This window comes from Carassius carassius, chromosome 18 (assembly GCF_963082965.1).
Source record: "Carassius carassius chromosome 18, fCarCar2.1, whole genome shotgun sequence".
Taxonomy (NCBI): domain Eukaryota; kingdom Metazoa; phylum Chordata; class Actinopteri; order Cypriniformes; family Cyprinidae; genus Carassius; species Carassius carassius.
This window is the reverse complement of record NC_081772.1, coordinates 13,469,704-13,592,410: the sequence shown is the minus strand read 5'-3', so window position 1 is coordinate 13,592,410 and position 122,707 is coordinate 13,469,704. Positions and strand designations below refer to the sequence as shown.

Sequence of the window (122,707 nt, the reverse complement as noted above, 5' to 3'; positions counted from 1 at the left end):
TAATGAGGTACTGAGTCTTCTCTCAGTAGTAAACCTTACTGGGAGTTCCTTTGAGTGTTTTTTTTTTTTTTTGCATATGCATAAAAAATTGGTTTAACACAGCTCTGAGAAACTACTTTTATGGCTAATTGACTAATTTATTAAATGGCTAATTTATTATCATGATCCAAAATAACTGAACTTGATCACAAAAACAAGCATTTCTTTCAAAAATGAGAACTTTTTATTATTATTATCATTCCTACAGCAGGGTTTTGAGTGGACATTTTGGTTGCACATAAGTACATTGTCCTATGGGCATTTCTGGGAAAGTAGTTGGCTGAATAAATACATGGCTGAATAAAACCACAATGTATAGTTTTACATTTTTCCGCAGGGAAATTTTTGAATTTATGCATTTTAATATAACTTAACTATTTGGAAAAATGATTGCAAAACTCAGGAGCAAATGTGACATGTGGTATGTTTTTTTTTTTTTTTTTTGTGGTCTATTTCAAAATGATGCAAACAGGAAGCCATACATTGTTTCCTCTCTGAAGGAAATTAGATGCAATACATCACAAGCACGTACTCATACTCCTACTGATTGTTCGATTTTCATTCAATTTTAGTGTGTCCAAAATAGGGAAATTGCATTATCTTCTCATTACAAATCAATGGTCAACATGTCTGCTGCCTCAAATTTCTTGCTTTTCTGCAATGTATCTGTTTAAGTCAATATCATTTTCCCCAACAGGGGTAAAATGTGTAAACAGCTGCTTCTAAGGTGCAAATGATCAGAGCCCACTAAGGTAGCCTATGAATAATATGATAAATGAAGTCTGAATGGCTTGTTTAGATGCACAATGAGTGGCTGATATACTGTTTTCATGAGCTACAAGGATATTTATCCATGTATTGCAATTAACAAAAAAAAGCCTATTTCCATCAAAGCAACCTATTAAACATAAGAGAATGAGTGGTAAACAAATAATTAAGCTGAAACGTTTTATCAGATCTGCATGTGAGGAGCTATAATGCTGTACAGTAATTGCATGATGCTCTCCCGTATTTAATAATCTGCTTCCTGCTCACATTTACTCTCTTTCATCCTCTACCACTCTCTTTCTAGTGCATCTTTACTGTGCTTAATAAATTAGTTGGTGAAGGAATCACATATTGTTCCCCTGAGGTCCATCATTTACTGTATGTCCATGTTTAATGCAGTCCCTTTTCTAATTAAATTACTTTCTGTTTTGAATAGCAGGCGCTCCTGACCGACTTCTGTTTGGTATTCAACAGCCAGCTTCATTAGGGAACAAATTTGTACGATATGATGTTTTTTACTTTAATATTTTACTCTACAGATATTTTAATGGAAATCATGATCTTGATGTGCTCAAATCCATTTTATTTGAGTAATGCATGGGATCTTGATGAAACTTCAGCTAATAAGACATCTGTGTGGGTGATATATCTGAGTGACATGACATATCCTAAAGCAGTTTTGACCCAGATTATATTTAAAAATAAAAAAATAAACTACAGCCTTGTTTTGAAATGCCTAGATTTGGAATTCCAGGTTTGATGTTATAATAAGAAGATGCTTATGCTTTTGCTTGCCTTTAGTCTCAAACAGAATATTAATAGGTTAAAAATCAAGCAAACCATCATCAGACTCATCAGGATTAATGATGTGATGCATTTTAAATTGAGAAAATGTAGGGGGGGGGGGGGGGGGGGGGGTTTAGATGACCCAACTCACCCTTCTACAAAACATGGGACCCCAAATATTGAAAAGCATTCTGCTACTTATATACTGAGTAGCATGTGTATTGTGAATTAGGCCTATTACGAAGTGCTATAAATAATATATTTAAATAAATCAGAAATTAATGCAAAATTAAAGCAGTTGTTTGCATCCTTATATGCTTATAATAATAATTAATATTATTGTAAACTTTTTTCCTATACCATTTAGTGGATGTGAACTAAGCAGCTGTATTTCATACTGATGTCATTTCCTCTCCATCAAGTCTTCTATATAAAGGCGGCATCGCTGCGGTAGTGAGTAGTGACATTGAGGCGTTGTGATCCGGAGAAACAAATAAGAGCAGGCGCCCTTTGCGCATAATGCATCCATAAATCAGCCAGTGTTTTCATTCACTCTGAGGAAAGGAAAGCACTAACGTTCATTCGCTTTCCTCCTGCTCGACGGTTCATCACTTTTAAACAGAACGGTTGCCTGCACTTCGCGTTACCAAAATGATCGCACGAGGATGCGCTGCTGTCGTGTTGCTGGTGAATTGTGGTAAGTGTGCAAGATGTACAAATTACCACATAACCTGTTAAGTTATTGTGGCAATACTTAGTGGCATTTTGGATGATGTATTGATTCTGTTGACTGTACATTTAATACATGTGAGCTGAATGTCTCTGTCAGCACCAAGGACAGCGGATAAAACACTTGTGAGGAGCACAAAAGGCTTTTCACACTTCACAACGTAATCGTGCTTGATCTTGTTACATCCTATGGGTAATAGCTACTTCGTCTTTAGTAATTATTTCGCATTGTAATCCCGGGGTTAACGTTCTTATTTATATATTTATAAAGTCATTAACATTAATTAGACAATACAGCAAGCGACCAGTTTTAATAACGCGCATCTCTACTGTATCTGTGTAAATTTCCCCACGTAGATCCACTCTGGTTGTTTTATAACCTACCGTTTACCGTCGTTGTTCGACATTTTAACGGTTTTCCTCAGATTACAAACAGCGCGTGTAAGTTTCTGCGACTGTACAAAGAACATGAATATTTAATGAGATGAGCTCTGAAGCATTTTATGATTGGTTGTCTGTTGCTAAACGAATCGCCTACCTTTGTTACTTAACCAAAATATTAAAACTAGCTTTCACCCAGGGTCAAAAAGAAAAGACACTTAGTTAACCCAGGTTAAGTATAGGTTGGTTTGCTATATAATTATAATAATTATTATAATTTTCATAGTACTGTGTTTTTGCTTATCAAAGCTATCTGTCTATTTCTAGTCTTCTCGGTACCTGTCTCTCCAGGTCACATGGATGATAAGGATGTGAAGGTATGCATTTATAAATCATTGTCTTAAACAAAATGTTTGAGTTTAGCTTCACTACTGTACATTATTATTTTAATGTGTATGTGGAGCAGCCTTTTGGAACATAAGAATGCACAGAACGGCAGCAGCCATAGTCCATGCTGTCAGGAAGTGTGGAGGAAAGCAGCATAAGTGAGACAGTGACTCAACAACATGATTTCTATTTAGTGACAGCTGGTGCCATGTGTGCTTACTCAGAGGAGGCTACCAACTACAGATGACTGCAAACTGTGCTTTTAAACTATGATGAACTGAATTTAAACTTAAATTGAAGTTGGGTTGTGCTCATTTAACTTAGCTGAGCTGGTCATATGCTTCTTTCTTGTCCTTGCCGATGAGAAACGCCTTAAGAGAGGGTGTGTTTTGACACTCGAAAATTCAGAAATGTGTGCAAATCTGAAGTATTGGGGGGAAGGACATTGGCCATGTCAAGCTGCAAACAGATGCAGTTCTTCTCTGTAAAATGATAATGCCATTTCAGCAACACTTTGGCCTTACTGAGAGAGGCTGTTTTTCCCTGACAGCAGAGAAATGTTTGACTTTGGGGGAATGTGGCGCCAAACAATATGCAGAGACAGACCAGAGAGTTGAAAGCACTGAGGAGGAAATGACATTGATTGAAAGTGAAATGTAAGACAGTAAGGATGGCTAGATATGGGGGGTTTTGAGATATTGTTGGCATGCTGCATCTCTTTCCTCTGTCACATTGGTCTCATGAGTGTGTAGAGTCAATATATACACACTACCGTTTAAAAATAAGGATGCATTACATTTATTAAACGCATATTTGAAAGGATCATGTGACACTGAAGACTGGAGAAATTGTAATAATATTTTACAATACTACTTTTTTTTTTACTGTATTTTTAATAAAAAAGCCTTCATGAAAAGAAGAGACTCTCTCTTTCACCAACACCTAATTTACAAAATTCCCTATCCCGATATTTCTCTGTCTTTTTATAGGTGATGATGTGTATTGTGGAAGTAATTGCAGATGCTCTGTCCAAGTCTCATCCCATCCCAGTGTCCCAGGATTGTCTTGAAACCCTCAACACTGGTGAGTGCCTGCATTAGTGACACCTGGACTATTATTATTTCCATATATTAAGCTGCACTTGGGTGCACTTATTCCTTATTATCAGCAGTGACCTTCCTGATATGATCAATATCATTGCTGGTGTGACTGCACGTTTCTTATAGTCTTATAAAAGTTAATGGGAGAGTGCACACAAAATTTTTTGTCATTAATTACTCACCCTCATGTCGTTCCAAACCCATAAGACCTTTGTTCATCTTTGGAACACAGTTTAAGACTGAAGGAGTCAAAGTGTGAAGTTTTGGTCGTGCACTGTTCAGTCACATTGCAGTGTTTTTTTCCTTGATACTTTAATAGTTAGAAAATCAATCATTCTATTAGACAGCCAGGTATTGTTACTGAGATGAGGCTTACAAGAGTGAAATCAAACACCCTGTGAGAGGCTTACACAGTGAGTCTAGTGAAGGACAGAGACTGACAGAAATAGAGAGGAGGACTGATAATTTGAGAAAAGCAGAATTTCTTTAATACACTGTACAAACCTCAATATTTTTAATATAAAAAGTATATTAAATTGCAATAATAAAACAATTAATTAACTGTTAGTTACCTTACAGTATACAGTAAAATTGTATTTTAGATAATGATAATAATAAAAATAATAATAAAATAATTATTATAACATTAATAAAAAAATATATAATTTAATTTGAATTTTAACAAAATATTGCTACAATTGTAATGTTTAAACCCCCATTTTTATTATTAATACAGTAAGAAAAATAATTAAATAGTTCAAATATGTTAGTGCATTAAAATTGTATTATTAAAAGACAGTTAGTAACTGTAAAATATACAGTACGGTAATCACAGTAAACTAAAACTGAAACAAAAAAAAAAGTAAGAAATCACTGCTTGAAATAAAATAAATGTTAACTGAAATGTATATACATATATATAAAATGTTTTTGTTTTTATTTCAGCCAGTTGCCAAGGCAACATTTCTCATTTAGTTTAACTTGATGAACTAAAATAACTCAAACTAAAATTGTAATAATATCTCATATGATGAAATAAGACTCATATACAGATGCCAAAATGCCATCCCATAATGCTTGTGCATTATATGTCAATTCTGTATTTTTTTGCAGTAATATTCTGGCAACTACAGCTGTCAGTTTTCTACCATGACTTTAACAGATTGCAAAGAAGCTTGGCAGAGAAATAAGGTGACAGACATTTTGAGAGGGAAAGTAAGGAGTGGAGTGAATAGCATTGTCCCAGAGTGAGCAGCCGACTCTGCATTCACTATTTGTCGGTCAGCAGGAAATGAAACACTTAACTCAACGTTAATTCAATGAAAATCTCTCCTCTCCCCCTCTTTATTTCTTTCACTTTCTTTCTTCTCTCTCAGCGTGCCTGATGATTAATAGTGCTGCTCAAGAGAAGGCAGTACATTTCAGGGCAATTAATGCAAATCATTTAAAAAAATAAAGTAAAGTGCTGACTGCAAAAAATAGGGTTTGGAGTTTGGAACTGTGTGTGAGCTGTACTGTGTATTTTCCAGATGACAGGCTTGTGAGCATCCTGCGCCACCGCAACTTTCTTCAAGAGCTGCAAGATATCGCTGCAGAAGGTAAGAGGCAGATGCTCCAGGTCTGATTGGGACAGCATGGGCCAAGTCTGTTTCTGTTGGAGGAACGCTAATGGCAGCAAAATGATAGTTGGCTGCTAATGGCTTTTTTGGCAGCAGTAAGTCATTTGAAATGTAGAGCAGGTAATTGTAAAACACTGCTGATGAACCCTGGTAGAGAATCCATAGATTCTGTTTTATTGCCAAGAAAATACTATGTCCACTTGTGACTGTGTCTCAACCAAACTGCTTCTCAGGAGCCAGTGAAAGAGCACAGAAACACCCAGGAGACACACCTGATCATGTGACCAGCCTCTCTAGAGACATGAAGAAAACTGCAGGTGAGACGAATCCACTTCTTAATTGCCACATGACTCTATGCTAGTCTGTTACATCTTTATTTCTTTCTTTATATTCCCATACAGAAATGTTATATATGACATATATTGCCCTATGTCAAGAGTAATATTGCCATATATGTTACCTATAAGGTATATATATAGTTTTTTCTCATACGTACATTCTCTAAGTAGATGAAGGCACACGTTTATATCATATATAAAATTACTATAGTAAATTTTGTATATGTATATATGTTAATAATTTGTAGCAACCATATATGTCAACAATATATATATATTTAATTTATCTATGAAACTATTGAAACAACATACACAAATCTGTACATTTACAAAGGTTTTTGTAATAAATGTTTTACATTTAATTATATAATATTGACATATGGTAATGGTAATGAATCAATGGTATGATGGATGTTAGGATGGATGTACATGTACATATATGTCCAAAAATGTACATATTGGTATAGATATGTTAATGTATTGTTCCAATTTACCTAATAGGTATCACATTTTTACTTCTTATGACAATATATGGTAATTTAATATATTTATATATATTAAATTTGCATATGGGTTGTTGTGTGTATTTGTTTATTTATTTGTTTATAAACTTTTATGTGCAGACTTATACATACTTTGCATTTACGAGAGAAAAGATGAGAGTTTCTTTTAATCTTATACTCTTAGAAAACATGCTACTTTGATTAAGCATTGCTTTTCACTCTTCAAAGGACAGAGTACAGTTATCCAGTACTCTTAAAGCACATTTGGGTGAAGGGTGAATCACTGTGTTCTGCTCTATAGAGCTGCACTTTGCAGCATTTTGACATGATCAGAGCAGAGGGCACATCTGTCTCTCTAGTATAAATAGTTTTTTGCTTGTGAAATTGCACACTACCCGTGTTATGATCTTCTTAGAACCACCACCCAGGACTTCTGTATTGAGTATGTCATAGCTCAAGTCTGTGGGCACAAATGTGTGGGTGCTAAATATCATTCGGTACTTCGTGTCAGAGTCAAGTAAAACACTGATTATGTTTTAATCTACCCCTTAATTTGTGAGTGGGTTGTTGTCAGTGTTCTTTTCATTTGACCGCATTCAAAAGTGCTGACCTTGGAAATTGTGTCATCTATTTCTAAGGGTCCATTAGTTAATGTTAGTTAATGTATTAACTAAAAGAATACATTCATTATAGTATTTATTAATCTTTGTTAATGGTAGTTGATGAAAATATTTAGTTCATGTTAATTCACAGTACATTAACTAATGTTAACAAGCACACCTTTTTATTTTAATAATGCATTATGAAATGAACATTGGCTTATATTAATAAATGCTGTAGGAGTATTGTTCATGCTTAGTTCATGTGAGCTAAAATAGTTAACTAATGTTAACTAATGAACCTTGTTGAAAAGTTTTACTGAGGAATCAAACCTGAAGTATTTTTCCTAAAAGAAAACATATCTTAATAATATGTCACATTATATTTCATATATGAATCAAACCTGAAGACTCTGGCTTCTGAACCAAACGCAGTCTGAATAAAATGTTTCACATTTATTTGTTTGCTTGTTTGTTTTATTATATGAATATATTAATTGATTATAATATATGAATGCACCAGAAAGCTTTGAAAAAAACACAAATCTGAATGAAAGAGTAATACTATATAATTAATGCTTTACCATCCTACAGATGATCAGTCAATGTTGGTTGCCATGGATAAACCAGAAGAAGATGCACAGAAGAGAGGAGCAGGAGAGCAGAGCTCCAGAGAGAGTGAGGAAACAGAGCAGGAGTCTCAAAAACGGGACCAGATTGCTGAGGAAGAGGAGCGTGAAGAAGAAGATGAGAGTCCTAGCAATCACATTTCCAACTTCATAAACTCAGAGCAGAAGAGAGAGTCACAGGAGGAGGCAAAACAAGAGGAGAAGAAACACTCCAGCTTGGAGAAGGAGAAGGAGAAGGAGAGGGAAATTGTTGCGGATTACCATAAAGATGGTAATGATGAATGCGATATTTGGCATGCCATATGTGCTACTTTTTGAGTTTATCTTTGAGTTGAAAGCCTTATTCATTATGATATGATGTAACAAGCAATATTCTGACTGTAGATTAGGTGTAATAATAACGGATGAAAGGCCTGGGACCTCTCAAATTCAGGGACCTCCTGCTGAGAAGCTTGTAATGGCTGGATACCTGGAAACAAGCCACTGCAGATGTACATTAGATGGCTGAATAGTGCTTGAATGTGTGCCAGAAACTACTGCCACAATGTGAAATACACAAAGAGATGAGAAATATCACTTGTTCCAGACTCCTCTACAGAGCCAACAGAATACACTGATGTTCTATACTACTAGATTTCCTGATTTATTCAGATTCCGACACTCTGGATTAAATAAGATTTCAATTCAGTTCCGATTTCATTCCAGTTTGATTCAAATTCATTCATTAGGGTGTATTCCAGCTATAATGTCCACTTTGCTTAAATATGAAAAAAGTATCTCTCTGCAAATGCTGTAAATAACATAAGGCAGTGTTTCAAACTGATAACTTTTTTAAATTTGTAAATATTTATTAAAAGAACTGACTCAAAAGAGCCATTAATTTCAAGAATCAGGCTACACTGATTGTGCTGTATGTTTTTGATTCACTACCAGTGTTTTGTTTTTTCTTCAAAATTGAGGTATTTAGTATATTTACAGTTGTTATTTGGCCAGTGCATTGTAGACATGAATGGCGTCAAAGTATCATAATCCATCCGTGATCAGGTGTGTACAGCTTCAAGCCCTGCAGATGAACAAATAGCCATAGTGCTCCCACTAACGGTTTGTCACTCGTCTACATGATCAATAGCAACACAATCACTACTCCTTGAAAAGTGTGACTGTGAGTAACAGGGATGTCCACGGAGAATTCATTTAACAGGCACTAACTTATTTCACTGAAGAGGTTGGGAATAACAGCAGGACACAGCGAGGTTAAAAAGAGTCAGGAGGGATGGGGAATGAGGATTGATAGAGGAATTTAGCAGTGCTCCATGAACAGGCCGGTGTGACAGCACCGCCTTCTATGAAATGAAATCCATGCTGCGTTATGGCCTGCTGAATCGATTCAATAATTGATGCTGGAGGCCATCCAGATCAACCAGCTGCCTGTAGCTTGTTTAAAGTGGCCCTCAGATCTCAGAGGAACTTGGTGAAAAATGGCAAACATTTTAGGTGACTTTGCATTAGTGTGTTTGTTAATAGAAGCAATGATTTGGGAATCTGTGTTCATAAGTACAGATAGAAGGACAGGACAGGGGCTTATATTTTAGGATAAGATGCATCAAGCAGTGAGTCGTGAGTTGGCAAGAGAAAGCGTTTCATTAAGAAGAGTGCTGGGTTTGCTGATGCTGCACTGAAGTAAATGTGTGTGTGTGTGTGTGTGTAGAATAATGAAAGAGAAGACACTGAGAGAGAGAAAATAGAGAAGATACAATATAAAAATTCTAACTTTGTGCCATTTCCACACTTAGTTCCAGCCACAGATGATCATGAAGCTAATCCCGATGTGAAACAGTCCATCATGGAGGACAGTGAGGAGAATAAGGGAGCTGAAACAGAGAGAACACATTCAAAAGAAGAGGAGGGGAAGAAAAGAGAGGTTGGAGTAAAGCGCTGGAGTCATGTGAGAAAATTGTCCCATAAGAGAGTAGAGGCAAGCCCAAAACTGGATGAGCACAGGGAAGCACCACACCACTCTAAGGAGAGAGATGATCAAGAGGGCGAGCTGTGGAGAAGCCCAGAGGAGCAGGAGCTGCACCTTATGGCACAAACTCATGCACAGGACAAAAGAGACGAAGAAGGCAGCGGCGGCAGAAAGACAGGGGTATGAAACTTAGTTGCCCTAACCTGTTTTCTTAAAAGTTTAGAAAAATTTAGCTTTGCAATCATAGGAATTAATTACATTATAAAATGTATTAAAACAGAAAAAAAGTTATTTTAAATGATTAATTTCACCATTTTATACATGCAAATAAGAAACGTATTTAAAAACATTTTACTGACCCCAAACTTTTAATGGTACATGTACATGTAAATGTTCATAAAGCATTTTAAAATTCAATAATAGCCTGCATTTGTCTCTTCTGTCATCAGGATGCTGAGATTGAAAGTCTGGCTGTCATTGAGTCTGAACTGGAGAGTGTGGCTCAGAAACTTCATGATCTGAGACGAGGCTGAGCCGCTCCAGCTCTTCTCTTTCCACTTTGCCCTTCATCTCTCCTTCAGTAGAAAGGCATGTTAACTGGAGATGAGGCTCTCACCGTCTTGCTCAGTCCACAGCAGCGCAAGCTCTTATCTCAGTGCCGCAGATTCTCTGCTCATTCCCTCCATGTGTAAAATATGAAACCTCAAAGTAACTCCTCTGATGTCAAACATTCAGAGGTCCATTCACTTTTTCTCCCAGCTCCTCCGCTTTGCTTTATTATGCTAGCATCCTGAAGAAATCTGGGCATTTGAGTACATTTAATGTAAAGTTTTAGTCACTGTCAACTATCACACTAGGTTAAAATTTTAATATACATAAGGATACATATCTGAAAGGTTGCTCCTGATATTATGGAGTCTTATGATCCGTCGGCAATAATGTTTTTATTAGATATGGTGACACTGTAGTTAAATGCTTTTTGGGATTCAAGAAAATAAATAAAGAAAAAAAAACTGAAAAAAGTTTCAATCTGGTTCCATGCAATGTGCAAAAAAAAATAAAACATACTCAAGTATGAGTCCCATACAGCAGATAAACAATCAGTCAAAAATTCTCAATGCTTAAGTTTGGTTTTATTGTCCATTTCATTTCATTTGTTATTTTAAAGGCTTTTTTTTCTGTCTCAAAAAGAAAAAAATTCACATATTTACAAATATACATCATACACAAGTATAACACAATTGGCATAAAACAGACTAACAAACAAATTACACTGTCAGAACGGCAAATTTAACATTTATCAATAAAACTGCATCCAAAATGCAAATTCTGTTATCATTTACTAACCCTCACGTCTTTCCAAACCTGTGTGAATTTAGTTTCTCTGTGAAACATAAAAAATTTGATTGTCAGTGCAATGAAAGTGTTCAGAGAAAGGTTTTGGACTACTGACTTTCATTGGGTCAACAAAACAACTGAAAGATCTTTAGTGTTTCACAGAAGAAGAATTGTCACAACGATTTATAATGACATGAATTCAATTTTTGGGTCAATGTTTATTGGGTGAAGTTAATTTTCTTCTTCAATCAATGCAATGCATAACCCCATACAATCTCAAGGTTTTCAGACCATTCAGATATGAAATGATTAGCCTTAAAAAATCTTACTCTTCAGTCTTTTTAGAAAGCAATCAGAGCTGCTCTTGCTGTGGTTTAAGAGATTAAATACCAGCAGATTGCTTCAGACAGCATTAAAGCCGTTATTTATGACTTACACAGCAAGTAGAGAAGCCTTAGTGCCAGCTGAACACTTATTTAAATAGTGACACGTCATGACACCTATTTTCTCATTAATATATTAATATCAACAATAGTTTTAGTTCCTCCCATGCAGCCCTTGTTCTGCAAATCAAGTTCAGTGCAACATTCATAAAAAAATCTAATCATATATTTTTCCAAGATCAAGTCGCCCTTTCCAAATAGGAAATTAAATAAAGGAGTAGACAATCAATACACATTCAATCATTTCCTAAACAATTCACATTTGGCACAAATGATTTTTCTACACACCTACCCTTTGATGAGCGTTCATCTGGTTTGTGAACAGTAATGAAATATTCTATTGCACTGGCTCTCCGTGTCACTGTGAGGATGTCTCCGCTGCTAAACTGGATCTGCTGTGCTGGTGAAAGTTTGGAGTCATGCAAGTGCAGCCACAACTCAGTCCCTGATGGGGACCCTTCTTTATCCCCTCGCTGTCCTTCAACCAACTGCTTTCATTTCCCAGCATGCCACAGTGCATCCCGCAGGCCACAGATGGGCTCTGCGCTATCCCGTTCACTCTCAGATGACCACACACCGCTCCGATTGACCCCTGACCTCGCAGGACACTGGTGATGTGACTCAACAGGTCATCGAAAAACTCTGGAACTCCCTCATAACCTGGGCGAAAAATGAAGTTGGTCTTAGATAACAGTAGTTAATGGGTTTCTTGTGATGGTGCTGAGAGGCAGATTAATAAAAGGAAGATATCATCTGTTGTCTTACTCTCTGTACCACTGAGAGATATGAAAGTGCTGCTACCTGCTAGATACATAAGATCACCATGGCAACAAGCAAAGAGAAAGCCAGGTGGCTTTTAAACATACTGAGAAAACACAGCTGTGTCTGCAGATACTATAAAGAGTCTTGAATCAAGGGCTTCAGGTGTACTTTTTCCCATCCTTCTACAATGTTTTATACCTCCTTTTGGGACTTTAGCTGAACAATGATGTAGAGCTGAAGCAAAATAACTTTATAGAGTGAGCAGAGTCTATTTAGTGTGATGGAGAGACACAAAATGTTCAACTATAGAACAAAAAGGCTATATATATATATATTATAGGAGTTAATAGAATTTGTGTAGACTACAGTGAAAGAAAAGACAAATGTTAAAATTATCTTTTATTTATGCCTTCATTGTCTATATTCTCTAGTTTGTAAATCAGTGTAGTATACGTTGTGTTCAGAAGTGTTTGGTAAAAGCGCTCAGTGACAAAAAAATAAATAATAATAAATCTTGTAGAATCATCTTAAACAGCTTTACAGCCCAGTTTTTGGTGTTTTAAGAATAACAGTCTGTATGATTCCGACTGTATAATCAATCATGTGTCAGCGAAGAAGAATAGTAAGTGAAAACCCAAGGTAAATTACAGGAAAAAACAAAAAACAACTGGACAGTTGAAGAATCAAGATGAACTTTAACATCTGCCCTGGCCAAATAAATCACCTGACTTAAATACCATCAAACCACAGTGGATAGCTTTAGAAAGAAAAGTGAGAAGCAGATTTCCTCCAACATCATAGAAGCAAATGACAGATGTTTCTGTAGATGAGAGTCCACCAGAGTTTTAACGGCAAATGTAAGTACAACACCTCAATACACCAACATTGTATTTTAACAATACAAAGCACAGAAAGACCTTTTCATTACTCCACACTGACACCATGTGGCTTGTTACCATTACTGCAGTTCTGTTCTGAACTCTCTTTTGAGTTCAGTGCTTAAAGATAACATATATTGCCAAGTCAAAGGATTGTGAGGAACTGCACGTACCTGGAAATGCGTTGATGTCGATGACGGCGTGCTGGCCGGTCTGGTTGTTGATGATGATGTCAATCCCAAACAGAGAAATACCAAGGGCCTGTCTTAACCCTCTGGAAATTTTCTGAATGACATCATTGCTGGGTTCCCGGTACTGGCCCTCCATGTTGTCCCTCTAGAGGAAACCAGAAAAGGGACAAAAAGTATGAAATATATGAAATGTTTGTTGAACATGTACAGTTATGCATTGTGAATGCCAAAACACTACAGAAGTATTTTTTTATGAAGCTTTTTAGTAGAGAGGCATCGATCAACCGGTCAGGGACCGGAATCAAGCGATTTTCCGCATGATCGGCCTGGACCGGTGACCAGTCAGTAATTCTCACATCTTGCTGGAGCCGGTCCGTTTTGACGTCACAGCTACGCTCACATCTGCATGTAAACATGTCGTTGGTGTGGAAGTTCTTATTGTGAGTGAAGAAGACACAAAGTTCGCCACTTGAAATGCATGAAACTTTAGGGCCAAAGTAAACCGTGGTGAACAGAGCTCTATTAACACTTGTCTGGGACAAGTAGATTTTTAAAGTGGCAAGTGAGAGAGAATTTTATTTGCCCGACCACACAAGAAGCCTGATTAAAACGCCAATAAATTCAGTGTAAAGGGAGACTGGTCATGTATTTATGTCTTGCCCTGAGGCTTGCGCAGCCTGTCTGAGAGAACTGTGCACCACAAATGAGCGCCACAGCACACACAAAGTAACTGCGGTAGAATTTTTTTAAAATTATAATACATTATATAGTTAAGCAACATTACTGACTGCAATGTGACACTGATTTTATACAATATAATAAGTTTAGAAAATTAACAAGTTCAATAAACAAAAAGTTAGAAATTAGAATTTATTAATAAAAAAATTAAAATGTCATTTTTTTTAAATTTATAAACAAAAACAAAAAATATATTTTTGTTTGTATATGCTGTCAATTATAGTTATTAGAAGGAAAATCTGAAAAAAAAAAGTATCGGCAGGTCACCAAAAAAAATCAGAATAGGCTAAGAAAATTGCAATCGGTGCATCTCTACTTTTTAGTTATACACAAATATTTGATACATTAATTTAGATTTGAACAGGGCTGTATTTGAGATTTAAAATAAAATAAACGTATTAATTAATGTTTCAAAGGTATTTAAGCCATTCATAAACTTTAGAAATTTTTTCTTGACTTGGAGAGGTTTAAGCAGTAGTTGAGTTGTAAATACGATGCATGTTGACTTACACAGGTCAGGTCAGAAGAGGACTCTGGTTTGGACACGTGATGACTGTTGAAAGATATTGCTCTCCTGTCTAGAAGAATGAAAACACAACTTGGTTGGCAAAGAAATATTTACACCACTTTTCAGAAATGTGGGGTTTAGCAAGATTAAAAAAAAATACTTTTGTCATCAAGGAGGCATTAAATTGATCAAAATATTAAACAGACAACAAATTCTTCATTGTCTCATTGTAAAGTTGACAATTCTCTGCATCAGTGAATTTGACTGGGCTTCAGGGGCATACAATTCACCAAACCACATTGACATATGAAACCAAAATCTTTGACATGCTTACTTTATAAATACCAAGTCAAAGACAAAATAAACTACTCCTCTGTAAGAGCAGGAAAGAGTCTAAACATCAGCCACATATGTTGACAGAATGGTCTAGAAGGCTGAGAGGCCTCGCCATCACACAGACTTGCTCACAAGTGCCATTAATGTCAATCTCACTTTGTTTCTGAAACAGCTTTCAAACATAAAAAGTTTATAAAACCTTATAAAAAGTTCCAGACTTAGTGTGTTTGTTGGGATATATGTTTGAGTGGATGGTTAAAGCTAGCCAAAAGAGTCCTGACATCTACATTTCTGGTCCTGGCACCCTATAAAGTGTTCTAATTGGCTTTGATGCCGCCTGGTGAACTAGTGTCCTATGTGTGACAAACACAGAGTGCAATTTACAGATTCTGCTTTATTTCTGTGAATGTAAACATTGATGAATGGAAAGTAGTTCATAAAAAAAACAATTATAGCATATCCACTATTGTTTAAAAGTAATTATCTCCTCAAGGCTGCATTTATTTGATAACAATAATATTGTAAAATAATATGTTACAAAATGCATGTATTCCTGTGATGGCAAAGCTAGACTTTCAGCAGTCAGTGTTTTCCAGTCTTGAGTGTCACGTGACACAAAGCTATATAAATGTTGAAAATGCTGTTTAATATGTTTGAGGAAACATAATACTTTTTCAGGATACTCTGATGAACAGAAAAAGAGCAGCAATTTATTTGATATTGAAATTTTTTTTGTCTTTACCTTCACTTTTGATCAGCTTAATGCATTTCTTTAAAGAAAGTCTTACTGTCCCCAAACTTTTGAACAGTAGTGTATTAGGCACCAAGGGAAATCTATGGAAACCTTTTGAGTTTGATTTATGGTTCAAATTTAAAGCTAAATATTTCTAAACAAATTGCATTCATCAAATACTTTGAACCATCCATCGAAGGGATGTTGTGTGACTCAACTGACCTGTGGGTCCAGATGGGAAATTTCTAATGGAGGGCCGCTGCACCACACTGTAGGCCTCTCCCACTACAAAAACCTTATACAGCACTGCATTATGGTTGATAAAGCTCTGGATGACACATGGGGGCTTGATGTCTTTCAGATCTTCCTCACTGAAGATGATGGCCATCTGTTGAGCAGAAACCAAATCAACATCTGGTTATTAATTAACATGAAATACACAGATTCTTATTGTGATCTTGAAATATGAAGGTGCAAATGAGAAAGACAAATATAATGTATCTACTGTACTTCCGTGAATCTAAAACTGCCACACCAAAACCCACTCAATCCACATATGTTCCTTGTCTTTCCTTTAGCTAAGTAAACCGATGTGCTCACAGTCATAAAACACATGACCGTCAACCTGTTTGCACAAACACAGTCGTTCAGCAGTCAGTGGTGACACATTAATCTAGTACGCCCCTCACTGTCAACATTGTAAAACAGAGTTACTAATGTCTTAAAGAAGATTTCTAAAGGAATGTGAGTAGTCGGAGACTTTGCCTGTACATTAGTCACAGAGAATCAAAGATATGGTCATCACAGCAACAGAAGCTGCGCCCCTGTTAATCATCCACGGGGATAGCAGTGTTACGTGTGATTCAGAGCAATAAGAGCTTCAGATTCACTCTCTCTTTATGCAATACGTGTTAAAATAGTTGGCAATTGATGTGTTTTTTTAGTATCACACTTTCAAGGCAACTGAAATCAATCACTGTGGCCTTTATGAGGCAGAAGTGGCTTCAGCATCGTTGAAATTTCCAAGAAATATAATGTGTGTTTTTTTATACTAATACTACTGCTACTACTAATTACACATTTCAGTTCCCAAGCTTTAACTAAAATAGAAATACTGCATGAAAAGTTTGATACGCAGGTCCAAAAGTAATAATTCTAATGAGACACCAGTTAACGTAAGAAATGATTAACTAGCATCATGTAGCACCTCTTTGGCAAGATCTAAACAGCACTGTGCTCTACAGCACTTATCTCCTGCCCATTATGTAAGATATGAAAAATAGCACAGGTTACAGAAGAGTAAAGTCTCTTACCTCATGGGAGTTGATGCCATGAGCTACCTGTGTTTTGCAGACTGCAATCAAACAAAAATAGTGTGAAAACGTGTCGCTCCAGTACACATGAGAAAATATATAAGAAACAGCTTTTTTTTAAATCTGAAACCCCTTTTCTGAATTAGATGAGTCAAATCTATATTTGTAAATGGTCACGAAGATTACTGGTGATTTTAAATGACATGAACTTACTGGAGGGAAATGTGATTCCATGTTTCTGAAGCTGCTCTAGAGTCTCAGTGCCACATTCACTCTTGAGGACCAGAAACGGAGGTGAGCAGATTCTGTCATCTACAGAAAAAAACACACATTAGCACATGCTACATTTTTGTCTTGATATATTACATGATTTAATAATACACAAAAAATGCATTTCATATATATAATGACTCAAATATGTTTCTTTTGTGTTGAGCATGTTTTTAAATTCTGGATAAAAATTGTAATAACTGCACTGATATCATAATGAAGAAAAACAGACAAATTAAACGAGTGACATTCTTGAAAATAAATAAAAACCAAAACATTAAAAAAAAAAAAAAAAATCGGATAATTTGACAAAGCAAGGTGCGATTTTCTAAAAACGTAATGATAAATAAATAAATAACACTTTGACCTTGAATTTATATTTAAAAATGTTAAAGGATTATTAAGATTAAGTTAGCTATTAATGATTATCTAAAAATAAATAAATAAATAAATAAATATTTAAAATTGTCATGATGATTCATGATATAAGAAATAAATATTTTTATTTATTTATTTATTTTTTACTATGGAGATTATTATTATTATGAGATATGAGAAAGATTATCAAGATAAAGTTGGTTGCTTTGTTTTTAAATATTTAAGATTAGATTTAATAAGATTCTAACATCCAAACTCTATGTCAATTTTAAGAAAACATTTATAACTGTCTTCTTTACTCTTATGAATCTGGGCAGCGTTTCCCAAAAGCATTGTAAGCTTTAATTGATCGTAGCTCCACTGGTTTCAATGAGTCTACAATGTACTTAAGCTTACGATGATTTTGGGAAATGTAGCCCTGATCATTATGAGAGCCCACTCTGATTCTAAATTTTGTTTGTAAAGGTTTGGGAGAAATAAAATAGGGTGTAGTTGTTTCTTGTATGTGTTTTGATTTCATCTTACGTTCTATCTTTTTCTTTCTTAGTAGCAAGCATTTCTTTCTTTCTACTATCTTTTCTCAAACCTACACAAACAAATGAAAACCTAACAGGCCAGACAAGATTAACTAGCACACCCTGAGCATAACTCCTTGTAGACACCAAGTTTGGATGGGGGTCTTAATGATGTGTGGCCTGCACACATTTGAAGTGATGACTACACTTTATACAGGATAACATTACTACTGGATCCATGGAAACATTTAAAACTAAACCATTGAGGTATCTGTGAATTTTCAGCTTGCTTTTGATCTGCAGTTATCAATTAATCTTATAAACAGCTTCTTTTCCAAGACTGAAAGCGCAGTCTATTTATAGCCGCTAAAAAACAAACTTTTTCCATGTTGGGCAGCTCTACGCAGCTCAGCGTATTAAAGCATAACATTTTACATTAGACAAGGAACATGAATCCATTTGATCAAAAATGCAGTAACCTTTAAAGCAGCTACAAACGCTGGATACAGCAATGTGATGTGTGACAATGTATGTGATTAACTAAAGTGTGCATTTAGGGGGATTTATATTCAAACACTTGCACCATGACATCTTGTTGTCATCGGTTCACATGGACTCGACATAACGGTTGATTAGCTCATGGAACAAAATGTGTGTCATTTAACAAAATCAGTCACTGATGGCACTTGCTGATAGAGCCAAACATGCATGTATTGGGCAAGTGAGTTATTTTAAAAAGGATCTTGTGTAATATTGAGGGTATATGAGCTGTGTTATCTTTCGTTTCCCAGAATCCCTTGCGGTGTTGTTTCATAAGCTAATAGCCATATAGAGGCAGTTGCCTGGTGAGTGGGCCCCAGAAAATAGTCACTCCCTTTGTATCTTAAACAGAGTCATCTCTTTCTTAGAGACTGGGGAAACATCAAGACAGATGGTTAACTTCACACAAACCCTCAGCTGACACAAGATCAAAAACCTCATCAGGTTTTAAAGAAGATATTATATAATTCATGTACATTTTTATTTGAGCAACTGCTTGACTCAAGTTTGTATCCTGACATTAAAAATGCTAAAAAAAATGTTTGTAATAAATTATAAAAGAATGCAAATTGAAAGGATTAGTTCACCCAAAATTGAAAACTCTGTCATTTATTACTCACCCTTATGTCGTTCCAAACCGGTAAGATCTTCAGAACACAAATTAAGATTTTTTTTTAATGAAATCCGAGAGCTTTCTGACCCTGCATAGACAGCAATGCAACTACCACATTCAAGGCCCAGAAAGGTAGTAAGGACATCATTAAAATAAAATAAAAAAAGGAAAATAAAAATTACTTTATTCAACAACTTATTTTCTTCATGTTAGTCTTTGACAGGCGTTCATAAGAGTACCATGACACATGCATGTTAGGAGCAATCTGACATAGAACTCCCATCTCTCATAGATCATTATCTGTATATTCTGGTCCAAAAAAGTAAGGCTGAGCAAAAAATTGAAAGTCATCTTCAGACATGTTTACGAAGGCTGTTTTATGAACATTGTGCATCTTCCCCTGCTTGTAAATAAGGTGCAGTGCATTTGGGTTCTACGTCAGAATGGCGGTTCCTGCGTCAGCACCATTGTCAACAAACATGCCACATGGTACTCTCGTGAACACACAGCAGAGACTGACATGTAAGAGTAGAAATTGTTGAATAAACTAGTTATTCTAGTTTTCTAAACTAGTTATTTTTGTTTTCCTAGCTTCATAAAATTATGGTTGAACCACTGATGTCACATGGACTATTTTAATGATGTCCTTATTACCTTTCTGGGCCTTGAACATGGTTGTTGCCTTGCTGTCTATGCAGGGTCAGAAAGCTCTTAGTCTCGTGTAGCCAGTCCTTCAGACTGACGGCAGAAGGTCTGGGAACCTTGGCTGCTTTGAATGGCAAGGCCTGCCCAAGAGGCCATATGACTGACAGATAAAGCAACCAATCATGTTTCGTTTTGTGCCACGTCATGTTTAGGGGCGTGAAAATATCCCCACAATAACAGACAATGTGTAAAATTCTTGGATGGCATTTAGTTGATCCTGATACGCATTCATTATCCCAATTGTAAATACAATGGTTTGTTTCTAACATGAGGGTCTCCAGCATCATGGCATATTTGTTTTCAGGTGGAACAATGAAGAACGCGACACGCACATGTCCCAGAAATCCCGTATAATTCAATCAATCTGATATGGACTTCGAAACTCCCAAAGTGTTTCCAATTTTGTGTGGCGTATGCATCAGACGTTCTGCCAATGGACCGAAGGCATGACATCTGAGGATGAGACCTCAGGATTTCATCCAAAATATTTTAATTTGTGTTCCGAAGATGAACAAAGGTCTTATAGATTTGGAACAACATGAGGGTGAGTAATAAATGACAGAATTTAAATTTTTAGGTGAACTATCCCTTTAAGACTCCACTTCAGGCGCGGAGCTGTGGGCGGGCCTGGACGGGCCTGGGCCCGCCCACATTGACAGCTGGCCCGCCCAATCAGAAATAAAAAAATAAATAAAATACTACTCTGTATTGTTAAATATGGATACTACTTTATGTGGTGTATTTCATCTATAACATGTTATGTTAAAACAGTAAAATTATAAGTAAGCCTGATAACTATTTAATATTTAAGTGTGTTGGTGACTTGTTTTCATTGGTCAATGCAACATCGTAGCGCGCTCTATTGTAATCTGGCGCGAACCATCTATGACGCGAACAACCAACGGTTATAACGTTCGCTAGAAGTGTACGGTATCTTGATTTTTCTTAGTATGGCCAAACAAGTTACTCTCACTCATTTTTTTAAAAAAACCTCGTATTGAGATTAATAATTATTTGGAGGACCAATCTGTGGATCGTAATGGAACAACCACTGGCTCTGAGAATGGAGCGGAGATTAACTCCGAACCGACGACCTCCACTGATGCTAACCGGCAAGCAGATCTGCCTATGGCTAATCGACGATCACTGCTACACTTAATTGCACCGTCGGATCTGTCAGCTCTGGGGGAACCTGCTACCCAACCTCATCTACAGGCATTCCCGAGTACCATAATTGATGGGAAATATCGAAGCTTCAACGCCAAGTGGTATGAAAGGTTCAACTGGATTGAATATAGCCAGTCGAAAGACCTGATTTTTTGTAAAGCCTGTCGGCATTTTCCTGAACAGCACACTGAGGGGACTTTTACTAAAGAGGGTTTCAAAAATTGGAAACGTATCGGCCAGGTCTGTGAGAAGCATCAGTCTAGCAAGCTACATGCTTCTGCACTTGTAAAATTACTCTCCTACAAACAAAGTCATGCGCAACAAGGCAGCGGTACTGTATTAAATCAGATGCACGGAGATTCCATTTCGTTCATTGAACGTAATCGACAGCACGTCAAAGTTGTGCTGGATGTTGTCATGCAGTGTGCCAAAATGGAGATACCCCTGAGAGGGCACCGGGAAACTCAGGAAGCGTTAAACAAGGGGAATTTTTTGGAGCTATTCGAGTTTATATCGAAGTACGACCCAGAAATAAAAAAAAAACTTGTTGAACTGCCACGAAATGCTACACTCATGTCCCACCACATTCAGGACGAGCTGCTTGAGGCTGCCGCTTCACTTCTACTCAGGAAGATAAAAACGGAGATGCAAGAACAGCCTAGGCCCACATATTTTGCCATACTTGCAGATGAGTTTAAAGATGTTTCGAAACGCGAGCTAGTTGCTGTCTGTGTTCGATTTATCCATAGTGGGACAATCAAAGAACGAGCGCTGGGCTTTGTCAAAACAGCTGACCTGTCTGCTCAAGGAATATCGCAGAGGATCCTTGAAATTCTAGAACCACTTGGTTTGGACCCTTCTCTCTGTGTCGGGTTCTGTTTTGATGGGGCATCGGTCATGTCTGGGCACAGAGGAGGCGTTCAATCTATCTTGAAAGAGACATTTCCCAAAGCTGTGTATGTACACTGTAATTCCCACAGACTGAATTTAGTGCTTTGTGCTGCTGCGGAATCATCTGGACACGTCAGTACTTTTTTCACTGTCATCAATCAGATACACAACTTCTTCACTGGGGCCCAGAGGCACGCTCGGTTTGTGGAACTTCAGAAGGAAATGCATCCAGAACGCCCATGTAAGGAACTGGAAAGGTCATGTGACACCAGGTGGAGCTCTAAATCAGGATCTGTTCATAAAGTTTTAGAAATGCTAGACGTGTTACTTGAGACTCTTGCTGAGTATTCTGAGACAAGTGGACAGACAAAACTAGATGCAGATAACCTATTACAACAGATGCAAACAAAAAAGTTCATTTTCATGCTTGTTGTGTTTTGCAAGTTGTTTCAGTGCAGCGATTTTGCCACAAAGGGGCTGCAAAGTCCAGCAATCTGCGTGACAGACTGCATCTCCTTAATTGAAACATTGAAAGCCACCCTTGCCACTTTTCGAGATGATTCAGATGGTGACTTTGACAAAGTTCTCAGATTGACAGAGGAGTTGATGGATAAATACGAGATAGCATGCTGGGATCTGATAATGTCTCGTGAGCGAAAGCTGCCTGCAAAGTTTAGTCAGTCTATTGTCACCACAACATTGGGAAAAACATCCGCTATCAAAAATAATGGTGATCTGAGAGCACTCTGGAACTGTATTCTGGATAACGAGATGGCTGAATTGAACAGCCGATTTAAAGACGACACCTACGGAATAATGCGAGCTTCAGCTGCCCTCATCCCAGGATCCACCACTTTTGGCACACAAGAACTGATCAAATCTCCTTGCAGCTTGTATGGGATAACAGTCTGTGATGCGGAATTTGCCTTTTTTACCCAATTCATCAAGGGCAAAGCTGACAAAGACAAAATGCCCTCACTAATTGAATTGTTGGATGCCTGCGCTGCTGATATTTTCCCCGGAATGAACCGTCTGTTAAGGGCCATCATCACACTACCCATGACGTCCTGCAGTGTTGAAAGACTTTTCTCCGCTACTCACAGGATCAACACTCGCTTGAGAGCATCAATGGTGACTGAACGCTTGAACAATTTGACCCTGTTATCCTTTGAAAGAGAACTGACAGAAACACTGGATTATGACGAGATCATAAGCATCTTTAATTCAAAACCCAGGCGACTCCGCCTTGTGTAGCCGGGTAAGGTATAGGCCATGGTTTTCTTTACATGTAGGCCGTGGCTTGATAGCAGGCTACTTTGAGCCTCTGAGCTCAAATAATGTTGCTTTTTTAGAAAGCTAAATGTGTAGTGGGGGTTGACCTCAGCCTCTTGTTCAGGGCCTAAATATTCGTTCAGTTAACATGTCATTACTTTAAATGTTCAATGAATAGAGTGTTATGTTGTGGTTGTTTTTTTGTTATTTTGTTAGAGCTACGTGCTCTCTAATTGATCTTCCCTATGCACTATCACAATGTTGCCTTTTTGTGAATTATATGTTCCTGGCTCGGTAGCCATAGCCTATGTTATATAGGCTTATGTATTTAGCTCAGTTTTGACAGTAGATTAAATTTAAATTACAAAATAAGTAGGCTAATAAACATTTTTTTTTACCATTATAAAGCAGTTTGAATGTTTCATTGCGTTACAGTATGATTCTAATGAGAAAAGAATTCCCGAGTAGCTTTCAGCTATAATCACTTTGAGAACTTTTCTTGCAAGCACCCTGAACTAGACAAGTGGAAAACGTTTTTTGAATAACACCATGTTATAACCTTAATTTTTTTTTTCGTTTTGAATTATTTCGTTTAAAGACATTTCAAGCTTTGTGCATTTGATGTATTTCTCATGTCTGAGTGAGGCATACACTGAGTTTCGTTAAGTTAGGATGAGATGCGCTCCAGTTAACGTGCAATGCAAGTGACCGCGCAGGCGCCTCCATGATTATTGTCTGTTATATTTGCTTGTTTTTATATCTGCAATTGGTTGATGAAAAATTGATTAAAATTAAGATACAATTTATACAAAACGAAATTCACTTTAAAGAAAGTCTTTCTACAAAACAAACCTATGAAGTGGTCATAATCATGTCTGACCATGTCATATTGCGCCTCTTATAATGCTGTTCAGTGTTCACTTTTCATAACCATAGATTAAATAAATAAAAACGTATATTATAATATTGAACATATATATTAACCTAAATACGTTTTCTTTAATGGCTACAGCACCTTGTAACGTCAGAGGACTCAAGGTTTCAGCGTTTCCCGAAACCTTCTTATTTAGGCTACACTTTTTTTTTTTTTTACTGAAATGCTGGAAAGTATTTACAAGAACAATATTTCATTGCAGCTTCACCACAACAAAAAAAAATGGGAATTATTAATTAATTAATAAAAACAAATTTAATTAACATTTAATTAATTTAATTTAATTAAAAAGCGCTTTTAAAGGTCAGTGAAAGCATAGGCTACTGTCAATCAAGTCCTATTCAGACGCTAATATTGTTTCTCATGGGCTCATACGGTATTTTAAACATTTACAGCAGTAAGTCGGTGATTTTAGTGCCGTCCGAATCCATAATATCAGTGTCTTTTCTCACCCAACCCGCAATGAAAATCCCTGTCCAAATTAGTACCTACTGTTTTTTGACAAACAGGTCGTGTGGTGATTTAATTGCCGTCTGAATCCACATCTCTGAGTTTACAAGAAGAAATTCAAAATACACTGTTAAAATCCTTTTTGATCACTGCCGAGCACCATACGTAAGATGTACACTTTTATTATTATTGAAATGCTGTAAAGTATTTACAAGAACAAAATTTAATCGCAGCTCCACCTCAGCGAACAAAAATGGGAAAGAGACGAAAGCACATACAAATTGGGTTTATTGGGTTATTATGGGTTATTATGGCAGCAATATATGATACAATTTAAAAATATGTAGGCTAGGCTATTATAGTTTGGATTATTTTTTATAATATCCCATGAGTCCTAATAAATGAAATTTCAACTATTTCTGAAGCGCTTCTTTTATAAAGAACACCGCTTTCTTACATAAAAAGCCCCTGCACGAGAGAATAATTGATTCTCGAGCCATCGATATCAACCAATTCAGCACCATCGCCACGGACAGCACCCGGTAACATCGCACATAAGAAGATATATCAGCTTCCTAAAGAGGGCCACACACCGGACGCGCAGCTCAGCGCCGCGCCGCGCCACGTCTAGGACAACGCTCACCTGAAAATCCGATAACATCAGCAATTTTCTGATTTCTGTAAATAAATATATAATATAATGCCCAGCAACGGCTCAGGACCGTGTTTACATTTATGTGTCTCAAATCGTAGTTAATGTATATACGGACTTTACCATGTGCTGCAATATACATTTAGTTTTATATTTATTTACAGAAATCAGAAAATTGCTGATGTTATCGGATTTTCAGGTGAGCGTTGTCCTAGACGTGGCGCGGCGCGGCGCTGAGCTGCGCGTCCGGTGTGTGGCCCCCTTTAGAGTCTTCGCGCTAAGAAACAACCGTTATCGGGAAACCCAGCCTTGATTTCGGAACACCCATAAATTCAGGCCCACCTCGACTTAATCTAGGCCCACCCATCTGTCACGTTCTGCATCCGCCACTGCTCCACTTTACACTACAGTTCAAAAGTTTTTTTAAGGATTCTTTTATTCAGTAAGGAAGCATTAAGTTAATTAAAAGCGACAGAGAAACATTTATAACATTACAAAACAGAATTCTATTTCAAATAAATGTGGTTATTTTTAACTTCATTACAAAATCTTAAAAAAAATGTATCACAGTTTCACCTAAATGTATCTTTTTTAAATATAATAAAATAGAGTATGGCTATTATATTATATATTATAATATTTCACAGTATTGTTCTTGCTGTGTTTAAAGCATAAAATACTTATTTCAAAAGCATTTTTAAAAAGTGTACCAACCTTAACTTTTGAATGGTAGTGTATTTGTAGATACTTATGTATGAAAATGTTGTATATTGTATATTGTTGTATATGTATGAAAACGGCTGTATATTTTGATGGAAATCCTTAGGCACTACACTATTCCCACAGCTGGTGATTCTGTTTGCTTGTAGTGAGCCAGCAGGCCTCCTGTTCTTTCTGTGGCCAGTGAATGCAGCATGCAAGCAGCACAAAGAATGAATGACTCAGCAGCTTTAGGACATAAGCTCTCCATAAGCCTTACACTTCCCCTGTGGAAAGGCAAAACCTTCCCTCCTCATGTTAGTCCACCCCTGAAGAACAAAGGAGTATCTAAAGGCCTGGTTCCCAGAACCATTTACAACATTTAGAATTAGTGGAAATTCTGTAAATGGTCTGGTCCACATGTCTTACTCACACATAAAGCAACCAACCACAGTTTGTTTTCTCTTTACGTGCCATTTAAGGGTGAGCTTATCTGAAATATATAGTTGGATTGCCCATTATTAATAAATATATTTAGCACAGCTGTATTTTGTGTGATTAAATCACATGTGTATAACTACGTATTAGTGATACAGTCAGACCTTTCATGCATTCTTCAAGTTTCTGGATTAGCTTGTATGACTTGCAGCGGTCCAGCAGGGTACGAATGGCTGGAAGAGGGTCAAGAATCACTGTTTCAGGATGAGCATCTATGTAGTCCTGGAGAGAAGTCGAAACACACAATTCATGAGTTCTTGCTTTGTATACGTAGCAAAATGAAAGAACAATGTCAGTGGTTATATAAAAAGATACATAAAAAACAATATATTACAATATTATTATTTTAAATGAACAAAATATTAAAAATATATACTATTTTTATTTTTTTTGTATTAAATTATAAGGAGTGAAGAGACATTTATGACCACTTGAGCTGATTTATTTATTTACCTGAACACGCTGAACAAGTAGCAGAGATTCTGTGTCATTTTGGTCAGCATCAACAATGTGGTCAGTCAGCTTGTGGATGATGACATCAAATGGACCCTGCTTCTCTATTGGCTGGCTCAGATCCAGCTAGACCGGGAGAACAAGGCCAAGAGCTCAGTAAACATCCACAAGACATTTTTAGCAATAACCCTTCAGACATATTTCTAATGTCAAAATATGAATAAGCATTTAATAAGTATTTTTTTCTTGATATGAACTTTTGTGTATTATTTGTATGAAAAAGATTATTGACAAATTAAATTTAATAGGTTGATAAAATAAACAGCATGCCTAGATTTTGCAATTTTACTTTTGCCACAAATTTCTGTTTGCTCAAGAGGGACAATTGAAGAACAAATGTTTATGATGTGATGTTAATTGTGAGTCGTGATCTGTGCTGTCACTCACACCTTAAACAGCTAAACTCTGAAAACAATCCACTCATTGAATCCAGTGCATGAGTGAAAGCCAAGAGTGTGGATTATATTTGGTTTAATGTCAAAATCAAACCATATAAATAAAAGGACATGACTCTCAGGTCAATGATTCACAACAAGTAAAGCGGAACGGGGAAAGTGGCTGTGTTTCCAAAAAAATCAATTTCTGTGTTGCTAGGAAATGTACATTCGCAGTAATTCAAATTTATAAATAGTGGTAAATAGTATAGAAGCAGTCAACTATCCAGTGTATGACAGATGGTACAGTGTATTCTAAAGGTTTTACATGCCATCCAGTAAGGAAAATTGCTACTTGGGGAACACAGAACATGAGTTCACTTTGGGTTTAACCTTTGGGGATGAGAGCATTTTACTCTTGGATCAGACCACAAAGGTTTGTGGCAAACGTCAGAGGCTTTTGTATACGGCCTTCGCGGTTAATAGGGGAAGGGGGCATCCCTAAGTGCACTTTTATTTAAAATGCTTAGATCTAGTCCAGTCTCTCTTTTAAAAGCAACACCAAATAAATTTAGTATGGCCCACCAGAGGTAATCCTAAAGGGCTTATTATCTTATTCCCTAAATGTTCCTGTTTCAGATGACAATGTCCGGAAATATTCTCATAGCTGGTGCAGATATGTGACAAGCTATTTACGAAAACAGACGTAAAGAATGAAGAGGATGACACACAGATTCCACACAGACACCTCATGACACTTAAGTGAAGAGACCCCTCCACTTCCTTTTTGTAGAGGATATTCAACTGATACACACATCATCTGATATAAAGCATGAGACAGCCATGTGTTACATCACATTAATGTTGTTGTACCATTTTATCAGCTTTTTAAATAACTATCAGGCAAAAGGCTTCACTGCTTTCTGGATATATTGAGGCATAATGTGCTTTGCTAGAGTATTGCTCTTCCATCTAACACACTTCTTCCTGAAAAACTGAATTAAATCTCTTACTTGCTGTTACTTCTGTTGCACAGAGAGAGACATGGTGTCATTAACCAAGTTCCATTTTAAAATATATTCAAATCACTACTTTACATTTTTCCTCTATTTTTGATCAAATAAAACATTACTGACCCTAAACATTTGATTTAAAAAAGACAACTGATAATGTTAGTTTCATATCCTTATAAAACTAAATGTTTTATAAGAATATGTGGTCACTCCCATTATCCTCAGGTTATTATATTAGTGTAATGAGTGTGGTTAAGTTCTTGAGAAAGTGTTATTATCTTATCTCTATGGTGGTGACATATTGAAACTGCAGTTTTTAAACTATATGTAAATGTACTATGAAAATATACAATTATTTAGTAAACATGATGAGATTAAACCTTTTTCCCTTGATTGATTTTAGCGGATTAATGCTAAAATAGTCACATTATCTTAATCAAATTAATGACACTCCCCTGTCTAAAATGATTAGCCCATGGACTGATTGCTAGATCATATAAAGAGACCATATACAATCTATGACTGGGTGCAGCTGGGTAGATTATTGTATAAGGTGTAAACAGGTCAAAGTCCATCCTTTACTCTCTTTTGTTTCAACGGCTAACATGTTGTGGATATCAAAGACATGTGCGTCCTGGGAATGGAGAAAAGCCCTCAGTGTTTCACTCAGCCAGACAGCTTCACTGATAAATGTCTGACTCATAGTAAAGGTCCAGAATGAGGGAACAAGGACCTTGGTTTAGTCTACCAGCCTTCACACGTAAGTCCCAAAACAAAACAAGGTGACTCTGTTCCAAGAATTCCCTTCACTTTCCATGGCAAATCAGTAAAGAATAATGTTTGTCCCTAAACATACATTTATTTGTTTTTGAACCAAAGAGAAGAGTTCTACGCCTGCAAGCAAATCTACACCTCATTTCCACTGCAACCTGCTTGGTTTGTTATAAGAGGCCCTTTACGTATCTCAGGGCCATCTCAGTTCCTCTTAAACTTAACACAATATAAACAGGGTTGACAAGGGCATATCCTGCTGGAATGTGCAAATACTGTCTTCATATGTTCACTAAAAAACATTACCACAAAGATCCAGTCATTTACAAGTCACTAGATTTAGCGGGGTTTAAAAATCTGATACCACTATTGATTTGTTTTCTTGATGTTTTCAAATTTATTCATTCTTTTGTTGAATTTTATAATTTCTTTCGATTTAAAAAAAAATTCTAAAACAAACATTTCTTAAATATTATAGATTTATTCTTAATTGTAAGACTCTTTATTGTTTGATTTTCTGAAGTGGTCTCAGAGTTTTGGACCCCCCCCCCTCCAAAAAAACACCCACAAAAATAAATAAATAACAATGTCTTAAATGTATCACAGTAATCTCTGTGAGACATTTCTAATAATTTATCAGTGCCAAGGTGAAACAAAGGGAAGTTCCAACAGAATAATTCAATAAATATCCATAATGCTGTTAACTCACTGTCCTTAGCATGACAGTTATGGCATAACTTGAGAAAAGTAATGGGAGAACAGTTCATGTTCTGTTCATCACTAAAACAGTTTTTGTAGGTATAAGAAACTAAGGACATCTGCAGAAGAAAAAAACACTCTTGACCCTGACAAAGCCAGTGTTCCTTGCTAGGACTATATTAAGCAGGGAGAAATTGGATGCTAATACACCTGTACCATGCTGTCCCACTGCACTAATGTCTTCAGCTTGACCTTATAGAAATACTTGTTTAGAGGAAAAATAACAAAGTATAATCTATCAAGACAATGCTTCAGCTTAGACTATAAATGTGGTTTATATCAGCCTGATATGAAGAAGGCTAATCAGTGCAATTTCCATGCAATTTTGTAGAAGCAAACTTATGTTTTGTTATGTTAGGCTATATTAGGCTCTGGGTGAGAACAGTTTTGAAGCAAAAAAAACAAGTCTCTATAAACTGTTTTTACTGGCATTATTCAATGGCAAAGTAAAAAAATGCCACAAAAAGTTAATGCAATAACAGTAAGAACAGTAATAATATAGCATTACATTAAGCAATACCAACCCTATTAAACAATGCATTTATTATTATGTAATACCTACTCAAAATGCACCGTTCCAACTGCATGCAAAAGTGATTAACTGTAGTAATGCAGTAAATATCTCATGGCGATATTTTGAATTTAAGTGTCCCCAGGCACACTAACTTCATTTTCATTTGAAATGAAAGGCATGTTTGTAATGTTTAGAGCAGATAATGACAAGCATATTGTGATGATACTGTGGAAACTGCCTCACATTTATCGACAGGCTTTTTGTGTAATGGAAAAGCCATGAAAAAAATGCCATAAGGGTTTCTTACCTGGATCATCTCTATGCCTTGGTTCCTGGAAAACAAAAAAGTGGACTATATGAATATTTTATATTGATTCCATATGAGTCAAATAATGATCAACACCGATTTGGACTTGGAATTATGAGAAATTCACAAAAAGACAAATTATAGGTTTATATAAGTTTAAATAGAACTGGGGAAAATCCTGTTATTTGATTTTGCTGTCTCTCACACAAATAGGACAGAATTCTCCAAATTCCCTCTCATAATCACAGGCAAAAAAGACAAACACATATGCTTAAAATAAAGTATCATTACTCTCCATTTCCAGACAATGCATTTATGCTATTGATAAAGCAAAACAAAACACACTTTAAAAGATAACACAGTTCATATAATCATGAACTGTGTGTCTGATTAGTTCTTGTGCTCTGATAACATCTGTATCTTTCCAAATCCATGTGTTGGGCAACTTTAAGTCTTCTTGTTTAAAAGTCCCTGAAATAACAATAAGCTCGCATCTTTTTAGACAGCTGACAAACCTGCTGTGATTTAACGAATGTAGCACTGTGTGGCAGTTTATCAGTAGTGCTGAGTCAGTAGTTTGTTTCTAAAGCCTTAGAAGTAGGTGAAAATATCTTAGCATTTCATCATATGTCCCAAGACAAATATGCCAGCCAGTAGTATAACAAATCATTTTGCACAAGTCTAGATAAAATTCCTTTGAAAACCGGTTCGCTGTAGGCTAGAACATGCTCGTGAAAGAAAGGAGCGCAAATTACATTGTCAAGTAGCCCAGTCACGGTACTTCATCCACACAGATACCCATCTAAGGGATGTTCAGTGCCTCCCTCCACAAATACAACATTTAAAGCTATATAGCCATATTATTAACAATGCACGTAAACTTGAATAACATAAGTAACATGGTTCAGCTTTGAATCAGCTAAGTAACAGGCACAGTCTTGCTGCAGACTCTTAGGAATGCAGGGATTCTAAAGAGATATGCAAGCAATGTTACTCTAAGTCTGTGAAATTGAAGACTGCCTGCCTGCCTGGTGCTTATCCAGGTAACCAGTGAACTTTGTCCAGGCCTTTGTCTTTTTTTATGGATGAAAATGCCACAGATGGTTTTATGGCCATCTAATTATAAGAATCCCAGGACAGTGTTACAAGTTGTAGTTTTTTTTAATAAGCAATCTAGGACAGTTCATAAGGGACTCCCTCGAATAGTAAATGCTTAGATACTTGACAGGTAGATTGACTATGGTGACAAAGGATATCCATGTTTCATGACTGAAGCTTCATATGATGGATGCAATGAGAGTGTACCTATAGTTCAAATCTATAATGACTTGCATAAGAGTAGTAGTTTTTATGGGGAGGTGTGTTGGGGGGGGGGTGTTTCCAGAAGAGCGATAGAGTCACAATTTTAGAGAAGATTGATCATAAAATAAAAACTGCAGAGATGACAGTGAGAAATAGTGAAGAAATAGCTTTTTATTACATTTACATAAAGTGAGTGAAACTGTGTTGACGACTGATGTACGAAACACGCTAAAGAGTTCTAAAAACCACAGCTCCAAAAGCTCTTTTATTTTATTTAAAAATATAGGCCTAGAATTTAATATTTTTCTACAAATTTTCCTGTGTAAAATTTTTGACACTGAGCTTTTGGTGGGCTGGATGTGTGCACTTTGATTGGAATCAAATAGATACTAACCTAACTTTTGGGCTAAAAATTTAATAAAAAAAGATATAACCCAACAGCTGGGTTAGTCCATATTTGACCAAAACTTGGACTGAAACAATCCAGCATTTTTAGAGTGAAGATGAGGCAAGGGGACATGAGGTGTGATGAATCATGTTTCCTGTCTCGCATAACACTAATTAACACTACTTGTTTCAATTCCCTTTTACTCATCTGAATTACACATTCAAGTTCAGAGACCTCAACTCCTCTCAAAAATAAATATCTCATTTTCTTCATATTAAATGCCAAGTAGGTTTTTATTCCATTTATTTCATAATGGTTTTCACTTTCACTTTTTGTCACTTTTGTCATTTTCATAAAACAAACTAGTATACATTTGACATTACTAGTATTTATTTTTAAATTAGTAATTAGCAATCCAAACAGTGACTGTTTTTCAATGTGACTAGCAGCTATTGCTTACATGGATATTACAACCCGAATTCCGGAAAAGTTGGGACGTTTTTTAAATTTTAATAAAATGAAAACTAAAGGAATTTCAAATCACATGAGCCAATATTTTATTCACAATAGAACATAGATAACGTAGCAAATGTTTAAACTGAGAAATTTTACACTTTTATCCACTTAATTAGCTCATTTAAAATTTAATGCCTGCTACAGGTCTCAAAAAAGTTGGCACGGGGGCAACAAATGGCTAAAAAAGCAAGCAGTTTTGAAAAGATTCAGCTGGGAGAACATCTAGTTAATTGATATCAGGTCTGTAACATGATTAGCTATAAAAGCTTTGTCTTAGAGAAGCAGAGTCTCTCAGAAGTAAAGATGGGCAGAGGCTCTCCAATCTGTGAAAGACTGCGTAAAAAAGTTGTGGAAAACTTTAAAAACAATGTTCCTCAACGTCAAATTGCAAAGGCTTTGCAAATCTCATCATCTACAGTGCATAACATCATCAAAAGATTCAGAGAAACTGGAGAAATCTCTGTGCGTAAGGGACAAGGCCGGAGACCTTTATTGGATGCCCGTGGTCTTCGGGCTCTCAGACGACACTGCATCACTCATCGGCATGATTGTGTCAATGACATTACTAAATGGGCCCAGGAATAGTTTCAGAAACCACTGTCGGTAAACACAATCCGCCGTGCCATCAGCAGATGCCAACTAAAGCTCTATCATGCAAAAAGGAAGCCATATGTGAACATGGTCCAGAAGCGCCGTCGTGTCCTGTGGGCCAAGGCTCATTTAAAATGGACTATTTCAAAGTGGAATAGTGTTTTATGGTCAGACGAGTCCAAATTTGACATTCTTGTTGGAAATCACGGACGCCGTGTCTTCCGGGCTAAAGAGGAGGGAGACCTTCCAGCATGTTATCAGCGTTCAGTTCAAAAGCCAGCATCTCTGATGGTATGGGGGTCCATAAGTGCATACGGTATGGGCAGCTTGCATGTTTTGGAAGGCTCTGTGAATGCTGAAAGGTATATAAAGGTTTTAGAGCAACATATGCTTCCCTCCAAACAACGTCTATTTCAGGGAAGGCCTTGTTTATTTCAGCAGGACAATGCAAACCCACATACTGCAGCTATAACAACAGCATGGCTTCGTCGTAGAAGAGTCCGGGTGCTAATCTGGCCTGCCTGCAGTCCAGATCTTTCACCTATAGAGAACATTTGGCGCATCATTAAACGAAAAATACGTCAAAGACGACCACGAACTCTTCAGCAGCTGGAAATCTATATAAGGCAAGAATGGGACCAAATTCCAACAGCAAAACTCCAGCAACTCATAGCCTCAATGCCCAGACGTCTTCAAACTGTTTTGAAAAGAAAAGGAGATGCTACACCATGGTAAACATGCCCCGTCCCAACTATTTTGAGACCTGTAGCAGAAATCAAAATTGAAATGAGCTCATTTTGTGCATAAAATTGTAAACTTTCTCAGTTTAAACATTTGCTATGTTATCTATGTTCTATTGTGAATAAAATATTGGCTCATGTGATTTGAAAGTCTTTTAGTTTTCATTTTATTAAAATTTAAAAAACGTCCCAACTTTTCCGGAATTCGGGTTGTAGTAGACTAGCCTATTTGTTTCTTTGCTACCAGTCACTCTAACAGTGTCAAATAACTGTAATACTAAAATATAACTCTCCAGTTGTATCAAATAACTCCTATAGTTTAAATAATTGCTCTATTGTCATACTTATTTGTCTATGTGGAGAAGATGACGATGGAATAGGTGCTATGAGCTACTTAATAAACATTATATTCTATAGCCTACTAACGTATTTTCCGATGTTTTACATTTTATTCTTAAATAGTCATTGAAATATGACAAGTAAAAAACATTTATATTCACTTAAGTATACAAACTAGTATTTAATAAATAAGTACTAGTACCTAATGAATAGTATAGGTAACAGCAACAAATGGAAAACAGTCTGAAGTGAATAGTATTATCTAATAGCGAAACAATCACTAGTCAAATTAAAAAAACACTGGCAATTTACTAATGGATAACTTATTACTAAAACTTACGTTTCAAAATGACCACTAGTAACATACGCAGAGTCTCGTTTAAGGAACAAATTTTAAAACTTGCTGTTTTTATGAGCGGTTCTTGTCTCGCGCTGAGTTACGCACCTGCACATTTCCACGAAGGTCTGGAAACTGAGTTTTTTAATCTTCTTCTCGCTGAGCCAGAATCCAACTCTTTTTCCTTTCACGAACGTCTGCATCTCTGGAGAGACATATGTCAGTCCGAAGGCAGAGTTTACTCATTTAGAACTCGACCAACAGTTTAAGTATTTGTGTGGTTAATGTCAAAAGATAGCCTAACGAAGGTTTCATGAATGCATGTATGAACTTACCTCAGAGTGCTGAATCACTGCGTTCTGATCAGTTACGAATCTCTCTTCTGTACGTCTCGTAAAGTCCAAGTTTCAGGTTCCCAACCCAGGTTCAGACTGTCGTCAGTAGTCCATCCAGGATTGCTAGTGTCCTCCAGAAATCGTGTCCCCTCTGTCTAAATAGCTGTTCGATTTTATGACAACTTCGTCATATTAGGCTATTTATATGACACCAACACATATCGATATAACAAACACATCATGACACATTAAGGTATAAAACCGGTGTCCCTGGTCTAACCTCACATGTGAAACCTTACATATTTAAGTGGTCTGTCCATTACTTGGCAAACCTGTTGATTGACAATGTAAGGTTGATTGGCCATTTGGATAGCAGCGAAACTAACTTATTTGCCCAGGCACACCCTCTTTCAGAAGCGGGCTTAGTTCACTGGTAAAACTAGCTGGTGTTTGAGATTAATCCACTCCAGCTATTTTCATTCATTCATTCGTGTTTCCTTGGTCCAAAGCTCAAATCTTTCACAAAAAGAAATGAGAGGGAAATAAAACAAGAGGTGCAGTGGCTTGTTAGAATCGGATAGGTTAGTTGGTGAAATACCTAAATTCTTTGTGATTCTGCATTGAGAAATGTGTTTTTTTATTTGTTTGACACTTCTCTACTGAAATTGGTCATAAAGTGATGAGCCATAATCCATCTTTGCTTGCAAAGACTGAGATGCTCCTTTTATATCCAAGCATGATACTCTCATCTATTACCAATTCACCTGCTTACTGTGAACTGTTTCAAAACAGTTGCAGAATACAAGTAAGTATAATTGGACAGTGAAAACTTTGGAAATCGTTTCCAAATTAAATAAAGGTTAAAGACAATTAACAAATCTTTTTTTTTTTTTTTTTTTGCATTTTGCAAAACTTCCCAATTTGTCTGTAATTGAGGTTGTGGTGTTGAGCGCTATTGTAAGGTTTAACCCTGCCTGGTTAAAATATTTGAAAATGACCAACAGTTGAAAACATTTGAAATTTAGAACAGTGATCAAAAGGTAATCAAATGTAATCAGATACATTACTTTAATAAAGTAACTTAAATAGTCACACTACTTATTACATTTTAAATATAGTAACTTGTAATCTGTAACTTATTACTTTTCCAGAATAACCTTCGGATAGCTGCTAATTACATCTACAACATTGTAATTAGATTAGTGTACTAACTAAGTACTCTCTCTCTAAAAAATATTGCATTTCTTGTTACTACTTACTTTCTAAATAACATATCAACCGCAGTTGAATAATACAAGGATAATTCTTTCAAATGAATAATATAAAATTGCAAAAATTATTCTTGAATTGAAGTATTTAATGGGAAAATGTTGGAGATGTTAAATGTTTATGTCAAATCTACTATAGTTTTTTTTATATAGAATTGCTTTAATGCAGTTACAACAGAACTAAATAAAAATATAATAAAAAGTAATCCCTTATTTTCCCCTTACAAGGGAAACGTAATTGAATTACAGTCATTAATTACTCAGTAACACATTACACCTAACACTGCCTGTAGACTACATTTTACCGTTACTGCCAATTGTGTAAAATTGACTTTTTTTATTTTTTTTTTTACAATGTATATAGCTAACTTGAATGCCTTCCCATTCCCACAGCTTGTGTTTAGAATATTCTCAGTGTTTCAAAATAATTGTTATGCTACTCTCATTTACTCCAATATAGGGTAAAAACTCTTAAAACATAAACAGCATGTTTGGGGTCACTTTGGAGACCAAATGTCCCAACAAGTATAATAAAACAAAATGTAGACCTTATGGGATTTATTCATTCATTTTGGATCCCCATAAGGACAACAGCTTTAAAATCACAAAATTATAGATATATTTTAGAAAAAAAAAATCTGTTCTGTGATAGGGATAGATTACAGTTTAAATAATTTTGTCATCTTAAAATTGGTTTGGTCCTCTAAATCTCTTGTAATTTTACAGCAGTCTTACAACTGCTGCTGCCATGGATGATAGTGATTTGACCTCTGTACTGAATTTGTGCTCGGTTAAACTGTTCGCCCGTGCTACAGTACACAGGTATGACAGACAGGGGCAGTAGAGTCCTTTGCGAGGTTAATAATCAATTCGCCGAAGATTCTCGGGAAACTTCCCGGATGTTGCTCTTTCAGGAAGTGTGTCCTATGACAACAATCCTGTGACAACGTTGTGTGTTTTGACTTGAGAAACATATTGTCCTCAAAACCGCGCAAAATGGATTGATCGTGTGATCACAGTAAGTAACTCAGTCAAAATCATGTGTTTGGTCGATATAATGTGGGCGTGTCGCTATGGAATGACACAACAGTATAATCAACAGCTCTGAGAAATCTCCAGATGGTGAGCTTTCTTGTGTTTGAAGGACTTCCTCTTTGTTTATTTAATGCTTCATGCTAGAGTTTTAGAATTCGTTTATAAGATTGTGTTTCGTACAACATCCAGGAAGCTTATTTGTTTTGGAAAATGATTTAAAAATTAGATATAATGTTATTTTTATTTTGCATATACATATGAACTAGTATTTTTAAGAATTATTAAATAACAATAATTGATGGTGTACAGTTTATGTTGAGCTGTTTTAAGTTCTGTTTCCTGAAACTTTAGCAGTGATCCCATCATTGATCACATGATTTCACAACCATGTAAAATGTTTGGTTTCTTGTCAGCGTCTGCATTTTCTGTCTTTGTTTGTCTAGAGAAGAGCATGGAGAATGATGAATTTCCGCCAGCGTATGGGGTGGATAAGCGTCGGACTGTACTTGTTGGCCAGTGTCGCTGCGGTGTATTATGTATTTGAGATCAGCCAAACATACAACCGATTTGCACTGGCACAAAGAGAAGGGGAGGATGGAGTGCAGAAAAAATGGTCGGGAGATGCATCTTCCTCTTCCCCATCTTCAACCTCATGGATCGTGATTCTGAAAACGAGACTTCTCCTCCTGCCCTTCTGGGTGTGGGCCACCATTTTCCTCATTCCGTACCTCCAGGTGTTTCTCTTTCTTTACTCCTGCACAAGGGCGGACCCCAAGACTGTAGGATACTGTATTCTGCCCATCTGCCTCGCTGTTCTCTGCAACCGTCACCAAACCTTTGCCAAGGCCTCCAATCAGATCAGCAGACTGCAGCTGATTGACACTTGAAGTGATTGTTAAAGAAGAGGGGTCAGATTTTGGTCATAAAGTTTGGTGTCCTTGTGGTTGGGTAATACAAAAGTGCATTCATAAATAAAATAATTTTTTAGGGCTTGGTCCTTTTTTTTTTTTTTTGGGTATATTAATTAAAAGGGGAATGTGTTCAGGAGTCTTATTTTTGTAATGTTTTTTTTTCATACGTGTTTTTCTTAAACGACTAATTGTTTGAGTCACTTGCAGTTCCACACCAGTTTTTATTGTGTATTTTTAGAAAGAAAAAAAAAACCTGTACTATAGGATACTCCTTCAAGCTGAATGGCAAAATTGGTTCACATCTTAAGTAAAGAAGATTTATAATGGGATCTTTAAAAGTATTTTCCATATCAGCTCAGTTTTACAGAAGTTTTTTAAATCTTTAATTAACTGAAGAAAAAAAACTTTTATATTTGAAATAAAATTTGATAAATGAAACCTAAATGGAGTCAAGTAAGCCATTGTCCAAGATGTGGAGTATGTCGATGGGGCTGCGTATTGAACTCTGTATACTACTTGAATTACATGTCTAATGATTTTACTATAAATCAAGATGAATAAAGATATGGACAGCTGTAAATGTTTCCGTACCATGAGGCTAATGGATTTGTAGTGTCACTTTAATGCTCCAGGCTTTTGTTCTCAACTCTAGTGGACATTTTATTAGTGGAAAATAAGACAACGCTTACAGTGGTATGTATTTTCCATTTGTTTATAACAGTGTCTGTCTTTTCATTTGTTTTGAATAAACTGCATTCAAGGCACGACAGAGAAAGGAGTTTTGTATTAAAAAACAATCTGTGATGAATTCACTTTAATATCAGTATTTTTGTTTGAGTATGATTTCTTGTCAGCTCTAGGCATGTAAAGAGTCATTTTTCCAATTCTTGTGATTATTTGACAAATGCTGATTTCCATGATTATAGTGATAATCAAGTATCCTCAGAGAAAAGACATTTTAGAAAACATTTGTTTCAGAAAACAAGTTGTTCATATTCATGCCTGTGTGGAATAGTTGTGGATTCAATCTAATGTCTTATTGTCAAGGGACATCAGCATCATTTTACAGTGTGAATAATCTTATCTTGCTTAAGAAATGCAAAGGTTATTTAGATTTGTTGGGTGTGGTAGATGGTAATGAGTCTTGCACAAAACACTCAACCTGTGCCTCAGATCCAAGTGTTTCTGTTTTTAAAATCACTTCATTTGTGGCGACAGTGTCTTTGGTCATATGTGGATGATTTTATGCATTTGTTGAAATGCTGAAAAAAGGCAAATCATTTTTGTCTAAAAGGGCTTGACTGTGAATTTCTAATGTTTAATGGGTATTCATGAAAATAAATTTCCATTGCAATCTTAATACACGGGTTTGAAACAACTCTGGATTCTGAAAAACATCAATAAAGAAATGTAATGTGCAGTGTGTATTCTTTTAAACTATGACTCTGATTTTGCAGACATTTTATTGTTTGAATGCAGTTTATTGCACAGCGGCTATTATTATTACATGCTGACGAAACCGAAGTACTGATAACCACTATCAATTTATAACTTTTTAGAACAGGAAAAATGTATTGACAAAACAAGTTTTCCCTTTTAGAATAACCTGAAGTTATGAAAAATAACTAAGAAATACATAAACAAAATAAGGCAAAATCTCAACAGTGTCTTGAACTTGGGGCTGACACAGGTTTTTTCATGATGTAACAAGACTCCTTTATAAAGGCCATAATAAACACAACGACAGCTCTGAAGATCATGACCGCAAAGTTTTTATCCGCTTGTTTGGAGGTTCTGACTTTGACTTTTTGGTGGCCATTTCTGTGGTACTATCCTCTTCATCACTGTCCTCTTCCTCTTCATCTACAACATGGGTTTCAAAAATAAAAGAAGTTACAAAATTAGATCAAATATAATGAATAAAAATGTAAAAACCTTAATTGTAATAAGAATATGGAAATAATAAAATATTTGTAAGGTAAGCAGACAGAAGGCAGTTGTGTCACTGCTTAACATATTTGCTTAGCAAGCTACAGAAGATAGTATCGGTGAAGTGAAGGAGCTCGCCGTTTTCTGCACTGAAGGACTCTGCAGACTTATCTAAGCAATAAGGCACTAAAAGCCAGATCAAAGGGTTCGTAGCTAAAACTAAGAGGGCTTTTAGCCACCGTCGTAGTCGTTATTGTATGATTTTACAATAAAGTCCATCTTTTTGTTTTAAGTTTGTTGGTTTCCCATTTAAACAACCCAGTCTTCATTCTAACAGCTAGCCTACCATCTACACCTGGTGTGTTGTTTTCCGCTGAGCCCCTTTCTTGTTCAACAAGAGCCGTCAAAACTTCAGATATATCAGCATTTAATTTCTTGATGCCAGTTATCATTGATTTCAAATTGCTATCTACTTGTACTGTAAACTGGCTTGTCTGTCCATCTCGGTACTTCAGCTCTCCCTTCAGCTCGCACGCTGCCATATTGCAGGAACACACTGTAACTCGGTTGCCAGATCGCACAAGAAAACCACGCAACATGGGCTAAAAAATGAAGCATCTAAAAAATGATTTATAAAATAAAATGGAATAGAGTTCATTACATTACATGTTTATATTAATAAACTACAAAATTACTTAAAATATTATTATCAGTAATTACATAATTTTACAAAAAAAAATAGCTCAAATATTTCAATATACAACTGGTCATCTAAATAAATGCAACAGACAGCAAATTTACAATGAACAAAAGGCAGACATAAGCATAAACATAACTATATAAAAATGTGACAATGGAAGATTTTTTATATACATATATAAAATATTTTAGCATAACATATATAGGTTTGGAAGGGTTACTTTCAAAATGTATTCTGTTACAGTTACAAATTACTAAATGAAAAAAGTTTTCTGTAAGGTAATGCAAGCACCACAATATGAAAGTAATGTAAACTGATTACATTTGAATTTCTTCAAAGTCACATATGTAATTTAGTCAAGTAAAAGCAATATCATCAAACATACTTATATTTATGATTATTATATTTGTATTATTTATTATTATTACATTATATCCTCATCGTGACTACCAGAAGCAGAAAAAAGGACGATTTTAATACGTTTTTCATGTCATCATTTAAAAGCATAATAAAAAAAACATGAAGAAAAAAAGTGTAAAAAAAATTTACACCTGGACTTTAAAAAGTGCTGTTTTTAAAATAAATAAAAACACATGAATAGACATAAAAAACCTGTGAAAATTAAAAAAAAAAAAAAAAATCCTTGTAAAAATCCTACCAAACTTGTATAAAAATTATTCTCAACTATGTTATGAAAGATATAACAGATTTATTTGATATACCATTTACCTTTATACAACGTGTATATAATGTTGTCCCAAACATTTGGTATCTCTGAAAAGCTCTGAATGTGCTGTTTACAGGGCATCGAGACTGTGGCATGGGGGGGGGGGGGGTATCGTCGTAGCACAGAGCCCCTCGATATCACAGTCTCCGCCATGTTGGCAGGACATCGGTGGCAGCTGCCACTAGCGGTGACAGGTCGTGTGTCAGGTCTCAGTGGCAGCTGCCACTGCCACGCAAAGATTTTACCCCTACTGCAGGATTGTTTACATGTGTTGTTAACTCGGTAGTAGAGGAGGTTTTTGCAATTCCGCCCTGTTTTACCATGCCTGGAAGCTACTGCTGCGTTAAAAACTGCTCCAGTACCTCACACGATACATATGGAAAACATAGGAACAATGAAATACAGTTTTTTAGGTTATACCAAGCGCAAAACAGCGGTATTTGGAGAAGCTCTCAGGCATCCAAAATCTCGACCCATACGAGCTCCCTGCAGCGGAATGTCACAGAGACCTGGACCATTTACCTCCATGCACACATATGGACATTGTGAATTATCTAGTTTTCGCCTTATCTTTCTGCTTTGCTTTGCTTTACTTCATTTCTTTCTCGTATAAGTAGATCCGTCTCTGTTCCGCCGACAAAATAAATGTGCAAAAATTAAAGAGCTCTGGAATGTTTAGTCGCGCCTCTGTCAAGTTCCGAAGGCGTTGCCCCTGGCAACCGATAGCGTGTCCTACCATCATGGCCGACCGGCTCAGACCCCTCCAAAATCAACCCAAATCGGCACGTGACTCCTCACTCTCAATAGGGATATATATACAGGCGCTGATCATTTAATTAGAATATCATCAAAGAGTTGATTTATTTGACTAATTCCATTCAAAAAGTTAAACTTGTATATTCATTCATTACACACAGACTGATATATTTCTAATGTTTAGTTCTTTTAATTTTGATGATTATAACTGACAACTAAGGAAAATCCCAAAATCAGTATCTCAGAAAATTAGAATATTATGAAAAGGTTCAATATTGAAGAAACCTGGTGCCACACTCTTATCAGCTAATTAACTCAAAACATCTGCAAAGGCCTTTAAATGGTCTCTCAGTCTAGTTCTGTAGGCTACACAATCATGGGGAAGACTGCTGACTTGACAGTTGTCCAAAAGTCCAAGCACATTAATAGAGAGGCGAAGGGAAGGAGAATATGTGGTAGAAAAAAAGTGTACAAGCAATAGGGATAACCGCACCCTGAAGAGAGGATTGTGAAACAAAACCCATTCAAAAATGTGGGGGAGATTCACAAAGAGTGGACTGCAGCTGGAGTCAGTGCGCACCACTATGCACAGACGTATGCAAGACATGGGTTTCAGCTGTCGCATTCCTTGTGTCAAGCCACTCTTGAACAACAGACACTGTCAGAAGCGTCTCGCTTCAAAAAGGACTGGACTGGACTAAATGTTGCATTTCCTTTGGATATCAGGGTCCCAGAGTCTGGAGGAAGAGAGGAGAGGCACAAAATCCACGTTGCTTGAGGTCCAGTGTAAAGTTTCCACAGTCAGTGATGGTTTGCGGTGCCATGTCATCTGCTGGTGTTGGTCCACTGTGCTTTTTGAGGTCCAAGGTCAACACAGCTGTATACCAGGAAGTTTTAGAGCACTTCATGCTTCCTGCGGCTGATCAACTTTATGGAGATGCAGATTTCATTTTCCAACAGGACTTGGCACCTGCACACAGTGCCAAAGCTACCAGTACCTGGTTTAAGGACCATGGGATCCCTGTTCTTAATTGGCCAGCAAACTCGCCTGATCTTAACCCCATAGAAAATCTATGGGGTATTGGAAAGAGTAAGATGCGATATGCCAGACCCAACAAAGCAGAAGAGCTGAAGGCCACTATCAGAGCAACCTGGGCTCTCATAACACCTGAGCAGTGCCACAGACCGATCGACTCCATGCCACGCCGCATTGCTGCTGTAATTCCGGCAAAAGGAGACCCAACTAAGTATTGAGTGCTGTACATGCTCATATTTTAGCTGGCCAAGATTTCTAAAAATCCTTTCTTTGTATTGGTCTTAAGTTATATTCTAATTTTCTGAGATACTGAATTTGGGATTTTCCTTAGTTGTCAGTTATAATCATCAAAATTAAAAGAACTAAACATTTGAAATACATCAGTCTTTGTGTAATGAATGAATATAATATACGAATATATACGAAAAATATATAATATATGAATATAAATGGAATTATAGAAATAAATAAACTTTTTGATGATATTTTAATTATATGACCAGCACATGTATATACATATATCAGCAAGTGACGCACTATATATAAGTGTTGTAATAAGTGGACCTGGCAACACTGATCTACACTTTGAACTCTGACCTATCGAGTTGTTTTTGCGAAAAATCTGATTTTTTTTCTGTTTATCCGGCATCATTGTGCTAATGTGGGTGTGATGTAATAATACACGTAAGTCAGAAAAAATTGCTCTGAAATAATAAATTATATTTACAGGTCTCGCAACTCTCCCGCCAAAACATCTTATATTTGCATAAACCGGAAGCAGCATTGGTTTTGTTATTATCAAGCCCGAGAAATTCTTCGGGTAAATTTATGTCAAATTGCTTAAAACTTTCCCACATCTTTCCTTTATCTCTGTTACAGAGGACCAGCTGTCTCCAGTCAGACGCGCTCTCGTTGACAGCTGAGTTCGTTCGTGACTCGTTTCGTGCCCTGGAACAGGAACTAGACTTTTTTTTTTGCGCTCGTCTCTTTAAGGATGGCGGCAAACGATGGAGAGGAGGAGGCTACAGTATCTCTGGTGGACGTCTTAGAGGAGGACGAAGAGCTGGAAAACGAAGCCTCCGCTGTTCTCGGAGGAAGTGATTCAGAGAAATGCTCGTATCCAGAGGTTTGATGCTTTATGTAAACAAAGAGTTTTATGTAACAGTTTTTAGCATGCGAATTATACGTTGACAGCCTATTTCATCTTGGTTTTCAACGTGATTCTTGCAAATTGTTTGTTTGATTTGTTTTAATTTGGGGTTAGCACAAAACATTGTTATAATGCGTCGATGCTGCGTCTGTTTGTTGGAAATAAACGTTGTTGCATCAACAGATAATAGCAGGATCAACCAGGATGCCTTTAACAGTAACGTAGTTGTCAGTGTCAAATGAAGAATCTACATCATGTTATCAAATGAAAATAAGTTATATGTCCTGAAAACAAGGTGATTTGTTTTTGTTCTGACAGGGATATGTGAAGCGTCAGGCTCTGTATGCCTGTAACACCTGCACACCGAAGAGAGGAGAGCCAGCTGGCATCTGTCTGGCATGTTCCTACAAGTGCCATGAAGGCCATGACCTTTTTGAGCTCTATACCAAAAGGTGAATATTTCCACAAACCATCTAAAATAACCATTCAAGCTGTACAACTATGTTAGGAAGTACAATTGCTGTTGCTCTCGTCTGATTGTCTCTGACATTTTTTGAACATGGTCCGCTGATGAGGTTCCATCTACATGTTGCATATTATTTCATCAACTTTGTATTAATATTTATGTCACTATGATAGTGAGATATTTGTCACTGGCTGTATCATTATGATATGTTCCGAGTTTATTTCTCATTATTTCATTTAAATCATATTGATAATACAGGAATTTTCGATGTGATTGTGGGAACGACAAGTTTGGGGAAATGGAGTGCAAGCTGTTTGCGGTAAGTTATGTTTTACCGTTAGTTTGAATGCGTGTCTTTAAGTTTTAAGTGTACTAGTGGTGATTATGGTTTTCTGTTACACAGGATAAAGAAAAAGTGAATTCTGGGAACAAATACAGCCACAATTTTTTTGGCTTGTATTGCACATGTGACAGACCCTACCCAGATCCAGAGGACGAGGTAATGCAATTTAAGCTTTAATTTAAACTGCATTCTATAAGGTTCTATAATTCTGTTTTCATATATTGCATTGCATATTCTCTTTTTAATTATTAATCCCTATTTTGATTTGAATTGTTTTTATAAGAAGCCACTGAATATTTGGAGTGCTTGTATTATATTATATAGGCTACAAACATATATGAACCATGTTTTCTCTTCAGGTTCCTGATGAGATGATCCAGTGTATCGGGTGTGAGGACTGGTTCCATGGTCGGGTTAGTTTCAAATCAGACATGAACATGATTTAGTGTTCTTTTTCTGTGAAGATAAGCCAAGTAATGTATTCAGGTTGAATTGGTTGAGAACATCTAAATGTTTCTCTCAGCATTTAGGTTGTGTAGTGCCAGACTGTGTGGAGCTGCAAGAGATGATCTGCGAGTCGTGCATGAAAAAAACCCCTTTCCTTTGGGACTATGCTGCACATATTGCAGGTAATTTTTTTTCTGCTTCCATTTTGTATTTACAGATATTTAGTATGAAAATTAGTCCAAAGTTCTCTTTAAAAGGAGTGAAAATAATGTAACAGCAAGGACAAAAGTGACAGTGTTTACAACATTTATACATTTGTGAAGGTTTATTTTGTCTGGTTTGCTTCAGTGCCAGCCATAACAAAAGTAAGTCCATGCAAAGGAGAGGAGGATGTGAAGGTTGAGGTAGAAAATGATGAAGAGGAGAAGAAGATTAAAAATGAGAACACGAAGAGCCCTGTAGATGAGAAGGTACTTTGCTGTCGACTGTAATGTTTCCGTTTCTTGTCTCTAAATGCGAGGAAGATTCACGGCATTGCGTTTTATTCCATTTGTTTTTTTTGCAGACAGCCAAACTTAAATCTGCTACTTGTTTTCAATGAATAAATGTTTGAAGACATTAGATGTACTTATGATTTAAAGCCGTTAGACACAGACTTGCCTTTGTTTTGAAGTCTCACCACAAGGTGGCAGTAGTTCTGTTAAAAAATGCATGTCTGAAAGGGTTTTCATTGGGGAATTGGTTCCTCTCATATGCGTCATCTGTCTCAATGAAACCTGAATTTGAAGGAATCGAGCCAAACTAAATTTACGCCACATTGTTTTTTGCTGTTTTACCAACTCCGCTGTATGCCTGAGGAAGTTTAAATGATTTTAACAATTTACACTGGAAGAGAGGAATTAGTGATCAAGATTTGATGACCTTCTCTCTAATGTCAGGTGCAGGTCAATGGGACATCCTTCTGTAAGCGGAAGCACCAGGAAGAAACGGAAGGTTCCTCAGAGGAGGGTTCGTGCTCCGGTTGCAGGCTGAGAGAGATGAAGGCCTCTGGGAGGAGCCGGACTCTTCAGGGCGCTGTGTTCTGGCCCTCTGCCTGGCGCACAAAACTCTGCACTTGCACTGACTGCAAGGTACAGATCAAAAACACACATTACAGAGGAGATTTGCAAGATAATAGGTACTGTGTTCACCTTTGATTAACTGATGCAATTCTGGAACATAAAAAAAATAAAATAGCAATATTGTTAGTAGTCTCATGTTTTGCTTTCTTGCTTAGAACCTCTATGCAGATGCAGGAGTGCCTTTCCTTATGGATGAGATGGACACTGTCCTTGCGTATGAAAACAAGGGTAAGTCCACAGAGCAGGCTGAACAAGCAGGTGGAGCCGAGGGTCGCGACCCCTTGATGTCAGCCCTAAACAACTTAAATCGGGTTCAGCAGCTGGAGATCATCCATGGTTAGTGGAGTTTATTGCTACTAATATCCTTATGTGTGAAAGCAAAACTAATTAGTTTTCTGATTGACGTGAGATTTCAAATGTAACTACTTGCTGTGAAGTTGACATTTAATTTTTTTCCTCAGAATATAATGACATGAAGACAGAACTGAAGGACTACCTGCAACGATTTGCAGCAGAAGGAAAGGTAGGTTTTCAGTGTGTTTTATTTTATAAAATGTGTCGTGTAGTTGAAGGTAAAGCTTGTAGTGTCTGGTGTTTATTTTCTCCACCTCTCCTTCCCTGTTTAGGTGGTGACACCCGAGGACATCCGTCACTTCTTTGAACAGCAGCAAAGCCGCAAGAGACGACGAGCCAATGCAGGCCAGTACTACTGCAGTTAAACAGCCTTTCGCTCTGCCACTTCAAGCATACCAGCTAAATGCAATCCTTCATGTTTTCCCACTCAGTCTGTTCATTTCAAGGCCACCCATGGTTTTGTAAAATAAATACGCAGTTCTTATTCAGGCCCTTACTACCTTGTATGATTTTGACCTTGTATAGTGATGTATAACAGGTTCTGTGTTTCCAAAGATGTAGCTGAAATTAGACCTGCCAGGGCTTGATTTTGAGATGACTTTCCATTCAACTTGTGCTGATTGGCATCGGTGTCTAGATGGAAAAATTAAAAACAATGGATTTATGGAAAAGCACTTCTATAATGTCACAGAAATATGACGTATGATTTTGTCACTCCTCAGGAGCTCTCTCTTTTAAGCAATTTAAAATGTGGCTGTTATTTACAGAAGGCTGTTTGGGAAGTCACAATCACATGACTGCAGCAAATATTCACATTCATGTACTCCGGGTAAATAGTTCTATTGCAAGAATCTGTTTAGTCAAACCCACGTAAGCGCTTTTTCAGGTTGTCGAGGTACAATTGTGAATTGTCTAGTAATGCTTTATTCATTTGATCTTATTTTAACCTGTTTTGTTTGTAGATTCTGTTACTTTTTAATGTTCTATCTTTGAGAAATAAATATGGTAATACATTTGGGCCCTGTGATGTGTCTGTTTATCCCAGGAACACTCCATTTGGGAAAAATGTTTCTGTTTACATTTCATGTGGTCAGTAATACCTTTAGGATTTCTTAAATTGGTTTCTCAATTTTATCTTAAAAAATAATTTTGTTAATCAAAGCTGATAAACTGATCAAGCCTTATACACTACTTCAGTGGGTAAAAAACTGACCAAGGCCACTAAACTTAAAACTTTTCTAAAAAAGTACTGTATGTAAAATAATTCACCTGTGTAGCAGGTCAAGGTACATACATGCAGAACAGTGTTCTGGTCCTTGGTAAGTGACTTAGTGACTGAATTTCTGAGGACTCAAATCCAAAAAGACCCACTGCCTTTTCTCTTGCTGGATGATTCTTCATTGCAACTGTCTTTCCGGTGTTCTTACTGCTGCCAAAAAGGTTATCCTGAAACTGGTTGGATCCATCTACCCCAGTTATGTTTACTTGGATGTCCTACTGGCCGGACATTGGCCTTTTGGAACATACCACAGCCAAAGTACATGAGGAAAGACACACACACACCAGAAAGACAAGGACCATTTTAGTTGAACTTCGACTCTATCAGACCTCTTGAAATCCTGAGATGTACTTGTTATCCCTCTAATACTGGTTTGGTTATAATCTTTTTGCAAATAATCTTTGTTACAATGTTGTGAAAAAAAAAAAGTGCTGTATGATTCCAGTCCCAACTTAAATGTTAGGTATGCTCTGACATGTCACAGGAAACCGGTTTTAAATACTACTGAAGCCAGATCATTCAGAGGGAATGAGTGCCTGCAGCTAGTAATTCACATAAACAGGCCCAAACAATATCCATAAGTACTTTCTATCAATCAATCTATCTATCTATAAAAAACATTAACCTTAAATAGATTACATTTTTATAAGGCTCCAAGGCTTGTGATTTTGCATAGACATTGTTTCAGTTGTTTTTAAATTGAATTGTACATTTCAGTGGGAACCGAATAATGATTTCTGCATGGAAGTGTTTATGCAAATTGTGTGGTTAATGAATGAGACCCGCTCTTTCTCTGTCTAATGGCAAGATGTTACTCACTGCTCACCTGGCGAAAAACAACAAAACACACACAATCATTATAACTCAAAACTATTTATTTCCAAGACATTAGTCACCTAATTGCAGAGTAAAGTTCATAACTACACCGGCCAAAGAAAAGAATAGAAAAATAGACACTTTCCACAACTCCACAAAAGAATGCTTTTTTTGTGTGTATGTGTATATATATATATACATACACACACACAAATAAATGCACATGCACACGTCTCAAATAGATATCGCAGGTTTTATATATATTTATAAAAAAAACTTTACATTTTACATACAACAAAACACCGTATTTCTGAGGCCTGTGATCAAAGGTACCAAAAATCTTGAAAAATATCTTTTGAAGGGGAAAAAAAAGACATTAAACATTATGCACACTATGCGTTGGCTACAGTATTACAAAGAGACGGTTTAACAGAGGTTTGTAGAAAGGGCTTGCATAAGACAAAAGGAGTGAGGTGGAAGCCCAGCCTCAGGCAGGGAAGGCACTGACTCATCTCCATAAGAGAGATAGAACAAGAGCGAACCTGGAGATCTCGACTTAGAAGTCTACAAACACAACTTCCCTTGCCCCTCACACATCCAAAACACAAACCTTCAGTTCAGTTTAGCCTTGCAGCACTTTGGAGATAAATAATGCAATGCCATGCAAATATACCAAAAGGATTAGGAATGAATGGTCAAGACAAATGGCTGTAAATCGAAAACTGAATAAACAGAGGTTTCAGTCAAAATAAATCAATAGAGCCAACAGAGGGCGCTATTCCACAACAAACGTTACACACATCACCATCAAAAAATTTAGTGCAATGGGTACCTTCATCAGTTCTAGCTTTTTTCTTTCTCAGTTTAAGCTGATGTCAGGCTTAGTGGCCAAAATCATTCCCTCCAAAACGAACCCAGTATTCTTAAGCAATGAAAAATGACCATCAAACACTGTGCCAGTTCAGTTCTACAAGACAGACTCAGGACAAACTCAAATGCATTTCCAATTCATTCCCTAACAGTCTCTCAGGCAAGCAACCCACAAATCTGACAAAACCCAAATGACCACAAATAGCATCTGTGATAGAAATGTATTAATTATGAGGTCAGTGTGTATCTCAAATGCAAAATAATACCTTCAAACTGTGCATTGGCTTCTGCAGCATTCAAAACACACCCTCAAAGTGATCTGATTGGTGTTTTATAACATGAAATAAATGACTTCTTAGCAGTTCAAAATGGCCTGAGTATAGCAGAGGCGAAGGCGATCCAAGGAGTTTTCTTAACCTCCCCCTTAAGATTAAGGCATGGCTGGGTCTAGATGGGACAGGATCGCTGGGATAGGCATTGACGTCAAGAAATAATGTTCTCAGCTGGCAGGAAAATCTTTGAGTAGCAGCAGTAGGCCTAAATATCCATCTGTCGATTTTGGGTCATGGTTACGCAGAGAGTGTGATTCTCTAGAATGACATGACAGACCTCAGATCTCCTCTTGGCTGCCTCGAAGAGAAGTGCTGATGCCAGTTACTCCGTGCTCGGAGTTGCAGGTAACAGTCAGAACATGCAACTGTTACATAAAAACAAAAACATGAAAAATATCATACCGAAAGGTCTTTGCTCGTCATGACCCAATTCAAAATGGCATTGGTAAAGAAGCATGGACCCACAGCTCAGAAATACTGAGTTAGAAAGTCAACACAGAATTTAAGTGATAGCGCTTTTGACAAGAGCTTCTGACACATCAAAAGGAGAACATGTGAGCTGGTGATAAAACAACTCAAGTGACAGGTAGATTGAGATGTTGTTGCTCTGTGGAACACATCCATTAGAATATCTTCATTCTAAATAAATATGTTTAGTAAATCGGTTCACTCGTCCTCTTTTTGCTGTGGAATGAGGTCAGGGAAGATAGCCTTAAGTAGGCTGCGATGCATTGCTTTTTGAGAGAACCACAGATACTTTACTGAAAGCTCAGTCTCATATATTATGAAGTTTGTTATACGCCAATGAAAAGGTTTAACCATTTGCAACAGGGACTGAAGAGCTACATCCTTGAGATTCAAAGACAGCCTCCTACTAAGATTCAGACGACTTCAACTCTCTGAGATCACTTGCACCCCAGCTAGGGTCTACGTTGGATCTGACCCTCTGAAGCTTTGTGGGATGGTGAACTGGAGCGCTCCCACTCAGGGTTCATGACTCTTTCAGGCTTGACTCAAGAGGTGGACTGCAGTAGGAGTCCAGAAGGACCCGTTCATTGCACTGCAACTGCATCAGGCAGCTAACATTTCTGAAAAACGACCAAGGGTAGATGGAGAATAACACATGCTTACTGCCATAATAACACCTGTGATAGTAACTGTTCATTATCATGCAAGATGGCATCATCCTCACTTTCTGCACAAACAACTTAACTGTGCTGTTTTGTTTAATCTCATAAAACAGGAAGTGTAAGGGAATAAGATGAGGAACTTTACAAAAATATGTGAGAAAGTGAAGAATATTCCAGCGGATTTCCAGCTGTTGGTTCTGGTCCCTCAATGATAAATGCTCAAGGTGAGGCTCAAGAGGTCTGAATACGTTGATAAGAATATAAAGAAGGAAAATCAAATTGACTGAAATATGTTGAGAGAAGCTGGTCAGAGGTAGAGTCTCTCTGGCACAGAAGATCATAGGCGTTTTAATACGGTGAACTGCATTGCCCAAGGGAAGGTCTTAAGTCCGTAACTACAGATGCAGCAGTAACCCTACAAGTCTACTAGTCAAAGTGCCTGCGGAGAGACCAATAAAATCAATCGATGATAAATGTCACCAAAGAGTCTGTTTAACAAACATGAATCTCAACCCAAGGGTTTCAGTTCAATTTGCAGAAAAAAACCCTGGTAGATAAAATAAAATGCTTCAGATATTCATCCAAGCAACACAAACATCCTCCCAAACTCATCTTTGGTCTAATGGTGGGTTCCTAAAAGTAAAAAAACAAAACTGAAAACTGAAACTCAAGCCTTTTACCAGCGTATAAATTGTCTTAGCACTTTTATCTGGCAAGATATAAAATGACATTCTTCGTATTTCTCAGTACGTTGTGCTTTCAACCAATAAAACGCTTCTTGTGCTCAAAAGAAAGAAGCACTCAAAGTGAAAAATCTGAGATGGATACAGCTGAGGATCGTTTGGATATTCAACAGAGATCCCATCCAGTCTAACAGAACAAGAGATTCTTATATAATAATTTTTGAGAGCGTGTGAGAATACAGTACCATCATCACTTGTGGGGAAAGGCTATTGTTGATTATCTTAAAGTGATAGTTCACCCAAAATTCTAATTCTTTCATCATTCACTAACCCTGATGTCATTTCAAATCTGTGTGATATATTTTCTCTCTGCACAACACAAAAGATATTTCGAACAAATGTCTCGAGGCTTTTTGGTCCAGACAAAAAAGCCAATAGGGTGCAATCCAATGTTGATGTTTTTGGACCCCACTGACTTTGACTGTATGGAGAAAAAACATTCTTAAAAAAATCTTCTTTAGTGTTCTATAGAGAGAAAAAAAGTCACAGGTTTGGAACAGCATGAGGGTGAGTAAAAGACGACAGAATTTGCATTTTGGGTGAACTAGCCTGCATATTTGCTGTGTCAGTATAATCTGAGAAAGGTTGTGAGGAGAAGAAAGCAAAATGAATATTTAAAATGAAAAAAATCTGCACTATTGCACAATTATTTAAGAATACAAGTATTTCATATGTTAAAAAAGCTTTAAATAAGTCACTTCATCTATAAGGTATGGTGTGCAGCAGTGTGTATGATATTGTTTCTTAAAGAGTTGTGTAACAAATCAAAAGTCCATACTCTAAATCCTTGTGTCCAAGACACTAACACAGAATTCTGTTTTTTTGCAAAGCCTGTTCATGACATCATAATTGTTGGTCATCTGCTGACAGAAGCAGCACAGAAAAGCTACTGAACTCCCAGCCATGGACTTCTGCCATCCTACAGAACCAGAAGACAGAGGATGTGGTGTGAGGTTGGTTTGGTTGCACGTCCTGTACAGTTCTAGAGAACGAGGCTGATAATGATCAACCCATATTTGCAGTCTCTCTGTAATGCCACCAACTGCAGCCTTGGAAAGAGAATCTGAATGCAAAAGAGGATGCCAAATGTTTGTTTGAGAGGACAGATAGTTTTTAAAGTTAAATACACTGGAATAAATCTTGCAGATCTGAGTTGTGGAACATGCTAAAACAAAGCCCATTCACATTCAATGGTACATCTGTGCCATTGCAATGCCTGATAAATTGCCTCATAGGAGACAGGGGATTTTATTTGTTTTCTTTTTTGTGTTTTATCTCGGCTTTTAAATTGCACAGGCTAATGTAAAAGCCAGCATATACAGCAGATTACACAAACTATTACTGCCACTCTGCCCTCAAATGAAGAAGGAGCTGTTTGTCAATGACTAGACAAAATGATGATCTTGCAACGTAGTGCCTTCATATTTGTTTTTTACTTTACTCCCAAGGAATGAAATCTGTGCATCTAGATGAATGTATATTTCTCCAGTCATCTCAGTCTCGTCTGTTCTGGGACATGACAGTTAAAGAAATATACTGTGATATCTGTACATTAATATGCAGCATGTGAGGGAAATCTGAAAACCTGGTTATACAGAACAAAGAAAAACATTTCAGGGCTGTTGAATGAAGTCCTTGGACCTCTCAGATTAAAATATTTAGCATTTTTAACCTTTTTCCAGGGTGCACACAACCAAACCAAGCTCTTCTTCCTCTTCCTTTTAAACCTATCCAGAGCAGTTTACAGAACATCTCCCTCTAGTCTTCAGAAAAGCAGTCACTCACGTAGCTTATGGGTGTTCATCACTTCAAGATACTGTCGGCCCTCGAAAGAACACAAAGTGCAGGACTGCTGGTGCCTTACCTGTTAGCTTACACTTAGCATTTAAATCAGTCCTCAGTCTCTTTTTAATCAGGGGTCAGAGAGCAGACTTTCTGTAGGGGTATTCAGGTTTGCTGGGTGACCTGCGGTCTCGGGTACCCAACCCTCCCTCGTCCTCAGACCCAACGTTCGCTCCTAAGCTCAACCCCATTCCTTCTGGAGCAGGCCGGCGGCCCATGGGCCATTCCTCATAATGTTCTGTGGAGGGGCCAAGCCCACAGGTGAGGTCCGTCTCATTTATGGGCCATGACCTCTGCACAGCTTGTGCAACGCCCCCTTGTGAGACGATTGCCAAGCCTAGTCTCTGCGGAGGCTGTTCCAGAACATCCAGGCGGAGGGATTCTGAAGCCTCGGAGTAGGACGGAGGTGGTGCTCCACCACCTGCCTGACGGCTGTGGATATAGAGGTCCGGTCCACTGTAGGGAGGCACGTGACGGCCTGGGAACTCGTAGAGATCTGGGAAGTCAGGCTGTGGGCCCTCAGGCTTGGGTTCGGCTGCATGCCGCTTTCGGGAAGAGTGCGGGTGACGACTCGAGTAGCTGTGGGAGATGGGAGGTGCTGTAGCAAGATGAGGGTGGGCTTCGTGACTCTCTACCTCCATGGAGACCTCCGGAAGGCGCCGCTCCTTCAGGCTCATTGCTGAAACACCCATGGCGATGTCCGGCATGAACTCGTTGATAACAGGCTCCATGGTCTGCTAGAATAAATCAGATAATGAGTATTTAAATTAAACATATTCTTTAGTGAACTCTAAATGAAAACCCATTTTTCATACTGTACAATATAATGCTGTAATGCCTAAATTCACTTGAATTTATTTAGACAAAATAATAGAATAGCTTCTCAGTGCAGTTCATAACCAAATCCTACAAAAATCTACACATTTCACATGAATAATAATAACAAAAATAAATAAATTAATTAATTAGATCGTATAAATTAATATAAATTATAATGAAAATAATATATTGGTATTAATCACCATTTGCTTGTCAGGATGAAGATTCCTCCCCCCCTGTGCATTAGTGCAGTCTGGGGGCAGGGGCTTGGCTCCTGGTGGGTAGGCTGGGCTGGTCATCTTGGACGAGGGCTGCCTGTGAAGGAGTGCATGATTGCAGGGGTAGGAGAAAGATCTGGAGGGAGGTTGGGTGGGGACCCGAGGTCTCCAGCCCGTTTTATACTGCTGCTGGCTATGGCCCGGTGTGGCTGGGGGATGGTAGGGTGGAGGAGGAGGGGGCAGAGGGGGGCGGAAGCCCACCAGAGCCTCCAGGTCAGTGAACATGCTCTCCACAGCTGGTGTACTGTTGACCCGGCAGCGACCTGACTGCCGTAAGGCCAGGACGGGACTCTCGTCTCCAAAACGCTCCTCGGGAAAGAATTTGTGCGGATTCTGAAACACAGTACATGTACAGGACTTTTAAGCTTAAATGTAAGACTTTTAAGACCTGCACAAATAAAATTTATTCCATATGAGCGGGGTAGGGCAATGTCTATAGTAACATATTGAACTGTAAAATTATTATAAAAAGCAGGATTTACAGTTCAGATACAAGGTTACACAAAAAGTTTTATAAAATGATACATGATCAAGCTCCCTCTTATATCCAGGATATACTGCATGTATACACTTCTGGTCACTCTTTGAGGTCTTCAGGCCAAGACCTTTTAACTGTTCCTAGAACACGTTTTAAAACAAGAGGTGACCGAGCATTCTGTGTGGTGGCTCCAAGGCTCTGGAACTCCCTGCCATTAGCCTTGAGAGCTTTGGACTCAGTGGAAGCTTTTAAAAAACGCCTTAAGAAGCATCTTTTTAGACAAGCATTTAATTAGCAATATGGTTTTGTATGTTTTTGTGTATTTGTGTATATTTGTATGTTATGAGTATATGTGTATATGTATATATGTTAAGTGTATATATATATATACATATATATATATATACACTTAACATATACACATAACATATATATATATATATATATATATATATATTTTTTTTTTGTGAAGCACTTTGTGACCTTTTTGTCTGTGAAAAGTGCTATAGAAATAAAGCTTACTTACTTCACTTTTCAGCCTTTAAACCACTTTTAATAAAATCTTAAGTCCAAAGTATTCATTGAAACAATTATTATCAAATTATAATATTAATTAAATAATTGTTTTACCATCCATTATCTTCTTCTCAATCCACATTTACAGCTCTGTGTGTTTGCAGGGTAAAAACATTGGTCAATTTTCACATTATTTAATATAATGTGTCAATATAAATTATTATAAATGTATTAATGTACTAATGAACACATTCATTTGTACTGCAATTAAGTGTATACAATTTAACAACTACATAATTTCTTAAAAATAATAATATACAGATGAATATTTAAGTCATTAAATTCAAGTTCAATCAAACTGCGTGTTGCGTTCGGTTACTACAGTCTAAACGATGAAACTCTCTTCAAGAGCGCACAGTAACTGAGGTTTAAAACTGTTAAAAAGAAAAGGCTCAAACTAATGCACAGATTTAATACACTACGTATCAGTAGCTCTTCCCTTTGTACTAGTGATGTCTGGTTCACGAAACGAATCGTTCGATTTAACTGCTTCTTCTTAGTGAAATCGGACTGAATCATTTGAAACCGTTCGTGTCTCCAGTAAGCATTAATCCACAAATTACTGAAGTTATTAAATTTTTTTACTTGGCTCGCACTCCCTCCGAGTGAAAATAAACAAATATCCCAGAGTAATTTATTGACTCAAACAGCACACTGCAGAGCAGCTTGTGTGTTGTACTAACTTTTCTATGTGGACTCGGAGGGCGGCTCAGCCTGTGCACTGTGGATATATTTTTAGGAAAGGTGTCATTAAGAACACACCACCATATGAAACCTTGTCAAAAATTAAAACAAAAAAATTAGTTTAACCAGAATACACTGGGATCTGCATTTGCAATAATCTGTCCCTGTAACATTCAACCTTACTGAACCACATATAGTGCAGTATGAGTAAAGGAAGAAAAATCCAAGTGCTTGCAGGATTCTTTAGTTAAATGTATAAGTATAAAATGTATTTTAGAAAAAGACCATATATATTTTTAGACCCTGCTTTAAAGGTTCACAGTTTAAGTTTACAATTGTGACCAAATTTAAGACCTCCTGAAATCATAATTAAGACCTTCTTGTAAAATTTAAGACTTTTTAAGGACCCTCGGGCATGTTTGTGCTAGACATGCTTCAAAAAAGAGATTTAATAGGTTGTCTGGAATGCTGAAGAGGTTTTGACTCCTTCCAAACTATCCAGTGTAAGTTCACTGGTCAATTAATTGTGAGAACAAGAAGATATCACAGCAGTTCAAGAGCTCAGGGAATTTCAAAACCAAGGGCACAGTAATTGGAGAAACATGCTAGTCAAAATAACATGGAGTGATGCCGAGGTGTATGAATGCAGTTGTTCCCATCCAAAATTTTGTAGGACTGCAAGTGCACACTAGATTCTCAGTACACTATAGTTGACATTCTTGTAAAAGGAAGGCCTTTTAATATTTTTTTTTATTTACATGTGAAGTGACAAGTCAAGTTATCACATGAAATAATTACAGTAGAAATGTGAGTCTATTCTCCTGCCATCATAAGAATAAATTATGTAATTACATAAAAATATGATAAAATAGAAAGTTATTAAAAAGAAAATAGTTTTTACTGTATTTTTATCAAATAACCAGTCTTGCTGAGGTATAAGAGACCGGACTGTTGTATGATAGTGTAGATACACAGACACACACATTAATACAGATATTTGCAATGCATTGAAGGAGTGGTAAAATCTGAATAACACAATTCTCTCTTTTTAATATTTTTTTTTTTTGGAACAAAATCAGTACAAGTACCTGCAATCACAGGAAAATAAATTGTATTCAAAGGCAGAGGTAATACTAACTGACATGAAAGTCAGATAAATTCACGCTAGCCATAGCAACACTTGTCAGTCTCCACGCAAACAGGATGTGCTGGGTTACCTGTAGGAGTTCTGCAGCCCCGTCTGGTAGGCTAAACTCTCGAAGCACACGGATCTGCAGCTCGTAGCTGACTGTGGCGCCCTCACCACAGTTCAGAGCATATGCTCGCTGCACCTGGTCTGTGTGACGCAGCTCCTGAAGCCTACGGATCATTTCCTTCACTACTGCCAACCTGGGCACTGAAAGACAAGGTGATGAAAGGAAAACAGATGACTTATTTAATGTGCAAATTCAGATGAATAAGCCCATCAGTTAACAATATTACATAGTTTATAAATAAATTATATTTTTATTATTGGTGTTTTTTATTGTTTTACATAACACCCACAGGATCAAAAAGTTTGCCAAACATACAAGGCCAATGTTTCCACTCACATAATATATATCTGAAAAAAATAGAATAGCAAAATTAACTTGAGAACACCATGTCTCATGGTTTGATTTATGGGATTTGCGACTACATCTAGATTAGGACATGATTTACTTGGTTTATACTTGGCCTCTGTGAATGACTTGAATAATAAAATGACTTGATAAAATGAGTCAGTTTCATAAACACCACAATCATGTATAAACAAGTATTTTATACGAATATATAGTGCTTAGATTTGAAGACTGGCTTAACCCACCTGGTATCTCATTAGCAACCACAGACGGTGGAGCGGTCTGGCTGCCAGCCATTTGCTGGTGGTTGATCATGTGACAACACTGGGGGACGGCATTGTTTACCATGTAGAGTGTGTCGGGTACATTGGACATGCGAACCATGCGCAGCCTAACCAGGTCAGTCTGCTCGACCATTATCTCCTCCAAAACCACCTGGAGGAAAACACAAAGTTAAATGCAAGTCATATAATGAAAAGAGTGTAGCTAATAACTGCACTAAGATTATTATATAAACCAAGTGCCTTTCCAAAAAGGTTTGATTCACTTACTACAAATTTATAAAATTTAAAAAAGTACTTTTTTTTACGTATGTGAGGTGAGGAAGAGCATCCTACCTTGGCCTCCTCTACAGAAGGAGAAAATAACCGTGGGCGAACATAAATGCCAGCACTCTTCTGCCGGAGCCAGGCGTTGGCTTTGCCTCCCTCTGCTGTGGGCAGCATGTCAGAGGGAGGAGTGCTGATCAGACCCCTCTTCATCTGTTAAAAGCAGAGGAAAAGTCTTTACCGATACTTGAAGAGAGAGGTCTAGAAGAACGATGGAAAGATGATGTAATTTGTAAACGATTAATTTCAAGACTGGTGAAAAAAAAAATAATAGAACGATATAGGATTAAACGCTACTCTTTTCTATTTTATCTTTGAGGCTTTTCCTTTATAAAACAGCAACACTGTGAAATATTGCTACATTTTAAAATTGCTGTTTTATATTTTTATATATTTCAAAATGTAATTTATTGCTGTAATGGCATGTGTGTCATATGATCCTTCAGAAATCATAATATGCTGATTTGCTTGTAATCGTTATTGAAAACTGTCGTCCGGCTTAATATTTGTGTGAAAAGCATGAAACATTTTTTCAGGATTCTTTGATGCATTGAAATGTCAAAAGAACAGCACAAAAAAAAAAAAAAATTATATATATATATATATAAACAGCATATATATATTACTGACCCCGAATCTTTTAAAAGAACTGTAAACGTCAATTAAGAGAAGCTGCATGGAGTTAAAAAGCAAGTCTGACTGCCCCTTAAAGTTCCTGTTTAAACTGTACAAACCAGAAGACACAAAGAAGACACACAAACACACTCACAGTATCGGAGAGGACCTCACTGTTGGTTGGTAATATGTGCTCCGTTCTGACAAAAGGCAGCAGTGGAGACAGAATCTCTTTAAGCTCTTCCAGGTCCAGATCCCTTCTTTTCACACCACGTTTATTCACACTATGTGCAGTACCACTTAACAGGTTAGGCTCTGGGCAACACACAGATACACACCGTTTCAAACACATACACACACAAGAATTTGAGTTGGAGGAAACGGTGGCCAAACTTTTCTAGCCCACAATATAGATTAGCAAAGATGGGTGGGCGGGTGTGTGCTTCCAGAGGATTAGCGGTATCACCATGCAGCTCCTGACTGCAGCCGTGCCCTTGAGCGAGGAATTTAAGCTCCTCTGCTCTAGGGATGCTGCATGGCATTGGACCCTGAATTACTACAGTATATGCACCACAGACAGCAAATCAGTATCATCTATAAAGATTGGTTAATGACAAAATGAAGGTGAATAGGTGCATTGCTGTTTCCCTTCAAAATGTGTTCTGGGGAAAAGCAATCAGAAATCGTGTTTGCGGTTTGGCACTAGCTATAAACGTTCAAGATAGTGTTAGTCTGGGTATATTTGATTCTATTGGATACACAGAGCAACTGCAGACCCAGGTCTGGAGCCGCCAGACATATGCTACGCTTCTGTATTGCAAAGCACTTGCCCTGATTTCTCCGTGCTGAGCCAATTATAGACATTACTAGACATTATGAGGATTGGGGAATAAATCATTAGACTGGGATAGTATAGAACACCATCTATAGCAAAAGGTGGAAATGGACAAATTCAGTGACACAGAAAAAAAGTTCAGCCCAGAGAAAAGTATGCATGTCTATGAAAAATATGGAGGAATAGTTCAGGCAAAAATTTAAATCTAGACCTTTCTTTGTCAATTTCATGTTGGCCCAAACCTGTATAACTTTCTTTCATCCATGGAACACAAAAGTAGTAGTTTAGCAAAATATGTGAGCTGCTCTTTTCCATACAATGAAGGTGGATGGGGACAACAGGCTATCATGCTCCCATAAGCACCATAAATATGATCAATATCACTTGGGCACAGCAATTCAGGTTAAAATATAGCACAAGTCAAACAGACCACATTTAAGATTTGTATATGAAGGCTTTTTTGTTTCATGAAAAAACAACATTACGTTTAGAACAACATGAGGGTGAGTAAATAAAAGACCGATTTTTTAATTTTTGGATGAACTATTCCTTTAATGTGTGTCTAGAGAGACATATCTAGAGAGATGTGTGATACCTCTATCGGCCATCCTCCTGATGAGCTGGTGTTCACCCCACTTTACAACATACTTGAGGATGTCCTGTTCACTGGCCTGTGAAGTGCGGAGAAGAACAGTACAAGTTTATGTTACTGAATTTAGTCAGTGCTGCAAAGCTGAAGAAGAGAAGCTTAAAGATGGCACATTTATTAGGACGATATCGAATGGAAAAACAGGAATGTATTTCATAACAGCGGGTCCTGCAGGTGCCAGGCAAAACCTCAGCAAAATGATTTTTCTACTATCTTATCTTACTGAGAATATTGCACAGCCAAAATCTCATTTTATTCATCGTCAGAAGCTGATCCCGGTTTAATGGACACAGATTAACCCTCAAACTAAATTACATTTTTTTAATATCAAGGTGGCCACACTTTCCTTAAATTAAATTATTTTAATTTTTTGCCTTTTTTACACGACAGTAGTAGAATGCAGACCTGAAACTAGGGGCGAGAAAGAGAGAGAGGGAGCGAGAGAGAGAGAGCGAGAGCGAGAGCGAGAGCGAGAGCGAGAGAGAGAGAGAGAGAGAGAGAGAGAGAACAGGATTTAGACATGACCAACAGCTCTTATGTCTTGGTAAGTCTTGACCAAGTCCAAACAACAACAACAATTTTTATTCAGAAGGATTTACAAATGAATTATTCATACCTATTTGTTAACTAACATTTTAAGCATCACAGAAAAATTTAGTTTAACACTAACATTTCAGACATATTGTCATGTGTTTGTCTCTCATCTTTTCTTGTCTTTATCAGCATTTTAATCCAACTTGTAGATGTCCTGGGAACATGTCCTGGGTTCATTAAAGTGGGAGCTAAACGCCTTTTCCAACTTGAGAACTATATATAATCACAAAGAACTGTTTATTACACATAATCTGTGCCAATATCATGAACCATAACTATGTCAGCATCACTTGGCCATTTAGTGAAGTTTGGGCTCCTCCTCCATGCATCCGATAAATGTTGTGATATGTCTTGCACACATCCATTCTGTTCTTCTTCATTAGTAACATGCAAATATAAAGAAGGTGTTGAATTTTATCTTTAGCTCTTTGCATTCTTTCTTATGTAGACAACAGGTTAAGTAAAAATATGAATAATCAATATACTGCAGAAATTTAACTAAATGCTCCTCTTTTTTTCTCCTGTGGTTATTTTTTTCTTGCCGACTAATGAGCTTATGGACGCCGAATGGTTATTCTGAGGTAAATGTATTGTTACGTGGCATTGCATTGGCATTGTAAAATTTAAAGCTGATACTTTATTAAAATGTAAAAGAGCACAAAGCTTGTTGTGATAATAGGACGGCTAGTGCAATACAAATATTATGAAGTTCAAGCATTGATAGAACAAAGTGTATTTTGTTAAGAAGTCATATCAGTATCGATTAGAAACAAGAATTGTTCATGATATTTCTAATATCCACACAGCTGACAGCTTTACCTGTTGTAGTTTGCTCAAATTGTGCAAAAATTTTTACTTCGCACATCTCCATTTTCTCTCTCTCATTCTGCCACAACTGGAGCAGTTTTAGGAGGTGTAGTCAACAGTGTTTTTTCCACTTTTACATTGACATAACAAAAAATGTGATCGCAAAACAAGCGGGGAAAAAAGGCATGCAAATTTTCAAGTTGTAACTTGTAAATGTATATAATTGCCAGTGGCAATCCTAGCAAAAACTTAACTTGCAAATTAATATTTAGACCGTTTTAGGTGCACTCTGGAGCCCTGCGCACAGGAGTGTGAAGGCGCTAACAGACTGTGTGCCAGGCTCTCTATATAAGCTCACAAAGAGACTTAAGGGGGTCATCTGATACAGCGGACTCATTTGTCTAAAAACAAAAGCAGGTGACCTTTAAGAGAAGGGAGCTCGAATCAACAGAGATCAATAAACATACTGATACGGACACTCTGCTGTCTGAAATGGATAGGCCTGAAATCCTGTAATTTTTTGTGGACTGAAATAAACAAATTTCTCAATAGTGCAATATGATTCAGTTACCCTGAATTAACACTGTATGCTTCCAGAGAGAAAATGAGTTTAACCTTGACGAAACTGCACAAAGATCATGTGTAACAGACCTTACAGCTAAGTTGTTAGAAATACTGACCTAGAAGATTTTTATTCAGATTAACAATTGCGAGCCTTTTTCTGAGTGAACCCCTTTTTAACAACCCACATTTCATAAAAAAAAGCACCTCATTGTTTGCACACATGAACATATTCTGTCTGAGGATCCAATAACATGTCCAGTTTGAACAACTCTATAGTTAACAAAATGTTATTTTTCATATCTAGGAAGCATGTATCTGTATTTACAGTGCAGATTATTTGATTCATTAACAGCTCCCCTAAAATCCTGAACTAGATAATCTTGCACTGGGAAATCTGCAAAGCACCCAAGGAGAATTGGTGTACGGTTATCACCTGCAGGTAATCAGACTGAATGGCCGCCAGCAGATATTCCTTGCTAAGCTCGTAGAGGACGTCAGAGGTCATGACCTGGCTGAACTCCTCGCACAGGAAGTGCATGGCCTGCCGATGAACCCATTTGGAGCCGTAAGGCTGTGAGCTCCACTTCAGGATGGCCACCACAGAGTCCAGCGAGATGCTGTCTGCCACAATGTCTTCACAGCCTAAGATGAATAAACAATGACATCACATTTTATTTAGATATAAACAGGGCTTCAGCTGCTCTTAAAACAAACATGTGTCCAAATGTAGTTAATCAAAACTTTAAAACTAAAACATGGGTGGTCTAAGAGCTAATGCTCTTAGAATAGGGCACTATCTCCATCTGCCCTCTATGCAGTTTTATTTATTTATGGAATAATTTTCTCATCACTGTGACTGTAATATAACACTTCAAGTTAAATTAAAGTGCCCCTATTATGCCATTTTGAATATTGCCTTTCATGCAGTGTGTAACGTAGCTGTACGTGAATGTAAACAATCTGCAAAGATTTAAAGCTTAAAGTGAACAAAGTTATTGTCTCCCAAAAGAAAGAATTGAGGCTCTGAACAGCCTAAACGAGTCATCAGTAATTTGAATCCTACTTCCGTGATGGCTACATGTCACAGGGTAACACATTTGCATTATTCCCACCTACTGTATGTTCTATGTTGGCCAACCGCGAACAACTTGACCCACCCTCAAACACTGTGGCTTGTTTGTGTGGTAAACATCATGTCGAGGAGACATGGTTTCCTACGCTGTGAAAGTAAATTTGTTTTATTTTTACTTCTGAAAGTTGAGACTGCAAAGAATCAGTGGTTAAAATTCACAGTAGCGCTTCTCTAATCTCGGGGAGTTCAACGCGGGTTTCACTAAACGCTTGCTCTTGAAAGATGGATCAGTTCCCAGTTTATTTGGACCAGATGTCTCCACTGCAACATATCATAATCATAACCTGCAAGTATGATAAATAATAAATCCTTATAATTTCTCTTGAGCATTCAAAATACGCAACTATGGCAATGGGTATATCGATTGTGACATGTGCTGTACGCGGTAGACCAATCACAACAGACAGGGCCATCTGACCAATCACGGAAAGGAGGGGTTTAGAAAGATTGAATCTTAGAACTGCTTTGAACAAATCGTTTGAGAGTCACTGGAAAATTAGGTGATATTAAATGTATATTTTGTGAAAACTAAAGTGTTTTTTGACCTTGCATGTATGTAAACCTATTGTAGGAGACTTCCAAAACAATATTAGGAACCTTAAAAATTGCATAATAGGGGCATTTAAGTTAAAGTTAAAATGGAGTCCTTAAATACGGCAGGAATATATTCTACCACAATAAATGCAGATATGTCAAAAATATTAATGAAAATATATGCATTTAAATGTCACTGTGGAAAAAGATAATTTAAAATGTGGAAAATAATTTACCCATTTATTTACAACAAAAACACTGCTTTATGCTGCTTCAATCTATGCCTTGAATTACTGATTTGATCTGTTTTGTCTCTTCTATTCAATATTTTCGGTCTCCTTTTCTGTCATCAAAGGTCAAAAGAGAGGCATTCAGTGCAGTTTAATCAGTAAATGCCATATCCCGCCCACACTCCCACAGTGAATCAAGAGAGTCAATCTCAAGCACACGCTCCTGACCTATACTGGGACCATCCACCTGGGTGCAATCGAAACATTTTGGCTTTACTTTTCAATACTTGTGCGGCACACTTGGGTTCCCTTGGTAAAATTCTTATTACAGTGACATGAAAAACAACCTGGGGCCACAGTGTTAAAGTAGTCTAATTCCAAGGTAAAACCATGGACTTGGCAACACTTGATAGGAATTTTCTGTTATGACATGCAGTACATTTCTTCTGCGAGGCATTTTTAGAGTTTCTGCGTGAGAACTAGGGCTGGGCGATATATATAATGATATGATAATGCGCACCTAGTCAGTAAATCCGGTTCTTCGATTACCGCTAAATCGCCATCACCTGCTTTCAAATAGAGCGACTTTTAATAGACAGAGTCGTAGATCACTGACAAGCTACGCAATATCGCGTTCATTATCGAAGGTGATTCATCTTGGCTAATGAACGCGATATTGCATAGCTTGTCAGTTATCTACGGCTCTGTCTATTAAATGCCTCTCCATTTAAAAGCAGGTGATGGCGATTTAGCAGTAATCACGGAACCGGATTTACTGACTATCGTTAGATATATTGCCCTAGTGAGAACTGTCAAGCTGCAAATGAGGAAAACAAAAAACAAATTGTAGCCTTTACCAAATCACGATTCGAGTTTAATTTTGATTAATCATACAGCCCTAATTTGTATCAGCTACGCTCGGCAGAAAAATCAAACACAGTTGAATCAACCCTCGTTCCTGAACCCAGACAACAATTCATAGCATCTGGCTTGACCATGTTCGATTTGTTTTATGCAACAGTAAAACATGGCTGTTCACTTTCAGAAGTTGTAGTGATGCCTCTTTTCCCTGAAATAATGTGAAACATATGCTGGTTACATAATTTTTTTAAATATATTTGAATAAAACTTATACAAGAAATGAATACAATAGAAATATTGTATTGCATATCGAATATTGCATTATTTAGCATACTTTCGCATATCGCATTTTTCTCCAATTTCATACAGCCCTACTTCAAAATATATTCTTCTGTGTTCAACAGAAGAAAGAAACTCATACAGGTTTGAAACAACTTGAGGGTGAGAAAATTTTAATATTACAGTGTGAGATAGTTTAATATCCAGCCTGGAAAGCAGTGCAGTATTTCCTAATAAACCCATCCAAATTAATTATAATCTCTGCTCTCACAGCCATAAACTTGTCATTTTCAAAAAACAGTATCATATTAGCCTCTAGGGGGCGTATCACCCAGCATCCACAAATCTCATCATTCTTTATTCACTTTGTAATCAATGTGTAGACTATTCACATTGGGCATGAGCACAGAGCACCAAATCAATGTGAGTTAATGAAAGTTAATGATTAGGTGTGAGTTGAATTCAAACTTAAAGAATGATTTCAGAACTTACAATAAGAAGTTAATAATTACTTTAACATGAAACGAGTGTACTAACACGAGATCAAAAACAAAAGCAACACATGACAGGAAGACTTTGCACAAACAACTTGCAGTGCTTTCCACTAAAAAGCACTTGAATGCCAAGTGCAGAAGATTTGATGGTAAAGAGTCCAGAGCAAACACTGCAGATTTCATCAGTACTTCAAATGTTAGCTGTGTGGACTCTGTATCTACTTACCATATCTTTAAAAACATGGGAAATGCAGATAAATAGTGTTGTTTTTAAACAGCATCTCAATGTTTGGCTTAAGAGCAAATACACATTCAGAATAAAAACATCTATTCAAATGAACTGGACAAAATCTGCATCTGCTAAAATGTAAATAGATGTAAATAAGGGTTTATTTAGAAATGTGAGAACTCAATACAGAAAACAAGATGCAAGTGAGAAGTGTCGGTGGGTTTGGACTGTGGAGCAAACATCTGCATTAATGTGTTCTGATTGGCCTCTTCTTGTTGCTGATCACTTGTCCGAAAAGCACAGATGTCCTCCTCAGCAGTTAGTGTGGCCTCCTCATTAGTGGTTTGATCTTATGCCCACATTTGCTCTGTTTACTCCAAAACCTCCAGAGCTCCCTATGTGGGCAGCATTTTTAGACATCACAGTCTTGATGCAAAGATCGTTCCAAAGTAATTATACTATACTATTTAACACCAAAAACGATCAATAAAAAAAGGGTACAATATAAGTAAAAATTTTACTTCATATTCAGCAAAGAACCTGAAAAAAATGTATCAGTGTTTACACAATAATTTTGAGCTGTAACATAACCATTTTCAGCATTAATAAAATTAAGGAATGTTTCTTGATCACCAAATCTGCACATTAGAGTTATTTCTTAAGGACCATGTGATACTAATATTTATAGTAATGACTGCTAAAAATAAGTCATTAAATAAAAAAAAATAAAATAAAAAATAAATAAATATTCTACTGGCATCAATCGCTATTTAAAAACCTCATTTGTGCTGCTCATAAATTTCTCTTTGTATACAACTTTAGAAGCCAGCAGTATATAACAAAAAACACAAAAAAGCTACACGGTGCATGGTGAGAAAGAAGGATGATGAGGATGCATGAGGAAGGCCGACTAATTTCAGCAATGTGGAGCTGCTAAAAAAATGAGACATTTAAAACTAATTTCACAAAAAAAAATTTTTTTATTTCAAATTATACCACTAAGCAAGGTAACGTTTTATAACAGATTCAGTATACATTTAAAATATTCTTCTTGTGAACAAACACATTCTGTCATGGACTTAAAGCTAACAACGAAATACGAAAAACCTAATGGCAGTCTTGAGCTCATTTTACAGTTGAATACACCTGCTATTGGAGGAACACAGCAATGCGGAGACAGTGAAGGACTAATCATTAGGGTATCTATTAGCCTTGAACAAGTGCAATCCCCCAATTAACTAGCCAGAGCCCCGGAGCTTGGTATAAGGGATAGACAGGAAAATAGAGAGAGAGGAGAAGAGATCGAGTGAGCGAGCCAGCAAGAGAAACGGCGACATGCTGAGAGGAAGAAAAATGAGAGGAGGAGTAAAGATTAGGAGTGTAATGTCAAAAAGGACAGAGGTAGAGGAAAATTAGCCCAGTCTGTATGACTGAATGTGAAAGACGGAAATTGCTGATAGATAGAGAGATGAAAATGAGAATCGGAGAATGAAGGAGCCCCAGAGAGGTGTTAGGTTCAAATTCTCCATGACCTTTCAGACAAGCTGTAACAGACACAATCATTATAGAGCTGACAGTCTATCATAGTCTTAATGGAAAACACCACCAGCAATCTGTGTTAATAATAATCAGAATGGTGCCTTGGGGCCAGGTAAGGTTCCAGTTCTGAGTTTGAAACACACTCTAAAAGGACGTCTGACTCAACCTCTCGCACAAGCATCAAAGCACTGTCATTTCAAAAGGACTCTCTCTCCAAGGATATCAGTATTAGACCTGTTCTCTCTAGGATCAGAGGTGTTGAGGTGATCCTGTTTGTTACCCACAAGATGGGTTAAGTTGTTACTTCCTGCCTTTAAATTCAGTACAAAATGTGAGTTTTTCTTAATGTTCATGTAACAAGATAAAATAAAATTGTTCGAGATGCACAATTTATCAGTATCATACTGACATTAGAGATTTATTTAATTTGTGCCAGTCAATATTACATTTTTAATGGGCATGCTCATTTTCTCTTTTTACATGGAAATTAACTTTGCCATCATCTAATGGTCTCTTAATGTTCATCTTAAAAAAAAAAATGCTAATAAATAAATAAATTATATTTTTATTATATTTATCAATTCTTTAAATAATTTTCATATTAAACATGTTGCAATACCCAATTTAACAAAAATATTGATTTTAGTGTTCAGTGTTTTATTTGTAATGAATTTAGACAAAGTATAGAATCTTAATAATCAGTCATATAAGTTAATAGTTATATCACAAAATAGGTATCTAGAATTTAATCAGTGCATCCCAAGAAATGAAATGCCTTCAGATAAAATAAATCTGTTTTCTACATATAAAGCATGCCAGAATACAGAACAAACTAATTAAATAGCTGATGATTTTTCCTCATTAGTATATAAATCACATTCACAATATGAGATTAGCATTTACACTCTGGAACCAAAAAATAAATAAAAATAACCCAAAATACCTGTGGTATTGGATTTTTGAAATGCTCCTGCTGCCCAATTTTCATTGCTAGATAATGATGAAATATCAAAGCATCCTTTTAAAACCATTAAACTTAATGAACAGTGACACAAGACTTCAAGCGGAACAAAGAATGAAAAATACAAATGAACATACTGAAACACACAAAAGGTTTTCAGTTTGTGAATAATTTCTCTCTTTATCCCCAGATGTCTCTTTCTCAAATGAGAAGCAATGAATTTTTTAAAGGTGCTGAGAACTGGAAGATATGTGCACAGTTCTCCGTAGCTTCCAGCCTCCAGTCCCATTGATGCAGCATTTCATTTGCACTACAGAACAGACTTATGGTACACCACGCTGTCAGTTAATGTTATCATCACAGGTGCAGTGTCACGCTCAGCCCTGTGTCAGTTCAGTCACAGCACGAACCCTCACCAGAACAGACTCCTTAAACTCAAAGTCGGTCTATTTCCATCACACTGTTTGAAAATGGTCTCGTGCCAAAGCCGGATACATAGACCACCAATTTGCATCATCTCATCTACCCTGTGAGATACTGATTAGATGCAATTTTTCCCCCTGAGGTCCACTTTTAAATTTAGCCAGGTTTCCTGCACCAAAAAACCGTCATTTAGTTTTACAGGATCAATTACTACCCTCTCTCTGATCCTTAGATTTAAACAGGCTGTTGAATATGAGACTTCTATATGTAAATGATCACCGTTATTATTATGACAGTACTCAGAGGTTACCCAATGTCATTCATTAGGTTGGGCCCAATGTATGTTAAGTTACTGAATAACTCTTTTGAGGCAAATGTGGGCCTAATATGTTGTCACAAGAATGTGCAATTGAACATAACCATGCTGATTTGAGCAACTGAGTAAGCTTTTGCAACTTACTATCAATAAATGGTTCAGCTGTCCTAGGAAGGAAGCTTTGTGTTGTGAATACTGCATTAAAGAATCATTCACCTAAACAATTCAGATATGAATTATTCACCCTGCAGCCAGTTTAAATGCAGAACATCATAAATCACAAAAAAAAAACGCCATAAAAACACAAAAGTAGTCAAGAGCCACGTACAACAATTCAAAAGTTCAGGGTCAGTATGATTAAAAAAGAAGGGAAAAAAACACTTATTCAGCAAAAATGTATACAATTATCCAAAGTGATAGTAAAGACATTTCTAATGTTACAGTCTTTTGGTCAATATTTTGTTTTATTGAACTTTCTATTCATCCACAAATCCTGAAAAAACTGAGAAAGACATTAAGCAGCACAACCCTTTTCAAAATTGATAATAAATTATTCTTGAGCACTAAATCAGCATATTAGAATGATTTCTTGGCAAAACTTTTATTTAGTACTTGCCAATAGTAATAGCTGCCATTTTATTAAATTAAGGTAGTGTGTTTAACATTTTCAGGAACTGTCAACTCCACTATCAATAACATCAATTACATGTATAATTAAACTACAGCTGATCACTAAGGTGTCATTAAACGAAATTCATTTTACTCTTTTCGTGAGTCATAGGAGTTGGTTTGATTAGTTAAGCAAATACAGATAACTAAGTCAACAATGCACTGGAAAGACTTTGTTACTTTCACTGCTGTTATCTGTTCAGAGTTTCTCTTGAAGTCAATTTCCTTTCACAGTACAAACAGAGAGCAATAAGAAGGGTGTTTGGCACGACTTTCTAAAAACTGGGGATAAAATAATTTTGTTGTGATGATGATGGTGCTTTTATTTGACTGACACATGCAGGCTGGGTGAACATACAGCATTCTTGTGCATACATCAGAGGCTGATAAAAGCAACACTGTAAAAAAAGTCCGTAAAAATACAGTACAATATACCATAATAATTTAAAGGAATTGTCCGTATTTTCTTTTTACAGGTGTTTCTCCGTATTTTTTTAAATTACGCTTTGCATTGTGGGTACAAGAAGCTCAGTCGACAATCGGCGCGAAACCAGTGCTTGAGCAGGCGCCATTATTCACGAAGATAGTCTCGGTCAAAATCTCATTTTAAAGTCGGATTTAGGATTTTGAGAATGGTTCTTACTCTTCCTTAGTAAATTATGTTTTGTTAAATGTAACAAACTGTAACTTTAACTTAGTTGCTGCCTGGCTTGTTTGGCAAATGGATGTCGGAGCCGTCGCATTCAACATTTTCAGCATAACGTTAAGTTACCGTCTCATCTTACACTTCTAAAGTTATACAGCGTGGAGGTACGTGTTACAGTACTCACTTTCAGTTTTATAAATAAAGGTTTATTAACTTTTTATTGTTGTTAATGCAGTGTAACGGTTTTTTTTGTTAACGAGCATCTCGTAAAGCATCTGGAATATTAACGTTACTGGGGTGATATTTAGCAGCTGTGATGACGTTAAATTTGAAGTGCCGTAACTTACAACTGTGTTTAGAGCGCTTTATGTCTTCAACAGGAGCTGGCAGAGTAATGGGCAAGAAAAGAAGACACCATTAACGTTATGACTTTTTATTTAAAAGAGATTATACGACCAGGAGTAGATCTGACATCACTGAGTTCTTCAAGAATAACACACCTTTTCTGCTGAACGAGGTAGGTTTAGACATTTTATCGGCTTGTTTATGTTAAACACACACACACACACACTCGATAAGTTAATTCTGTAACTTTACTGGCACACTGTCCGTGAACGCACACGTCGTGCACGCGCAGAGAATGCCGCTTCAGAGAGCGCGCCAGGAGGGCATCGAGTTCTCTCTCACTTACACATACAAAAGCACGCAAAATTGTCAAAATGAGAATTTTTGGCGAGTGAGAGTCTTAAATAAGTCTTGACTGATGTAAAGAGTTGGGTCTGTGTCAGATGTCCGTCGATGTGAGTCATGATTTAAAGGGACAGTAGTTCATGACATTCATGGGTTTTCTTTTCATTTTCTTTTCTAATGACAGGTCATAATTGCTGCTGTACTTTGCATCCCAATCACCCCCTGCATTCTTATCATGGGTTTGTATTCTGTTTTATTTATTAAGTTTTTATTTATGAAAGCATATGGGTAGCAAAATTCAATTAGAAATTTAATATGCAAAATGGCAATGCAATATGTAAAAACGGCAATGTGTTTCTGTATTTTAATGTACATTTTCCCATACAAATGTTTAATATTTAGTGCAAAATGAAAAATCTATGATATAGTTTACATTTGCCATTTCCTACACTAGTTTTAATATGCAAAATAAAAACATTTTAATGCTTTATAAGTTGCAAAATTCAAATGAACATATATTACACAAATTGATTAGATATGGTTAATATGTCCAAGCAAAAACTGTAGTAAAATTATCATTTAAATGCAGTTTTTCCTAAATAAATTTTGACTTGGGGGTAGGACACTTGGGATTGCATTTTCATCATAATACAGCGTGATAATTGTAGCAAAATACAGTGAGAATTTCAGAATGCATTCTGAGCCAAAGGTGCTGCAAAGTGGTGTTTTAAATTTCTATTATTCTTAGTGCATTGAAGAAGTGGATTGACACTTACATACAAGATGTTTCAATTGCATTTTCACTTAATACCTCACGATGAATAAAAAGTCAATGTGGATTTGAAATGCGTTTGAAAATGCAACACGCCCCTGGCCTGTCAATCGTTAGGCTACATCAAGGTGGGGCTCGGCAACAGGACACACAATAAGTCAATATTCAGTCAACCAAACGCTCTCCACACTGACTTAAACTAAATTCATTGCCGGGTATTAAATGAAAATGCTATTGAAACGACTTATATGTAAGAGTCAATGCATTTAAGAAAAATAAAGATTTAAATCATTTTGCTGCACATTTGGCTCAGAATGCATTCTGAAATTCTCACAGCATTTTTGCTACAGTTATTATGAGGTATTATGATTAAAATGTGTTCTACCCTCAAGTCTAAATGCATTTAGGAAAAATGTCAAAAGCATGTCAAAAATTTTGCTACAGTTTGTGCTTGGACATGTTAAACATATCTAATCAATTTGGGTAATACATTTTAATTTTCATTTTGCAACTAATAAAGTGTCTAAATGTTTTTAATTTGCATATTAAAACTAGTGTAGAAAATGGTAAATGTAAATCATATAACAGAATTTTCATTTTGAACAAAATTTTGGACACATGTATGGTGAAATGTAAATTAAAACACAGAACTACATTACCATTTTACGTATTGCATTGCCATTTTGCATATTTCAAATTGCTACCCATATGTTTCCATATTTATTTACCATTAGGGATGTTCAACACTAACAAAGTTAACTGAATAAACAACTCAATGTCAGTGATGTTGTTTGTGTAGGAAAGATTTAATCAATGTTTGGAGTTGCTTTCTGAATTTACAATGTGTTATTGTTATTGGTGATTCCAGGTTGCTGTCATACAAGTTACCATGTCCTCCCCCATTGAGACATTCCCTTTGTTTTATTTTAAACATAAACATCAGGAAGGAGAATGGCACCTATGCTGGAATTCATACAAATGTAAGGAACATATCTAATGAAACTGTGTATAAAGCATTTTATGTTGCCTTTTAGTGGAAAATAATCAAAGGGTTAGTTCAGTAAAAAACAAAAATTCTGTCATTAATCACTCACCCTCATGTTGTTCCGAACCTGTAAGACCTTCGTTCATCTTCAGAACACAAATTAAGATATTTTTGATGGAATCTGAAAGCTTTCTGACCCTGCATAGACAGCAAGTACTCTACCATGATCAAGGCACAGAAACATAGTATAAGGACATTGTTAAAATGGTCCATGTGACTTTTTTTTTAATTTTACAAAAATCACTTTTTTTTTTTTTTTAATAAAAAGAATACTTTTTGTGTGCAAAGTAACCAAAATTACAACTTTATTCAATGATTTATCCTCTCCTGGGAGAGTCTGCCGCCATTAACTAGAGTACCACTACGGATGCGTGTGCATTAATTTGCCAGTAAACAAGGTGCAGCGCATGCAGGGTCTACGTCAACAGCACCACACACATTCCTCATGGGTCAGAGAGCTCTCGAATTTCATCAGAAATATCTTAATTTGTGATCTGAAGATAACTGAATGACTTAACAGATATTTTATAAGCAATGTTTAAACTGGAACTTAATAATTCAATCTCAACCTGTTCTGCATGTTATTCTGTACTTTTTCATTCATTTTAATTTCTTGTCATTAACAGTCTTCCTGTGAAGAAATCCTGAACGAGCATCCAAGGTTCAGGTGAAGGCAATCTACGCTTCCAAGACTCAAGTATGAACTACTTCTAGATTCCGTGTAAATTTTAGTTTTTTTTTTCAAATCTCAACTTAGGACTTGGACTAAAAATGCAGCAAAAGAAAAAAAAAAAAAAAGTAGTTTCCTCAAACGGGCACATGGCAAGAGATACTAAATGCACACAAACACTTGGAGCCCTGATCTTAATTTGGATTGTATAGTTTTCTTTGTTTAACATTGAAATGTCTGGCATGAGTGCATAAATCTTTCTTCTTTATTTTCAAATGCTGTACAAGAAAGTTTTTTATTTATTTTTCGATGTCAATTGTAGATGCAGATAATTTAGCATGAATAAGAGGTTAGTAATCTAACTAGGGTTAGTTCACCCATAATATTATATGAATAATCCCATTCCAGTCCTGTTAGACTTTTGTTCATTTTTGGAACACTAATGAAGATCCTTTTTAATTAAATCTGACTGCTGTACTGTATTGGACGTTGAAACGGTAGTTGCATAGGCTGTCAATTGAGCGACAGAAAGCACAGAGATTTCATTAAAAATACTCTTCATTTGTGTTTCAAAGATGAATGGAAATCGTATGGATTTGAAACCGTATGAGGGAGAATAACTGATGACAAAATTCACATTTTGTGCTTTTTAAATAATGTTGTGTTCTAAAATGGTGTCATTTCACTTGACTATTGACTATAAGTCTGTAGCAATTTTTAATGATAACAGCTCTGTCTTTGTATTAATTTTTACCCCATGTATTTGAAAATGTATTCTTTGTGACCACTATTTGGTGCAACACCAATATTGTACAAGTACCTGTTCATGATTTCTTTTTTCTGCATGTTGCTGTTTAAACTAAAAATTGTTCTATAATACAAACATTTTCAATGGTGCTTTTCACATTGTTACATTGATGTCATAATATTTTTGTCTTCACCTGTTTAAGGCAAATAAAAGCTACTGAATGCATTTTTAAGAATGTTCACATGAGGTAAAAATAAACCATGTTCAATTTCTCCATATTAAGCTGGGCTTATTTGCTACAGAAGAGGCCTATGCTAAAAAAATTTTTAAATCTCTGCATAACGGATTTTCCGTTTATGGTACGGAAGAAAATGTTAATCTACAGAAATTTCCATTTTAATGTTGAAGGAAGTGTCCGTAAATTTAACAGAAAATGTCCTGGTAATTTTCTGCCTGTACATTATCCGTTTTTTTACAGAATTTTTTTTTACAGTGAAGATACAGTGCGATCACTACGATCACAATTTCAGAAACGTCTTGTTGTTCCTCAGTCTAAGATAAAGTCTAGAGGGGATCGCGCATTTGCGCTAAATTATGGAACCGTTTACCTTTATATATAAAGGGACCTTCCTACACTCAGTCAGTTTAAAAGCCATCTGAAAACATATTTTTTTATGATAGCGTTCGATTAAGATAAGTGTGAAGGGTGCTAGTGTCATTTATTTCATGTTTTTTGACTGTTTTATGATGTTTATACTACCTATTTTGATTTATGGATATGCATTTTCTTTTATTTGTTTTTTTCTTTGTTCATTGTTTTACTGCTTGTACAGCACTATGGTCAACTTTGTTGTTTTATTCAGTGCTTTATAAATACATTTGAATTTGAATTTGAACTCTCTCATGCATCCTTATTCTCAAAGACAAGTCCGTCTGTTGTTTCTTTGTAAAAGTGTCTATTTTTCCCCACATTTAAACAGACAAACATAACGATTTACTGCAATTAAATTCAACTTGTGAGAAACGAAGGACATTCATGGAAAGTCAAAAAATAATTCTTCATACACAACAGTTATTGGTGTCTGTGTATCCCTACCATGTCTCACCTTTAAGTTAACAGCTTAGGTTTAACAAAGAGGTTAACAAGATCCACAGCTGCAGGAGCTGATTTCCTGCAGTTAGTGTGAACAAGAGTAATTTTCCTCAGCGGGAACAGAGTTGGTTCTAGACCAATGGGTGGCTTTTTATCTATGTGTCAGCACATTAATTATCTTTGCAATGTACCAACCACTGGCCGGCTGCTGACTGGGTGTTAAATGACTATTGTGCCTCCATTTCCTAGAGGTCACTGCCACGTTTATCTCCCAACGGAGGCTATCAACACACATGTAATGAAATGACCTCAATGACTGCCTGTGTTCAATGTGGAGTACTCCATCTAGGTCTTTTGTTGACTGACGGAGACCCTGACTAGCCCTAATAAAGTAAACAAGCAAATACAATGATGTCAGTAACGTGAACTCATAAGATATGTGCATTGAAAATCTCATGCAACACTACATTGTACCATACAAAAATAGCTGTTGAAAACTACCAGGACGAGCAGCTGACAAGGTTTCTGAGAATATCTAGTTAAGTTTGTCAAAAATGAATCAAATTAAATCAAAGTCAGGGTTACACAAGCAATTTGTACAGAATTGCCATGTTTTATGTCAGTGGGAAAAGCAAGGGTTGATGTAGCAAGTGGTACAGCATGTTCTGGAAGAAAACAAGTCCTCCTGAGCTCATCATCAGGCTATGCTGACAGGACTGAATAGGATCGCTATCTGTTACAAACCACAGCTGTCCAACGGATCATAAAGATCAGCTGACACTGATGCTGCAAACCTGTGCTATAGAGTGAAACACGGGTAGCTCTCTGAAAACCTCTCTTAGCACAGCACAGCACAGCAGAAGCCCATCACTTGAAACCTTTTCCCTTGTTATTTCGGTTTATGTCATTACTTGGATAATTGTGATTACACTGTATAAATTAAATTCCCCGTATAGTTCGGCAAATAAAAAGACAAACAACGTGATTTTGTTTTTATTTAATATGGGAAAATTAAAATGGTGATTTTTTTATATTAAATATTTTTTACTTCATGACAAATTTCACATCCATAAAGGCAAGTGGTCTGAAAAGAAACTTATCCAGTTCAAGAATAAAATGACTTTATATTGAAACAATACAAAAAGGACAGCCGCGTAGTTCTACACTACTTTGGACTTCTACAATTACTTAAATTCCTCCATTCAATTTCGCTTTAACTACAAGTATACCGTGTTTTTAATTGGTGAATTATTATTGATTATTATGATCGATTGTATTTTATTTTCATTACAGGCTTTATGCAATGTGATCTTTAAAAAACAGCTATGACCTGCGTTTTATATTGATTTACACACATGCTGGCATCTGTTTTTAAACTAAAAGCTTTTTATATAAACTTAATATATTTAATATTTATTTCTGAATTAGATTAAATAATCAAAAGGAAAATTATAGATCCCATTTTATTGATATTTAAATTGTACAAGTTTGTTATGTAGGACTATTCTTGCATAAACAGGCGCTGTATTAAGCAGGACATAAATTACTGAATGAAAAGGCTTTCTGTTACCACAGGGTACAAATGTTTCTAAAGCAACCTCAGCGTCATTTCGCATCTGCTTAAAAACTAAGCTCAGAAAGAATCGATTCTGACATTCTCAATGATGCATTGATTTTTTTTCCCCCAACCTTAGTTGGTAAGGCTGCATGTATTTGATCAAAAACTAGAGATGCACCGTAATGAAAATTCTGGGCTGAAACGGAATATTCTGGATGCACTTGGCTTAAAACTGAAACCAAAACTGAAAATGCCATTTAATAATTCTGCATTATTTTATTGAATAATATAGTCATTTTGCAAGACTTTTCTATTTAACTCAATAATGTTACTGACACTGAATAAAAAAAAAAAAATTCAAGACAATAAAATAACTACACTTTTATTTAAAGTAACATTAAAATTGGACAGAAAATATATTAATATTAAATATTAATATATTATTTTTATTCAGTCCTATGCAACAGAATCAGATTTAACTGTTTGTTTGTTTGTTTTTTGAGCATGGAGCGGAGCGCCATATATTTTCGGCAAGCATTTTCAGCCATTTCTTTCCTTTTGGCCTAAAAAAGCTGTACCCTGCAGCAAATATCGACAGTAGGAAAAAGACATTTGAATCCAGAACCCAAACCACAACTTGAAAGGGGTGACCTATTCTTCTACATTCTGCCATAGTTACACAAAGGAAAGTTAACAGTGTTTAATGTAAGGCTGCTTCAGAAAAAGTTGACCTTGAAAGATATTTATTTCACTTTGGTCATCAAGTACTCACTCCTAAAACAGGACCAATTCTACAGCCCTGTCTTTCTAAATAAAATAACTATAGGTGGAAATTAATTAGAGTATTAAGAGGAGAGCAAAGGTTGCAGTGCTTTGTTTTTGGGTACATATGGTAATCTCTGACAAACAATCCCAACGTGAGACGAATAAACTAAAGCAACCCCACCCTGTTCCTCCGGTCTTCCCTTGACAGCTTGTGAATTAATCAGGCAGTAAACAAAGCTGGGGGAGCGAAAGAGAATGACAAAAAAAGGGATAAAAGAGACGATAAGACTTACCCTGAGCTAGCATGCTGAACTCCAAGAAGAGGGCGATGTGGTAGAGCTCCATGGCCTCTTCGGCCCGACTAATGCACCCTCTTCCAGCCACCAGCGCCTGAACTTCACCCAGACTGCCTTCAGAAGGGCTCCCGCGCAGCACTAGTGAAAGATCCACCGCATCGGTGTACATGCAGTGCAAGACCACACAGGCGTATTTTTTGGGAATGATGGATTCGTCGAGGATAATACGGGTAGGGGTTTGGAGAGTTCGCTCGGTGATCTCCTCCCCCGAGCGGATGCGTCGTTGCAGCAGGTTGCGGAAGAATGGCGAGCGGGCTGAAAGCACGGCCTTGTGGGCCCTTAGCTCCTCATCAGGAGAGCTGAGGTTCACCCCTGCGTTTCCACCTCCTATGCCACTAGGAGCAGGTCCACCTGCTCCGAAAGCCTCAACCAGCTCAGAGTCCGAGGTGAAGCTCAGCAGCGAGTCAAAATACGGCATGTGCTCACAGAGGTTTCGCATGTCGGCTTCTAAGGAGTTGGGCGTACCGAACTCCTCACTCAGTCTGACCAGCACATCAACATTCTGCAACCTCACGTCCTCTGATCCCAGCTCACCTGTATAGAGGTAATGCAGCAACGAGGAGAACATGGGCGCATCCATGCCTGCCGTCCCAACATTCAACAACACCTCTGCCCCGTAACCTGGCGACGACGAAAGCAGGGTCTTGAAGAATGGGCAGCGGGCAGCCAGAATGGCTCGGTGTGTTGGGAAGCAGGAATCCTGGAAGATCAGGTCCACATCAGTGCAGTACTTGTGCTGATAAAGGTTAGCTAAATCACGCTGCAGGGTGCGAGCCTCAGGGCGGGCTAGGCCCGCCTGCAGACTGAGCTCTTTGAGGGCTGCCGTGCCATCATATTCCTCCACCAGGGCATTGACGTCACGCACATCCCACCCCGAGAGGAGCTCGCGCATCTGCCGCGCATGATCGGCAGACCGACTGGACTTGCGTCGCTTAATGAATCTCCTTTTGAGGGTGGCCAAACCGGAGCTCTTTTTCTTTTTGTCCTGAGGTTTTTCAGGGCCATGTTCTAGGCTGTAGAGCTTGGACTCGCCGCCATAAGCCTGTGGTGCATAGGAGGCGCCTGGTGACAGAAAAGAAACACATTGTGTAAGAGTCTGGGAGCCTTCAAAGTTGCCAGCAGGAAAATATGCATTGTGATGTCTGCTGAGATTATAATTAATGTTTATTCCAAATAAGTACAACACCAAAGGGTTTTAATTTTTGCAAGAGCTTCAGAACAAATCTGAAATATATTTTACTTTTAATGACTTTGGACTAGGGCTGCACGATGTGTCGTTTAAGCATCGATATCGCGATGTACGAATCCACGATAGTCACATCGCAGGATGTGCGATGTAGGCTGTCGTAGTTGATCCGTTATTCATTAACTGTACGGGCCAGCTACTCACCTGCCCTTGACGAATGTGATTCGTGGATTAATTGCACAGCTTAACCATCATAGAGTGAAAGTTTATAATTGACAGGACTGAAAACCACATGCAAGTTTAACAGGGCAGAGAGAGAGGGAGTGCGAGAGAGACAGAGAGAGCGAGAGAGACAGAGAGCGAGAGAGAGCGAGAGAGACAGAGAGAGAGAGAGCGCGCGAGAGACAGAGAGAGAGAAAGCGCGCGAGAGAGACAGAGAGAGAGAAAGCGCGCGAGAGAGACAGAGAGAGAGAGCGCGCACGAGAGAGACAGGGAGAGAGAGCGGGCGCGAAAGAGACAGACAGAGAGTATATTAGAAGTACCATCAATGTTTATAGAAATGTATATGGATTTATTTTGCATGTAATTTTTTTTTCTTATGAATATATATGTATTTTTGTTTTGTTTGTTTATATTCTATGCTATGTACAATGCTTTGGCAATATGTACCTTTGTATGTCATGCCAATAAAGCAATATGAATTGAATTGAGAGAGAGAGAGAAAGAGAGACCGAGAGAGAGCAAGCCGTTTTCACACAACACGAGCGCTGTCTTGCTCTCTCTCCCTCCCGCAGATTAATCAATTGACACGATGGTGTCGATGTTTAAATCATTTAAAATGAGAATGTAAGTGTGCTCACCCCATTTTTGTTTGTAAGAAAAAATATCGCAATATATATCGCAGAAAAATAAAATATCGCAATGTCATTTTTTCCCAATATCGTGCAGCCCTACTTTGGACTGATAATTAACTAAGTAAATTTACACTACAACTGGATTGAACTCAAGTTCATATAATTGTCTCTCTATAACAGCAGTCAAAGTGATGTTTGTGGACAAGACTTTACTTAATCTGTAGAAATTAAAATATGAATTCAAAATATTTAATTCCATTTTTTTATATTCATATATTCTTATCATCCCTTGAAGGAGTACTGCAAATAAACATTCAAATTTCAAAGAGTAAAGTATGCATCATTAAAATAAGATGAGACTATAAAAAATGTATATTTAAATGCAAAGTCAGCAACACCAAAGCTCCCATAAGTATATCGATGAAGAGCTTGCGTGCTCGAAACGTCATTACATACGCAATGCGATAGCTTTTTAATAATACATTTTTTGGATACTTTTGGGAGCTTTGGTGTTCCCGACTTTGCATTTAAATATTTTTCCACTTGTTTCTTGGTCGAGCACCCAGTTGAGATTGATTTGCGTGTTTTTGCCTGCTTTTTTACTATAAAAAATGTATCCTTATAGAGAAATGTAAGTGGTATTTTGAAATGAGATGTTTTTAAAAGAGTAGAGTGTAAACACTTAAAATAATTGGAAATTAAAACAAATTCAAAAAGCTGGATTTTTTTTAAACAGTGCATGTAAAACATTTTTTGATGTAGCATTTCATAAACAATTCCAGTGTCAAAAGGAAAGTATGTATCCCCAAACCACTTAATGTGCACTTTTAACTTTCCCCCATCTAAATCTCTAAATTTTCACCTGCCAAAAAAGGAAACTATGAAGTCATCTAATGTCCTCCCCAGCATGGCTAATATCTCCCTGATGACACTTTGTGTCTCAATCCAATGTTCCATTTCTCATTGTAGACCCACCGTCATGCGTGGCTTAGCATTTTGAAAGCACCATTACTTTACTGATCTCAAAGACAGCAAAGTCATCAAAATTTTCACATCAGAAAATGCCATTAAAGCCAGACTCTGTGGGATACTGAAGGAAAAAAATTACAAAGCAACTGCTGACAGTTGTGATACAATTTCCAAGCCTTTAAATAAATGAATACAGACAAGATGCTACAGTGAAAGAATATGAAGACTGTCCCAGTTGGTGAAGTCAATAATTTAATGAGATTCTATTTATCTCTGCTGTTGAACTGCCTCTGAATGAATACCGTTCTTTGTTTTTGGTTTGTTTGTTAAAAAAAAAAATATATATAATATATATAATATATATATATATATATAATATATATATATATACGTATATATATATAAAAAATATATATATATATATACACACACACACACACACACACATATATATATATATATATATATATATATATATATATATAAAAAATATATATATATATATACACACACACACACACACACACACATACATATATATATATATATATATATATATATATATATATATATATATATATATATATATATATATATATATATATATATATATATATATATATATACCGTATATTATAGTCAAAAAAAGAACAACTTTTTTTTTTTTACTATGAACTACAAATGTCTCTGAAATAGTACTGAAATGGGAGTTTACCTATGAAGGTCTGCTGGGTCTGTGGGTTACCCCCGAACCGAGGGGAGCACGAGTGAGAGTAGCTGGAGGCATTCACACCCATCCTCTCCCCCCTTCTTCCTCCTCTTAGTCACCCTGCTGGATCATTCCATCGGAGCGCTGACACACTGAGTAGCTCACGGCTCTGCTCAATCAGACCTGGATGAATGTGGCGACACTGCAGCCATGTCCGTCATTCCTGGGAAAGAGAGAGAGGTGGGGGTGGAGAATACATTAATCGTCAACAAGATGGAACGTCATGGATCTGGACAAACAAAAGATTAATATAATAATATAATATTAAACCATAATAACTCAATATTATGATATTTATGAATATTATATAATTATTAGAATTATTTTATTATTGTAATATTTATAATGAAATAAATACTACAATTATCGTAAAATATTATAATTAATACCAAAATATATATAAAACATTTATAATTAAAATTAATAATAAATAATAATTAAATTTATTTAAAGAAATGCAATCAGCTGTGTAAAACGGCTGTAATCTGAAAGGAAGGCAAATGAAACAAACAATACAAGCAAACCAAACAAACTACGTAAGCAGAGCTCTGATGGTTACTTCTGCTCTTGAAGACCATTACAATACTGCTGGAGGATTCTGACTTATTCAAACCCTCCCACTGATGTCGTGTTAATGCAATCTGACAGAGGCACAACTGGCTAGTTAACTCAATCTAAACAATGTCTACAGTGCTTCACATCTCTTTTTATTTCTCTGTAATCTCCTAATTTTTGCCTGTGACTTTGCTTTGGTCTTCAGTACTCAAGGCTACACATCCACCCCATCCGCACATGCATTATTTCTAGAAATGCAGACATCTTCCTTTGAACTGACCTGGCTGGCAACAAATTTAATACTGTTAGTTCTTTGCCAAATATGAATTTTTTGGGGAGGTGTATCCAGATGAAGAGCTATTGCACCATCCATATATTTGTGTTTCATATTACATTCCAACCTTGCGCTTCTGGGAACTCCTCATACGGGGAGCCTATAACAGTTTGGGGAGACATAAATGCTTTACATCCCCCACTTGTGACACTGAGAGTGGGCTGAAAAGAGAATAATTTTTCCAGGCTGAGCCAAAGGACACCAGACAAAGCCATCTTGAGCTTAACATACACTACTAAACCTACTAAACACTACTAAAGCACAGATCCCTCGTCTGCTGGCTCAGAGGTTTTCCTCTGACAGGGTGTGAACAAAGCTTTCTACAGTGGAAATGTGTTGCAATATGCATTCAGCTGATGGAAATCCCGTTCCTATGAATGTTCAGTTGCACAGAAATATATGTATCTGGTCACCATTTCTGTGCTTTGCAGTGACATCAGAGGGACAAGCATATGAAATCGCAGACTCCTGTTTGGCGTTTAGTCTCTTTCACGCTGTGTTTGGAATGTTCGCAACATCAAAGCAGCAGTTTTAATGCAAACAGCAGATTCTGTTGTTGAATCTTCAACATCAAAGCGCTGTGGCATTAATATTTAAACAAACAAAAAAGTTAACTTAGGGCTATAATTTAACTTCTGACCCGACCTTGAAATTATTCCAATTTTGCAGATATGCAGGGTATGCAATTAAAACCTGCCACCACCCAATGTGGTATGTTTTGAAAAGTGGCAGGTAATTTTGCTTATCTGCCAGCCACTGTGGCAGGAGACCTGCACAACATCTCGGATTGACACTGACAAGAAATGCCATTACAGCGGTTTCAGCTTAATGTCCACTGTGTGGATTTATAACATGAAAAAGGAGAGCTCTGCAGGTTCACTTCATTTTGATATCCCCTTTGGGGAAGTCATGGCCTAATGGTTAGAGAGTCTGACGCATAATCCAAAGGTCACAGGTTCGAGTCTCGTACCGGCAAGGATTGTAGGTGAGGGGAATGTACAGCGCTGTGTGTTCACGGTGTGTGTGTGTGCACTTTGGATGGGATAAATGCAGAGCACTAATTCCGAGTATGGGTCACCAACTTGGCCACATGTTGTGTCACTCACTAATTTGAAATATTGGTTTATCTTTTTTTTCACAATAATATACAAAGTAAATGACATGCAATGATAGAAGATTTTTATTATTAATATTAAAACAATCATTGTTTTAATAATTGCCCCAGTGCTACTGTGTTGTTTTTTTTCTAGTTTTATAATAAAAAAATAATACTTATAACAACAACGATGCTATTATTATTATACAGTCGCTAGTTAGTTAATAATGATTATTAAAAAGTAATTATTTAATCATATTATAATATTATATAAATGAGCTGAACTCAAAGATCTAAGACTTTTTCTATGTACACATAAGGCCTCTCTCTCAAATATTGTTCACAAATCTGTCTAAATCTGTGTTTGTGAGCACTACTCCTTTGCCAAAACAATCCATCCACCTCACAGGTGTGGCATATCAAGATGCTGAATAGACAGTATGATTATTGCAAAGGTGTGCCTTAGGCTGGCCACAATAAAAGGCCACGTTTATATCGTTTATATTGCTATAACTTCTTATTGGCTATTGTTCTAATAATGTTCTTTTTAAATAGGCTATTGTTAACTGAAAGGATCTGTTGTGGAGTGAGGGGAACTAAAATAGCATAGCTACGTCTACAGTGTTTATTATATTGTTTGTAAACATTTCGCGTCGGCGTAAAGAACACATACACATCAAATTTACAATTAAAATTAAGCCACTGTGAACTTGAAAAATATTGATGAATTTGTATTCACTCAGCAGTCAGGCACAGCCGAACCTTCCATCAGATGAAGTAGCTGTGCATTGTTTAATAAAGTTGCTTTAAACTACCAAAAACATCAGTCAAGGATAAAGCCTGCACTGAGGTATGCAGCAGGCTCATTATAAACACTCGGTGGTGAAAAATGATAATCACAGCGTCCGATGCAACAACTGTCTCTCAGTGTGAGTGACCGGAATGGAGAGGGAATAAATGAACAGTTTTTTAATGCTGCAGAGCTCCAGAGCAGACGCTGACACAGACAGCAGTTATGTAAGCAAGCAGAAGAGAGGAGCAGCTTTGCCAGATTAGGCAAATCAATAGGGAGCCTCTGCACCGTTGCTTCAGGGGAAAGTATTAATAATGCACCTCAAGGTTTTCAAACCGTCTAGGTATGCTTTCACCCAAAACAACATTTAAAGCTTAAGAAAGACAATGTTTTCTTTTATTCGGACTACAAATCTAAAGAAAAGAGACCACAGAGTGAAACATTGAGAAATGTGTGCCCTGTGCATCTGCAAAGCTCAAACTGGGTCACATAAATCAGCCAGTATATCGTTCATCAATTGCAAAGATGGTTTTCCTAGCTGCCTCTGACCCATCTTGATTCCCATTCTTACATCGGCTTCAGTGGAATAGGGACACTGATCCTTGATCAATGTTTTTCCTCTCTGGTTTAGAAGGATGAGAATCAGCTTGATAAAGAAAGGTCAGGGTTTAACAGGAGCACCTGTTTCAGTCAGGCTGTTTGAACGGACTCTTACTGTCTGAAACATTCAAGCATTGATTTTGAAATACTGCAATTTTTCTTCATCTCTGTCTATGCCTAAATGCTATGCAGAGAGAGGAGATTCAGCATATTATTCTTCAGCTTTACTATATCAGATGACAGGGGTTTCTATGTGGATCCTCCCCTGAAAAAGCCTGTCATCACCACTTCGGCTGGGTGTGCCCCATATGGTGGGTGTTTGTGGACTCGGATTAAATCAGGCCTGTGGCTAGAAACGAAGCAGCACTGCAATGCTTATAAAAAGATGTTCATACACCAAAACATTACACAAATCAACTCAGCACACCATAAAATGGGCTTCAGACATTGCAACAGTGCCTTAAAAGAATTCAGGTTTAATAAAAGTTAAGCTCAATCAACAGCTTTTGTGGCACAATAGCAGAAAAAAATAATTTTGACTTGTTCCTCTTTTTACAAGCAAAAATCAGGGTTACACTGAAGCACTTATAATGGCATTAAACGGGACCAATCCATTAAACTTAAAATACTCACTTTTTCCATAGTACCAATGTTAAGATTTAAACAATATCTCTGTTAACATGATTTTAGCAGAGAACAGCAGGGTCACTTACTAAACTTTTTCATGTTCTAATTTGACAACTGTACTGTACTTCAAAACAACTGCAAAGTTCAAAAGATACCCAAAATTTGTCATTTTAAAATGCATTTTTTCCTGTAATAGCAAATCTGAATTTTCAGCATGCTTTACAGTCTCCAGTGTCACATGATCCTTCAGAAATCATTCAAATATCCTGAAGATATCCTAAAGAATAATTTCTGATTATTATCAACGTTGAAAACAGTTGAGCTATGTAGTATTTTTTTGGAAGCAATGATAATTTCAAACAGAAATCTATGAAACATTATTGTGACTTGATTCATTTAATTTTCTTTTACAAAAAAAAAAAAAAAAAAAAAAAGAAATAACAGGAAATGAGTCAAAATTACTTTTTGCAGTGATTCACATTATGTAGACAACAAATGCTGTCAATTAGACTACTTTTTTATTGAACCCAGAATATTCCTTGAACCAAGCTGGCACAAGCTCTTACATTACTTTACTCTTCCAAATCACATAGCTGCATATCCATGAGCCAATAAAAGCAAACAGATACTGTAGAATGTATTCCCAGTGTTCTACATGCCATTTTCCTTCTTTTGTATTTGGAGAGGACCAGTTACATCCCATTTGATTTCAACAAACATGCACCCAAATTCTACTGCCACACGTGAAAGCCAATGACATCCAGTTTGCATGGTAGCATGGGAGTAAGGAGCCTTTGAGAGAGAAAGTTAAATGTTTTTGGGGTACAACACTTCACCAGACCGCGGAGCATAAGCAATGTCTATTGAACATCACTGGTATAAAGGCCTCTCTGTTCCAGGATGTCTAGTTCTCTCTGAGATGGGGAGACAGTGATGGGGGGCGGGGCGGGGAGGGGAGGGGTTACGGGCACCCCATGGCAGTTTCCTGTGAGCGGTGGCACTCTGGCTCGTGTGAAACTAATGAGGGTGGACAGTGCCAAACCACACCAGGCCAGCTGCAGGTCGTCTGGTCCACCCTGTCCTGCTTTTCTACTGGAATTCCACAGAGATTTGAAAATCAGAGCTGGGCGAAGAAGAGAAACAGAGTGAAAACACCATGCAATCAAATTTTAAACTAGGCATGGGCTGATATGAGATTTTGACAGTATGATAACCTTAAGCAAAAATATCACAGTATCACGGTATTGTTACAGCTCTGAAATGTGTTATTTTTAAATGACTGGGTAAAAAAATTAAATAAAATAAAGACTGACATCTTTATTTAACCTAAATATGTGAATACAGTTATTTAATTTAAGATATAATTCACATGCATATTATATCGTTTCATATCATCAATATAATAATAATCATACACAATTTGACTTATTAATAACCCAATTTAAAGCAAAAACAGAATGTTCTGACATGCTTTGTAAAATTATACCACGCAAACTTTTCAGAAGACAGTCAGCTCCCCTAAGAAACACATTCATATAAACCCCCAAATCAATATTGAGGACTTTCTTCCAGTAGTTTGTGCATCATGAAGAGTGAGAGATCTGCCTGCTACAGTATTTTTCGCTGTGTGTCCGTCTTTAGCATCTCTGGCCTTGTGTTAACTGTGCGTTAACAGACTTCATATTTTTGCATAAATGACATTTCGGAAAAAGTCCAGAACAGAGAGTTTGTAATAATGCAAAAAAAAATAAAAAAAACCGGCCAGTTGCTGATCACGTAAAGGCCAAAGTATATTTTGGCCACGCACCCTGTGGTACTGCGCATGTGTTGAGCTCATCCGTCCGCGCTCATTTACGGTTGAGTATACTTTTGAAAGCTGTTCGGACGCGGCTGTGTGCGAGACGGAAAGGAACGCTGAATGCGAAGTGTACCCAGGCCTTAAGTTCCAGGGCAGCTCTTCAAGTTCGGCCATCCTACACACACGTGACTGACCGCTCGCTCGCACCAACAGAAGGAGGAGGGGTCAGTGTTACTTTCTACACTGCACTCAGCCTGAGGGATTCCTACTCTTTTAGTCATTAAGGGGACATGGAAAACAGCGCATACCGCAGGAACGGTATAATGGAAAATATTAGTGGTTTTAAAACCGTGAAATTTTCAAATCGTGGCATACCTTAAAACCGGCAATAAGTCCATGCCTATTTTAAACCTTCACATCCAACAATATTCATTGAGTGAAACATAAGGAGACAGCATGCCACCCCAAACTACTTCTTTTGATGATAAGGCGGCATGACATTTCATCAGGAGGCACGCTGCCTTCACAGACAAGGCTCGCCCTTTTCCGGAGTGAGCTTGAGGAATGCTTCACACAACACTTGACCCACAACCCACCCTCAAAATGGGAGATTCAGCAAATATAATTTCATAAAACATCTAATTAGGTCCTAAAAGGTCAGACCAGCACAAGACAATGTGATGTCTTCCAAGAAGACTGGCCATGTTCTAGTAGCCTTTATGTATGCCAGGACTGTCTGCTTTGTTGCTAAGGGGGAAAAAAGTTTATAGGAGTTCCAGGTCACTTCAGTGTTTTCGGATTCAAGATGTTCCTATTTTTAATAAATTTCCAATTTAATAAACGGAGTTATGAGAACTGTCTTAGGCATGAATTTCAAAGTAATTAATATGGATTTATCTTGACTGATGATGATGTTCATTATGCTTGGGTCACAGCAGTCAGGGAGAGAATTGACAAACACATAAGCCATAGCTTTTCCCTGTCATCGGTCTTTGCATTTATTCATTCACTGCAGTGCTGCTGTTCGTTTTTTTTGGTCAGTCCTTGATAGATGATGATGACTACATGTAACTGGGTGAATCTCCAAGTCACATTTTACCCCCAAAATCGAAAGACAACGATAAAGAATACATAAATCTAAAGATACAATAAATATTTTATTTTTTAAAATAAACCCTACTATTAGGACTATTACGGATTTTCAGGATGATTCAAATTATTTTACCCCCAGCTTCTCATTATTGTAACTGTAAAGTCAATTAATATATAAATTAGTTATCTGTGATGCTGCTTCTTAATTCTTTATTTTTTTAAACTGCAAAAGTTTATTTAAAAGTATTAGTACAGTAAAAAATAAAAAATAAAAGAAGAGCGAATCATCAAAAATAATGAGAAAACAGTACCATATCCATTGCTGTACTGAGAATTGGGAGTCAATTGGAATTGGGTGTGTTTTATAGTCTAGAAAATAAGTCAAAATAGCAGATTACATTTTCTTTTTGCAAAGAAAGGCTTCAGTTTTTTTTTTTTTTTGGTGTTTGGTGAAACTTGATCTGGGCATTAGTTAGTAGTTTCAGGTTTAATGGACATAAAATATTTAGAATCCTTGGTCTTAAAATAATTACTGCCTGCATGACAAAGAGACTTTTCTCAATAGTATCATCATAAGGACAGTTCCAATGAGGCGAGAACAGTTTACTAGCTTACTCTAACAACCTCTTAGTATCACACACATGGCAGAAGGACAATTATACATGTTTTTTTCTTTCATTGGCAAATATGCCTGCTTCCTGTTTGTGTTCATTTTTCCATTCATCTAAGTATCTTTATCTGTGTCTTTCCTCTGCAAAAGGGAAATGCCACGCTGACTTCTTTCATTTCTCTAAACTCATATGACAGTATCACACTAAAATTGTCTTCACTATAAATAAAAATGAAAAAAGCACTTGGGCTGGAAATATCGTCATGCTCATTTTGGTGTTCTAAGCCAATTCAAAACAAATAAAAACTAGACTAGCTTTCCATTGAATTTTGAAAGTTATAGTAAGTTATAGGTGTCCCCCCCCCATCTTTTCACTTCTTATTTGTTACACAGCCATCAAGGAGTGCTGGTCCTAGCTGAAGGGTGTTGGGATTATCTAATCATGGTAATTGAGGTAAACAGTAGTGGCACACTTTTGGACAGATGAGAACAGGAGGACCGAATGAGAGGCCAACTGATCAATACTAGGGCTGTGCAATTATTCAAAATCGTCATAAAATCACGATTTGAGTGATTTCTAAATCGCTTTATAGCATGGTTTTCTGGGGCCCCGACCGATTAATGTGCTCTCGACATCTTCATTAAAATAACACCATCCTTCAGGAGTGATGCCAATGCATGGCAAAAAGAAAAAAAAAAAATCCCTGGACGCGGGATTTATTTTTCATTTGTATTTTTTTCATACAGGTGCTTCTCAATGAATTAGAATGTTGTGAAAAAGTTCATTTTCATTTCATTTCAGTAATTCAACTCAAATTGTAAAACTAGTGTATTAAATAATTAAATGCACACAAACTGAAGTAGTTTAAGTCTTTGGTTCTTTTAATTGTGATGATTTAGGCTCACATTTAACAAAAACCCACCAATTCACTGTCTCAACTAATTAGAATACTTCTTAAGAATAAAAAACATTTTACATTAAACATTAAAGGTCCCGTTCTTCGTGATCCCATGTTTAAAACTTTACTTAATGTGTAATGTTGTTGTTAGAGCATAAATAATATCTGTAAAATTCTAAAGCTCAAAGTTCAATGCCAAGCGAGATATTTTATTTAACAGAATTCGCCTAAAAACGACCCGTTTGGACTACAGCCCTCTAGTTCCTGCAGTAATGATGTCACTAAAATGACTAACCTCCGCCCACATGACTAAAACAACAAATGGGGGCGTGGTCTTGTTGCGCCTGACAGAGAAGAGGAAGAGTTGCGTTTGTGTTTGTCGCCATGTTGTCGAAACGCTGTTATTTTCATCTCGGAGTCCAACCATTTTTGTTTGGGCTTCCCAGGGATGCTGTACTTGGAGATTAATGGTTACAATTTATGTTTAACTCGGTTCCTGAAAATTATAATCCATATGTAAAACTATGTGCGGCACATTTTGCTGAGGACAGCTTGCTGACGACAGCTTTCTCAATCTGAATCAGTTTAATGCCGGATTCGCACAAAGATTATTCCTGAAAGATGGAGTAGTTCCCTCTTTGTCTGGAGAAGGCGTTGTTTATGGACCACAACCGGTAAGTGTTTTTTATTATATAAGTTGGTGCATTTAACAGTTTCTGTAACTTATTACACAATGGGGAACGCTGTTTAGCTTTGTTAACTAGATGTTAGGGCTGTGCAAAAAAAATTGAATGCGATTTTCATGCGCATCTCGTCAGTAAAAACACTCCTGTGATTATAAGTACATCTCCAGCACATGCTTCTGCCCATTTGCTTCTCAAAACTAGCCCAATCGCGTTTCCAGGAGGGCCGCGTGCGCTCAGCTGCTGTTGAATCACAACACAGGATCCGCTGGCACAATCAGAACTAGTTACGTATTTCTGAAGGAGGGACTTTATAGAACAAGGAAGTCATCAGCCCGTTTTTATGAAGCGGTATACAGACAGGTGAATTGTGTGAAAAATACTGTGTTTTTTTACACGCGAAACATGAACACATGTTATATTGCACACTGTAAACACAATCAAAGCTTCAAAAAAGCACGAAAAACGGGACCTTTAAACATTTTTAGTGAATTGTTGCCCTTCTGGAAAGTATGTTCCGGGGCTCGACATTAACGCTTGTCCGCTTGCCCGGGACAAGTGGATTTTGTGAAGGGGCAAGTGAAAGAGAATTTTACTTGCCCGACCGGACAAGTAACTTGATCAAAATTTTAATAAACAATAACTAGGGCAGCACCGAAACTTTGGCAAGAATGATTCTGATTTTATTACTTTCAGTGTAAACGGTGACTAATAAATGATCAATTATTGACAGAATCAAGGTCGCGTCAGCTGAGGCTCATGCAGTCTGTCTGACTAACATAGAAATCAACACTATAAGTGCAACAGCACACACAAAGAAACACACATGAACAAACATACTGCGGTAGAAAAAATATAAATATTCTATATAATAGAACAGCCGCGCATCTCCGAGCAACACACAACAGTCTTTCGTTACTAAATGATTCATTTTGAATGAATAAGTGATTCAGTGAGCCATTTATAAAAATGTTTACTATTTGATTCATTTATTGAATGAATCAGGCGTTTGAATTAGGGATGGGCGTTTTCCTCAAATATCACATTCGAATATTTGAGCTCACAAAAAACTAATATTCGAATATTCGTTTATTTAAATTAAGTTTAATGAGACAGACGTTATTTTTCAGCAACATTTATTGTTTCTGTCATTTTGAACAAGCTTACACACAATAAGCTTGAACATTACACATTGTGTTTTGTAGCTGAAAACATTTAACAATGCGTGCAAACAAACAAAAGTATAGATTAAAAGCAAAAAAACAAAAAAAAAGTGAACAAAGAAAAAACGTAAAGCAGCCTTCAGCAATTAGGCTATTGTAGAACGTTGCCTACACAACTTTGAAACTTTTAAACTGTCAGCAAATCTTTTTTGCTTTTTTTTCTTCTATTGTTTTACATGTTCTTGTTAAGAAACACGGGCATGTAAACATGATCGGGGGAAAGTCGGCTCCTTAGTCTGTTAACAATAAGGCCGGCCGCAGATAAAACGCACTCTGACGGCACAGACGTTGTCGGGACTCACAAATAAAGGTGTGCCAAGCTAATACATTTTGTGAAGCGCTTCGTGTTTTCGTTTCACCACTGAATGGGATCCTCATCTGGTGGAAACATGGCTCCAGCAAGAACTGTTCCCACTCGTCTCGGCTGGACTCTCTGTAATCATTGCTGAAGAACTGTCTCAGCCTTTTCCGACGAGTGGGCATTGCATCCTCTTTATCGTTGGTGGCGGCGGCTGCATCCGCACCACTCGCTTCAAGGAAAATGTTCTGATAATGTTCAAAATGTTTTCATCGAGAAACCAGAGATGTTTGTGCCGAGGGTCTAGGGCAGACGCGAGAAGAGGAGTTTTCACTGCATTCTCCAAGTTAGCGGTGTTTATTCGTTGCTTGAGAGATGCCGCAACAATGTTCTTTAATTCGGTCACTTTCTGTGATTCTCCACAGCATATTTGAAGTACTGTAGAAGACCGCAGTTCTAAGGGGCCGTTCACATATCACGTCTTTTGATCGCTCAAGTTCGTTATTTCCAATGTAGGCGCGCGGTATGCGTGCTCATAATGGAAGCGACGCGGTCGCGATGCGCACGTGGTGCGACGCACCCGTTTTTTCCAGGCGCGTTCGCATCGAGTTAAAAACATCTCAACTTTTCAGAATGCCGCAAGCGCACCGCAGGTCATGTGACAAGAAATAAACATTCAGCTTCATCCTTTCCCGTAACAACGTTGAAAGCTCAGCCAAGATGAAGGAACAGCTGATCATAGCTGTATATGGATTGCCATTTTGAAATTTAGTAGCAGAGCTACTTAAAAAGCGATTTTTTTGTGCTGCAAATCCATTTATCCTTTGCTGAAATTTCCGCGTCTTCATGGAGAGAGCGCGTCATTGTTGCTTAGCAACGGCAGACGCCTCAGGAGCGCTTCTGCCCGAGCGCTTTGGAAAGGAGAAAGCGGCGCGCCTAGCGTTTTCCACGCGTTTTTAGGCGCGATATGTAAACGGCCCCTTATTCATTCATTAATTATTTTTTGCTTGCATACATCTTCAAATATGCCGTGGAGAATCACAGAAAATGACCAAATTAAGTTTTATTGTGATTATTTATTTATTTATTTTTTGCTAAATTCGAATATCATTTTTATTTATCGTATAATTAGAGCAGAACGAATATTCGAATGTTCGACTATGCATGCAAACCCCTAGTTTGAATGAATCGGTTGAATCTGAGATGACTTGAGTGACTTGCCACCACCTACTGGTGTTTTAATTTATATTTAAAAGCTTCATTGCATTTTTCCAACATTTCATATTTGTATGTCAAAAAAGTAAAACATTAATTTAATAACATTATTTATGCATTTGGACAGATGGAGTTTGTTGATACTGATTTCATTTGAATAGTAACAACCATATAGTGTCTTATTATTCTAACTTAAATGTATTAATCTCATGTAAGAATTTGACGAATGGAGATGTACATTTAATCAGATTAGGAATATTAATATAATATAATATATAATATAATCATAAATTAATATAATATAATCAATTTAAGGCAAATATAAAAAATATGCTGATTAAAATAATACCTGATACAGCACTGATGAAACGGATTCAGAATAAATTACATTTGTGCCAAAAAACAAAAAAAAATTTAACCAACTTTTGTGTGTGGTGGCTCTTGATGCCTTGACTCCAGCCTCAATCCATTCCTTGTAAAAGATCACTCAAAATCTTGAATCGATTTCGCTTGACAATCCTCATAAAGCTGCAGTTCTCTCGGTTGGTTGTGCATCTTTTTTGTCTCCACACTTTTTCCTTTCACTCAACTTTCTGTTAACATGCTTGAATACAGCACTCTGTGAACAGCCAGCTTCTTTGGCAATGAATGTTTGTGGCTTACCTCCTTGTGAAGGGTGTTAATGATTGTCTTCTGGACAACAGTCAGATCAGCAGTCTTCCCTATGATTGTGTAGCCTAGTGAACCAGGCTGAGAGAGCATTTTGAAGGCTCCGTAAACCTTTGCAGGTGTTATGAATTGATTAGTTGATTGGCACGTCACCATATTCTAATTGGTTGAGAATTGGTAGGTTTTTGTTAAAGGTGAGCCAAATCATCACAACTAAAAGAACCAAAGACTTAAACTACTTCAGTCTGTGTGCATTGAATTTAATACCCAAGTTTCACAATTTGAGTTGAATTACTGAAATAAATTAACTTTTTCATGACATTCTAATTTATTGAGAAGCACCTGTATGTCTAGACATTTTGTCACACCTTAACTTAGTGATTATTTTGATTTATGTCTGTTCTAGAGACGTTACAACTTTTTGATAAAGCTCTAAGTTAATTGGATTTCTTTTGGAAATATGTTTCAAATTCACACTGAATGCCTTTATGACTGTAAAGCATGTCTGTGTGTGTCAAAATCGTGATAAAAATCTAAATCGCAAAATTGATCAAAGAATTGCAACAGTTTTTTTTGTCCATATCGCATAGCCCTAATCAATACCACAATACACAACCTCACTGACTAAAGAATTATAGCTAATACTAAAAAACCACCCCTTGCAATTTCTGCTACAATACCATTGTCAATATTAATTAGTCTAACTATCTGTTGTGTTACAGAGTGCAAAACCACAGTGGGTCACATAATTCAATTTTCATTGTATCTAAATATTTTCAATGATTTAAACCACTGGAAAATAATAAATTATAAAGAAAAAGAAGAAATCTGAAAAACTGTACAATTTGGTCCCCTTCCTTGGCAAGAGTCCATCACTTTTCAATTTTTAAAAGGGCTTTCATCAGCTCGCACTCCCAGTAGACTCAGCCTATGACCCTTTCAGTAATGCATGAATGAATGTAGGAGGAGAGGGAGAATTGTGTGGAATTCCTGGATCACACAAATGTTTGACTGAGCCATAAGATATGACAGTAGAAGATAGCTTGTCCGTGGTTAGAACACTGTTGGTCCTAAGCATCAAAATGCAAAAATGTATTCTACCTAAATTGTAAGTCTGTTTACATGTGTAGTTATCACAGTTTTTGCACAGTTGCGATACAGTCTTCATTTGTCTGTTCAAATACAAATGACACAATGCATAAATATAATATTTAAAGGATCAAAATGACTGGATGATGTCATGCTACAGTTGCATTATCTAATAAATAGTTCAGCTTTGCAAAAAACAGGCTTGAAGGATTTCAGTCAGGCTAAAGCATATGCACGAGATTTTAAATAAACAAAAGCATTGCTTTAGTCTGAAAAAAAGTGCATGTAAATGAACTTAATGTTAAACAAAATCGTGGCTGAATGAACCCTATGTGGGATTCTTTTGCACTTGCTAAATGTAAACCAGATGTGAAACGCACGATATGAACTCTATCGAAATCCATTCTTCTCCTTCAACTCACATTCTTCACCAGAACACCAATACAGAAAGAAATGCAAGCAAAGCAACAGAGACAATTAACTTAATGAATGGTGTCCTTTCTATGTAATCACCTCTGCTTTCTGCTGCTGTTTCCAAAATCAGCTGGACTAAATTTTGTGATTTGGCCTAGTCCTCCATTGATCTGAACTGCTGACAGCTGAAGCTTGTAAAGTACCACTGATCAAAATGAATAAATAATTACTGGACTATCAGTCTTGGCAAAACACTTCTGTTGTACAAGAGACAAATGCATATTAAATCAGACCCTGCGGTACGCTGTTTCTGAAGACCGCTCTACTGTACATAAAAGTGTATAAATAGTACAGGACTTTGGCTATTCTTAAAAACGACAGAGAATTAGATCAACACGGGACTGACAAGCATGATATTGTATTTGACATCTGTGTCCACTAAGTCCACAGTTTATGAGCTTGATCCAAAAAGAGGGAAAATTGGGATGGCAGCTTTTTTGGTCTCTGTGCTACAGAAGCAGAGCAATTAATGGAAAAAAGCTCCAACCACAATGGACAATTAAAAGTGTGTCCAAAATGAGGTTGGATCTTCCTCCTCCCTGTGGAGAGACTTTTGTAAGTATTTCTGTGCTGAGCGTGACCTGATATGCCAGTCCAGATACAGGTAGGCATTCACTTTCTGAGGACAAACACCTCGACCCAGATGAATCAAAGGAAGCCTTTACTGGGTGAGTCGAGGGTTGTTCATATGATTTTCTTCTCATTAAGATGAGTCACTGTTACCATGATACCTCAATTACTGTGAAGCAGAGGAGTGCTGCGGAGCTCTCTGACAACTAGAGTCAGGAAAATGGGCTAATCACGATGGACTCGATCTCTGTATAGGGCTGGGGACTTCTGACTGTTCCTGTACCTGTTGCACCTTTGAACGAATTACTTCACTGTTATAGACCCTGCAGCTACCTCGGAGCTTTGCTTCTCACCTCTACCTGTCTGTGTGCCAGATAAATGCAGGAATAAAACACCTAAACACTTGCACAAACCAGGCAGACTTGGAGTAATAGAAGTCATTGATATAAATCCTCTGTAAAATGAGTGTTTAATCAAAGTGAGTCTAAGTGTGAATGACATTCATTACTCCTCCTTTCATTGTCTAGTCACCTGTGCAAAGAACAAATGTGATTATGCACTACTGTAAACAAGTACAATCTGTTCCTCATAATATACTCATAGATCACAGTTCAGATGTTCATCAGAAAAGACATCGCCTGTGGTGTGAAGGGTGACCAGGATCCCCAGAGTGTCTCAGAGTCCAAGAATGCTTGACGGGGTGAAGGCTTCACCATCATCTCAGCAGCACGTGGAGTCTCAGTGAAGGCTGATGCAGGGCAGACTGCTAATGCATTATCAAAAACCTTCTATGGGTCGCTAAGAGCCTCGATGCCTTTAGAAAGCCAGTCAGTCAAAAAATACTGAAACTGAAATCCCTGCTAAGACTATAGCCTAGAATTAGCTATGCATTTTAGATGGTCATGTGTATAGAACACTTAGAAAAGCTACTGAATGTGTGTGCAAACCATTTCAAGCTAACAAAACAAGCAATTGGCTATTTAAAAAACAACAACTGAGCTTTACTGATTTGCAAATCATCATATTATCAAAATCAACTTGAGTCTGCAAATTGGCTGAATGACTACGCAACTAATCAGTTAAAAAGGAAGCCCTGTATCATTAGGCTGATTTGGGGCTAACTCAAAATTGATTGGATGGGTTTCTTATGGGGGCATTTATACAAAGTGCAAAGGAGTGCAAAAAAGTGTTTTGCAGCTAAAATATATATATATATATAAAACAATAATATATGTGTGTGTGTGTGTGTGTGTAAAAAAATACAATATACAATAATATATAAATATATCACATTATAAAAACTTTACTTATCTTAACAACATCAAGAGTAAAAAACAAAGCTGAGAAAATGCAAATAACCCCGTCTGTGCCAAAGAAAGAGGGAAAAAACTAAATACCCTGACCGCAACTCTCCAAGCAGGGCATTCCAGCAGTGAGTTGTGGTTTGTGAACACACACTCCACCAAACCACTTTTGCCTATTTCATGCCATTAAAATGAATGAATAAAAGCCTGCAAGATCTGAGGTCTCCTACAAGAGTGATGTCAAGCCACAGAGCTATTGCTGAATGAGAGTTAAACTTCAAGAGACTTTGGATTGCAATGCAATACTGCTGAATGATTATTGATATAACCCTTTGGCCTGCGAGGGATGCTCAATAATAGGCAAAAAAAAAAATAATAATAAAAAAAAAATAAAAATAAAATAAAATATGATTTTCTTTTTTTTTTGGGGGGGGGGGGGGGGGGGGGGATTGTCCAACTATGCTTTCTTTTTTGTGTTTTATTCAACGTGGAGCACGGATGTATGGGATCAGAATCCCGCCAAATGTACTGCAGTCACAGATCTAAAAATAATAAGCATAAATCAAATATTTTAAAACACGTGTAAAATAAACAAAAACAAAAGCTATTTTTTTTTACATAAACAGCGCAGTCATGGATCGAAAAATAATAAGCATGAATCAAAAATGTAAACATTTAAAATTATATTGCACAAAACTGAAAAATCACTGTAATCAGTGGTAAATCTCCATCACCTGCGCGCTTTCACATGGAGCAGCATTAGGCACGTTTGACTTGAAGCAGCGCTGCACAGAATGATCACTGTATGACATCAAAATACCGCGCGAGCGATTCGAATGCATTGGATCCGTGTGCTCTCTTATTGCTCGCGTGGTACTTTGATTCTCCATGTGAAAGCGCGCAGGTGATGGAGATTTACCGCTGATTACAGAACCGGCTTTACTGACAAGATAAATTAAATATCGTGTGTGAATTATCGTGCAGCCCTACTGCCTAATATAAAGTATTGCTCACTAAACCAAACTAACTAGACACATGTTAACAGGCTAGATATTGGCCTACTCGGCCTACTATGCTGCAACATTTTTCTTGTAAAATATGGCAGATCCTGAAAATGACATTTCTATGAAAAAAAGAGTGAAAACAGCATTAAAGCTCACTTTCCGCATTTGAAATAAATCCACTGCTGCAGTCTTGGTCTTGAACAGCACTGGGTTTCATTAGTGCATGATGATGAGGGCTAGACAAAGCGAGCACTTAATTCCCATGTGTGTACGCGTGTGTCAAAGAGAGTGTGCATTATTTTCACAACATATTTTATTTTTTTACACAGTTACATGACTAATTTTAATAACTGTTTTATCTGATAATTAATGCAAAAGAATAACAATATGCATGCACTGCTCATATGATTTATGCTGCATATCTTCCACAAAACAAATAAACATTGATAAAAACACATGAATGCAAACAGCAATCTTTTAATTAATGCAAACCTACCATAATTACATTACGTTTAATTGTACAGTTACAGCTACAAATTATGTTATCAAATAAAGTTAATAAAACATGCTTTATCAGAAATATTTGTGCATCTCATGTGACAGTCACAGTCAGATCAAAACCAGCTCTTGAAAAATGTAAAGTATTGCATATTTGAGTGGTTTGTGTTTGAAGAAGAAATCCCTGTGGACTGATTAACCTGACGCTGATGCTGATCCACTTAATCACCAGAAGAATAAAGCAATCTCCGCGTTGTATCTTGATTAATTTCCACACAGAGGTATGCAAAAATGTAGGCAGGATGTTTCCCCATGTCTTTGATATACCACTATCCGCTGTTAAATTTGAAAAACATTGATTATATATAGGGCTGCAACTAACGATTATTTTGATAATCGATTAATCTGTCGATTATTTTTACGATTAATCGATTAATCGGTTTATGTACTTATATTTTAGTTTTTTCCATTTTTTCCCCAAGTAAATTATTAATAAATGGTCTTTATCATTCAGCATAGATTTAAGAGATTTTAACCATTTTGCACTGTCATATCCTCATCAAAAATATACCTGGAGTTGTTTTATTGTGTTAGTAATTCTTTTGTAGAACTCTTCTGCAATCAGAACACTGACCCATACTCTAGCAAATTTCACAAGGAGATTTCAAATAATGTTTTCACCATGGCAGTCCTTAGAGCTCCTAAAGTAGTTTAACATCCTGAACAAAGCTTATTAAGGAATCTTTCAGAACATATTTTCACGAAGAATAAGGATAAAACAGAATAAAATTGCAGTGCATTGTATTTTATTATTTACTGGGAAACAGCTTTATAGCTTTTGCTGTGAAATTGTAAACAATCCTTCAAAAAAAGTGCCAATGGCATGAAACCTGAATGGAACTCACAATTTAAAGTAAAATCCATCAGAAGGTTGTCCAGAAAAAAAATAGGACACACACAAAAAACCTGCTGTGTGAAAAAGAGCAGTGAATACTTTTCAAATATCTACATTTACCTCTCTCATTCAGTCATAATTAGGCTGCACCGCAGATTTGAAATATGCACGAAATGAGCCGCTTACGGCAAATAAAAGGTATTTAGCAACGAATCGATGACTAAATTAGTTGACAACTATTTTAATAATCGATTTTAATCGATTAAATCGATTCGTTGTTTCAGCTCTAATTATATACATCTATTCAAGTTTCGTATGTAAGTTTCCCTTACAGTAAATGCGAGCGTCGCAAGACCGGAAGTATGCATGCACACACTCGCGTCGCTGAAGCACACCGGCGCCATCTTGTGCACCTAGCCCATTGGACAAGGTGAAATATTGGGACCTGAGTCAGCCTGTCATTTTAAGAAAAAGGGGAAAAAGAAGTGGTTGCCAAGGACAACAAAGGGGAGTGGAAAATGAAAACATGTCCCACTTTCCTATACCCATCCAATTTCTCTCTCCAGTGACAGCAGCCAGAGGTCAAGCCACTGTGCTTGTAGAACTACAAGGACCTTTAAAAACTGCACACTGAAAAAAACAAACATTTTATTCATATTTCTATATCCATCCATGTGTATCAGCCAACTACCATTTTTTGGCTTAATGTTGCAAAATATAGCAAACATTATAGCAATTATGTCAGCAAAGTCCAAATGTATAAGACTTACAGTCCTTATAATGCAGCAAAGTTTTTTGTTTCCCTGAAATATATAAGCCAAATGAGCTGAAACATCATTGTACTAAACATGAGGACATGAGCAATGTTTCATAACATCATCATACTTTTGTTGTTGATAAGATTACTATAATATTATGTGTGCACAGCCAACAAAAGCCCAATAAAACCATATTTTCAATACATACCTAGGGGTAAAGCCCTGCATTTCGATTATACTGCAGCACGATTATACTTCACTTATATCCACTTATTGTAGTAGTAGTAGCTATTATAGGCCTCTAAATTAATGTATTAATCATAGCCTAGTTGGCCAACTAATAATTATAAAATGATGATTCATGCAGCAGCGAGCATTTCTGTGTCTGCACCTGTTGTTGCGGGCCACGCAGCAAAGAAGAGAGCGCTGGCCGAGTTTGAAAACATTGTGGAGCAGGACGAGGATGACGACGATGAAGTACAGCAATACATGCACCTCAATCACAACATGGAATGTGATGGACGAGATGTGCTGCTATGGTGGAAACAGCACGAGACCCTGCTACCGCAACTGTCAAGACTGGCTCGCTCTGTGTTTAGTGTCCCGCCAGCAGCAGCAGCGACATGTCTTCAGCGCATGCAGCGGGAAGAGTGATAGAAGAGAGGAGGACTGGGTTAAAACCTTCCACTCTGGATGCTATTCTTTTTCTCCACGATGCTCTGTAAGAGACTGTTCTAACTTTTCATTTGACTGGACTTTATTTTCGTTTAACTGATGGAAACTAATGGAAAAAAGAATGGACATGTTCTGTGGTGCATTTTTGAGGTAAGATAACCTGCAAGTTTGTTTTTAAATAATTTAATTTGTTTAGATTGTGGCTATTTTTCATTTCGTTTGCGAGCGCTGTTGCGAGCCTGCCTCAGTATTTCAATTTTTTTTTAAATTTTACTTTCTGTGGTTTAATAAATAAACATACGTTAAACTAACTGTCTGTGTGATATGCTTGAAGCGTTTTATATCTATGGATTTTATTGTAGCCAAGTAAAGTATTAGCATTAATTTGAGAGGCTTAACTGATTAAATATGTTTTATGCTACTCGCTGTCTGCTCGGCTGATTAACGTAAATCTTCATTTTAAAAAAATGCTCCAAACATTTTTCTAAATTAACTTGATAAAGAAATGAAAAGAAACATAACCCAAAACTGACCCCTTTTTTGATTTGTTGCAAATAGGGCAGGCTTCTGCTGTGTAATAAAATTAAAAAATAATAACACGGGCTCGTGTCGGACTCGGGCTGATAATTCTGATGAGCTGTCGGACACGGGTCGGGCTAGGGCCTGAGCGTCTCGGGCTCGGGCCTAGATTTGAGGCCCGTGCAGTAGAGGTGTGAACCTACACTGGTCTCACGGTTCGGTTCGATTACGATTATCAAGTCATCGATTCAGTTCGATTCGATTATCTCGATGCATCACGATGCATTGATGATGCACTGCATCCTTATTTTTCAATTTTGCTTCATGTATACAATTTTGTCAATAAATACAAGCAGTCAGATATATGAACTGAACCTTTAATTTTACCTGAAACACGCTTCTTGAATGTATCAAACATCAAATAAAACTCAAGTCTGGGCACAGAAGACAACAGCAGCATAAGATTAGAACACACAAATGTAAGTACTAAAAGTGCATAATGCAGGGAGTGCACTTAAATACTTATATAGTGCAGTGTACTTTCTTGTAAAACATTTAAATATTGACATTGAAATTAAATTACAAACCAAAATAAACAAGAGGCCAAACCTACTTGAATATAATCAATATACAAAAAATTAAATCTGCACTTCAGCAGTGTTTTTTAATACACAAAATATGATATTCGTCGGATTCTGCCCAAAAGCCTGGAGAGCGCGCCCACTTTAAGAGCGCGCTGAGATGCCAGATTCAGCGTATGCGCGAAGCATGTTACGTGAGGGAATTTTCCGAATTGAGCTGCAGCGATCATGTTCGACGCATTATCTGTTACAAGAACTACATCCTTATGTGATAGCTGCCATTCATCCACGACATGAGACAGTAGCTCTGCCAGATGAGCACCCGTGTGAGACTCACAAACGGCTCACGTTTGCAGCACATGAGACAAAATCTTCCAGTCATCGCTAATGTAATGTGCCGTTTTCCACTACAGAAAAGGGCCGTATATCCTTTGCAATAAAAGATGCCACTGCTCTGGTAATTCTCTGCCCTCGCACTGAGTTTGGCGGCAACGTTGATATAAGTTGATACATTTTTGGCTGAGCTGGATCCACAATTGCACTGACAGGCGTTTGCAGCTCGGGGTGAAAACGACTGACGTGGTTTCTCATGTTGGTGGTATTACCCCCTGCATATTTTGTTTTTGCGTGACATGATTTGCACACAGCGTGTGTCTTGTCAAGGTCGGGCTTACCGTGTTGTTGATAAAAGCCGAAATGTGCCCAAATGTCGGCTTTTAAAGTGGTTGGAGCATTTTTTATTGCACGCTCAGGCGTTTCGTCTCCCTCTGCCATTGTATGCCGCGACTAAGCACGCGGTGATGACGTCAGAAATGAGTCAGTACATTATAACCGGTTATGGGCTATTACTGAACCGAAACCGAATCGTCCTCGTCTGCATCGCGATGCACCGTAGAAACGATTAATTTTGACACCCCTACCGTGCAGGGCTCTACCTACGGGTGGGCGCTATACCTGTATGAAGGTGACTAGCGGTATTATGTTGTTCTTATGTTGTTCTATTAAGTTAAAGATATTAATATTAATTAGGTGTGTCGGAGACGATTATTTGACAGTGATTTTACATTTATTGTTTGTATGAAGGCTAAATACAAAAAAAAAAAGCTGAACATCAATTCATCAACTGAACATCATGTTTTTTTTTTTCCCTGAAATATTATATGGTTTTAAATGAGGTATTATAGACTTGGCAAATTCATTTTTCACAAGTTTGTATTAGGGTTAAGCCGGTATCAAATTTTCCTGTTGCGATTAATTGCTCATGCTTTTATCACGGTAAACGGTATTATCACGGTATTGAAATTTAGCAAAAAAATAATAATACAGTATAACAGGTTAAAAAACTTTTTCTTATAACAAAAATAACTGAACATTTAAATAGGTATCACTTTACAAAGTTAACTAAAGACATCAGTTAACCATTGACATTCACAATGAACAATCTACATTTGCTGCAGAAGTTATTAATCTTTGTTAAAAAATAAAAGTTTTAGTTCATGTAAGCTCATTAAATAATACAGCTGCAACTTTAGATTTTAACAATGTGTTATTAAATCTCGGCATCAGCGCAGAAAGTGAGGAACTAACTGATCTCTGCTTCATACAGTTTGCACATTTTTTTTTGATCTACCTTCAAAACAGCTGGTAAAAGAGTTGCGCGATAACGTGCGTCATCACTACCACACGGCATTAGATCTGGCTTTTGTTCACACAGCGCTCATCCGGGATTGAACCCGGCAATGTTACTAGGTCCCCGACCCGGGTTCAATGCCGGAATCAATCCCGGCACGTGTTTGCTTTCACACAGAAGGCGACCCGGCAATGTTCCGGCAATTTGCCGGGTCCAATGTGCAGTGTGAAAGGGGCTCTACATTCACCTCTGGTAAAACTCCTGTAATTTGTATGGACCAAAAAACAACTTATAATGACTTCTATTTTGGGCTTCTATATACTCTTTGGCCCAAACCTCATTATATGAATAATCATGTCAACATATTCCAAGGTTGTACAGTTGCCAGACCTTGTATGAAATCATTCTCACACGATTGACACACATAAACATCAACCCATTTGTCCCCTCAACTTGGCAACCTACAACTCAGTGATGCTACTGATATCTGCACAGAGAGTACCGCAGGATGGAAACAAGGATCACTGGTAGAAATGGGAGAAGACGACTCAGGTGGTGCTCCAGTAAAAAACAAACAAAATATACATGTATACATTGAGATATAGCTTACAATTCAAAAGGCTATGGTTTAATTGATTAAATGAGCGCTGCAAGTTTCAAGTGCTGAGCTGGTTTGTTTACTGCAGTTACCGGGGGAATGGCTATATTCCTGGTGAAAAGTGCCACCTGCTGGCAGAGAATGAATTCGTATTTTTCAATAAGCCCTTCTGCTCTTTGTTTAGACCAAAACCAACCGAATTTTTACGCAGAAATCATGCAGTTGTAAAATGTGAACTGGTGGATTGACAAGATGATAATAAATTATAAAACTCTAAAGATATAGCCTATACTAAGATATATTTAATATGTTACTAAATGAATATAATTGTTATAATTGTAATAAATTAATAGTTAATCTTCAATAATGAACTTGATATAGCGTAGCTTGTCAGTTAACTATGGCTCTGTGTATAGACGGTTTCAACGGCAACAACATAAACAAACATTACTGCGCATGCGCGCTTTTGTGGACCTAACTTAACTTCCGGCAGACTTCCAAATAGAATCAATAACAACAGCCAAGTCCCTCTAGAGTAGATATTTTTTGATAAACTAAATATGTTTGCGGCGTGGATCAGGCGGACTTAATGAAAATGCTAATTAATTCTTTGCCAGCAGGAGATGCTTTTAAGCGCGAGAAATGGAGGTTTCCCCAGTAACAGCTGTAAATAAAGCAGAGCTGATACGCTCACATGCTGCTTTATCAGGCATGTAACATGCAAGTCTTCCTTCAGAAATACAGCGATATAAAAACACCTGTGCCTCGTTTTGATATCTAAACATATAAATGTAAGGAATTATTTTTATTAAACGTGCAGTACATAACGTTACTTATGTTTCTTCAACGAAGCCTTTGCACTGCAGTTGCACTGAAGAAGGCACTGCAGCCAGACCGATATACACAACACAGATCGGAAGTTAACTTAGGTCCAGGCGCGTGCGCCCGATGAAACCGTCTATTAACTGCCGTTCCATCTGAAAGCAGGTGATGGGGATTTACCGCTTATCATGGAACCGGCTTTACTGACTAGCTGCGCATGATCATATTGTTCAATATATTGTCCAGCCCTACGTCACCATGTAGAAATATATGCGTAATGCCACACAAATGTTCACGCAAAGAAAGAAGCCGTGGTTGGCCTTCCGGAAGTAGATGCATTTAGGAATCTTTAATTACTTACAACAGAACAGCAACGCATTTTATGGACAACCGTTTCGTGAACCTAGGACAGGAGGTCATTCTGACTTTGCTATGACAATCTGGTGCTTCTGCATCAGCTACTGTTAGTATGTTTTGTTATTGGTTAAAAAAAGTTGGTTTTGACTGTTCAAATGTGTAGATTTGCTGGAAAGGGGCGTTACATTTCCAACGAGTGCTTGCAGTGTTAGGCCAATAACAATGCAGTAAGTCAGTTAACCAATCAGAGCAGACTGCATTTGTGAGGAGGGACTTTGTAGAAAACGGCGATTTGGAGAGAGGCGGGGCATAGAAGACCTACAATTATGTACAGTATTTGAAAAATAATGTGTTTTTTGAACAAAGCATGTCAACACATTCTGTTACACCAAATACATAAAATAATGATATTTAAAAAAACATCACATGACCCTTTAAAATACATTTTAATGTTTTAATTAAAAAAAAAAAAGTTATTTTAGCTGTAATTTCACAATATTACAGTTTCTACAGTATATCAAATAAATGCAGCATTAGTGGGCATAAGAGACTTCCCTCTCTCTCTGTCTCTCTCTCGCGCGCGCTCTCTCTCTGTCTCTCTCTCGCGCGCGCTCTCTCTCTCGCGCGCTCTCTCTCTCTCGCGCGCTCTCTCTCTCTCGCGCGCTCTCTCTCTCTCTCTCTCTCTGTCTCTCTCTGTCTCTCTCGCGCGCGCTCTCTGTCTCTCTCTGTCTCTCTCGCGCGCGCTCTCTGTCTCTCTCGCGCGCGCTCTCTGTCTCTCTCGCGCGCGCTCTCTGTCTCTCTCGCGCGCGCTCTCTGTCTCTCTCTGTCTCTCTCTCGGTCTCTCTCGCGCGCGCGCTCTCTGTCTCCCTCGCGCGCGCTCTCTGTCTCCCTCGCGCGCGCTCTCTGTCTCCCTCGCGCGCGCTCTCTGTCTCTCTCTCTGTCTCTCTCGCGCGCTCTCTCTGTCTCTCTCTCTGTCTCTCTCGCGCGCGCTCTCTGTCTCTCTCGGTCTCTCTCTGTCTCTCTCGCGCGCGCTCTCTGTCTCTCTCGGTCTCTCTCTGTCTCTCACGCGCGCTCTCTGTCTCTCTCTCTGTCTCTCTCGCGCGCTCTCTCTGTCTCTCTCGCGCGCGCTCTCTGTCTCTCTCGGTCTCTCTCTGTCTCTCTCTGTCTCTCTCTGTCTCTCTCGCGCGCGCTCTCTGTCTCTCTCGCGCGCGCTCTCTGTCTCTCTCGCGCGCGCTCTCTGTCTCTCTCGCGCGCGCTCTCTGTCTCTCTCGCGCGCGCTCTCTGTCTCTCTCGCGCGCGCTCTCTGTCTCTCTCGCGCGCGCTCTCTGTCTCTCTCGCGCGCGCTCTCTGTCTCTCTCGCGCGCGCTCTCTGTCTCTCTCGCGCGCGCTCTCTGTCTTTCTCGGTCTCTCTCTGTCTCTCTCGCGCGCGCTCTCTGTCTCTCTCTCTGTCTCTCTCGCGCGCGCTCTCGGTCTCTCTCTCTGTCTCTCTCGCGCGCGCTCTCTCTCCCTCTCTGTCTCTCTCGCGCGCTCTCTCTCTCCCTCTCTGTCTCTCTCACGCGCTCTCTCTCTCCCTCTCTGTCTCTCTCACGCGCTCTCTCTCTCTCTGTGTCTCTCTCGCGCTCTCTCTCTCTCTCTGCCCTGTTAAACTTGCATGTGTTTTTCAGTCCTGTCAATGAAAAAACTTTCACTCTATGATGGTTAAGCTGTGCAATTAATCTGCGAATCACATTCGTCAAGGGCTGGGGAGCAGCTGGCCCGTACAGTTAATGAATAACAGATCAACTACGACAGCCTACATCGCACATCCTGCGATGTGACTATCGTGGATTCGTACATCGCGATATCGATGCTTAAACGACACAACGTGCAGCCCTACTGTCTATGCACTATAGCCTACATGCTTTTTGTAATAAGAAGAAAATATAGAAAGCACAAAGCAGTTCAAAACTAAAGCACATACATATATATATATATATATATATATTAGGGCTGTGACGGTGGCTGATTTTTACCACCGCGGTAGTCATGGACCAACAACCGCCGGTGGCGCGGTGTTGATAAAAAAAAATAAAAAATTATAATAATAATAATATTATAATAATAATATTATAAATATATATATATATATATATATAATATATATATATATATATATATATGTATGTATGAGTGTCAAAAGTTGTTCGTTAACGAAGGCGATAATTTTTTTCAGTTTAACGTATTCAAAATATTTAACATATAGGGGCGGAGATGGCCACCCACTCACAACTGCTGCTTCTGTCACTTTTTCTCATGACAAGAAGTGAATTTATTCAGTCGCAGAATGACTGAACAGGAGACGTTTCAGACACGCGCTCCACTCACTTTATTATCAGGTGCAAGTTAAGCAAGCGCGGACGGTCCTGTGCTCAAAGTCGCCGGTGCGCGCTTCCTTTGTGCATATCTTTTCATATCAAACTGCGAAATAAACTATGTGCAAGCAGTGTCGTGGTCAGTTAATTCATGGAATTACCAAAAAAAAGGTGATTAAAGCTGACTTAAACTCTGCATGCATGTAATATTTTTTATATATATTATATACAGGATATATTTATATGTATGCACATGTCTATGAAATCAGCCCAGCACTGTCTCACTCATCTAACACATCATATTTAACTCGTCAGTTCGTGTATATTTGAGCACTTCTGTCAGTAAATGCCGCCTGCAAAACACTAAAATAAATATCAAAGAAATAATGCAGTTAAACAAGAAAGTAGGGCTGCAACTAACGATTATTTTGATAATCGATTAATCTGTCGATTATTTTTACGATTAATCGATTAATCGGTTTATGTACTTATATTTTATTTTTTCCCATTTCCCCCCCAAAGTAAATTATTAATAAAGGGTCTTTATCATTCAGCATAGATTTTTAAGAGATTTTAATAATTTTGCATTGTCATATCCTCATCACAAATATACCTGGAGTTGTTTTATTATGTGTTAGTGATCCCTTGTCAAACTCTTCTGCAATCAAAACACTGACCCATACTCTATCAAATTTCACAAGGAGATTTCAAATAATGTTTTCACCATGGCAGTCCTTAGAGCTCCTAAAGTAGTTTAACATCCCGAACAAAGCTTATTAAGGAATCTTTCAGAACATATTTTCACGAAGAATAAGGATAAAACAGAATAAGATTGCAGTGCGTTGTATTTTATTATTTACTGGGAAACAGCTTTATAGCTTATGCTGTGAAATTGTAAACAATCCTTCGAATAAAGTGCCAATGGCATGAAACCTGAATGGAACTCACAATTTAAAGTAAAATCCATCAGAAGGTTGTCCAGAAAAAAACGGACACACAAAAAACCTGCTGTGTGAAAAAGAGCAGTGAATACTTAGAAAAAAAAAGTGCATTTCAAATATCTTTAAACATTTACCTCTCTCATTCAGTCATAATTAGGCTGCACGACTGAATTATGAACTGGTAAACGACAAACTGATCACAGAACATGTTTGTAAAGCTTTAAATGTTAACTGTTAAAAAGCAATGTTATCGGCTTTTACAACTAAACATTTGCAAACAACATTGTACTGGAGAATCTGCACAAATAAAAGGCTTAGGGGCCGTTCACATATCGCGCCTAAAACGCTAGGTGCACCCATAGACTGTGCGCACCGCTTTCTCCTCCTTTCCAAAGCGCTTGTGCAGAAGCGCCCCTGAGGCGTCTGCCTTTGCTAAGCAACCATGACGTGCTCTCTCCTTGAAGACGCGGAAATTTCAGCAAAGGATATGGATTTGCAGCTCTAAAAATCGCTTGCAGTAGCTCTGCTACTAAATTAATTTCAAAATGGGAATCCATATACAGCTATGATCAGCTGTTCCTTCATCTTGGCTGAGCTTTTAACGTTGTTACGGGAAAGGATGAAGCTGATTATTTAGTTCTTGTCACATGACCCGCGGTGCGCTTGCTGCATTCTGAAAAGTTGAAATGTTTTTAACTCGATGCGGTGTGCACGCGCCTGGAAAAACGGGTGCGTCGCGACCGCGTCGCTTCCATTATGAGCGCACATACTGCGCGCCTACATTGGAAATAACGAACATGAGCGCACAAAAGACGCGATATGTGAACGGTCCCTTAAACAGTTCAGTAGTGCAGAGTTTACAGGTTAATCTTCTTTTTTGAAGGCTCAAAATAAAGTACTCCCACATCCTGCTGAATGCTGCAGAGACGCCGTTCGGGAAGCACGTGACAAAACAAGGCCAGCTATTGGCTATTCGCTACTTCTCCTGTTGTACTGGCTGAGTAAATCCTCCGGCGGCTCATTACTGCCACACTTTGGTCACCGCAGATCTGAAATATGCACGAAATAAGCCGCTTACGGCAAATAAATTATTTACCAACGAATCGATGACTAAATTAGTTGACAACTATTTTAATAATCGATTTTAATCGATTAAATCGATTCGTTGTTTCAGCTCTACAAGAAAGTAGCCTAAATAAGAAAGTTAAATACACCCTGTCTAACGGACGCGAGCGACGAAGCGCGAGAAAATACTCAACATAATCAGTGATGCTATACTGGATGCAGCACAACACGACATGATAAATCCCCCGTCCGGTCTGTGAGGTACTGACACAGAGTTCAAATGTCCTGTATAGACACTAAACCTGTCGCAACGCGGTTGTGTTGCGTCCGGTTTACTTTTCCGCCACCAAGCGAGCTCATTAACTCCTCATCTGCACGCGCTCTCTTTGAAATAGGAATCGTTCATCTTTCATGTATCGCTGTCTCGTTTGTATTTGTCCAGTTTGGAGAAAGCCTCACCGTACCTGACCAGCCAGCGTTTGCGATCACGAGAACTTGTGCAAACACTGATGGGTGACATGAATGCAGATGACTCCAGATCGGCGATGTGGTATTTGCTTTCCCAACAAGATCCATCGCCCAACACTAAATTAATTTGCTGAATGCATAACTGTATTTTCCAATCTAAAGGAAACTCTGTGTTTGAGGTAATTTGTTAATTACCATAGATTTAGAATTTGCAACTATTACAGTTATTACACTTATATACAAAACTTTGTATTATGCTTGCTATAGAGTTTGTGACATCACGTGCACTATCGCCGGTGGCAGTAGACAACCGCGGTAGCAACCGACCACCGCGGTGATGCGGTTGTCACGGCAACCGTCACAGCCCTAATATATATACATACATAAAGAAAATAAATAACCTTTCAAAAACTCTTCGCACAGTTAATTTCTGTACAAAGGAAAGAAACAAAATCAATAATGGACAAATGCACTGTATTCTATCAATACTATAAATGCACTAAATGCAGGTTATGCACTAAGTTCCAGTCATACTGAAAGCTTTGAGGGACAGATCAAAAAGTCAAGCAAGGTGCAAACTCAAACTGAAGCAAAGACCACTGAGACTGTAAACTGAATTTAAGAAACGGATCAGTGAATAAAAGCTGGTTCTTTGCAATTACCAGTTCATCCAGTTCACAAATTAATTTATAATCTCTCTGAGTGGCGAGATTATCAGTGAATAATCATATGACTTGTAATATAGAGCACAAATCATATGGACTACTTTTGTACTATTTAGAATGTATTAGCTGTGGTCACTGATTTACATGGATATTTTTTTCAAAATATTTCATTACAGGTTTTGGAATGACATGAGGGTGAGTAAATGATGACAGAACTCACATTTTCAAGTCAACTATCCCTTTAACACAGAACTGCAGCACCATCAAACATAAATCTCTCTTAACGGTTGGCACCGGCACATATTGCAGCACAATAACAGAGAAAAGGATGGCCTAAATAACAGGAAGATAAAAATAGGGGGAAACCCCAACACCTCAACCTCAGTCACAACATGTCTACAACATACTGTAGGACCCAAACCACACTGCTCTCTTCACTCGAATGTTTCGTGAATAACCCACCTTGATGAACAACAATGGTGCTTATTGAGCTATATTAAGGATGACACTCTCTCAACAGAGCAGCAGCAGATAAAGCAACAAAGAATTGGTTTGGTTTCATTAAAACATTTACCTTTGTTTCTCATAGGTAGCCGCTAGGCTAGGAGTAAATCACACCATCTCTAGTCTTGCTTGGGGGACATCTGATAACCAACACACTCGAAATTCCTGAATATTTCCTACAACACCAAATAATTATCACTGTGACCATCTCCATTATCACAAAGAAATCAGTTTGGGTTGCAAAACAATTCTTCATCAGCACAATCTCACAACACATTTAAGGCTCCTGGAAACACTGTTCTGTGTGGGAAACTGAGAGATACTGTGGAGGTGAATGAACTCAAGGGGGGCAAACAGGATGGGACTTGATGTAAACCAATTTGGTCATCAGTTAAGACTTTGCCTTTAATAAGACCCTGATGACTTCCAGAATTCCTGAAGAAATAAACAGTCAAGACAAAGACAGGGAATACGTTCCTGTCCAGTAATTGTCCTAAACAATGCCCTGTCTAATTGCAGAGGTCCAAAATAAGGTACAGTGCACAAGGAGGAGGACCTGTTAGGAGAAGCAAAATAGCTCTCTCTTGGGGACTATAGTGGTTTTTTACAAGCACAAACATCTCTAACATGCCAAGTATGCTTTTGAAACTTATTAGTATCTATATAAGTTATACTGGGCAACTGGAAGTGTATGTCTTAAATCAAGTCAGTATCATATTTAAAACTGATTATAACAGGCTGGTGGTAACTGAATGCTCAAATTGAACATGCATGCTTATTTCTAAAATCTTCCTCTATTAAATGACGTGTCCGCATACATGAAAGGCATTACATCTGTAATAACTGCACACTACGCATACTCAGCTAGCCTAGCTTTATGTGCATTTAGCATTCAGGTGGCTCTTTACAGCTCCTTTGGGTGTAAAAGTTATCAAAATACGGCATATCTAGTTGATTTAACCTATTTATGCAATAAACTAAAGAACTTAGATGATGTTAATGTTTTTGGTTTAGCATCCAAGCTAACCATAACAACTAAGCTTTGCTTACTAGGTCTACGTGGAAGAGTGAAATATGTTACTATTTGAAGTTTATCCGGTTATAATAACCAACATTATGGATAAATAGTCGCGGGCTGTTGTGGTTTTAATACACAAGTCACAACTGTAAATGTAGCTAATTCAGCAGCTCGCCATGGCAGATTAGCAAGCAAAGCAAAAAAAAAAAAAAAGGAGAAAAATGCCTTCAATCCTACCTGAGTCAAGTTTACTGCTCCTCTCTTCTCTTCTTGCTCATAAAACGAGCCTAAATCCAGGCCAGTGACTCCTGATATTTGTTTAGCCGAGCAAATTCTTTCGCACTTTTCTTTTGTAGAGTGTAATTGAGAAAAAAAACCTCTGCTCGTCCCACACACACATACACACACACACACAGACAGACAGAGACATACAAACACATATGTTAAGCGCTAGCAGGCTGCTAGTACTTTTTCGTTACACCATCCGTCCTACATTACTCGGCTCGTTCAAAAACAAAACAGCTCAAATAGAGTCTGTGCTCTTCGCTTTCAGTTTGCTATCAGCAGGTATTACATGTAGTGCTGTATCCTCCTCTTATTCAGTAAAACAATGAGGGGAGGGCTGTCAGTATTCGGTTAGCAATGTCGCTACGCCATCTATCTGTTTGAGCTCAGATGAGGCATAGAGCAAAAAGGTCCAATCAGTCTCTCTCTCTCTCTCTCTCTCTCTCTCTCTCTCTCTCTCTCTCTCTCTCTCTCTCTCTCTCTCTCTCTCTCTCTCTCTATATATATATATATATACATATAATACAACTATTTGAAAATCTGGACTCCGAGGGTGCAAAAAATCTAAATACTGAGAAAATTGCCTTTATAGTTGTCCAAATGAAGTTCTTATCAATGTATATTACTAATGAAAAATTTGGTTTTTATATATTTATTGTAGGAAATTTACTAAATTTATATATATATATATATATATATAATTTAAAATGTAAATAATTCTATCAAATCTTTTATTAAATCACCTAACAGCTTTAATAATATTATCTGATATTAAAGTTCTATAATATTCTTACATAATTCTTTTTTATAATATAATATAATATAATATAATATAATATAATATAATATAATATAATATAATATAATATAATATAATATAATATAATATAATATAATATAATATAATATAATATAATATAATTGTTTCTTTCTTTAGTCATCAGGCTTTTCCAATAGGAGGGCGACAACGACACATTATTGAACTGTTGTCCAGGTGGCTTCAAATGGATGGCCTGCAATTTCTCGTAAATTTATATGATGTCATTCATAATCTATGCAAATCTGGATGAAGTTGGTTTAAAAAAAAAATAAAAAAATAAAGAAAAAGAAAAGATTAATAAAATGACTGAATTTAATTTCAGTAACTTCATACACATCACTCACTATCACAAACAAAGGCACAAAAAATCTTGCTTTCAGGAATGTTTTGTCCTACTTTTAAATATAGGTTTGAAAAAAATATCCTCAGGTAAAATATCTCATTTCCACTGAAGATATCAAAATAGCACAATAACAGCACACACAAAAAGTTGCTCACACCCAGTACAGAAACCAAACAATGAGTAGGGTGTATCCAATGTGGAAGTTTTGAATGGCAAGGGGTAATCTAACATGAAAAACCAGCCTCTTTAATGTGATCACCAACATGAATGAAGTGCAATACCACAGGCTGTACTGACAGCTGACCGAACACACAGCCAGCTGCACTTTTATCTCCCTTTAATCTGCTCCTCTAATCAGATCTCTTGTAATCTGTACCTCTTTGTACTGGACACAGCCCTGAAAGCACATGAAGCAGAGAGCCAGGTGTTTATTGGCTCATGTGCATTCAAACAGCATCTGCAAATAAGGTGTAAATCACACAAGACATTAATAGCAGAATAAAACACAGTTACGATCTGTGGGACCTATTACATTATAAACCAAAATGAGCTTTGCTTGTCCATCACCTGTAAGGTTAAGAAAAATTCAATAGTTTATAGATTAGCGGTTCAACATGAGTTGATGTAACTTTAAATCTAAATTACATTGAATCAAAGTAATATGATGTTATATTCTGCTGTTTCATTGACATATCATCAAAAGGGGCATTGAAGAAAAGTTAATGTATTGGGTGGGTGGTCAAACTGTCTAGGCCCCTCCCAAAGAGTGGGCTGGTTTTGGGAAGTCTATAATATGACAGGAAACATCTATTTTCTCTTCAGCAGTCCTGAGGCAGGAAACCCAATGAACATCCCCCCTTTCGTTCTCCCTTAGCCTCTCTCTCTCAGACGCATCCATACTTACTGGTGCTGACCCTACAGCTGGTGGGATGCTGAGCTTTCTGAGGGGAGCTGTGCAGCCGGTGACTGTCAGCAGGGCAAGGGATATTGTCCAGAAACGCAACTCCAGCATCTACAGCAAACCACCCAAAAACAAGATCGGACCTGGGGTGAGTGAAATGATTACAAAATCCAAAAAGGTTGCAAGGATTCATGGGATCAGTCAACATTATAACTAAAGTCAATGGAGATAATGGGATTAATTTGGATGACTCCTTGTATTGAAGAACATGATCCAAGATCAAAATTACAAGCAAATCAATAAAAAAAAGGTTCACATAATTAGTATATATATATATATATATATATATATATATATATATATATATATATATATATATATATATATATATATATATATACACTGTATATATTACTGTTTAAATGTAACAGTTAAACTGTTTAAAAGTTTGGGGGCAGTATTGTTTTTAAAGAAATTCATTATTTTATTCAGCAAGGATACATTAAATTTTCTACTAAACTTTCTATTTAAAAAAACACTGTTGTGTTGAAATTTCTATTTATCAAAGCTTCAATAAAATGAGCAGAACAACTGTTTTCAACATGATAATAATGATAACAATGAGAAATGTTTATTTTGTGTATAAGAAAAATTTCTGAAGGATAACGTGACACTGAAGGCTGGAGTAATTGAGCTTTGCCATCACAGAATTAAATAGAAAATATTTATATACATATATATATATATATATATATATATAGAGAGAGAGAGAGAGAGAGAGAGAGAGAGAGAGAGGGAGGGAGAGAGTACTAAGTTAGTTATTTTAAATGTTACAATTATTTCACATATTAATGTTTTTATTTAAATAGCAGTGCAAATTTTGTAAGTATTCAAAGCTGTTTAATTTCATGTGTGCATTTCATGTGTGTTTCTGCAGCAAAGTTTGTTCACCATGTCTGTGTTTGCCGTTGCCCTCATGGCCCCCGCCGGGTGGATTCTGCACCACATCCCAGAATATCGTCAGAGAGCAAAACCACCACCATACTGAAGAACGCACACCTTCGTCATGGTCAACTCACCGGGTGTCGTGTACCACTGACAGACCTGGCTGCCTCTAATGCATTATTCACCCTCATAGAGAACAATTTAGATCTTTAAAACCTAACACCATGAGCAACATCAAAAGCAATAAAATAATAATAAAATAGATAATAAACTAATACTAATTAAATGAACAATACATTAATAAAATTATCCAATAATAAAAGTGTCCAATTGTTTATGGGAGGGAAAAATTGGCCAAATTTGAATCTAATAAGAACTTCAATATCACGGTGTTTAATGCCTTAGGACTGTGGCCCTTATTATATTACTGTATGCTATCTCCTATAATAAAGTTGATTTTTATTCCATCTGTTTTGGCTTATAACTTTGTGCTTCACTGTGCTAATTGTCCTTGCATTGGGGACATTGCTGAGAAGTACACACATAAATGAGAGGAAGCAGACACGGAATAAGGAAGCAGACTGATGCAGCTAATTCATAGGTGGAGGTTATTAGAAGGCCATTGGGCCCTGGGATTGTTCATGACCACAAAGAGTCAGAACCTCAGTTCAACATCTCATCTGAAACACAGTGCTCTTTTACAGTGTCCCATGCAGTGACTATTCTGGGATCACTAGTCTGGGACTCATACAGATCATAGGGTGAGCACCCTCTGCTGGGCTAAATAACACCAGCAGCTACCCTCAGTTTACCCAGGAGTCTCTCCTACAGGTATCGATTCAGCTATGCTTAGCTTCAGGAGAGCTGCAAGGTGATTGCTGCCAGCTAAATGGCAAGCTACCACCCTCAATGAGTATCTCGAAAGGTCTGTACTCTTGAGGAAACTAAACAGAACACTTGCTAACATCCAAAATACAAACATGATGCGGTCAATGTCCCTATCCTCTTTGGAGTGAAGGAAACCCTATTATGTGACAGTCTAAGGTCATAGTGATCAAAATGTTTCATTTTAATAATAATGCTGTTCACATGTACACTTTGTACTTTTTTTTTCCAGCAAATGTGTATCAATAAAATGCCCTGTACCTTCCCTTGGTTATACTGACATTTTTTGGGGGATAGTAGCATAAGGTTGTTTTTTGGGGGAAAGTAGCATACATGGGTTAGGAGCTCTAGACAAAATACACTCAATTAGTCAATTAAATTAGTTGCTAAGTCTGGGGACATTAGGATACATTCATTTTCCAAAGGCTATGGAGAGTGACCCTGGACTCAAGCACTTTAGAATCCCCATTATTTGTTTATTTTTTCCAGAACAGCAGGAATGTTGAGATCCAGCTCATTGTGGAAACATGAATTTATTTCTGTTCTAAGTTTCCTTAAATCTTCATAAAGGAAACAAAATGCATTTGTTGTCTTAAGAAATGTATAACAAAATAACCTAAACATCTGGTCCTTTTGCTGTTATATTATAATTTTTCACCATCATTTTGAGATCATTGCCCTGTGCCATAGAACTGGGAATTAACTATGTCAATATGTTTATTAGCAGCATGAGAGCAGACAGCTGTTATCATAATATGTATATTTTTTCTGCTAATTATCAACTGAATTCACGTGCATCAAAACACTATATTGCTGTTTTAATGTTTAAGTTGAAGAAATAATCAAATGCCATCAGTTAAAATACTCTTATATGTCTATTATAGCATTGTCTGATTCATCTTAGTCGGTTCTGAGTCCTTTCTCTTATGAGCGTGCAGCTCTGGTAAGTCTGATTCAATCTAGTGAATGGGTTCATGATGAAAGGTCCTCTCTCCCACATGTAGCAATGAAAATCTGATTCAGTCTTGTGAATCAGTTCATCCTGGCCCATTCACTCAAAGTGCTTTGAAAAGTCTGGTTCATTTGATGATTCATTTAAATGAATCGATTGACGAAATGATTCACCAATTCGAGCCCCAGTTGTTGTTTTTTTGGTAGGATTTACAGTACAAACCAAAAGTTTGGACACACCTTCTCATTCAAAGAGTTTTCTTTATTTTCATGACTATGAAAATTGTAGAGTCACACTGAAGGCATCAAGGGCTATTTGACCAAGAAGGAGAGTGATGGGGTGCTGCGCCAGATGACCTGGCCTCCACAGTCACCGGACCTGAACCCAATCGAGATGGTTTAGGGGTGAGCTGGACCGCAGACAGAAGGCAAAAGGGCCAACAAGTGCTAAGCATCTCTCGGAGAACTCCTTCAAGACTGTTGGAAGACCATTTCAGGTGACTACCTCTTGAAGCTCATCAAGAGAATGCCAAGAGTGTGCAAAGCAGTAATCAAAGCAAAAGGTGGCTACTGTGAAGAACCTAGAATATGACATATTTTCAGTTGCTTCACACTTTTTTGTTATGTATATAATTCCATATAAAATTCCACATGTGTTAATTCATATTTTTAATGCCTTCAGTGTGAATCTACAATTTTCATAGTCATGAAAATAAAGAAAACTCTTTGAATGAGAAGGTGTGTCAAAACTTTTGGTCTGTACTGTACATGTTCAAGTTTAAATCTGTAATACTAAGTTGTTAAATCAGCAAAAATATGCATTAACCTAAAGGCCTAAATTCTATCAATTTATTGCTTAGTAGTAATAATGAAAATATTACCCCCTTAATTTTATCTAATTTGCAATTTTTTGTCAGTATCTTGTAATGCAGCTTTTTCAAAGCAGCTGCTTGACAGTTTAACTACTTAAATTATGATTCTTGTAGCTTTCTGCATAAATTTTAGTGATTCCCCTGGGTCAAATTCAATAGTGCGTCACTCGTCCCAGTCTCCAGTTATGAGATTTTTAATATTATTCTTTATTTATTTTTATTTTTCTATTTACTATAGTGAAACTCAAAACGACCCGGCTTTCTGCATGAATTTTAGTGATTCCCCTAGGTCAAATTCAAAAGTGCGTCACTCAACCCAGTCTCCAGTTATAAGAGATTTTTTATTTTATTTATTTTTATTTTTTATCCACTATAGTGAAACTTAGAAAGACCCACAGTGAAATAGAATAAGCAGACCCCAAGTACTGTGAGACCTGCAGTTAATTGAACGCAGTGGTTATTTTGTTAGCCTCTGTTGATTATGGAAAGACAAGCAGAGTTGTATTATCATTGTCAAAAGTAGATTATCCAGCATTAACCCATGTGTTTCCTCTTGTTTTTCAGATAGCGTACAAATACTAAAAATGTGACAAGTGATGCTATATATAATTAATTTCAGAAAAAATGAATAATGTGCTCCTGATCTGTGTATTGAAAATAAAATAGAATTATGCTTCCTTCTCTTTCTGGCACGCTGCAGCTGATCTCTCAAAGATTAACATGTAAATAGCGGCAATACTGTCTCTAGAGCAAACATTGTTTCCTGATATTCCCACAACTCTCGGCACAGAATGTCCTGTCCCTCCTTCTAGATAAGACTGTGCTGGTGTCTGCTCTGCTTCAGACTAACAGCATATCTGTTTCATAAAAAAAGAACTATGAGTGAAAGGGTTGTATTTATTTGATATACATTGTACTACATGAAATATTAAAAGGGACAGTGATTAGGGTTAAATGTTACCACAGAGCTTAAAACACACAGTGCCTTAGGGTGAGGATGAGCAAGTTAGAAGATACGTGACCACAGTTGTGAACAGTATGTGCATGATAAATAAGTGAGCTCTGGGCGAATTGGTCTCAGGGGTGTGTGTGTGTTTGTATCTGTTTGCTGTGAGGATGTACACACAGTGAAGGTGTCATAAGGCTCACGCTTTCCCACACTGTAGGACATTTTTTTTCACCCTGGTTTTGTTTATATATTGTTCTTATTGGTAAAAACAACAATATTTTAAAATGATTAGAAATTTAATAAAGACATAAGCTGAAGTAGAATTTATGAGCAGAATTTTTTTTTAAACATTAAAATAAAATAAAATGAATTAATGCATTAATGCAAAAGCATTATTTAATAATTTTGTGTTCCCTCAAAAACTTGGTTGCATACTTTTGGATCAATGAGAAATACAATAGCTAAGTTAATTGAGAGAAAACAAGTATTGAATGAAATATTTGGTAATAATATATCATAATAAGATTTTTTTAAGCAAGTTTTTGTAGGCCAGTTATTTTTGAACAGGAACATCACAAATGTTAAAAGGTGGAAAAAAAGCAATATATTACATTTACATTTATTCATTTAGCAGACGCTGTTATCCAAAGCGACTTACAGATGAGGACAGTGGAACCAATCAAAAACAACAAAAAGAGCAATGATATATAAGTGTTATAACAAGTCTCAGTTAGGTTAACACAGTACAAACAACACAGTAAAAGCAAGGGCTTTTAAATATAATAAATAAAAACAAAACAGACAGAATTTAATTTAATTTAATTTAATTTAATTTAATTATATACATATATAATATACAT

General features: G+C 37.2%; 6 protein-coding genes across 10 annotated transcripts; 4 read left to right on the top strand and 2 right to left on the bottom strand.

The window, feature by feature from the left end:
- The first annotated feature begins 2,022 nt into the window (after positions 1-2,022).
- Positions 2,023-11,251, top strand: LOC132092447 (chromogranin-A-like). Its single transcript, XM_059498683.1, has 8 exons — positions 2,023-2,290; positions 3,031-3,080; positions 4,080-4,173; positions 5,720-5,788; positions 6,043-6,126; positions 7,844-8,149; positions 9,672-10,024; positions 10,294-11,251. The coding sequence occupies exons 1-8, from the start codon at positions 2,245-2,247 to the stop codon at positions 10,375-10,377; spliced, it is 1,086 nt and encodes a 361-aa protein (XP_059354666.1). The 5' UTR covers positions 2,023-2,244; the 3' UTR covers positions 10,378-11,251.
- Positions 11,251-35,822, bottom strand: LOC132092445 (inositol-tetrakisphosphate 1-kinase-like). 3 transcript variants are annotated; one of them, XM_059498682.1, is made up of 11 exons: positions 35,519-35,822; positions 35,241-35,339; positions 30,920-30,944; positions 27,122-27,247; positions 26,773-26,890; positions 17,298-17,396; positions 17,085-17,125; positions 15,994-16,159; positions 14,705-14,772; positions 13,439-13,601; positions 11,251-12,285 (listed from the first exon to the last, which is right to left on the bottom strand). In XM_059498682.1, the coding sequence occupies exons 2-11, from the start codon at positions 35,333-35,335 to the stop codon at positions 11,984-11,986; spliced, it is 1,203 nt and encodes a 400-aa protein (XP_059354665.1). In that variant the 5' UTR covers positions 35,336-35,339; positions 35,519-35,822; the 3' UTR covers positions 11,251-11,983. The 3 variants fall into 3 exon arrangements, with proteins under 3 accessions (XP_059354665.1, XP_059354664.1, XP_059354663.1); XM_059498681.1 differs by having other exon boundaries at positions 35,241-35,335; positions 35,464-35,821; XM_059498680.1 differs by having other exon boundaries at positions 35,241-35,337; positions 35,468-35,821.
- Positions 35,823-37,601: 1,779 nt separating this feature from the next.
- On the top strand, positions 37,602-39,416 carry LOC132092444 (lysosomal enzyme trafficking factor-like). 2 transcript variants are annotated; one of them, XM_059498679.1, is made up of 2 exons: positions 37,602-37,753; positions 38,214-39,416. In XM_059498679.1, the coding sequence occupies exon 2, from the start codon at positions 38,229-38,231 to the stop codon at positions 38,655-38,657; it is 429 nt and encodes a 142-aa protein (XP_059354662.1). In that variant the 5' UTR covers positions 37,602-37,753; positions 38,214-38,228; the 3' UTR covers positions 38,658-39,416. The 2 variants fall into 2 exon arrangements, with proteins under 2 accessions (XP_059354662.1, XP_059354661.1); XM_059498678.1 differs by having other exon boundaries at positions 37,698-37,857.
- A 5,221-nt stretch (positions 39,417-44,637) lies between these two features.
- Positions 44,638-48,316, top strand: LOC132091873 (putative E3 ubiquitin-protein ligase UBR7). Its single transcript, XM_059497961.1, has 11 exons — positions 44,638-44,955; positions 45,298-45,431; positions 45,704-45,764; positions 45,849-45,944; positions 46,148-46,201; positions 46,312-46,417; positions 46,584-46,705; positions 47,174-47,365; positions 47,512-47,692; positions 47,818-47,879; positions 47,983-48,316. The coding sequence occupies exons 1-11, from the start codon at positions 44,824-44,826 to the stop codon at positions 48,073-48,075; spliced, it is 1,233 nt and encodes a 410-aa protein (XP_059353944.1). The 5' UTR covers positions 44,638-44,823; the 3' UTR covers positions 48,076-48,316.
- Positions 48,317-53,410: 5,094 nt separating this feature from the next.
- Positions 53,411-115,555, bottom strand: LOC132092443 (BTB/POZ domain-containing protein 7-like). 2 transcript variants are annotated; one of them, XM_059498676.1, is made up of 11 exons: positions 115,134-115,555; positions 83,565-83,781; positions 79,778-80,902; positions 64,264-64,472; positions 61,812-61,887; positions 60,536-60,696; positions 59,776-59,919; positions 59,404-59,593; positions 58,775-58,953; positions 55,745-56,152; positions 53,411-55,459 (listed from the first exon to the last, which is right to left on the bottom strand). In XM_059498676.1, exons 2-11 carry the CDS (start codon positions 83,644-83,646, stop codon positions 54,800-54,802), a joined length of 3,234 nt encoding a protein of 1,077 aa, XP_059354659.1. In that variant the 5' UTR covers positions 83,647-83,781; positions 115,134-115,555; the 3' UTR covers positions 53,411-54,799. The 2 variants fall into 2 exon arrangements, with proteins under 2 accessions (XP_059354659.1, XP_059354660.1); XM_059498677.1 differs by having other exon boundaries at positions 53,411-55,456.
- Positions 115,556-117,179: 1,624 nt separating this feature from the next.
- Positions 117,180-118,657, top strand: LOC132091872 (cytochrome c oxidase subunit 8A, mitochondrial-like). Its single transcript, XM_059497960.1, has 2 exons — positions 117,180-117,393; positions 118,183-118,657. The coding sequence occupies exons 1-2, from the start codon at positions 117,274-117,276 to the stop codon at positions 118,291-118,293; spliced, it is 231 nt and encodes a 76-aa protein (XP_059353943.1). The 5' UTR covers positions 117,180-117,273; the 3' UTR covers positions 118,294-118,657.
- The last annotated feature ends 4,050 nt before the right edge of the window (positions 118,658-122,707 follow it).

Bases quoted from the DNA above. Each gene is read 5' to 3' on its own strand.
- LOC132092447 (XM_059498683.1), top strand. From the start codon at position 2,245: ATGATCGCACGAGGATGCGCTGCTGTCGTGTTGCTGGTGAATTGTG. The intron at 2,291-3,030 runs GTAAGTGTGCAA...GTCTATTTCTAG, and splicing joins CGTGTTGCTGGTGAATTGTG to TCTTCTCGGTACCTGTCTCT. The intron at 3,081-4,079 runs GTATGCATTTAT...GTCTTTTTATAG, and splicing joins TGGATGATAAGGATGTGAAG to GTGATGATGTGTATTGTGGA.
- LOC132092445 (XM_059498682.1), bottom strand. From the start codon at position 35,335: ATGCAGACGTTCGTGAAAGGAAAAAGAGTTGGATTCTGGCTCAGCGAG. The intron at 30,945-35,240 runs GTGCGTAACTCA...TTTGTTTTCCAG, and splicing joins ACCTTCGTGGAAATGTGCAG to GAACCAAGGCATAGAGATGA. The intron at 16,160-17,084 runs GTAAGAGACTTT...TCTGCTCAACAG, and splicing joins ATGGCATCAACTCCCATGAG to ATGGCCATCATCTTCAGTGA.
- LOC132091873 (XM_059497961.1), top strand. From the start codon at position 44,824: ATGGCGGCAAACGATGGAGAGGAGGAGGCTACAGTATCTCTGGTGGAC. The intron at 45,945-46,147 runs GTAATGCAATTT...TTTTCTCTTCAG, and splicing joins ACCCAGATCCAGAGGACGAG to GTTCCTGATGAGATGATCCA. The intron at 46,202-46,311 runs GTTAGTTTCAAA...TGTTTCTCTCAG, and splicing joins AGGACTGGTTCCATGGTCGG to CATTTAGGTTGTGTAGTGCC.
- LOC132092443 (XM_059498676.1), bottom strand. From the start codon at position 83,646: ATGGGTGTGAATGCCTCCAGCTACTCTCACTCGTGCTCCCCTCGGTTC. The intron at 80,903-83,564 runs GTAAACTCCCAT...TTCTGTCACCAG, and splicing joins GACCCAGCAGACCTTCATAG to GCGCCTCCTATGCACCACAG. The intron at 59,920-60,535 runs GTGAGTGTGTTT...TGCTTTTAACAG, and splicing joins GTGAGGTCCTCTCCGATACT to ATGAAGAGGGGTCTGATCAG.
- LOC132091872 (XM_059497960.1), top strand. From the start codon at position 117,274: ATGCTGAGCTTTCTGAGGGGAGCTGTGCAGCCGGTGACTGTCAGCAGG. The intron at 117,394-118,182 runs GTGAGTGAAATG...GTGTTTCTGCAG, and splicing joins AAAACAAGATCGGACCTGGG to CAAAGTTTGTTCACCATGTC.